Below are 144,179 nucleotides of genomic sequence, written 5' to 3' on the forward strand. Positions count from 1 at the left end.
TGGAATAGCTCTTGCCCTGTTACTCCTAATGATGTGTTAGCAAATTTTGGCCTCCTGTCTCCACTAATTTAGGACCTACTATTATAGAGATCTTTGCTCCAGAGGAAGGGATGCTTCTAATGGGGGAAACACAACCATAGTTCCCAAAAGCTGAAGTTGAAATTGCCACCTGGTCACTTCTCATAGCAATGACTCAGATGTCAGAGAAGGAACTAATTGTGGTGAATAGAATAACGAATGACTACCAAGAGAAACTGTGTAATTGACAGAATTCTAAGATGGCTCCCCAAATTCCCACTCCCTAGCATACATGCTAATATAATTCCCTCCCCTGAATGTGCCCAAGACCTGTGAATATGGACAGATAGACATTCCTTGATTAGATTGCATTATCTAAGATTCAGTTTCTCCTGCTGCATTTGAAGAATGAAGCCCTCATGTTGCAGATAAGAGGGTCACACACTAAGGACCTAAAAGAGGCTTTCCTAAGGCCTGAAAGTGACTCTCTCCTCCCACCAATGCACAGAGAGTAACTGGGATCTCAGTCCTGAAACCACTGGGAACTGAATTCTGCCAACTTAGTAAATAACCCCAAGTATCAGATGAGATCAAAGTCACAACTGACCACTTGGTTTCAACCTGAGGAGACCCTGAGGAGAGGACCCAGTTAAACTATATCAATACTCCTGACCCAAGGAAATTCTAAGATAATAAATGTGTAATATATTAAATCACTGAATTTGTTATAACTTGGTTTGCAACAGTAGAAATCTAATGCATTTGTGTTGCTTGCTTACACCAGGGGAAGAGGCAGTCTGTGACATAGGTGATCCTCCACCTATGTCATAGGTAACATAGGTTAACCTCTTGTGCTAAGTCACTTCAATTGTGTCTGACTCTTTGTCATCCTATAGACTGTAGACTGCCAGTCTCCTCTGTCCATGGGATTCCCCAAGCAAGAATCCTGGAGTGGGCTGCCATTTCCTAGTTCAGAAGATCTCCCTGATCCAGGGATCGAACGTCTCTTGCATCTCCTGCAATGGCAGGCAGGTTCTTTATCACTGAGCTACCTGGGAAGCCCAGGCCACCTCTTAGGACTCCTATATTCTTCCAATAAAAACTTACCGAAACAGTACAAAAATTTAAAATAATCAGAACTGCTAATGGCATAGACTTTTCAGGAATACAGATTTGGGATATCCCACCAGTTAAAAAATACAAAAACTATGATCAGCTAAGCTGCTTGCTAAGGGCAAAGTGAATATGGAATGTGTATTAGAAGAAGGAAATTATAAATGCAAGCTGCAACCATGTACAAACTTAAGACTGTAGTAGTTATAAGTATTTCCTCCTCTGATATGAATGTATTTGTGCATGTATATCCATAACCACCATTGCTCTAAAGTGTTAGTTGCTCAGTCCTGTTTGACTCTTTGAGACCCCATGGACTGTAACCTGCCAGGCTCCTCTATCCATGGAATTCTCCAGGCTAAAATACTGGAGTGGGTAGCCACTCCCTTCTCCAGGGGATCTTACCAACCCAGGGATTTTACCTGGTCTCCTGCATTGTAGGCAGATTCTTTACTCTCTGAGTCACCAGGGAAGTCCCACGTACATCCATGAAGTGAAGTGAAGTGAAAGTTGCTCAGTCGTGTCTGATTCCTTGTGACCCCATGGACGATACAGTCCATGGAATTCTCCAGGCTAGAATACTGGAGCGGGTAGTTGTTCCCTTCTCCAGGTGATTGAACCCAGGTCTCCAGCATTGCAGGTGGATTTTTTATCAGCTGAGCCACCAAGGAAGCCCATATATATATCCATATGTTTAGGTAAGTAGATATGTTAATCAATCTTTTTATTTATTATTTTTCTACCTATTTCCCTACTCTATAACACATGTTCAGAGAAGGCAATGACACCCCACTCCAGTACTCTTGCCTGGAAAATCCCATGGACGGAGGAACCCTGTAGGTTGCAGTCCATGGAGTCGCTACAAGTTGGACACGACTGAGCGACTTCACTTTCACTTTTCACTTCCATGCATTGGAGAAGGAAATGGCACCCCATTCCAGTGTTCTTGCCTGGAGAATCCCAGAGATGAGGGAGCCTGGTGGGCTGCCGTCTATGGGGTCGCAGAGAGTCAGACACGACTGAAGCGACTTAGCAGCAGCAGCAGCATAACACGCGTTAATAGCAGTTAACATATCAAAGGGGAAGTATGACTCAGCTAGAAAAAGAATAAATGTCACCCAAAGATAGAGTCTTAGTGTCCTCTTTTGGGAAAGGATGCAGTGTTAGCACATTTTCAGTTGCATGTAGCTGTGTTATGTTAGGAAACATGTTATGTTAGAAAACTTACACAAGTGAGCAGTAGTGATGTTTACTGTTTCTTTTTTGTTTTTGCTTTTCACTTTTTAGTCAATATACTTTATTTCCCCAAACTTTAAACTTTTTATTTTGTATTAGGGTATAGCTGATAAAGGATGTTGTGGTAGTTTCAGGTGAATAACAAAAGGGACTCAGCCACATATATACATGTATCCATTCTCCCCCAAACCCTCCCTCCCATCTTTTTTGTTTTTAAATGTTAATTATTTTAAAGAAAGGATAATAGCCATGTGCTAGTTATTTTTAAAACTGCCAGGAATATAAAAGTTATATCTTATAAAAGTCAAGATGTTCCCTTTTTCACGCTCCCAATAATCCTACTTAAAAGGAGTCCTTTATTTTATAACAAGGTACAGGACAAAAGGCTTGTATTGAAGTTACATTCCACTCCTCTACAGAGTCCATTTACTTTCTACACCTATCACTGGTCAGGGGAGAAAGCAAACTGCAAGGGTGAGTAAGAGGCCATAAAATGCTTCTTAAAATAAAAGGTCTAACATCCTTGTTAAAAACAACAACAAAAGAACAAAAGTGAAAACCAGGACTAGATGGTAAGAAAACAGAGCAAAGAGCATCCTAAGAAGTTAAACTGTAGATAGAGGAGAAGATAGGACAGCAATCTGAGAGCAATAAAGTTCTTAGAAGATTTTCCTGAAATGGAGGAATCTGAACACATTTACAGAACCCAAGAATGATGTCAAATTGACAAAGGAGAAAAAAAAAAAAAAAACAAGATTGGTCAGTAAAGATGAAAGGCTGGAATAAAGAGCATAAGGATAGAATGTACTTTAAAAATGAGAGGTTCCCATATCCCCTGCCAATGGAGAGAGACAGAACCAGGAACAAAGATGCCAAAAAGTTCTGATAGAGAAAGAAGTATAGTTTCTTTTTCTCTCCTCTCCCAACATACACCCGCCCCCACTGAAAGCTTTTTTCCAATAACCACAGCTAATAAATAATCAATACAAAATGAAATATTAAAAAGAAACATGCCTTACTTATATAGAGGTATGTCCTGGCTGAATCTAAATTGAGACTGCTACCGAAATGCAAGTCCATGTGCCCATTGCACAGTGAGGCCAAATGAGACCAAAACATCAGAGTTTGGAACAGAGAAAGGTTTACTGAGGATCATGCAAGGAGATGGGGTGGATCATGCCTTAAAAGTCCGAAACTCCCCAAAAGCTTTCAGCAAAGTTGTCTTCTAGGAAAGGTGAGGGAGAGGCATGGTGAATTGTAAGCTTCTAGGTGTCAGACATCCTTTGTTCTTGAGGTCAGGCCATAGTCAGGTAATGATGTTCCTATAAACCTCCACCAAAGGAAAGTTATTCTGTGTTCTGACAAGAAAGGGCCAGGTCCCCAGGCACAACTTTCCCCCTCTGAGGTCCAGTCCTGTCGGCTGCTGCTGCTGCTAAGTTATTTCAGTCGTGTCCGACTCTGTACGACTCCATAGACAGCAGCCCACCAGGCTCCGCCGTCCCTGGCATTCTCCAGGCAAGAACACTGGAGTGGGTTGCCATTTCCTTCTCCAATGCATAAAAGTGAAAAGTGAAAGTGAAGTTGCTCAGTCGTGTCCGACTTGTAGCGACCGCATGGACTGCAGCCCACCAGGCTCCTCCATCCATGGGATTTTCCAGGAGAGGGTACTGGAGTGGGGTGCCATTGCCTTCTCCACCAGTCCTGTCTAAAAGGGGGCAAACCTCAGTTGAGTTTGCTCAGGGTCAGGACCCCAGGCCCTGTCTAGCTGTCATCAATGAAGGAGCCAGGTACCCAAGTGCCGGGGTCCAGCCCCAGCAGGATCCAGGGGAACCCTCAGGATGAATGGCATCGGCGAATGAGAGAGAGACAGAGAGACAGAGAGAGAGAGAGAGACCAGACCAGAGTGTGCAGCAGAGTCTGGCAGTTGCTTTATTTTTCACTGTAGCCTTTATACCCTAAGTTGGTCCATTTCTAAGGGGCAGATAAGCATACAGACTTAGTTTAACATTACATCAGCTTGTCCTTCACGAAACCAGGTGTGCTCTGTATATTTTTGTTTCTGAGAGTCTTTTCCCATAGATTTTTTTGTACATTATCTTCTGGCCTTGAGCTTAGCAGAGAATAGAAAAGTGGCAGTCTCATGATACAGCAGGTTGCAACATAATAGAAATACAATCCTGTCAACATAAAAGTCAGTCTTTTTGCAGAAATTCTCAGCTAAATTTATCTAAAAAGTTTAGCACACACAGACTCTGTGGCTCTGGTGAGGCAGCCCCTGTTTAGCACTCCTGGTTAAAATTAACAATTATCTTATTGTTTCTACACTAGGGCTAAACTCTTATTTTTCTAGATCTCCAACTATATTAACAATAGTTTCCACTGCACAACCTCAGCACATTAACATCAATCAAATGTTGATCCAATAACCACTTTTAAAACAATACTTTTTGTATTCTCTAATAGGGCTTTCTCACCCCTCAAAGGGCTCTGTGCCTATTAGGGTCTTTTTTAATGGTTAATCTCTATGTATAATATCTTTTGGCTTTCAGGCCTGTTGAAAATTTATGGCTTGCACCTGGTATAACTTTAAGCAACTTCAGTAGCCGACCCTGTCTTTTTTGTGGTAAATCTATTTTCTTTCTAATAGTGTCATCTCCATTGGGAACTAGATAGGATTACATTTTTACAGAACAGAAATGCAAAGGATTACAAAAACAGCAGATATGGCACAAAATAGGCTCTTAGTCTAAAAGTTAACTACCGGCAAGAAGTCACCAGCTAATCTCTATCTAAACTATTTTCTATTAGGCACATTTGTGGCTATAATATTTGTGGAGCTTTTCTCACCCCCAGGAGGGACCTATGCTTAATAGTTTCTTTTGTTGGCGTACTGTGCTTAGGATGTTTAGAATAATCATGAGCATTTTGTGCAATGAGAGCACACATTTATCAAACAAGCCAGAATGCCAGCAAAAGGGTTTGAATTGAAGCATTTCCTTCATCCCTGGCCCCTTCATAGGGTACCAGCATCCAGGAGATTTATTAGTTAGGGTTTTAAGTTGGTCTTTATTCAGTGAAAGAGGAGCAGGAGAGCTCTCGGCAGGCAACACAAGAATCTGCAGCAGGGCAAACAAGAACAACAGCAAAAAAGGGGAGAGAATACAGGGTGGGGTAGAGGCCGAGGCCAACCTGGAGGGTCCCTTATATCCTGGACGGCCTTGTCTGTCAGGTTTTTTCCTCATGACCTCATCATGGATGGGGTCCCGGATGGCCTTGCCTGTCCGGTATTTTCTTCATGACCTCATCATGGGTGGGATCTCCCATAATGGCTCCCAGCACCCAAGACCTAACAGGCCCTCAGGCTCCTCAGGCCACCCAAACATAGCAGGCCAGGCCCCGCAGACTGCGACCCGGGTGGACTGCTGCTGCTAAGTCGCAAAGGCAGGGACGGGGGAAAGGGTTCACTCCTGTCGCATGCCCTGGGCCCTGCCAGTGGGCAACCTTGGCAAGGGCTCTGGAGCTCTGAAGGACACAGCCCCCAGCCTGTTCCCTGGGACCCTGGCTCCCCAACTGGTCCGAGGCCAAGTGAACTGGAAGGGGTGAGGGGGGAGCCAGGGCGGGATCTGCCTCTTACCTCACTTTCTGCTCCACAGCACCGCTGCTCAGAGACCTTTGGCTGAATGTGCCCGGGGGAGGGGCCCACTGCGGTGCTTACCAATGGCTGAGCAGGATCACTAATGGTTGCTCCTTGACAGGTGCCTGCTTGGGGGAGGGGTCCATGCAACCATTATTGGTCTCCACAAAATGTTGTCTGGTAGCGAGGCGTGGGGAAAACATGGGCAGAAAAGGCTGAATGCTAAGGGCTGTGCACAGCTGCCCTCTATTGCAAGGTTAGAAGGATGATGCCGACAGAGATGCTCTCAACCCTGCCACCGCCATTATTCTCTGACTCCTAAACACAGAGAAAGATGGAGGGAAAGAATTCTTGAGTAACTGCATGGAACAGAAAGTGACCCTTACAGAATTTGGGGGATGGATAAAAGAGTGTATATAACATATCACCTCAATACATTAGTTGGGAAATTATCTAAATTCAACATTAATTTGGTTATTTTTATAATGGCCAAACTGATTTCCAAAAAAGAAAAGGAAAAACACAAATGTACAGAACAGACTTTTGGACTCTGTGGGAGAAGGCGAGGGTGGGATGTTCTGAGAGAACAGCATTGAAACAAGTATACTATCAAGGTTGAAACAGATCACTAGCCCAGGTTGGATGCATGAGACAAGTGCTCAGGGCTGGTGCACTGGGAAGACCCAGAGGTATGGGATGGGGAGGGAGGCAAGAGGGGGGATCGAGATGGGGAACACATGTAAATCCATGGCTGATTCATGTCAATGTATGGCAAAAACCACTACAATATTGTAAAGTAATTAGCCTCCAACTAATAAAAATAAATGGAAAAAAAAAAGAAAAACATTAAAACATAATCTAATCTTTAATGGTCACACTACAATCTCATAGCTTAATGGTCCATTGGCAAGCTTCAGTGAAAATGATGAAATCTGGCTTATACCTGAAGATATGTTACAAAAAAAATTAAAGCATAGCTGTTTCAAGAAATATAATGTAACACAGCGCATCAACTTTTCTTTTGGTCCTTAAAACCTCCATAATAGAAATCACAGTGTTAACAGGCTATTTCCTGGTAATAGTAGTAGCAGCAGTAGCGGTAGTAACAGCTAATATTACTAAGAGCTTACTCTGTGTTAAACACTTTGCTAAGTGCTACATGTATCTCATTTAACCCTCATAACCTTAGAAAAGAAAAACTATTACTACCCACATTTCACACATGCAAGAAATTGGAGTTGAGACACTTAACTGATTCACTCAAGATCACACAGTAAGAAAGAAAGCTCAGTACTTAAACCCTCAGCTCTCTGGTATGCAGGCCCATGTTGACCACCACTAACCTGTGCAAGCCTCTTACATTCACAAGCTTCCAAAAATGTTCATCTAATTATAAACACTAGGCATCCCCCAGCAAAAACTTCTTTCCTATAAATTTTATTAATTTTTCATGATTGCAAGTTTTTTATGAACCTCTACATAAAAATAATTATTTTGGTTATTTTCTTGGCCTTATTGTCATCCAAAAGACAGTCTCTACAAAGTCTAGGTTTAATTTAAATTCAGCCTAGGTGGGAAAGGTTTGTCACTCTCCTGAGTACTACCATTTCTGGCGTGAAATTGCTGACCTAGTTCTAAAATAAGGGATAAATTCACATAGCTTAAATGAAATCTCTAAGGTTAGAGTTGAGTTATTGTTCATGTCCCATTTACATGGAATGTTGACCTTTTAAAAAAATCCATTTCTTATCATAAATGTTTAAAAGTAAAAATAATTGTGCTTATATTTTAATGACAATGATCCATGCTACTTTGGCTTTGGATTTTTAAATCTTATGGTCAGAATACTCCACTTGTGGTCAGGCTTAGTGTATATGACAGTATTTTATGTTATGTACAGTAAAACATCAGGCTTATCAGGTGGCATTAGTGAGAAAGAAACCACCTGCCAATGCAGGAGACTCAAGGGATGTGTGTTTGACCCTTGGGTCAGGAAGATTCCCTTGAGGAGGGCATGGCAACCCTCTCCGGTATTCTTGCCTGGAGAATCCCATGGACAGAGGAGCCTGGCAGATTACAGTCGATAGGGTCACAAAGATTCAGACATGACTGAAGTGACTCAGAACACACAAGCATGCAAGATAAAACATCACATACTTAAATAACTCTATGCACCTTTAATCTACCACAGCCTTGTCTAGTCTCAATGAAACTATGAGCCATGGGTCATGGTGGAGAGTTCTGACTAAATGTGGTCCATTGAAGAAGGGAATGGCAAACCACTTCAGTATTCTTGCCTTGAGAACCCTGTGAACAGTATGAAAAGGCAAAAAGATAGGACACTGAAGATGAACTCACCAGGTCAGTAGGTGCCCAATATGCTACTGGAGATCAGTGAAGAGATAACTCCAGAAAGAATAAAGAGATGGAGCCAAAGCGAAAACAACACCCAGTTGTAGATGTGACTGATGACAGAAGCAAAGTCTGATGCTGTAAAGAGCAATATTGCATAGGAACCTGGATGTTAGGTCCATGGATCAAGGCTAAATGGAAGTGGTCAAACAGGAGAAGGCAAGAGTGAATGTCAACATTCTAGGAATCAGCGAACTAAAATGGACTGGAATGGGTGAATTTAACTCAGATGACCATTATATCCACTACCATGAACAAGAATCCCTTAGAAGAAATGGAGTAGCTATCAGAGTCAACAGAAGAGTCCCACATGCAGCACTTGGATGCAGCCTCAAACCATTCAACACCACAGCAATCCAGGTCTGTGCCACAGCCAGTAATGCTGAAGAAGCTGAAGTTGAATGGTTCTATGAAGACCTACAAGGCCTTCCAGAATTAACACCCAATAAAGATGTCCCTTTCATTATAGGGGACTGGAATGCAAAAGTAGGAAGAAAAGAAACACCCAGAGTAACAGGCAAATTTGGCCTTGGGGTAAAGAATGAAGCAGGGCAAAGGCTAATAGCATTATGCCAAGAGAACGCACTGGCCATAGCAAATACCCTCTTCCAACAACACAGGAGAAGATTCTACACATGGACATCATCAGATGGTCAATACCAAAATCAGATTGATTATATCTTTGTAGCAAAAGATGGAGAAGCTCTATACAGTCAGCAAAAACAAGACCAGGAGCTGACTGTGGCTCAGATCATGAACTCCTTATTGCCAAATTCAGACTTAAATTGAAGAAAGTAGGGAAAACCACTAGACCATTCTGGTAGGACCTATATCAAATCGCTTAAGATTATACAGTGGAATTGAAAAGTAGATGTAAGAGATTAGATCTGACAGACAGAATGCCTGATGAACTATGGACAGAGGTTCACAACATTGTACAGGAAGCACTGATCAAGACAATCCCCAACAAAAAGAAATGAAAAAAAAGCCAAATGACTGCCTGAAGAAGCCTTACAAATAGCTGTGGAAAGAAGATAAGTGAAAAGCAAGGAAAAAAAGGAAAGATATACCCATTTGAATGCAGAGTTCCAATGAATAGCAAGGAGAGATAAGAAAGCCTTCCTCAGTGATCACTACCAAGAAATAGAGGAGAACAGTAGAATGGGAAAGACTAGAGATCTCTTCAAGAAAATTGAGATACCAAGGAAACATATCATGCAAAGATGGGCTTAATAAAGGACAGAAATGGTATGGACCTAACAGAAACAGAAGATATTAAGAAGAGGTGGCAAGAAACACAGAAGAACTATACAAAAAAAATCATCATGATCCAGATAACCATGAAGGTGTGATCATTCACCTAGAGCCAGACATCCTGGAATGCAAAATCATGGAGCCTTAGGAAGCATCGCCACAAACAAAGCTAGTGGAGGTGATGTAATTACAGTTGAGCTACTTAAAATCCTGAAAAGTGCTGTGAAAGTATTGCACTCAATATGCCAGCAAATTTGGAAAACTCAGCAGTGGCCACAGGACTGGAAAAGGTTAGTTTTCATTCCAATCCCCAAAAAAGGCAATGCCAAAGAATGCTCAAACTACCACACAATTGCATTCATCTCACATGTTACCCAAAGTAATGCTCAAAATTTCCAAACCAGGCTTCAATAGTATGTGAACTGTGAAATTCCAGATGTTCAAGTTGGTTTTTAAAAAAGGCAGAGGAACCAGAGATCAAATTGTCAACATTCATTGGATCATCAAAAAAGCAAGAGAGATCTGGAAAAACATCTATTTCTGCCTTAATGACTATGCCAAAGCCTTTGACTGTGTGGATCACAACAAACTGTGGAAAATTCTGAAAGAAATGGGAATACCACACCACCTGACCTGCCTCCTGAGAAATCTGTATGCAGGTCAGGAAGCAGCAGTCAGAACTGGACATGGAACAACAGACTAGTTCCATATAGGGAAAGGAGTACATCAAGGCTGTATATTTTCACTCTGCTTATTTAACTTATACGCAGAGTACATCATGAGAAATGCTGGGTTGGATGAAGCTGGAATCAAGATTGCTGGGAGAAATACTAACAACCTCAGATATGCAGATGACACCACCCTTATGGCAGAAAGTGAAGAACTAAAGAGCCTCTTAATGAAAGTGAAAGAGGAGAGTGAAAAGTTGGCTTAAAGCTCAACATTCAGAAAACTAAGATCATGACATCCGATCCCATTATTTCATGGCAAATAGATGGGGAAACAGTAGTTGACTTTATTTTGGGGGGCTCCAAAATCACTGCAGATTGTGACTGCAGCCATGAAATTAAAAGATGCTTACTCCTTGGAAGAAAAGCTATGACTAACCTATACAGCATATTAAAAAGCAAAGACATTACTTTGCCAACAAAGGTCCATCTAGTTAAGGCTATGGTTTTTCCAGTAGTCATGTATGGATGTGAGAGTTGGACTATAAAGAAAGCTGAGTGCCAAAGAATTGATGCTTTTGAACTGTGGTGTTGGAGAAGACTCTTGAGTCCCTTGGACTGCAAGGAGATCCAACCAGTCCATCCTAAAGGAAATCAGTCCTGGGTGTTCATTGGAAGGACTGATGCTGAAGCTGAAACTCCAATATTTTGGCAACCTGATGCGAAGTGCTGACTCATTGGAAAAGACCCTGATGCTGGGAAAGATTGAAGGTGGGAAGAGAAGGGGACAACAGAGGATGATATGGTTGGATGGCATCACCGACTCTATGGACATGAGTTTGAGTAAACTCTGGAAGTTGATGATGGACAGGGAGGCCTGGCGTGCTGCAGTCCATGGGGTCGCAAAGAATCGGACTCAACTGAGCAACTGAACTGAACTGAACTGAAACTCTAATCTGGAAGGTAAATGATTAAGCAGAAAACAGCTATCTTTACCTTACACTAAATCAGGTAAATAGGAGAAGAAAATGCATTAATTACATATTTATATGACATGAAACGGACAGTTGTTACTGACTACTGCATTGAAGGAATACAGACATTGATTCTGGCTCATATATTAAAGTGTCAGCAACAGTAATAAAACCTGCTGATTAGATTTATCAAAATTATGACCTGTGACTCTTAAAAGCTTCAGAATCAGAAAATGCCTTTGTTTCATATTGTTTTATATTATTCATACAAAAAAGTATTTAAAGTAATATTATAGAATTTATATATTGTTTCAAAATATAGTTTAAAACTCCTAAGGTAGCTACTAAATGATAAAGTTATAGTTGTATTCATCTTAATTTGGTAAAAATTAATAAAAACAATGACATCCAACATGATTAAGAATTGTAGGTTAAATAAAAGAAGGCGATATGTTTAGAAAAATATTCAGGGAAGAATGTAAAAACCTATGTTTAGTAAGAGCATATTATATTTGATTACAAGCAACAGAAGTTCTCTTAACCTAGCTTAATGAAAACAGGACTTAATATAAAGGTAAACATGCATATGTCATGGGCATTCAAAGAGAAGAATAAAGAACAACTAGACCACAACCAGTTCAGAAATGAAACTAAAAATTTAGAATTAAGGCTTGTCTTATCATCTGTCTCTCTCAGATATCACCCAGGTCTCTGCTCTCCCTGTTACCAGCTTCCTAGGCATGGGCATGACCATCTTGGCTGTGTTCTCCCGGTTCCCATCTCAGGCTATTCTTTTCTTTCTCTTTTTGGAGGCAGAATCTTTAAAAAAAAAAAAAAAAAAAAGTTTTATTTTATATTGGGGGTTGTGAAGATCCCCTGGAGAATGAAATGGCAACCTACTCCAATATTCTTGTCTGGGAAACCCCAAGGACAGAAGAGCCTGGCAGCTTGTTTGTGAGGTCTCAAAAGAGTTGGACAAGACTGAGCAACTAAACAACAACATAGCCAATTAACAATCTGTCACTGAGTGAACATGAGTCCCGGTTGTATCAGCTGTGGATCATTAGCTCTTGGGTCAGATGTCCATCCCAAAGCACATCAACTGTGGCATGGGCCCACACGAAAGATAATTTTAAAGAAGAGAAAGATTGGGAGAAGAAAAGAACACCAAAGCATACAGCTACCTCCAACTACAAAAAGGGCAACAGAAACAATAAAATACAGGCTTTAGTCTATATAATTAAAGTTCAAGTGAGAAAAAAGAACATTTTTATGGTGGCATATGGGATCTGCCCAATACAAAAAAATAAAGATACTTCCCCAATTTACTTGGTCAATTTTTCTTCTACTTTTTAAATAGGAGAAAATAAAATAATTTCATTTTAGATTATTGTTAAGTTGAAGAAAAATGTTTCATGATGCTTTTGATTTGGGGATGTTGGTTTTTGAACACAACAAAGGTTGTTTAAATAATACAACTAAACTTAGAACAGTCTTAACATGCATATTTTCAAAAGCAGAGGTCTCTGATAAGTACTTTCATGGTATCCTTACAGTAGGATTTCCATTGTGGTCAAACAAAAAGACAACCTTATAGTTTAATATGATTTATTTTAAATTGAGTTTTATTAGATGTACTCATAAAATATTAGTTATTAATGAAAAATCAAAAGTTCTAATATAAATATGCCTTTGGGGTATATTTCTAATATTCAACTATCAAAACATATACATATGTAATATTATATAGACTATCTTACAAAATTATATGAAAATGTCATAGGCACTGTTTTTCATTCATGACAGATACACTTCCCATCACTTAGAATCTATGAATTATTTTCTCTTTTCTGTGGAATTCTTAGTAGTGTACTTTCCTCATAGAAGACCTTTTAAATTCACTGACTGATTTTAATTTGTGGTGGTCCATCTTTCCTTTATCTGCAATTCCATGGTTTTATTAAGTGTCCATTTTGTGAAAAGGACCATACTTAGTGATGCAATTAAGTTTTAGACTGTTTTTTTTTTTTTTTTTAGACTGGTTTTAATCAGTGATTAAGCTTCCATTTTATTCTTTTTTCCTGAAATTCCCTAACAGACGAAGAAATACATAGACAAACTGGTAAATCCTTAGATACTTGAAGATTGATTACATTTCCTAATAATTTACCAACCTTAATTTGTTCTCCTTTGCCTCTATCTTCACTTTATTGCAGAATTCCTCCCTTAGCAATCTTTCTCTGTGCGTGACAAGTTAACATCAAGGAAAAAATCTTAACATTTTTATACATAATTAATCACAAGTTATTTTTAATTGATCTTGTTTCTTTAAATGGCTTCCCTGGTGGCTCAGATGGTAAAGATTCTGTCTCCAATGCAGGAGACTAGGTTCAATCCCTGGCTTGCGAAGATCCTCTAGAGAAGGTAATGGCAACCCACTCTAGTTTTCTGGCCTGGAAATTTTCATGGACAGAGGAGCCTGGCAAGTTACAGTCCATGGAGTCTCAAAGAGTCAGACACAACTGAGTGACTCACACACAGAAGGCTTTTAAAGGAATTAATTGTAGAACTTTGAATTTTTAAAAAAATTATGAAGCTGAATTTACTGCTTTTTAGTTGAGAAATGTTTCTGTGGATGGAAACACTACCAGTTAGTATTTAGGGCAACAGTGCAGAGCAGCTGGTGGTTTCCAATTGCACGCGTCATTGCTCTGGGTATAGTATGGATAGCTTCACAAATTTATCATCTATCTGGAATTTATGTTCCAACTTTCTTCCAAGTAACTGTTAGTGCAAGCCTCCACTTCGATTTTCTCTCTTGCAACATCAAAAAATATTGTTCACTTAGCATTAACCACATTTTGAAAACTTTTTTTCACAATAATGACTCTAAAATGAAGTCCTATTATAGCAGAGTAATAAAACATTACTATGTACAATTTCAGATTATGAAAGGTAAGAGCAGTACTATGAGGATCAGTGAGTTAAAGACAGAATAGGAAAGCTGTGGACTAATATTCTAGCGTAACTTCACTCAGAGATTTATTTGCTAGGAGACAAACTAGTTGCTAATGCCAAGTCAGGGGGGTAACTGTCTTAGCTCAGGTATAAGCAGGTTGAAGCCATTATGTATTAAGTGATGAATCCCAAACCAAAATCAAAAGATGTCAGAGGTCAATTCTTTGGTGAGGGTTGTCAGGAATTATTCAACTAAGGCTAATGGCAGTATCAGAGTCAAGAGTGAAGGATGAATGGGATGGATCTTCAGGGTCAAAGGGGAAAACTGTAAAATAAAAAAATATTACATCCAAAAAGTCAAAGGCCTAGAAGGCAAGAAGAGAACAGGAAGTAAGAAGAATAGAATATTCTCTAACCAAAGTGTCCAAAAGAATTTTCTTCAGCAATGGAGAATTCCACCATTCACTACCCAAAATGGTAGCCTATCCACATGTAACTTTTGAGCGCTTGAAATACAACAAGGACAACAAAGGAACTGAATTTTTAAATTTAAAATGAAATTTTAAAATGAAAGATAGAAGAAGCCTGATCAGCTACAGACTTAAGGACCCAAAGAATATCATGCTGGTGAGTTCCCTGAGTTTTCTTTTTGCCTCCTATATCCCTGACTAGGAACTTAAGAACTTGACAATCTAGAAATACCAGTGTGCGCAGGAAAAAGGAAAGAAAAATCTTTAGCAAGACCTCTTGTGTCTAGCCAAATAAAGGGCAAGTTTACCAAGCTAGAAGACTTTTAAACAATAACTAATCTAATCTAAACAAACACCCCAGAAAAAAAACTACAACCCTACCTTCATATCCACAGCTCCAGAGGCCAAGTGGGAAGTTTATACTTCTGTCTTCATGAAACTATAATGAGGTGTCCCCAGACTCCTATCTGAGTGGTGTAAGAAAGGCCAAATAGAGATCTGGGACCATTATTACCTCAAGCAGATAACTTTCCCACAGTGCAGGTGGAGAGTCTGTGGGAAGCAGCACTTCCATCTCCATCTGGAAGTTATGAGGTACTTTTCCACATTCCTTCTGGGGTGGTGTCAACAGAGGCCTACTGGAAAGTCAGGGCATTCATGATTCCTCAGTGGTATCAAGGCCTCCACACAGTACAGTGGAGACCATGTGGGGACCAGAAACCCCCTCAACACCTACAAGTAACTGGTAATCTTCACCTGTGTCAACACAGACAAAACGGGGAATTGGACTCCTATCTCCTCTCGGCAGTAATGAAGCAGTGTCCTTTCCTCCCTTCCCGTGCCAGAACAATGTTAGAGAAATCCAGTAAAATTAGGTTCAAATAAGATCCAGAGTCTTGTAATAGGAAAATATCCAAACCTCTAGCAAGGCTAACAAAGAACAAAAAGAGAAAGACATGACAGAAACGATCAGTATCAGAGATGAAATAGGAAGTCACTGCAGACTTTGTAGACAAAATGACAATAAGGATATAAAACAAACAACTTGATACCTAAGTTTGACAACTTAGATGAAATGGGCCAATTCCATTTGTGAAAAACACAAACTGCTACAACTTATCAATTATGAAAGAAATCATTTAAGTAGTCCTCTGATATCAAGGAAATTGAATTTGTATTTTTAAAACTTCCAAAAAAGGAACTTCTAGGCCCACACATTTTCTGAGGACATCATTGTCACAATTCTACAGTATCTTTCAGGAAATAAAAGAGGTGGAAACAGTTCCCAACTCATTTTATGAAGCTGATACCAAAGACAAAAACAGTGCAAAAAAGAAAAAAGGAAGAAATTAAAGAAGGAATAAAAGAACAAAGGAAGGAGAGAGAGAAGAAGGAAGGACGAATAGAACAATTCCTCAAAAATATAGTCATAAAAATCCTTAAAATTTTAGCAAATTGATTTCAGAGATATATTTTTAAAAAATTATACACCATGACCAATGGAGTTTATTTCAGGATTGTAAAAGTTCAGTCTTTGAAATCCAGTGTAATCCACCATGCTAGGGAGTTAAAGAATAAAAATCCCATGATCATATAAACTGATGCAGAAAAATCATTTGATGAAATTAAACACTCATTAACTATAAAAACTCTCAGAAAAACAGGAATAGAAAGAAACTTCCACACCTTGATAAAGATCTACCAAAAACCCCGCAGCTGACATTGTAAGGAAGTGTTAATCGCTCAGTCATGTCCAACTTTTTGTGACCCCCATGGAATTCTCCAGGTGAGAATACTGGAGTAGCCATTCTCTTCTCCAAGGGATCTTCCTGACCCAGTAATCAAACCTGGATCTCCTACTTTGCAGGCAGATTCTTTACCATCTGAACCATGAGGAAAGACATTATACTTGACTGTGAAAAGCTAAATACTTCCCCCACAAGACTGGGGACAAGGTAAGGAAGTCTGCTCTCACAACTCTCAATCAACATAGTGGTGGAAGTTCTTGCCAGTGCATTCAGGTTAAAAAAAAAAAAAAAAAAAAGTGAAAGGCACACAGATATGAAAGCAAAAAATACAACTGTCCCTATTTACAGATGGCCTTATTGACAACATTGAAAATTCCAAGGAATCAACAAAAAAGAAAAGAAGGAAGGGAGGAAGAAACACACACAACTAAGTGAGTTCAGTAAGGTTGTAGAATTCAAGATAAACATACAAAAATCAATTATATATTTATATACTAAAAATGTACACCAGAATGTAAAAAACAATACTCAAAAGGTAAAATACTTAACTGTAAATCTAACAAAACATGTACAGAACATACATGCTTTATCTACACAACACTAATGAAAAAATCAAAAAAGATATAAATGAAAAGACGTACCATATTATTGTATTGAAAGATTCAGCATAGTAAATTTGCCTGTTTTCCCCAAACTGATATACAAACTTGTCACAACATCTGGCAAAATCTCAACAAGATTTTTTTGCAGATACTGACAAGATTATTCTAAAAGTCACTTGTAAAGACAAAGGAACTGGATTAGCTACAATAATTTTGAAAAAGAAAGATGAAGTACCAGAAATTAGTTTATCCAGTGATCAAGACTAGGTGGTATAGGTGAAAGGATAGACAAAAGATCAATAAAAAAAAGTAGGGAAGGCAGAAATAAACCCCACACAAACATGCCCAACAGATTCATGGCAAATTTCATTGTTGTCTCATTTTAAAAAATTGTCACAGTCATCCCAACCATCAGCAGTCATCACCCTGATTAAACAGCAGCCATCAACCTCAAGGCAAGACCCTCCACCAGCAAAAAGATTACAACTCACCAAAGGTTCAGATGATGGTTAGCATTTTTTAGCAATAAAGTACTTTTTTTAATTTAAATTATTTATTTATTATACTTTACAACATTGTATTGGTTTTGCCATACATTGACTTGAATCCACCATGGGTGTACATGTGTTCCCCACCCTGAATCCCCCTCCCAGCTCCCTCCCCATCCCATCCCTCTGGGTCATCCCAGTGCACCAGCCCCGAGAATCCTGTATCATGCATCGAACCTGGACTGGCGATTTGTTTCACATATGATAACTTACATGTTTCAATGCCATTCTCCCATATCATCCCACCCTCACCGTCTCCCACAGAGTCCAAAAGACTATTCAGTACATCTGTGTCTCTCTTGCTGTCTCGCATACAGGGTTATCCTTACCATCTTTCTAAATTCTGTATATATGCATTAGTGTACTGTATTGGTCTTTATCTTTCTGGCTTACTTCACTCTGTATAATAGTCTCCAGTTTTGTCCACCTCATTAGAACTGATTCAAATGCATTCTTTTTAATGGCTAATATTGCATTGTGTATATGTACCACAGCTTTCTTATCCATTCGTCTGCTGATGGGCATCTAGGTTGCTTCCATGTCCTGGCTATTATAAACAGTGCTGCGATGAACATTGGGATATATATGTCTGTTTCAATTCTGGTTTCCTCAGTGTGTATGCCCAGAAGTGGGATTGCTGGGTCATATGGCAGTTCTATTTCCAGTTTTTTAAGGAATCTCCACATTGTTCTCCATAGCGGCTGTACTAGTTTGCATTCCTACCAACAGTGTAAGAGGGTTCCCTTTTTTCCACACCCTCTCCAGCATTTATTATTTGTAGACTTTTGGATAGCAGCCATTCTGACTGGCGTGTAATGGTACCTCATTGTGGTTTTGATTTGCATTTCTCTGATAATGAGTGATGTTGAGCATCCTTTCATGTTTGTTAGCCATCTGTATGTCTTCTTTGGAGAAACGTCTGTTCAGTTCTTTGGCCCACTTTTTGATTGGGTCTTTTATTTTTTCTGGAATTGAGCTGCAGGAGTTGCTTGTATATTTAATGAAGTTATGTACATTGTATTTTTAGACATAATGCTTTTTACACTCTTAAAAGACTACAGTATCATATGAACATTACTTTTATATGTACCACAAAACCAAAAAAACCAAACAAATTCATGTGACTAGCTTTATTGCAATATTTGCTTTCCTGCAGTGATCTGGAACCAAACCTGCAGTATCTCCAAGGTATGCCTCCATCTAGAATATTTTTTAAATCTCTCAGGTTTCAACAGTAAAAAAGCAAACAATCCAATAAGAGAACATGCAAGAGACATTGAGACATTTCACCAAAGAAAATATACAGGTGTCAATAAACACATGAAAAGATGTTCAACATCATTACCCATTCAGTTCAGTTCAGTTCAGTTCAGTCACCCAGTCGTGTCTGACTCTTTGTGACCCCATGAATCACAGCACGCCAGGCCTCCCTGTCCATCACCAACTCCCAGAGTTTACTCAAACTCATGTACATCGAGTCAGTGATGCCATCCAGCCATCTCATCCTCTGTCATCCCCTTCTCCTCCTGCCCCCAACCCCTTCCAGCATCAGGGTCTTTTCCCATGAGTCAGCTCTTCACATCAGGTGGCCAAAGTATTGGAGTTTCAGCTTCAGCATCAGTCCTTCCAGTGAACACCCAGGACTGATCTCCTTTAGGATGGACTGGCTGGATCTCCTTGCAGTCCAAGGGACTCTCAAGAGTCTTCTCAAACACCACAGTTCAAAAGCATCAATCCTTCTGTGCTCAGCTTTCTTCACAGTCCAACTCTCACATCCATACATGACCACTGGAAAAACCATAGCCTTGACTAGACGGACCTTTGTTGGCAAAGTACCCATTAGAGGATTGCAAATTAAAACTGTAATGAGAAATCACTACACATATTAAAATGCTTAAAATAAATAATACTGGTAAGAATAAGAAATACCTGGATCACTCACACATTGCTCATGGCAATGTAAATAACATAGTTGCTCTGGTAAAGAACTTGGCAATTTCTTAAAAGGCTAAATATGTTACTACCATAGTATCAGCAGTTGCACTCTGGGGCATTTATCCCAAAGAAATGAAGAGTTAAATTCACACAGAAATCTGTACATGAATGCGTATAACTTTATTCACAAGAGCAAAAAAAACTGGAAACAATCCAAATGTCCTTCAATGGTAAATACTTAAACTCAGTGGTATATACATATCACAAAACACTACTCAATGATAATAAAGAACTATTAATACACAAAACCATCTAGATTAATCTCCAGATAATATGTTGAGTGAAAAATACAAATCCTAAAAGGCTATATAATTCCATTTATATGGCATTCTTGAAATCACAAAAGTATAGAATTAGAAAATACACTAGAGAGTGACAGAAGAAGAAAGAAATGGGTATAGGTGTGATTATAAAAAGGAAATATGAGATATCCTTGTGGTGCTGGAAATACTCTGTGCTTTGACAATATTGATTTCAATATCCTGGTTTTGATATTATACTGTGGTTTTACAAGGTATTACCAATGAGGGAAACTGGGTGAGGGGTATATTGGGTCATTATGTATTATTTCTTACAATTCCATGTGAATTTACAGTCAGCTCAAAATAGTAAACTGAATTGAAAAGAATCACAGAACTTAAAAAAAAAAAGTAGCATAAGGAATGTTTAGGGTCAGGGTGGACAACAAGGAACTTTCTTGAAATGGAGTTTCTTAGCATTGTTTGATTTGGAGAAGGCAATGGCAGTTCACTCCAGTACTCTTGCCTGGAAAATCCCATGGACGGAGGAGCCTGGTAGGCTGTGGGCCATGGGGTCGCTAAGAGTCGGACACGACTGAGCGACTTCACTTTCACTTTTCACTTTCACACATTGGAGAAGGAAATGGCAACCCACTCCAGTGTTCTTGCCTGGAGAATCCCAGGGACGGGGGAGCCTGGTGGGCTGCCGTCTATGGGATCACACAAGAGTCGGACACGACTGAAGTGACTTAGCAGCAGCAGCAGCATTGTTTGATAGTTATATGCATTTGAAGGTATATCCTATGAAGGAGGAAGAAAAGATGTTTGCTTTAAACTGGCAGTGGTCTCAAATCTTTTTGGTACCAGGGACTGATTTCGTGGAAGACAATTTTTCCATGGACCAGGGGTGGGGGATAGTTTCAGAATGATACAAGTGCATTACATTTATTGTGCACTTATTTCTAATCTAATGTTGCTGCTAATTTGACAGGAGGTACTAGTCCTCAGCCCGGAGGTTGGGATTCCTGCTTTAAAGGATAAAACTAGGGGAAATTATAAGGGTTAGAAGAATACAGATTAAGGCTTAATGCAGGGAGAGAGCTTTTCTGCAGTAAACAAATGGGTGTCCAATATCGGAATGGATTGTCTAGAGAAGAAGTGAAATTAAAGGTGACACATGTAAGAAGGAAGAATATCATGATTGCATTTGGTGGAGGCTGGGCCTCATTAGGGAGGCACAATTTGAAATGCCAATAGGGAGCTACCCAGTACTCTTGCCTGGAAAATCCCTTGGATGGAGGAGCCTGGTAGGCTGCAGTCCATGGGGTCGCGAAGAGTCAGACACAACTGAGCGACTTCACTTTCACCTAGGTAATAAATACGAACTACTAAAGAATGGTGAAGGAAAAAATAAAGAAAGAAAGAGCAATAAAAAGGATGAGGCTATGGAAAACCAAAGGACATCTGCTGCTCAGCTCTGGAAGATGGTTGCTTATGAGAATGCTGACCTTGAGGAGCTAGGTCTTCAGAAGTTTCAAAAGAAGCTGAGAATCTGGTTTTTTAAATGAAATCTCCCAATAATCAAGATATCTTTACTAATTTGCTTCTGATGTACAAATACTATGAAGTTTAAAACTGTAGTCCAAATAAAACTTATCTAGAACTTATTCTATTTTTCTTTTAATTTTGGTACTTTAAAAATGAGTCATCAAAAAGAATTAATTCTATCATTACATCTCTGCATTTAAATTTCCAAAAACCTTACATTTATATCTCATTATGGATTGCTGTTTCCATAAAATTACCTTGAGCAAATATCTCATTTGCTACAGTTTGAATTTGATATTAAGGTAGCCGTTAGACCAGCACCTTTCTGTTAAGTCCTGAATATGATGGCCCATTTCTGAGGGGAGGACATTTATGAAAGTTCTAGTTGTATTGCAGAATATATCACCCTTACCACACATTCAGAGATACAATTATATGTCTCATTGTTTATATTAATTTGTGAACATATGTCTTTTCTCCTGATATGATAGGAACCTTCCTGAAAGATAGCATCAAGCCTTAGATTTCCTGTTTCTGTCCTCTGTATTGCTTGCCACCGTTTGGATCATACAATATGTGCTCAAAAATAGCTAGTTCACAAGGTCCTGTATCAAATAATATAACTGAACATATTCCTGGCCAAAAAGAAAAGTTAGAACAAGGGAGCCAGAAAATGTATTCAGCCCTACGCTCTACAGCCTTACCATCAGCACTACCACAACTTCCCAGCCTCTCAGCTGACCTCTCCCTCTTCAATTTTTAACATCATTTTTGTTTCCCCAAGTCTTCAGGAGCTCCCCAACAGGCAGTGACTGAACATTTTGTTCACTGTTTTGGATGTCAAAAAGAAACAAAAAACAAAATCAGACAAAATCTTTCTGTGTTCCACACATCACAACCTATGTGTGACTGTGGCCTTGGTAGGAATGTGCATTGTAGGGAAACTTACATGGGATTTATCAACCAACACGTGGGAAATGCCTTGGTACTTATTCCTTTCCTTTCTTTCTTTCAAATTCATGTAGATGTTACAGTATTAGTCAGTATCCATAATATCTTCAGTAGGGGTCCCATGGCAGATGTTGGGTTTCTACAAATCAGGTTGATTAACCAAAAATATGGCAAGTGGCATTTGACAACAGAGAAGTGTAAGGAATCCTCAAGCATATAGAGTCTTCAACTTTCCATTTACCCATCAGACACTCATATTTTGAGTTATAAAATAATTTTGTGTTTAAAGAACATTGAATTACCAGAATTCAGACAACTTTATGCAAAGAAGAACCCCTCCACACACACACACACATATGACTCCTTTGCTTGTATCAAATAAAATAAAAAAATTTAAGGAGACATATATAAGGTTTTTGGCAATCAAATATATTACCTTTTAAAACAGGTGGTAAAAGATAAATTTAGCACAACTGGGGTCTAAAGAAGCTTCATTTAAAAAAAAAAAAAAACTTTTAAAAATGTCTAGTTCCACAGAAAGAGTCTCAGAATCAAAAACTAGTTTCAGAAATGCCCATGCACCAAGAGAGGAAGGTGCTAAGCTATGGTGCTGCAGGCATGTGCCCTAGGCAGGGCTCCTGACTTTTCAAGGTCTCCTGGTTTTCACTTTACTGTTTCCTGATCTGACCTAGTTGTGTTCTACCTTCCCTGCCAGGAAGCTTTATTTCCTTTAACTTATTTCTTTACCTCCATCTAACTTCTGCACACTCAGTGCATTCTTTTGCCTGACTATTCCTCCAAATGTGACACATCCCTTACTTTCTTCTCCATTGATGGAGGAGTTATTTGGCTTTCATGAAAGCATTTTTTACAGAAAGACAAAAAAGTCCATGTCCTGCTGTGTATTTCTGCTTCAAACATCACCTCTGAGGACACAACTTGCATTGGGAATGGTTGACCAGAATTCTGGGCATGACAGTACATAAACCTCAATGCTAGGACAGTCTTCTTAGATCCTGAAATGCTGCAGAGCAGTACAAAAAAGAGAAACATGCTCTCTGCTATTTTATGTCACCTTCTAGTCCTGAAAGAACAAAGGTTACCAAACAGCAGACAATTTCTCTAAAAATGCAGCTCTTTTGCTGACTCTGAGTGTTAGATCTAAGTCCAGCTAAAGCAGTAGCAAGGTGTTACTTGGCCTTTTTTATTTTTTTCAATCTATAGCCAAAAGAAAGCAATGTCTTGTTTACCTGGATTACTGGACCAGCTTCTTACTTGTTCCCAACTTCTGCCCTTGCTTCTCTCATCCCTTCCAGTTTATTCTCCAAGAGCAGCCAAAGTGAAGCCTTGAAAAAACATCAGAGTCTTCCACTCCAAATTCAACAGTTCTGACTCTCAAATGGGATCAATACTGTGCTGACCTCATTTATTACCCCCTCAATACTCCCCACCCTACTAAAGCCTCAACAGTCTCTCTGCTGTTCCTTGAAAACACCAGGTGGTCTCTAGTACTAGGGCATCTGCAACAGAGGCTCCTCTGCTGAAATCACTTTCTCATAGACATCACTGCCTTCAAGATTGCTCATATATCAACATCTCAAAGAGACCTGCTTCAACCAGCCTATAACAGATCAAAATTCTTTTTTCTACTATACCTCCAACTTCTTTCATCCTAATCTACTTTTCATTTGTCCATATCATTAATTATGTCATTGGATATTATCTGTTTACAATGGAGGTCTACAAAGGCAGGGATCTTTGTTTTATTCACCCAGTTAATTACCTAAGAGACTTACTATAAATAGCGGAGTATAAGGACATGCGCTCATTTTCTCCTGTCAGAAATCCAAGATTACAACTCACTGCTGAACAACCACTGACAGGACAATGTTGGATCCAACATAAGAAAGATATCCCATATCCAAGGGCAAAGGAGAAGCCCTAGCAAGGTGGCAGGAGGAGCAAAATCATGTTTAGAATCAAACCCCACACCTGCCTGAGACACTTGGAGGACTCAGACAAACCTTGTGTGCACCGGGACCCAGAGAGCCCGCAGAGAGTGAGCCAGGACCGTGTGTGAGTATCTCCTGCAGAGGTTCAGGTCAGCAAAGGCCTGAACAGGGACAGGGACTCTGGGTGCAGCAGACCAAGGTATGGCATAAGCCCTCTTGGAGGAGGTTGCCATTAACCCCACTATAGAGCCACCAGAAAGTACACAGGACTGGGGAAACAGACTCTGGGAGGGCACAAACAAAGCCTTGTACTCACAAGGACCCAGGAGAAAGGAGCAGTGACCCCAAAAGAGACTGACCCAGACTTGCCTGTGAGTGTCCACAAGTCTCTGGTGGAGGTGTGGGTCAGCAGTGGCCTGTTGCAGGGTCAGGGGCACTCAGTGCAGCAGTGTTTGCATGGGACCTTAAAGGAGGTCACCATTATCTTCATTACCTCCATAGTTTGGCCTCAGGTCAAACAATAGAGAGGGAACACAGCCCCGCCCCTCAACAGAAAATTGGATTAAAGATTTACTGAGCATGGCCCAGCCCATCAGAACAAGACCCAGTTCCCCCTCAGTCAGTCAATCCCATCAGGAATCTTCCATAAGCTTCTTATCCTTATCCATCAGAGAGCCAACAGAATGAAAATCACAATCACAGAAGACTAATCAAACTGATCACATGGGCCACAGCCTTGTCTACCTCAATGAAACTATGAGCCATGCCATGCAGGGCCACCAAGATGGACGGTCCATGGTGGAGAGGTCTGACAGAATGTGGTCCATTGGAGAAGGGAATGGCAAACCACTTCAGTGTTCTTGCCTTGAGAACCCCATGAACAGTATGAAAAGGCAAAAAGATAGGACACTGAAAGATGAACTCCCCAGGTCACTAGGTGCCCAATATGCTACTGGAGATCAGTGGAGAAATAACTCCAGAAAGAATGAAGAGACAGAGCCAAAGCAAAAACAACACCCAGTTGTGGATGTGACTGGGGATGGAAGTAAAGTCTGATGCTATAAAGAGCAATACTGCATAAGAACCTAGAATGCTAAGTCCATGAATCAAGTCAAATTGGAAGTGGTCAAACAGAAGATGGCAAGAGTGAACGTCGACATTTTAGGAATCAGTGAACTAAAATGGACTGGAATGGGTGAATTTAACCCAGATGACCATTACATCTACTAGAGTGGACAAGAATCCCTTAGAAGAACTGGAATAGCCATCATAGTCAACAAAAGAGTCTGAAATGTAGTACTTGGATGCAATCTCAAAAACAGAATAATCTTTGTTCATATTCAAGGCAAACCATTCAATATCACAGTAAACCAAGTCTATGCCCTGACCAGTAATGCTGAAGAAGCTGAAGTTGAACAGTTCTATGAAGACCTACAAGATCTTCCAGAACTAACACATAAAAAAGATGTCATTTTCATTATAGGGGACTGGAATGCAAAAGTAGGAAGTAAAGAGATACTTGGAGTAACAGGGAAATTTGGCCGTGGAGTACAAAACTAACTAGGTCAAAGCCTAACAGAGTTTTGCCAAGAGAATGCACTGGCCATAGCAAACATCCTCTTTCAACAACACAAGAGAAGACTCTACACATGGATATCACCAGATGGTTAATACCAAAATCAGATTGATTATATTCTTTGCAGCAAAAGATGGAGAAGCTTCATACAGTCAGCAAAAACAAGACAGGAGCTGACTGTGGCTCAGATCATGAACTCCTTATTGCCAAATTCAGACTTAAATTGAAGAAAGTAGGAAAAACCATTCAGGAATGGTTTAGACCATTCAGGAATGACCTAAATCAAATCCCTTATGATAATACAATGGAAGTGACAAATAGAGTCAAGGGATTAGATCTGATAGACAGAGTGCCTGAAGAGCTATGAATAGAGATTCGTGACATTGTACAGGAGGCAGTGATCAAGACCATCCCCAACAAAAAGAAATGAAAAAAGGCAAAATGGTTGTCTGAGGAGGCCTTACAAATATTTGAGAAAAGAAGAGAAGTAAAGAGCAAAGGAGAAAAGGAAAGATATACCCATTTGAATGCAGAGTTCCAAAGAATAGCAAGGAGAGATAAGAAAGCTTTCCTCAGTGATCAAAGCAAAGGAATAGAGGAAAACAATAGAATGGGAAAGACTAGAGATGTCGTCAAGAAAATTAGAGATACCAAGGGAACATTTCATGCAAAAATGGGCACAATACAGGACAGAAATGGTATGGACCTAACAGAAGCAGAAGATATTAAGAAGAGGTGGCAAGGATACACAGAAGAACTATACAAAAAAGGTCTTCATGACCCAGATAATCGTGATGGTATGATCACTCACCTAGAGTCAGACATCCTGGAATGTGAAGTCAAGCGGGCCTTAGGAAGCATCACTATGAACAAAGCTAGTAGAGGTGACAGAATTCCAGTTGAGCTATTTCAAATCCTAAAAGATGATGCTGTGAAAGTGCTGTACTCAATACACCAGCAAATTTGGAAAACTTAGCAGTGGCCACGGGACTGGAAAAGGTCAGTTTTCATTCAGTCCCAAAGAAAGGCAATGCCAAAGAATGCTCAAACTACTATACAATTGCACTCAAATCACACGAAAGTAATGCTTAAAATTCTCCAAGCCAGGTTTCAACAGTATGTGAACTGTGAACTTCCCAGATGTTCAATCTGGATTTAGAGAAGGCAGAGGAACCAGAGATCAAATTGCCAACATCAGTTGGATCATTGAAAAAGCAAGAGAGCTCCAGAAAAACATCTACTTCTGCTTTATTGACTATGTCAAAGCCTTTGACTGTGTGGATCATAACAACTATGGAAAATTATTAAAGAGATGGGAATACCAGATCACCTGACTGCCTCCTGATAAATCTGTATGCCGGTCAAGAGAGAACAGTTAGAACTGGACATGGAACAACAGACTAGTTCGAAATTGGGAAAGGAGTACGTCAAGGCTGAATATTGTCACCTTGCTTATTTAACTTATATGCAGAGTACATCATGGGAAACAGCAGGATGGATGAAGCACAAGCTGGAATCAAGATTGCCAGGAGAAATATCAATAACCTAAGATATGCAGATGACACCACCCTTGTGGCAGAAAGCAAAGAACAAAAGAGCCTCTTGATGAAAGTGAAAGAGGAGAGTGAAAAATTTGGCTTAAAACTCAACATTCAGAAAACTAAGATCATAGCATCTGGTCCCATCACTTCATGGCAAATAGATGGAGAAACAATGGAAACAGTGATAGACTATTTTCTTGGACTCCAAAATCACTGTAGATGGTAACTGCAGCCATGAAACTAAAAGACACTTGCTCCTTGGAAGAAAAGTTTTGACCATCCTAGACAGCATATTTAAAAGCAGAGACATTACTTTGCCAACAAAGGTCTGTCTAGTCAAAGTTATGGCTTTTCCAGTAGTCATGTATAGATGTGAAAGTTGGACTATAAAGAAAGCTGAGTGCCAAAGAATTGATGCTTTTGAACTGTGGTGTTGGAGAAGACTCTTGAGAGTCCCTTGGACTGCAAGGAGATCCAATCAGTCCATCCTAAAGGAAATCAGTCCTGCATATTCATTGGAAGGACTGATGCTGAAGCTGAAATTCCAATACTTTGGCCACCTGATGCAAAGAACTGACTCATTTGAAAAGATATTGATGCTAGGAAAGATTGAAGGTGAGAGGAGAAGGGGATGACAGAGGATGAGATGGTTGGATGGCATCACCAACTCAATGGACATGAGTTTGAGTAAGCTCCAGGAGTGGGTGACAGAGAGGGAAGCCTGGGGTGCTGCAGTCCATGGGGTCACAAAGAGTCGGACATGACTGGGTGACTGAACTGAACTAATTACCTAAAACAGTGCCTGGCATATGTGTGATAGACTCTCCATTAAATTTGTTGAATAAATTGATTAATGGTAAATTGTCTTTTTCTTGAAGAAAAAAAATATTGTTAACAAAGTATTTGTAATTCACAATTATCGATTAATCAAAAACTTCACGCTCAGATTTCAAACTCATTGCCTTATTTCCCCCCACGCCCCTCCCACAAAAGATTTATGGAACACCTTCAATACTCAAAGCATAAAAGTAAGCTGTAAGATTCCAGGTTAATTTGAGTTAGCAAGTGAATAGAAAATTTGGAGAGCATTTTTTAATTGCCTCCACCTAGGAAAACAAATCCACTTTTGCTCTCAGACTAGTTGACCACTCTCAGATGCAAAGACATGGGAACTAGAATGTTCATACAGTATCAAAATTGTCTCCAGAACTTTGGTTCAATATCAAAATTCTCTCCTGCTGTTTAGTGCAGTTAGGCAAACTCATTCCTGGATCTGAAGCTTTTCCTGACAGCATGCCCTTGACCATGACCCATGACTCTGACTCAGACTCCCTGGTCTCCTAGTGATTCTTTTTAGTCCTTGCTTTCTAGTTTCCTTGCTCTCTAGGTTTTTTGACTGTGCACACTCATACTCTCAATTTGTCCCTTGAATCTTAGCTGATTTTCCAAATATTGACCTATATGATATAGATCCCCTTCATGAGTCACTGCCTTGTTGTTGTGAAGGGGCTTACATAACCTGATGAAGCTATGAGCCATATTGTGTTGGGCCACCCAAAACAGATGGGTCATAGTGGAGAGTTCTAAAAAATGTGATCCACTGGAGGGGGGAATGGCAAGCCACTCCAGTGTATTTGCCCTGAGAACCTCACGAACTGTATAAAAGGACAAAAAATATATGACACCAAAAGATGAGTCTCCCAGGTCTGAAGGTGTCTGATATGCTACTGGGGAAGAGCAGAGAACTACTAACAGCCCCAGGAAGAATGAAGTTGCTGGGCCAAAGCGGAAATGACACTCAGTTATGGATGTCTCTGGTGATGAAAGTAAAATCCAATGTTGCAAAGAACAGTATTGCATAGGAACCTGGAATGTTAGGTCCACGAATCAAGGTAAACTGGACATGGTCAAGCAGGAGATGGTAAGAATAAACATCAACGTCTTAGGAATCAGTGAACTAAAATGGACCAGAATGGGAGAATTTAATTCAGATGACCATTATGTCTACTACTGTGGGCAAGAATCCCGTAAAAGAAATGGAATAGCCCTCATAATCAACAAAAGAATCTGAAACGTGGTACTTGGGTGCAACCTCAAAAACAACAGAATGATCTTGGTTCATTTCCAAGGCAAGCCATTCAACATCACAGTAATCCAAGTCTATGCCCCTACCATTGATGCTGAAGATGCTGAAGTTGATCAGTTTTAAGAAGACCTAAAAGACCTCTAGAACTAACACCAAATAAAGATGTTCTATTCATCATTGGGGATTGGAATGAAAGAGTAGGAAGTCAAGAGATACCTCGAATAACAGGCAAGTTTGGCCTTGGAGAGCAAAATGTAGCAGGACAAAGGCTAACTGAATTCTGCCAAGAGAATGCATTGGTTATAGCAAACACCCTTTTTCAACAACACGAGCAACAACATTACACATGGACATCACCAAACAACCAATACCAAAATCAAATTGATTACATTCTTTGTAGCCAAAGATGGAGAAACTGTATACAGTCAGAAAAAAATGAGACCTGGACTTAACTGTGGCTCGGATCGCCAGTTTCTCATAGCAAAATTCAGGCTTAAACTAAAGAAAGAAGGGTAAACCACTAGGCCAGCCAGGTACAACTCAAATCAGATTACCTATGAATATGCAGTGGAGGTAGCAAATAGATTCAAGGGATTAGATCTGGTAGGCAGAGTGCCTGAAGAACTATGGACGGAAGTCTGTAATATTGTACAGGAGGCAGTGAACAAAACCAAAGAAAAAGAAAAGCAAGAAGGCAAAGTGGTTATCGGAGGAGGCCTTACAAATAGTTAAAAAAAAAAAAGAGAGAGAGAGAGAGAAGCAAAAAGCAAGGGAAAAATGGAAAGATATATCCAACTAAATGCAGATTTTCAAAGAACATGGAAAGATAAGAAGGCCTTCTTCAATGAACAGTGTATAAAACTAGAAGAAAACAACAGAAGGGCAAAGACTAGAGATCTCTTCAGGAAAATTGGGAATATCAAGTGAACATTTTGCCCAAAAATGGGCACAATAAAGGACATACATGGTAGAGACCTAGTAGTCCCTGAAGAGATCAAGAAGAGGTGGAAAGAATGCATGGAATAACTGTATAAAAAAAGATCCAAATGAACTGGATTGCTATGATGGTGTGGTCAGCCACCCAGAACCAACCATTCTGGAGAGCAAAGTGGGCCTTAGGAAGCACTGCTGTTAATAAAGCTAGTGGATGCAATGGAATTCCAATAGAACTATTCAAAACCCTAAACCCTAAAGGATGATGACGTCAAGGTGTTGCATTCAATATGTCAGCAAATCTGGAAGACCCAGCAGTGGCCACAGGACTGGAAAAGGTCAATCCTCATCCCAATCCCCAAGAAGGGTAGTAGTAAAGAATGTGCTAACCATCTGACTCATCTCCTGTGCTAGTAAGGTCATGCTTAAAATCTTGCATGCTAGGCTTCAGCATTATGTGAATCAAGAACTTCCAGATGCCCAAGCTGGGTTTAGAAAAGAAAGAAGAACCAGAGATCAAATTGCCAACATTCACTGAATTATACAGAAAGCTAAGGAATTCTAGAGAGACATCTACCTTTGTTTCATTGACTATCGCAAAGCCTTTGACTGTGTGGATCATAATAAACTGTGGAAAGCTCTTAAAGAGATGGAAATAACAGACCATCTTACCTGTCTCCTGAGAAACCTGTATGCGGGTCAAAAAGCAACAGTCTAGAACCCTGTATGGAATAACTGGCGGGTCAAAAAGCAATAGTCTAGAACCCTGTATGGAAAAACTAATTGGTTCAAGATTGAGAAAGGAGTATGACAAGATTGTCTGTGTCATCCTACGTGTTTAATCTATACACTGAGCACATTATGAGACATGCCAGGCTGGATGAGTTACAAGCTGGAATCAAGATAGGCAGGAGAAACATCAACAACCTCTGATATGTGGATGATTCCACCCTAGTGGCAGAAAGTGAAGAGGAACTAAAGAGCCTCATGATGAGGGTGAAGGAGGAGAGTGAAAGAGCTGGCTTAAAACTAAATATTAAAAAAACCTAAGATCACAGCATCTGTCCCCATTACCTCATGGCAAATAGAGGACAAAAAGGTGGAAGTATTAGCAGATTTCCTCTTCTTGGGCTCTAAAATCACTGCAGATGGTGACTGCAGGCATGAAATCAGAAGACGTTTGCTTCTTGGCAGGAAAGCTAGACAAACCTAGCAGTGTGCTTCAATTTTGTGGTGTGTTGAAAAGCAGACAGTACTCTGCTGAAAATATCCATATAGTCAAGGCTATGGTCTTCCCAGTGTGGTTGTGAGAGCTGGATCATAAAGAAGGTGGAGGGCCAAAGAATTGGTGCCTTTGAATTGTGGTGCTGCAGAAACTCCCGAGAGTCCCTTGGACAGCAAGGAGATTAAACCAGTCAATCTCAAGGGAAATCAACCCTGAACACTTGTTGGAAAGACTGAAACTGAAGCTGAAACTCCAGTATTTGGTCATCTGATGTGAACACCTGACTGATTGGAAAAGTCCCTGATGCTGGGAAAGATTCAGAGCAGGAGAAAAGGGCATCAGAGGATGAGATGGCTGGATGACATCACCAATGCAATGGACATGACCTTGGGCAAACTTCGGGAGATGGTGAGGAACAGAGAGGCCTGGTGTGCTGCATTCCATGGGGTCGCAAAGAGTTGGACATGACTGGGAGACTGAACAGCAATGATACATATAGAGGTATATCACACAGATCCCCCTTCTCAGAATACTTGTTGACCAGCTGTGACGAGTGCAGGCAGTAGGCATTCTCCACTCCCAACCCCATCAGGGACTGCTTCATCTGCAAAGGACCATCTGTCCAGGGTAACAGGTTTCCTTGAAACACAGGTACTTCATGACGGCCCAGTGATGAACCCACTAAGGAGCAGTTCTTGCTCCAGACTCCCTGCAGACTGGCCAAGGTATTGCCAGGCATATATCACAAGCCAAATTCTTCCTCTGTCTAATTCTTCTCCCTCCTCTTTCTCCTTCATCAGCATTGATCTCTAATAATTATCAAGTGTCTCCACACAGGATTTCAATATCTACTTCTGGAGAATCCAATAATAACAACCTCCAACATTCTCAGCTAATAGAAATGTCAAGATTAAGAAAATTGAAGAGGTATAAAGTGAAGTAGAATGTATGTGAGTGTTACTCAGAGAGCAATATATTATACATGAGAGACTTATCTACTACTGGAACCATGCTAGTAACACTTAAGAGTCCTCATTGTACTATGTGTTCTTAACATCAGCTAATAATATAAGAAAGCTACTTTGCTTTCTTAAGACTTTGAGCCAAAACTTTCTTCTAACTCGCACTCTGGAAAATCTTCCTTTAGGTTGATAATTCTTTTACAAAAAAAAAACAAAAAACAATAGGACTTCTCTGGTGGTCCTCTGGTTAAGAATGTGCCTGCCAGTGCAGGTGACACCAGCTGGATCCCTGGTCTAGGAAGATTCCACACACAGCAAAGCAACCAAGCCTGCATGTCACAACTACTAAAGGCTGAGTGCCCTGCAGTGCGTGCTTTGCAACAAGAGAAGCCTCCACAAGGAGAAGCCTATGAATCGCAATCAGAGAGCAACCCTCCACTGCAACTACAGCAAGTTTACACAGCGACAAAGACCCAGTGCCGTCAGAAATTAAATAAATAAATAAACCTCTTTTTTTTTTAAGTTCTAAAAAAAATTAAAAGCCATCAGTTCTGGAGATGATCAAAACATGGTTTAGGTTCTGAATCAGGACATAGGAGAACTAAGCTTACCGTCTCATAGAATCTATACGAACACCCTCCTGATATCCTTATATTAACATTCATTTGTCAAAAATTTACTCTCAACTATATGCCTTTCACTTTTAAAACAACTTTAGAATAGAGTGGGCCTTTTTCACTTCTAAGATACAATGAACTTGGTAATATTTCTGCCACTGGTTTGTACCACCTTCTGTCAACTTCTGTTAGTAATCATTCATTTACTCCCCTCATTGTGATATTTCCCTATATTATTCAAGGTAAAACTTTCTTTGAGCCAATGTATCTAATATCTGGGAGACACCTTATTTAGATCCAAAACCACGCACAGGCACTGCCTCCTCTTTGCCTGAGGGTGAATATAGTTAACATTTTCCAAAACCCCTCTAGTCACCATGTGACCCTTCTGAGTGGCTGATTTCTGTGCCAAGCTCATTCGGCTTGGACCCTTATGAGAGGCTCTAAATTCCAAAGGCTGCCTGTTGGAAAATGCATGAGGTTCTCAATGATGCAGTTCCTTTTCTGGCTGCCCCATTGCTGGGTTCATTCAGACAACAAGCTGCTTAGGGATGGATAATTTTTCCTCTTGGCTGCCAAAACCTACAGGGCAGGAGGTTGGTATTTCACTGCTATTGTAGAATTTTCAGAAGTTTGGAAAACAGAGAATTTTATTTTTTGTTTTGTTTTGATATAGGACATTTTGACAATGGCTTTGGCAGTGATACAAAAATCTCCATGCTTGTTAACCAGAATAACATTTGCAGCCATCTGGCTTGCATGTAGCACCCTCTGAGTAGGATAGATATAAAAGCAACAAGCAATTAAGAGGTTTAAAATGGTTTTCCCATTAGTTTCTGAACTATCCCATGATGAAGATATAACAGGTAATGGAAGGACTGCTAATTCTTTGTCAGCACATTTCCCATCATGATAAAAATTGTCTGACGCGTCCATTATTTCTTAATTTCTCAATCTCCCTTTACCACCATGATTTTTCCAGATTTCTGGACTTGGATTTTCCTTTTGTCCTAAATATAACATCCCCAATCATGACAAACCACAAAATCCATTAAAATCTACTACATGCCCAGTTATGTATATTATTCTCTTTTGAAAATGACTAAGGCTTGATTCCAAAGAACAGAGCAAAACTCTTAAAACAGCATAATATGAATCAATGGCTTTTAATTTTAAGTTTCTGGGCTTAATTTTTATATGATAAACTTTAGGTCTTTTATTAGGATAGTTTTAAAACAACAAAACACAGAAGAAAGTTTTGATCCTTGAAACTGAAAAGACATAGCTCCTTTAGACCAGGGATTACACCTTTGATCTCTTTAAAATTATTCAAAGATATCTATTATAATATCTACATATACCTAGATATATAAATAGTACCATTGACTTGGACTTTTGTCAATTTCCAGTTCAATAATAAGAGATCAAAGTTTTCCAAAGCGCTGGAAGCAAAGTCTGAGCAGTTGTGCTGAAAGTAAAGAGTAAAGTGAGGTAGGATTTGAGAAAAGATGCTTATATTCCCCCTTCCAGCTTACTCCTTAAAGTCCTCTCCTGCCTGCCTAGGAAACACGATCTGCTAGTAACCTGCAGAAGAGACTTTGTGCTGCCACATATTTTGCACATTTTACATAAAGTAACATATTTTTATCCAAGGCTTTCAGAGAGTTCTCACTTAGTTGTCAGGTTCAGAAAACCCAGAGTTGGAATAGATCAGACAGGAATTTTCCCAAACAAATTAGCATGTTGGAGGATGATGTAAATGGCAGCATGAATTGCCCCTGTGCTTGAGCACGTTTTGCAGCACAGCTAAGATATTAACAAGTGATGGTTTCATGCACTTGGCCTAGTGATTTACGAAGTTGCTTCCTGATTTAATAGAGTGCTAGAAAGGATTGTTGTTATACCAACTAAAAGAATCATAAAATGGTAATGAATGTTATGAAACTTCATGAATATTTCATCTGAAGACAGGCTGTCAGATTTATCTTGAGGTTAAAGAGCACATAGGCCATAAATCAGGTTTGAGATGGAGCTGGTTGAAGTTCGTAGTTGGTCAGAACTGTTTACATGTTAGGCAAGGCTATCTGTGGGTGTTTATTATTTTACTGACACGTTAAAATCCAGTTAACCTAAGATAAAGAAAAAACTTCAGGTTTAAAATATAGCACTTTAAAAAGAATTAGCAAAGTTTCTAGGAAGCATTAGGATATTTTTTTGGAAGAAAATTGACTTTATTGTCATTTTCCCATTGAATTTATTAAGTATTCAAAACTGTCATCAATATCCAATAAAAAGGTATCATAAAGCTACTAAATTGACACAATAATATGGAGTACTGAGCACAAGCATGTTCTTTAGCTATGAACTACACATATAGTCATCATTTATATTAAGCCTTTAATATATCATCAGTTTCAAGGCAATTTTTCATTTGAAATATTTATAGTTAGTTTAGAATTCAGTACTTATTTCCTAGCTAAGTGTGTTTCATTTCTTCCAGTAGAACAACAACAACAAAAAGAAATGCTTCTCTAGGCTACATTAATGACATAGAAGTGAAATTTAGTTCAGTGATTATGAAGTTCCCCTCTAGCTCTGTAACTAGCTGAGAACAAGCCCCCTTACGTCCTTTAAATTAAGCTTTTTCCTTTTTGTGTTTTTAAAGGCACGGAAATGTGATTTAAATAGAGATGACCCTTCTGATAATCTTTTATTTATCTGGCAGTGGAAATAGAATCATTCATTAATATATTTGATCTGTCACTCAGCATAATATTGAATGCTTACTATGTGACATGTACTTTGCTAGGTGACAGGGCTGAAACTGTGAATGATTAAAACATGGTCCCTACCTGTAGAACATTTTGCTTCAAAAACAGGTAAATAAGAAATTATAAGAAGTGTTATGGCTGACATAATAAGGGCTCTTATGAGAATACATGAGAGGGGTATAGCCCTAGAGTTTAGGGATCAAAACTGGCACTTAGCAGAAAAGAATGTCTAAGGTCAGACCTCCAGGGAAGTAGGGAGGAATAGACTAGGAGGAAAGAAAAATCATGACCTATTAGAGAAACTGAGGAAAGCTTGTAATAGTTGAAGTGTATTAAATGTGTGTTTTTCGGGGACAGGATGGAAAGGAAGGTGGGGAAGGAAGCAAAGGAGGACATAGACCAGGCCTACAAACCCTGTAAGAGAGTTGTGGGCGGAGGGCTGGGGAATCAAATTATTTTTATTTTAAAAAGATGTTGAATATCACCAATGCTCTTGAATGGTGGAAGAGAGGATAAATAAATAAATACACTCTCTAAGAATAGAGTAAGATTAGGGCAAATAGTCTGAAGAATTTCCTGATAGGAATGGAGTAGTTTTGAAAGGTAGATGAAAAGATCTCTTTATGAATGTCTTGAAAATTAAAATTATCCTTCATTTTAAAGAAGAGGAGATAGCTTACATTCTAAAGAAATATGACCATGCATGTCTGCATCCTCATCCTACTCAATACCTAGAATATGTTGTATTAAAATAATAATTAATATTGATTAAGGAAATATAATCTATCATCCTTACATGTTTTATCTATTAGCTTATTTAATCCTCATTTTAAAAATCTGTGTAGTAAATACTATAATTATCTCAATTTCAAAGTCAATGCAATTAGGCACAGTCAGCAAATGTGTCTTTGTCATACAATCAGTGAGTTGCAGAGCTGGGATTTGAACCTAGGCAGTCAGGCTCTTGACCATAATTGCAGGTCGCAGTGTTCCCAATCGTGACATATTACATAGTCACAATTATCATCTAAAAGAAACAACTGTCCTCATTTACCCTTGAACATTATTTTAGGTCTATTTATGAGGGAGTTCACATTTTGAAAAAAAAGAAAATTCTAATTTGATTTTGTGCAAAGCAAACATACATTTGCAGATTTGACACTTATAGCAATGTATTTGCCCACTGATTGTTGATGAATGAACTTTGTGTTCTTACTTTGGTACTCAGTTCAGTTCAGTTCAGTCACTCAGTCATGTCTGACTCTTTGCAACCCCATGAATCACAGCACCCCAGGCCTCCCTGTCCATCACCAACTCCTGGAGTTCACTCAAACCCATGTCCATAGAGTCAGTGATGCCATCCAGCCATCTCATCCTCTGTCATTCCCTTCTCCTCCTGCCCCCAATCCCTCCCAGCATCAGGGTCTTTTCAAATGAGTCAACTCCTCACCAAAGTACTGGAGTTTCAGCTTCAGCATCAGTCCTTCCAATGAACACCCAGGACTGATCTCCTTCAGGATGGACTGGTTGGACCTCCTTGCAGTCCAAGGGCTCTCAAGAGTCTTCTCCAACACCATAGTTCAAGAGCATCATTTCCTCAGTGCTCAGCTTACTTCACAGTCCAACTCTCACATCCATACATGACCACTGGAAAAAGCATAGCCTTGACTAGACGAACCTTTGTTGGCAATGTAGTGAACAGTAAATGCACTGAGCACATGACATCACTTATAAGGGAATAAATAATTTTAAAAACTTTCCTTCACAGAATATTATCACACTGAACTGTCACTCACATTACCCTAAACTGAGTTGTAATGTTATTACCTAGTAGGTGTCACATCCTTCATTCAAAATGGAAGCTGTGCTTTTCATTTCTAGAGGAAAACCACTCTACGTGCTTAAGCTGATCTATAGGGCATAAGACCACAGCCTCCCCAATACAAAGAGTCATTTGTTCAATTGTCTGACCTGTTCCAGCCTGGTAAATAAGGACAGCATAAGATGACAAAAGGTTTCCAACAGAAACGGATTTATAGTCAGAATCAGTTCCTTATGTTTTCATTCATTTTGAATGAATACAAAAAATAATCTTGCTGCTAATACAAATGCAGAAAACTGAGCCATTAAATTGACAGTGTGATCTATCCCACTTCACACTGCTTTATAAGCAAAATGTATCATTCTCAGGAGCTTTCTCCTGTTTAAATAATTGTAAGAAATATATTTCTTGCCTTTACTTTTATTGATAAAATACAGCATGTCATCTTAATTCATCCTTGCACTGCTCTATTTTATCATCTTCTCCAGAGTGATTGGAATTCTGATCACCCTGTGTTCTGCTCTCAGATTGAAAGCCTCTATCTATTCATCTGTTATTCTTCACGAAGCAAAGCTCTGGTATAACATCTGTTTTCTCACTGAATCTTCACCAGAGATTCAGATGCCAGCAAGCAATAACCTCTTGGAAACCCTCGAGGGTCCCTGCTATGTCTGGGCTTGAAGCTAACAAAATTAGTGGACAAAGTGCTGTTATTTGATTTTCATTCCTGAATTTGATTTGAGGTCCATGAGCTTAGTGGAGTGCTGATAATGTTTTACCATTCTTTGAAGCTAGTCATCACTTGATGAAAGATTTAGAAGAGTGGAAGCATTAATTGCATATCTCAAATTTTATTCTTTCTCTTTTCCTCCATTGATGTTCAAATAAGCTCACATCTTAGTTTAATCTTAGAACACACTTCTAAAAACAAATGATAAAAAAAAAAAATGATGATCTAGAATTTCAAGTCTGAAATTGGCATCGGTTTGAATTTTTTTATTTCTTGATGGAATTTGCTGAAATTTTTATCCATATATTTCAAACTACTGAGAAAAAATTGTAGGCAAATTTAAATCAGAAGCATATTTTGGTCAACATGTGCATGCATGCTAAGTTGCTTCAGTTGTGTCCGATTCTGTGTGACTCTATGGACTGCAGCCTGCCAGGCTCCTCTGTCCATGGGATCCTCCAGGCAAGAAGGCTGAAGTGGGTGCCATGCCCTCCTCCAGGGGATCTTCCCTACCCAGGGATGGAACCCAGGTCTCTTACATCTGCGTTGGTGGGCGGGTTCTTTACCACTAGTGCCACCTGGCCGTGACACAAGTCAAAAGAAATATATAGCCTAGAAAATGTGTGAATATTGATCATTTTTATAATTAGTCATAACTGATGCTAAAAGACAAACTGTATACTTTAAACTGGTTTACCTGTGCATATTAACACATAATGATTTACACATGTAACTACTTGGGGCTTCCCTTGTGGCTCAGCTGGTAAAGAATCCGCCAGCAATGTGGGAGACCTGAGTTCAATCCCTGGGTTGGGAAGATCCCCTGGAGAAGGGAAAGGCTACCCACTCCAGTATTCTGGCCTGGATAATTCCATGGACTATATAGTCCATGGGGTCGCAAATAGTCGAACACGGCTGAGTGATTTTCACTACTGTAACTACTTAGATACAATACTCATATATATACACACTATGGTAATAGAATTTTTTCAGGTTTCCTTTTATTCAGTTTTACTGAGGTATGATTGACAAATAAAATTATAAGGTATTTAAAATGTACATTATGGTGATTTACGTATACATTAAGAAAAGATCCCTTCCACCTAGTAAATTAGCATATCCGTCACCTCACATGTTAATTTTCATGTGTGTGTGAGAGAATAAGTTCTACTCTCTTAGCAAATTTCAACTATAAAAAATAGAGTTTTAAAGTCAATATTAGGACCAATGAGTCATCTATTGTTTCATTATCCATTACAGCAAAATAATCCATTCAAAACTTAGCAGTTTAAAACAACAGTTTTATTATTTTTAAAGTCTCTCAACTGACCAGATTCAGCTGGGACATTCTTCCACTTCATGTAGCATTGGCTGGGTTCACTCATTCAGCTGAGGACTGAGCTTGACTGAAAGATCCAAGAAAGCTTTTACTCATAAGTCTGGCACTTTGATGCTCTCTACGTGGCTGTTCCACATGTCTTGCCTGGACTTCCTCACAATACGGTGGTCTCAGGATAGTCAGACTTTTGCATAGCAGCTGGCTTCAAGAGGTATAAAGTGGAAGCTTCCAGTCTCCTTAAGTACTAGTCTTATAGTTGGCATAGCATCACTTGAGCTCCATTCTATTGGGCAAAGGAAGTCACAAGTCCAGCTCAAATTCAAGGGGAATAGACTCTACCTCTTGATTGGTAGAACAACATGAATATAGAAGAAAAGCAAGGAGACTATCTAGCGCACCTACTGAAATTCAGATTTCAAGAGTCTATTTTAAAAATTAGACCAGACGTACTCTCAGACTTCTTTATTATCACGGTGGCAGTGGTGTTAGTTGCTCAGTTGTGTCCAACTCTTTGCGACTCCATAGGCTGTAACCTGCCAGGCTCCTCTGTCCTTGAAATTCCTCAGGCAAGAATACTCGAGTGGGTAGACATTCCCTTCTCCAGGAGATATTCCCAACTCAGGATTTGAATCCAGGTCTCCCTCACTGCAGGCAGATTCTTACCACCTGAGTCACTACTAGACAATAATTGTTTTTTCCAAAACATTAATCTGTCTAAAGCCCATGTAACACTATATGTTAAAAATTCATATCTTAATCTGCCTGTGATCTCTAATGGACATTTACTAATTTTAACACTGAAATTAAGCCTCTTATTTTAAACTTATTGTCTTCCCCTCACTTTGCTTCCAATTTTCACTAGCCTTTTCTTCTTCAATTAACATTTTCCTCTGGAATACAATTTGAAACCAAGCAGAAAATGAAAATTGAAGGCAAATTTATAATTTGCTTACACGTATGATCTACTCAGTCTAATCGAAACCATCAACCATCCAGAAGGTCAAGGCTCTCAGCTGTGCATAGCCTGAGAAGTTGCCAGGCAGTGTTTCTCTCTCTCCTTCTCACTCAAAGTAGCTCCAGTTTTCAATTATCCACACCAGTCATGTTCCCAATTGACAATAGTAACTAAGAGGTAACTTTACATTCAATAAGCATTTAATAAGTGTCAATCACAAAATATTTTTTACAAATAAATCAGAGAGTCAACCTAGTTCTTTTGCGTGAAAACACTGATCAAGGTCCTAATAATATGCTCCCATTGGGAATATAAAAGTATATGATCTCCTCTTCAAGGTTTCAGAAAGCCAGGAAAGCATAAAATACTGCCTGAGGTCTCTGGTTTTGTTTTCTTGAATCTTTAGTAATGTGAGCCAATATGACCTCTCATCAAAGTTTCCATTTATAATGCTTTCAGTATCCTCAAGTGAGATTAAACCAAATAAAACTGCTGGATGGACATAAGGATATTTAACAACAAAAGGTTTCTATATTAAAGACAGAATGATTTCAGGCACAGTTTTCTCATCTGCAGATCAAAGATTTGAAAGACAAAAATTTCACACAGAAAAGTCCTCTGTAGGTTACTACAAAGTGAGGCGGTCAGCTTCCACAAGATATGAATGATACCTGGAGGGTCTGGTTTACTGATTAATTCAATACATATTTACTGAGCACTTCTGTGCCAGCTTTGGCTGGGTATACAATGTAAAATGACTTCCCTGGTGACTCAGATGGAAAAGCGTCTGCCTATAATGTGGAAGACCTAGGTTCAATCCCTGGGTCGGGAAGATCTCCTGGAGAAGGAAATGGTAACCCACTCCAGTATTCTTGCCTGGAAAATCCCATGGACAGAGAAGCCTGGTAGGCTACAGTCCATAGGGTTGCAAAGAGTCAGACATGACTGAGCGACTTCACAATGCAAAATAAAAAAGATGCAATCTCTGCTTTCACAGAGCCTCCTGGATAATGGTAAATACAGACATGCAAGTAGTTACAGTTTAGTGTGATGTATTTTAGAAGTAATATGAAGTCCCATGGGAGCATACAATAGGGTTCTCTACTCCAGGGCTGGGGGATCAAAAAAGATGAGCATAAGTGTGTTAAGTAAAAGTTTGAAGGCAGGGAGAACAGTGTTTCAGGCAGAGGGAATAGAATGTGCATAGGCCCAGAGTTAAGAAAGGATGTTGTCTTCTGGAAACATATAAGATTACGTCCAGCAGAAGCACTATTGTGATAGGAAATTGTTGAATGAGAGTGCAGTGTGTGCGTGCTAAGTCTCTTCACTCGTGTCCAACTCTTTGCCACCCCATGGACTGTAGCCCTTCAGGCTCCTCTGTCCTTGAGATTCTCTAGGCAAGAGTACTGGAGTGGGTTGCTATACCCTCCTCCAAGGGATCTTCCCAACCCAGGGATCAAACCCATGGTTCTTATGTCTCCTGCACTGGCCAGTGGGTTCTTTACCACTAGCACCACCTGAGAAGGCATGAGAGCACAATTTCAGCAGCTCTGCTGTTGAATCTTGATGAGTGGGAAAGGGGGATTTTAGTTATGCAGGTCCATTAACATCCCTATTCATTTACAGAATACATTGTGTATGTTTTTAGCTTTGCACAGCTTATGTATCTGTATTTGAGCATAACATACACACAAGAAACAGGAAGAAGATATATCAACAATTTATCCATGTGGGTGGTGGGATTACAGATGATTTTTTTTCTAAATTTGCTACTTTTAATTTTTTTTGTTTTTCCAAAACTTTACACAATGAAAGAAAAGTGAAAGTGAAAGTCACTCAGTTGTGTCCGACTCTTTGCAACCCCAGAATTATCCAGGTCAGAACACTGGAGTGGGTAGCCTTTCCCTTCTCCAGGGGACCTTCCCAACCCAGGGATCAAACCCAGGTGTCCTGCATTGCAGGTGGATTCTTTACCAGCTGAGTCACAATACCATACACAAATAGTATATGTAACAGAAAAACATCATTGTTTAAATGCAACATAACATGTGACTATAGCTACAAATTATGTTTCTGATCTTTTATAAATCTTCTATTTCTAAGGGACATTTCCTATGAAAGTATTCTTTATATTTTTTAATAAGAAATATTTTGTATTTGGAGACAGTTGAATTGAGTAACTGACTTTAGAACTGGATTCTTTAAAAGAACAAAAGCGATATTAAGAAACACAGAAAAAAAAACAGAAAAAAAAAAAAAAAAGAAACAGAAAAGCATACATTTTAACCATGTTTCCTACTCACAGAACATAATCCTTAAATTCAGTAAATATGTTTTATATGTATTTTATATATTTTTCACACATAATTTCATATATATGTGATTTGAATCCAACACAGCACAAACTATTTTGTACACTCTGTGAATATCCTGAACACTGCCAGAATTCATCTCTTACACAAAGTACCTCTAAACTTCAGTAAGATATAAATAGAAGTTAACATTTTTCTAACAGTTTTCTGTTCATTAGTCACCCCAATTTTTGCCCCATTATTTATTTGTAAATTCAACTTATCAAACTCAAATCCACAAGACCATCACATGGTTCTGAATTTAAACTCAGAGTAGACAAGAAAACAGACTCATCTTTAACCTTGTGTGTATGCCTGAGACCACAGAAGATGCACACACAATAAATGCACCTGATGACAACCACAATAAAGATGGCAAGAGTGATGCACGTCCTCGAAAAGCAATAAAAATAAAAAGTGTTTTGTCCTCCTACTTCCATTTCTCAGAGCTGCGTTTATGTCATTTTCCATAATTCCAGGCATGACTGTCAACACAGAAAGGGAACGATCTAGTCTTAGCTCATACACATAGACCTTCAAAAGCCCCTGGCATATTCAGAACATCAAAATTCATAGCTTAATTTGTTTACTTTAAGGAAACTCACTTGGTTATCAAATATGAAGTGTCACAGCTAAAATTTTAAAAAGAAAGAAAGAAAACCTAACATGCCTGAATTATTAATTATCAGTTTACAGTTTAAGTCTATACTTGGCAAAACAATTCACTTTTCAAAGATTGTTATAACAAGTCTTAGGCACAGCTAGAGCAAACATTTGTGCTAGTATTAAATCTGGCTATTTCCACATATGCTCACTTGACTTCAGGCACAGAGCTGTAGGGAGAAAGGCCAGCAGTCACTCATTCACATTGTGCTGGTAACAGCCATTTGGGTTGCTGGGCGAGCTGTGGCAAAAGAAACACGAATATTAATATTTATAACTTGCCTTTCTCCTGCCTTACATCTACTGGAGACTTTGTCATATTTATCTTTAGGCTATTTCTGTAAGGAACACAAGTATCAATTTAAAAAGAAGAAGAAGAAAAAGTTAAGCAGGTTTTTGTACTTCTGTTCAAGTAGTGTAGTTCCAATTAAGAAAAATATCTTTGGTATTTGAAGTTCCCAAACTGATATTCCCTGATTGGACAAGAAACCCAGGGCAATCGGGTGGAGAGGGAGGTGGGAGCGGGGATCGGGATGGGGAATACGTGTAAATCCATGGCTGATTCATATCAATGTATGACAAAACCCACTGAAATGTTGTGAAGTGATTGGCCTCCAACTAATAAAAAAAAAAAAAAAGAAAAGGTGTTCCAGATATTTACTTTCTGCGTAGCTGCTATCAAATCAACAGCGTGACTTACACTTCTCCCTGAAGACAGGAAGAAGACTGATCAAATTCAAAAGAGATTGAATGGATTCTCCTACAATAGGAAACCTTGTTCCAGACCCTTAAAATCTAGGGGAGAAAAGAGAGCCATGACTTAATAACTGCATGGTAACTGGAGATGTTAAAGGGATCTGTGGGCTTATTTGCACTATTTCTCTTTCTTGAAGCAGACTACCACCCAAATCATGTTGGGAATATTATAAGCCACAGGTGGTGAGACAGGCAACTTATAGTGATGGATTCTAATAAACCCAAGCCCTTGAGTTCAATTAATGTGTCCTAATGCTTAAAATTATATTTTTATGTCATTCTTAGAAACTGAGAAAAAAGAATACCTCTAAGATTTCCCTTCCTCCTTCCTTGTTTCCCTTTTTCCTTCCTTCCTTTCTGATTTTCTGAACTAAATTAACTTAATTCATTTGCAAAATCTTTGGGACCATTTGCCAAACAACTGTATTTTATGTTCAACAACTTGGCTTGCCCAATAAAATCTGCTGCAAGTAGTAGAAGGAGCACAAGGGACACACACAGGAAGTGAGTTCAGATGCTTTCAGATGGAGAGACCCAAGCTCCATCCACTCATGCGAGCCACTCGTAAATAAAAAGAAACAGCCTAGAAATTGTAGAATAACAAACTATTTCAAGCAATGGATCAAAGAGAAATATATAAGGTACATATGAGACATAAGTTATAGGAACAAGAGACAGTGCCTTGTGGAATAAATGGCTTAAAATAGGCACTAAAAGATGGATAGGATTTAATAGATAGAGAGGTATCCTCTATGAACATAGTATGCATACCAAGGGAGGGACCAAAATAGTCTGAAGAGAACTAATAATTTTGGAATTTTATGAAACAACATTAGACAGAAAAAATCAGCCCAGATGAGAGCAGGGTTTGAAATCCTTATCAATTGCAGCAATTACAATTTTATTCAGATTAAAAGGAAGATTCAAACAGATGTTGCCAGCATTGGATTTGTAATTTCCATCATTATTCTGATACACTGTAAATCCTGGAATATAAGCTTGGAATCTTGAAGAAAAACTATTATGATCACTGGCCAACTTATTGCAAGTTGTTTTACATCTCTATTTGGGTAATACAACATTCATTCTTCTATATATGTCCCAGATACAGGAAGGTAATTTTTCTGTTCAAAATGAACTAATAAAATTTTCCATATATTAGAAGTATATTTGCCCCTATAAATACATCTACTTATACATGAGGGGATTTGAAAAGTCAGTGAGCATATCCAACCATCTCTGACAGAAAAATTAAATAACTATGACATCTTGCATATAAATTCAAACATTTAATGCCAAGTCACTTGCATTTGAATTTCACGTTTGAAGAGATGAATACTATATGTTCACAGATTCTTTTTATGTTTTTAGAGAATAAAACGGATCACAAATCTATCCACATTCCTTAATTCTTACAAAAGAGATTCCTTGTAAAGATAAAGGCCTTTATTTTGTTTCACAAGTTACCCAGCAGTTTTTCATTTAATTGTAAAATATTACTAAATGTTTCCAGGTAGTTTATAAATATATGGCCCTAAGAGATAAGAGATGAGGGGAAATCAGGGGAGAAATGTAAACAGTCATGCATGGACCTATCCTAAAAGAATCTATAGCCTACAAACAGAAATAAGATATGCACACACTGTAAAGTTAAAGATGATGAATGTAAAAAGATGAAGCAGGATGAAATACAAAAAAAGTATTGCCATTAAAGTCAACCAACACTGGATCTATTTCAGCTCTGCCAATGTGACTCTTGACAAGTTACTTAAACAATTTGGTTTAGTTTCCTTTTTGCTATAGAATGAGTGCAATAGTGTGCACCATTTATAATTGTTATGGTGCTAAATGAAGTAACGAGTACATGATGTGACTCAGTGTCAAGGTCCAAGAATCTGCTCTGAAATAGTGACTATGATCATTATAAGAAGAGAACTAATAAAGTACCATCGAATTGCAGAGGAAGGAGAAATAGTTTTAAGAAACATTATAGAAATAAAATGTATAAAACTTGTGGGAGGTTAAAACTCATTAGAGGTAAGGGGAAAGGAGGCAAGGTTGAAAGTTTTGAAGACAAGTATATTAAATGGTGATGGTGGTGCCATGGAGATTAACCAATGATTGGAACTGCTGTTTACAGAAAAGGACATCACTATTCTTTACCCACCTTGCATTTAACCAAGTATTTTTTTGATGTTTAGAAATAGGAAGAACATAAAAGTCCTTTTCCCATGGGTCTATTTTAAGCAAATTAAATTACAAGCTCAGCAAAAGTAATACTATATGAAATGCAGTTTTACAAAACTTCACCTGCATAGGCCCCCTCGGACCATGCAGCTGGTTCAGAATTACCTGACTGTGCAAGAAAATGACTTTGACAGATTTGAAAAACCTGGCTGCTTAAGGAATAAATCTTATTGTACCCACCTAACCAAAAATGAACCTAAAACTTCCAAATTCTCCAAGCTAAAAGAAGACATGAGTCTTCAAATATAACATGATGTAAGCTTAGGTTGGAAGCTATTTGGATGATGAAATCCTCTAATACATGAAGAGACCTACAACAAACAGAAAACCCCCCAGGTGATTTCACAAAGCGCCAGTGATTTTCAACTTGGTAACCTCCAGGAATGCTGGTAAAAGCAAATTACTGGGTAAAAGGATTTTTCTTTTCCTTGCAGATAGGCTCTTGGCCTACATCCAAACACTTCATATATTTTGCATTCTTTAATTTTCTTCAGAGGAGCTTGGCACAATTATCTTAAAATTACTCAAAATGTAAAGCTACTTTAAAACACGTCCTCCAGTGTGTTAATAGAGAAAACACTTGTGTCTGAACTAGCCTTAGTAACATATCCAGGACATAAATGAACTGACTGATCGTATGAACAGTTTTTCCCACAGGAAGTTGACTAAATGGCTTGACTCTGCCAGGTCACAGCAAATAAAAGCAGATCCTGCAACAGACTATATAACCTCTGGGAAAAGAAAGCATCTTTAAAAAAAAATTACTGTAGTTGTTTAGTCTTTGGACTTCATCCTAAAACAAATACGATTGTTTTCTTGTTTTTCAGCTTCCCTAAAAGTAATATGCATTGCTCTTTCTAACTGTAGTTTTCTGGATAGAGTTCTGAAGGTGTCTAGAATCCTACCTCTTCCCTACTTAAAAATGAAGTAATATAGTCATGGAGCCACACATCCATAAACAATGGGATATAACTCTCCAGAAAGTGTTAAACTTTCTTTGGGAATGTGGCTCCATAGAAAAATTCTCCCCAAGAAAAAAAAATTTATCTCATGTGGTATGTTGAGGGGAGTCCTTTATATTTTGATTTAGCATTCATTAGTTCCTTATTGGAATTTTGAGTCTGTTCTAATGAAGTGGATGAACCTAGAGCCTAATATACAGAGTGAAGTAAGTCAGAAAGAAAAATGAGTATCATATATTAATGCATATATATGGAATCTAGAAAGATGGTACTGATGAACCTATTTGCAGGGTAGCAATGGAGATGCTGATACAGAGAACAGAGTTATGGACTTATTGTAGGAAGGAGAGGATGAAATGAATTGAGAGAATAGCATGGAAACATATACATTATCAAATGTAAAATAGCCAGCCAGTAGGAATTTGCTGTATGATGGCAGGGAGCTCAAACCAGTGCTCTGTGACAACCTAGAGGGGTGGGATGTGGTGTGAGGTGGGAAGGAGGGTCAACAGGGAGGACACATATATACCTATGGCTGACTCATGTTGATGTATGGCAGAAGCCAGCACAATGCCGTAAAGCAATTATCCTCCAATTAAAAATTAATTAATTTAAAAATGAATAAGTGAATAAAATTTTTAAAATAACTTTCATTAATTCCTTTTTAATACAGAAAATATGAAAAGAAAAATAGTTTACAATCCCATAACACACATAAACTCTGGTGATATTGAAAACAGAAAAAAAGAAGATGAATAATATATGCAAATAGGAAGAAATTTCAAATATCACTGAAAGGTATAAAACTAAAAGTCTCCTCATTCCCATCTCTAAACTCTTTTTGCAGAGGTGAGCAGTGTTGTTTCCTGCCAATCCTTGAAAATAATTGACATATCAGTAACACCAATCTTTAAAAATGTTTCAACTGAAGAATTATACAAAACAATTTTCATGCACTTTGCACTTTTACTTAATATATCTTGGTTGTTGTTGTTCAGTCACTAAGTCATCTCTGATGTGACCCCATGAACTGCAGCACAACAGGCTTCCCTATCCTTCACTTTCTTCCAGAGTCTGTTCAAACTCATGTCCATTGTGTCAATGATGCCATCAAACCATCTCACTCTCTGTCATCCCCTTCTCCTCCTGCTCTCAATTTTTCCCAGCATCAGGGTCTTTTCCAGAGTTGGGTCTTTGCATCAGGTGGCCAAAGTTTTGGAACTTCAGCATCAGTCCTTCCAATGAATATTCAGCGTTGATTACCTATTGACTGGTTTGATCTCCTTGCTTTTCAAGGAATTTGCAGCAGTCTTCTCCAGCACCACAATTCGAAAGCATCAATTCTTTGACACTCAGCTTTTTTATGGTCCAACTCTCACATCTGTACATGACTACTGGAAAAAGGGCCTTTGTTGGCAAAGTGATGTCTCTGCTTTTTAATACACTGTCTAGGTTTGTCATAGCTTTCCTTCTAAGGAGCAAGGGTCTTTTGATTTCTTCAGTGCTGTCACCATCCACAGTAATTTTGGAGCCAAGAAAATAAAATCTGTCACCCTTTCCACTTTTTCCCCACCTATTTGCCATGAAGTGATGGGACCGGATTCCATGATCTTCGTTTTTTGAATGTTGAGGTGTTTTTTTTTTTTTTTTTTTAATAATAGTGGCCTTTTTTATTATTATTATTTATTTATTTATTTTAATTGGAGGCTAATTACTTTACAATATTGTAGTGGTTTTTGCCATACATTGACAAGAATTAGCCATGGGTGTACATGTGTTCCCTCTCCTGAACCTCCTCCCACCTCCCTCCCCATTCCATCCCTCTGGGTCTTCCCAGTGCACCAGCCCTGAGCCCTGTCTCATGCATTGAACCTGGACTGGTGATCTGTTTCACATATGATAATATACATGTTTCAATGCTATGCTCTCAGATCATCTCATCCTCGCCCTCTCCCACAGAGTCCAATAGACTGTTTTATACATCTGTGTCTCCTTCACTGTCCTGCTTATAGGGTTATTGTTACCATCTTTCTAAATTCCATATATATGTGTTAGTATACTGTATTGGTGTTTTCCTTTCTGACTTACTTCACTCTGTATAATAGTCTCCAGTTTCATCCACCTCATTAGAACTGATTCAAATGTATTCTTTTTAATGGCTGAGTAATATTCCATCATGGATATGTACCACAGCTTTCTTATCCATTCATCTGCTGATGGGCATCTAGGTTGCTTCCATGTCCTGTATTGTCCATGTATTGTAAACAGTACTGTGATGAACACTGGGGTACACGTGTCTCTTTCAATTCTGGTTTCCTCAGTGAGTATGCCCAGCAATGGGATTGCTGGGTCATATGGCAGTTCTATTTCCAGTTTTTTAAGGAATCTCCACACCGTTCTCCATAGTGTCTGTACTAGTTTGCATTCCCATCAAAAGTGTAAGAGGGTTCCCTTTTTTCCACACCCTCTCCAGCATTTATTGTTTGTAGATTTCTGATCTGCATGAGATGGTACCTCATTGTGGTTTTGATTTGCATTTCTCTGATAATGAGTGATGTTGAATATCTTTTCATGTGTTTGTTAACCATTTGTATGTCTTCCTTGAAGAAATGTCTGTTTAGTTCTTTGGCCCATTTTTTGATTGGGTCATTTATTTTTCTGGAATTGGAGCTGTAGGAGTTGCTTGTATATTTTTAAGATTAATTCTTTGTCAGTTGCCTCATTTGCTATTATTTTCTCCCATTCTAAAGGCTGTCTTTTCACCTTGCTTATAGTTTCCCTCATTGTGTAAAAGCTTTTAAGTTTAATGAGGTCCCATTTGTTTATTTTTGCTTTTATTTTCATCACTCTGGGAGGTGGGTCATAGAGGATCCTGCTGTGATCGGAGAGTGTTTTGCCTGTTTTCCTCTAGGAGTTTTATAGTTTCTGGTCTCACGTTTACATCTTTAATCCATTTTGAGTTTATTTTTGTGTACGGTGTTAGAAAGTGTTCCAGTTCCATTCTTTTACAAGTGGTTGACCAGTTTTCCCAGCACTACTTGTTAAAGAGATTGTCTTTTCTCCATTGTATATTCTTGCCTCCTTTGTCAAAGATAAGGTGTCCATAGGTGCATGGATTTATCTCAGAGCTTTCTATTTTGTTCCATTGATCTATATTTCTGTCTTTGTGCCAGTACCGTACTGTCTTGATGACTGTAGCTTTGTAGTATAGCCTGAATTCAGGCAGGTTGACTCCTCCAGTTCCATTCTTCTTTCTCAGGATTGCATTGGCTATTCAAGGTTTTTTGTATTTCCATACAAATTGTGAAATTATTTGTTCTAGTTCTCTGAAAAATACCGTTGGTAGCTTGATAGGGATTGCATTGAATCTATAGATTGCTTTGGATAGTATACTCATTTTCACTGTATTGATTCTTCCAGTCCATGAACATAGTATATTTCTCCATCTATTTGTGTCCTCTTTGATACCTTTCATCAGTGTTTTATAGCTTGCCATATATAGGTCTTTTGTTTCTTTAGGTAGATATATTCCTAAGTATTTCTTTCTTTTTGTCACAATGGTGAATGGAATTGTTTCTTTAATTTCTCTTTCTGTTTTCTCATTGTTAGTGTATAGGAATGCAAGGGATTCCTGTGTGTTGATTTTATATCCTGCAACTTTACTATTGAATGTTGAGTTTTAAGCCAGCATTTTCACTCTCCTCTTTCACCCTCGTCAAGAGGCTCTCTAGTTCCTCTTCAGAGGAGTGGTATCATCTGCATATCTTAGGTTGTTCATATTTCTCCCATCAATCTTGATTCATCTGGCCTGGCATTTTCATGATATACTCTGCACAGAAGTTAAATAAACAGGGTGACAATATACAGCCTTGATGTACTCCTTTCCCAGTTTTGAACCAGTCTATTGTTCCATGTCTGATTCTAACTGTTGCTTCTTGTCCTTCATAGAAGTTTCTCAGGAGACAAGTAAGGTGGTCTGGTCTAATTTTTTATTTGCCCCTAATTTACCCTTTCTCTTCACTTACCTCAAGCTTTTCCATTTTTATGTCTCTCCCAACACTCTAGTGTAGTATTTTGCATGCAACAAGTGTTGATAATAATTTGCTTAGTGCTTATGCTATAAAAGGTAGACTAGTAAAAGGACAAAAATTTATAGGTGATATAGTAGGTTATTGTTTTGATTGGCATTTCTTTATGAGTGAACTTAAGCATCAGATTATATTGTTACTGGCCCTTTGTAATTTTTCTTTTTTTGCCTAAGGTATTTCTTCATATTCTATGCCTATTTTTGTACTGAGTTATGTATTTTTATTATTGATTTGTACACACTGTTGTAAACAAAAGAAATTGTCAGTTTGTTATATATGTTGCAAATATATTCCCAGATTCTAATTTGTCTTTTAATTCATGAAAGCTATTGATACTAATTCTTTTATATTATTATAATATTTTATGTTATTACATAGCCAAATTAGTCAAACTTTTCCTATAAGGCTTTTGGAGTCTGTTGTTATTTGGAGACATCTTTGTACTTTTAAATTAGAAGTAAACACAAACCTCTTTTACAGTTCTAGTTTTTACATTTAAATTTTGATTTATATATTCAGTGAAACTGTTTTATCAAAAAGTGTTTCATAATGTAAGTGAAGTATTGGATCTGTTTACTTCTGCTTAATGGTTTTCCAGATCTCAATACTATTTGATGTTTAAACTATTGTTTCTCTAATTATTTTTAAACAAAATCAAATGTGATGAATATTTGGGTCAATTTCTGTTTTTTATTTTTAATTCAAATCTGTTTATTCTTATTTCTAATTCATTTTGTCTTTATAATTATCAATATGATAAAGAATATTATTATATAAGCATATTATTGCAAATAAACTTAAAAATCTATTGATCAATTTTCACTTTCCCATCTCATCTCTTCTTCAATTAAAAAAAAAAAAGCATTTCAACTATGATTGAGTTCACACTCAATTTGTGTAAATTATTCCCCAGTGGCTCAGCAGTAAAGAATCCACCTGCAATGCAGGAGACACAAGAGACCCAGGTTCAATCCCTGGGTCAGGAAGATCGCCTGAAGGAAGAAATGGCAACCCACTCCAGTATTCTTGCCAGGAAGATCATGGACAGAGGATGCTGGTGGGCTATAGTCCATGGGGTTGCTAAAGAGTCAGACATGACTGAGCATGAGCACAATACATATGTCTACATATACACTGTTGGAAAACTGTAATATGCTTATCAAACCAAATCTTCTTATACAAGAAAAATTATTCCATTCTATATAAAAGTCTTTTAATTTCCCTCCAAATTATTTTTCTTAAGATAGTACTTATTTCTTCTTAGATTTATTTCTAGATACTTTGTGACTATTTTTAACTGACATTCTAAGTTAAAATATTTTTTGCCAATTTGTTCTTATTAAAGTTAGTTGATTGAAAATTCACTGATTTGAAAATATTGATTTTGTGAGTGACCACTTGGCTGAATTTTGTATTTTATAATAGTTTCTATGGTGATTCTCTTAAGTGATTCAAGCCACAATCACATTATCCACAAATAATAATGTTTGTCTCCTTTTCAGTATTTACTTTATTTTCCTATTTAATTGCATTACTTTGTGCTTCTATAAAACACTAAATAAAACCCTAACTCCGTGAAGGAAAAGGAGAATGGATAAACTCTAACATTTGATTCTCAGATTCGATAAGCTTAAAATTAATTTTAAAACACTTCCTTCATATGGTTGTTCTGAGATTAAAATTATGATATAGTTAACAGGCCTAGGCGAGAGCATGCAGTTAATAAATATTATACATTTCTCTCTCCTGGAAAATTTTAGATGTTTTTAATAGTTTTAGGTATCCATTAAAGGAGAATATTATTTTTATTTAAAAGTATTTGGTCCCAAAATATTCAGTAATAATTAAATCATCACATATTTATTATGCTGTTTTTATGAGTAAGACATCATGAAAACTCTGGCCTTGGCACTTCCACAAAGACTTTCTAGCCCCATCTCTTGACTACACTGCAGCTACCCTGGTTCAGGCTCTCACTACCCCAACTACTAAGAGGCCTCCTATTTTAGTCCACATTGCAATAATAACAAACACATTTACAGAGCTTAACGTATGCAAGGTATTGTTCTGAGTATTTTACAGATATTAGCATTAAATTCTCATACTTTTATTTCCATTAAACAAATGAAGAAAATGAAACAGAATTTAAGAAACTTCCCTATGTCTTTCAGCCTGAAAATGGTCAATATGTAAACCCAAGCTGATTCAAGGTTCATACTCATAATAAGCATCAAAGTATAGCATCCATACATCTGTTCTTCCCTTCATTCAGCATTTGATGTTGATTCTGCCTCTTTCATATTTGTTCTTTCATTTCACATCTCTATTTTCCTTAATATACATTTATTGAGTACCCAGAAGTCAGCCCTAATTAAATTCCTTTAATTGACTGCCATTGTCTCCTAATCAGTCTACTCAACTCCAATCTGCACAGCATCCTCCTCATTTTATCTGAAGTTCTTCTGCTGGTTTAATGTTTTTGAAATAGAGTTCAAGTGCAGATTTCTTAATTTGGTAATGCCCTGTAAGTCAGATTCCAATCCACCAAGTACCCCAAAATATTTCTATACTTATTTTATGCTTTGTCTAAGTTGAATTTTTCATTATTCCTTGAGGATATTCTATATTTTCCAAACTTTGATTCATTTTTTATACTATTTCCTCTACCAAGCGTGACCTCTCCTTATCTCCTGGGAAATTCTAAGCCATTTTTCAAGGACTCTTTCAATGTTAACTACTTCAAGGAATCCTTTCTCCAACCAAGGCTGAAAGTGGTTTCTCCCTCTTCTCACCCTAGCAGTTTGAACTATGCTGGTGGCATAAAATGTGGAATCGCATTCTTTTTTACAGATAGTTATGTGTACACATATGGTCACAGTTTGGGTTGGTGTGCTAATAAAATATTTTATAGAAAAGACTGTATTAAAGTAGATTTAGAAAGTATGTTAAGAGTGGGTTGAGTTTGGGTAGGCAAAGTAGATAATGAGAATATTAATAGTAAGAGAAAAAATAGGAGAAGAATAAGGAGGTAAGACAACGAAAGGGAAAATTTGTATAAAGAAGAAGTTGAAAATAAGCTGAAAGGTAAAATGGGGTCAGACTATGGAAGACATTTAATTATGTGCTAAATAATTTAATCCTGCACACAATGCAAGACTTCTGAAAGTTTTACATTTAGGAATAGAGTGCCTGTAAGTGGTGTCCTGAGAAGGTTAATATGGTGCAGAGGATAGGATGGATTTGCAAATGGGAAGACCGGAGGCAAAGGAATAACCAACAGTGGAGCTAAGATGAAAATTCAATTATCTTTCTGGTTAAATTTGAGTCAATTTATAGATGTGATTGGCCAGAGTATATTACTGTATCAAAGAAATTGTCCCAAATCAGCTACTTAACAGCAAAATCTTTCAGGTCAAAAGGACAATATTCCTCTTGGCAAACTATTTTATAATCAAATATTCTGTAATAGCAAGAAAAGAGTTTCAGGGCTAGTATCTATTGTTAATAAAGGCCTGCACTTGCACAGTTCTCTCTTTTCATTCCAATCCCTGGAAACACATTTCTGCATCTTCTTAATGGGAAAATGGAACCAATATTTGTAGAAGGATTATTAGGTTTCACATTTAATCTTTACAACAAGGCTACAGTTTAGATTTTTTTTTTCCCCCCATTTTACAGTTGTGGCACAGGACTGTCAAAGAGTTTAGGTAAATTACACAAGAAAACATAACTGGTATGGAGTACTAACAAAAATTTGGCTACTAAAAGTCTAATCCACTTTCAAGTCTTCTATGCCCTCCGCTAAAATGTGGGTGAATCTTAGTTAGACACACTGAATAGTATGTTTGATAGAATGTTCACAAGAAGTTCTAAATGACACTAACTCTAGAGAAATGGGCCAATCCTTAGCAATTTAACAAAAGCCCCTACTCACTAGTTATATAATTAAAGAGTGAATAAATTAATTTGTTCTGTAATAGTTTACTTCCTAATGAATCGAGAAGAGGGGGAAAAGTGACCCAACTAATTTTTTAAAAGTCCCTTTGAGCAATTCACCTTCAAAACCCCAAATTATTTATTTTCAGCTGATTTTTACATCCCAACTTTCCCTTACATTTTTGTTTAGTTAGTTATTGGCTGCACTGCATGGCTTGCAAGACCTTAGCTCATTTCTGAGACCAGGGACCAAACTCCAGCAGTGAGAGCATGGGAGTCCTAACCACTGGAGCACCAGGGAATGTCGTACGTGCCCCGACTTTCAAAGATGAAGTTTAACAGTGTGGGTAGCACAGTGCTTTAGAGATCTCCACAGGCACTGAGAGTGCTCTTGTTACAGTGTGACCTCCGCAGTGGCCAGTCTCTGAGATGGCCTCCAGTGAGCCTCCCTGCCTGGCACTCTTGCCTCCATGCAGTCTCTGCACTTACTGCATGAAGATTGGTCTGTGTGACCAACAGAATTCAATGGGTATGTACCTCCAAGAGGTCATAGGAATATTGCAGATCTGCCTGTCTGTCTGGGATCACTTGCTCTGGGGAAGCTGCCAGGTCATGAGATGTCCACATCGTAAAGAGCTGAGGTTTCCTGCTAACAACCACATGAGTGACCTCACAAGTAAATCCTTCAGCCCAGGCAGAAGTCAAATGATTGACAACCCTGCCGACATTTGGACTGCAACCCCATTAGAGACACCAGGCCAATCCACCCCAGGTAAGCCATTTCATAATTTTTGACTTGTAAAATTTTTTATAAATTTTTAATAAATTTTATAAATTTATAATTTTTAATAAAAAAAATTCTCCAAGCCAGGCTTCAACAGTGTGTGAAACACAACCTTTCAGAGGTTCAGGCTGGATTTAGAAAAGGTAGAGAAACCAGAGACCAAATTGCCAACATCCATTGGATCACTGAAAAAGCAAGAGAGTTCCAGAAAAACATCTACTTCTGCTTTATTGACTACACTAAAGCCTTTGACTGTATGGATCACTACAAACTGTGGAAAATTCTCAAAAAGCATACCAGACCACCTGACCTGCCTCCTGAGAAATCTGTATCCAGGTCAAAAAACAACAGATAGAACTGGACATGGAACAACAGACTGGTTCCGAATCGGGAAAGAAGTACATAAAGGCTGTATATTGTCACCCTCCTTATTTAATTTATATGCAGAGCACATCATGTGAGATGTTGGGCTGGATGAAGCACAAGCTGGAATCAAGATTGCCAGGAGAAATATCAATAAACTCAGATATGCAGATACACCACCCTTGTGGCAGAAAGTGAAGAAGAACTAAAGAGCCTCTTGATGGAGGAGAAAGAGGAGAGTGACAAAGTTGGCTTAAAACTCAACATTCAGAAAACTAAGATCATGGCATCTGGTCCCATCACTTCATGGCAAATAGATGGGGAAACAATGGAAACAGTGAGACACTTTATTTTCTTGGGCTCCAAAATCACTGTAGATGGTGACTGTGGCCATAAAATTAAAAGACGCTTTCTCCTTGAAAGGAAAGTTACGATCAACCTAGACAGCATATTAAAAAACAGAGACATTACTTTGCCAACAAAGGTCTGTCTAGTCAAAGCTATGGTTTTTCCAGTGGTCATGTATGGATGTGAGAGTTGGACTATAAAGAAAGCAGAACACCAAAGAATTGATGCTTTTGAACTGTGGTGTTGGAGAAAAACTCTTGAGAGTCCCTTGGACTGCAAGGAGATCCAACCAGTCCATCCTAAAGGAAATCAGTCCTGAATATTCATTGGAAGGACTGATGCTGAAGCTGAAACTCCAATACTTTGGCCAACTGATGTGAAGAACTGACTTATTTGAAAAGACCCTGATGGTGGGAAAGATTGAAGGCGGGAGCAGAAGGGGACGACAGAGGATGAGATGGTTGGATGGCATCACCAACTCGATGGACATGAGTTTGAGTCAGCCCCAGGAGTTGGTGATGGACAGGGAAGTCTGGCATCCTGCATTCCATGGGGTCACAAAGAGTTGGACAAGACTGAGCAACTGAAGTGAACTGAACTGATAAAGACTGAGAGAACTTTCTAGCTGGTCTCCTTGATCTACTTCAATTTCTGGAAACATAGAACTGTTGGAAGTTAATCTCAAAGTTGTATATGTGTGTGTGTGTGTAATAGTCATAACTATTTCTTTACCTTGTACCAGGCACTCCACAAGCATGTTCTAGTATAATCCTCCACAATTTTGAGATAGGTTCTATAATTATCCCCATTTTAAATGAGTAAAGTAAAACTTAGAGGTCTTTTCAGGCTTAAGCTTGGAAATTACACAGCATCACGTCTGTTGCATTCTCTTGGTTATAAGAGAGTGGCCAAGTTGGTCCTTATTCACCGAAAGAGTACATAAATCCCACATTAGTGGGAAAAGCATCAAAAAATTGTGAATATGTTTAAACCCACCACAGAAATTAGTAAGATCATTTTTTTGATTCAATGTATCCATTTGAAATTTGCCTCTCATGAAATCTAATGAAATTTAAAATAGCCTAGACCATTGCTTATAAGTACAGATGAGATTTTATGATTAGCTAACTGTTGTGAATAACATTTGATAGAAGAAAGATTAAATTAGCAATACTTGTTGATTTTATTAATTGATTAAGGCACTCTAACTTATATGCATGCATGTAGAAAAACTTTTATCATGCAGGACACAACTTAACTTGAGTTAAATCTTTATAATCAACATTGAAATATAAAATCAGTAAGTAAAATTTGCATTAGTATAGAGATTAGTGACAATTACTACATTTACTCATCATTTCTTTTTATGCTAGCAGGTTGTATTTGTGTTTCTGAGGGGAAATGAATAACTTCATGAGTTGTCATTTACAATTTTGCACCCAATTCCAGTATTTTTTTTTCCAGATACCACTAAGCAAGTGAAATGGTAGGACGGGAGCTGGGTGTTCTACAATTCAACTAATTTCTGACACTATCTACCTAGACATAGCATCATTTCCCACAGATTAAGGGTTCACTTCTACAAGCCTGTGCTTCTCCCGTCCACACCCTCACCCCCACCCCATTTCAGATGCCAGTCACAAGTCCAAGTTTTCACCTGAGCTTCTGACCTACTGGCTATAGACTAGAGGTTCCAATGATTTCCTCCTCAGATTTGATTAATTTGCTAGACAGGCTCACAAAATGCAGAGAAACATTTTACTTCCTAGATTACCTTTCATTATAAAAGACTGTGATGCCAGAACAGCGGGGTAGAAGAGATATATGTAGGGCAAGGTATGGGGAAGGCTCAGAGCTTCCATGTCCTCTCCTTGGGTGCCACTCTCCCCAAATCTCCATGTGCTCTCTGGAAACTCTCTGAACCCTGACCTTTTGGGGTTCTTATGGAAGCTTCATTACATGCCACTGGCGATTAATTCAATCCCCAGTCCCTCTTGGGTCCCAGGAGTGAGAGGGTGGCACTGAAAGTCGTAAGCCTGTAGTTATATGGTTGGTTTCCCTGGCAATCAGCCCACATCCTTAGGTTACCTAGGGGCTTCCAAAAGTCACCTCATCAACTTAAAAAAAGACAACTCTCAACATGTAAGAAATTCCATAGGAGCTATGTGCCAGGGAACAAAGGAAGACTAAACACACATTTGCTACTATAAATCACGATATTAATTGCTCAACATTGAATATTTGTGTAAGAAAAAGAAGGGAGGGAAAGAAAAGTGAGGAGAGAAATATGTAAAGATTAAAATGATTTGGTCCAAGAGTTGGCAAACTATATACAGACCGAATTAGTCTGCCTGTTTTTATATTTTTGTATGGCCTGTGAGCTATGAATGATTTTTGCATTTTAAAATATATTTTTTTAAATATAAAGATAATGTTTAATGACCTGTTAAAGAAATTAAAATTTTAATGTCTGTAAATAAAGCTTTATTGAAACACAGCCAAATTCATTCGTTTATGAATTGCCTATAGCTGCTTTAGTGCTACAACAACAAAGTCAAGCAGTTGTGTCAGAAACCATGTGACCCATACCACTTAGAATATTTACTCTCTGACTTTTTACAGAAGTTTACCAGCCCTGATTGAGACTAAATGAAAATCAGAGTAAGAGGATGAGGATGATAGGTGCAGTTTTTACTCTTAGTATAAAACACAAAGGGTCACTCAGAGTCCATTATAATGCTGATAAAGATGTTTGTCGACGTTTTAGTAAACTAATGAAAGTTATGAAAGGAAAATCAAAGTGGAATTGATATTGCTAAGAGAACGTCCTAGAAAGGAGTCAGGAGACCATTTAGGAAGTGTGACTTCTGCACATAGCCTAGATGGAATTTGACCTTTTGACAACTGTTGTTAAAATGAAGCATCCGGAACGACTGACAGAAACTTGAGATAATTATCAGACCCTCAGCCTAAAACAACTCATGATAACCATCACTTAAGCACAAACATTTCTCTTCTTGTTTCAGAGTACAAGCTCATGGTTTTTGCCTTTATAAGTCGCTGACTCTTTCTTTCTCAGGACATTTTCAGTTTTACTTGAATCTGTGTCTCTTGAATTGCAGTTCTTAAGACTAAATGAAACTCTTTTTCTTATTTGCAGTCTTCTGCACTTTTTTTTTTTTTTTTTTTGGTTGACAGAGTATAAAAGTTTTCTTTCCTGATGTTATAGATATGATGCTGGAATATTTGCCCGGCACATCTATGACTCTCTGCTAATATAAAGCTGCAAATGCCAACATACATCTTCAGTAACTATAATTCAATTTTCCATGGTTACAAATCAGAGGCTATAAAAAGATTTTTTTATGAATGTGTGCGTGCCACAGATGTGAAAGTTCAGAGAAAATAAAGCTGAAGCTGTTTTTTCCATTTTACTCTTTTATTTATTTAATACCACACTGTAAATTATTCAAAAGCCATGTGCTTCTTGCAACATAGTTTCTATTGTTCTTTAGGCTATCCCTAGCAGAGGATCAGTGTGCTGACCGGTAGCTCAACCACAAACTATAGTTTTAACCAGAGACTAGTGAAGCTGGAACATGGGACTATATACATTTCTCTAACGATAGAAATAGATGCCAGCAAGAAACTTTAGCCTGCATCCCCCATCTAAAAGTCATATCTAATCATAAGGTAAATGATACAAGCACAGGAGCTTAGACACAAAAAATGCAGTCTTTCATCTCTAAACTAGACTGAATTTAATCTACCCTGAATGACATTCTGATTTTATCTTCTATAGGAAATCAATCATTCAACAGCTTTTCAGAGTTGGCTATTGAGTGCCTAAGAGTGGATGTGTTTACCCAAGAAGAGTGACAGGCTACGGATAGAACGTGCATGTCTCATGGGATCACACCTGGGTCTGAGCTCCAGTAGCTAGGGTCTGGACAGGGATAAGCAGAAATGACCTCAAGCTTCAGAACGCAAACTACAGAAAATCTCTAGGAGTCAAGAGATTTCAAGAAAACAATGCCCAGGTGGGATAACTACATGTCAAGTGCCTCCTGATACGATGCACTTATCACAGCCAAAAATGTTTAAACTAACCCTAAGCAAACTTTTGACATCTAACTTTCAGTTATGAAGAAATACAGGGAATAGAGGATAATGAAGAAAAAAAAGCCTGACAAAATCAGAATATAAAGTTTTCTATAAGAAATTGGACTCTCATGGAAAAGACAATACTGGGGCAGGGTAGAGGGAAGGAAGAGAACTATTTTAGAATAAAAGGAGTTGAAGAAATATCATTTAAGAGATTCACATGCAATGTTTAGTCCTTAATTATATCTTGATTTTTAAGATACAACTAGATATTCTGGGAGAAAATGAGGGAAATTTGAATATGTGGTTATGTATGAGAATGTGTTTTATTTAAATTTAGAAACATATACTACAATGTTTAGGTAAATTCTTCCAGATCTATAATTTACTTTAGTTTAGCCCTTGCTTTATATAAGAGAGGAAACAATATTATATTTATATGCAAGTAGTAGTTATATGTGTATTAATTCAACTTTTCTGTACTATTGAAAAATTTACCAGAAAATGCTTTTTGAAAAGAACAAACAAAAAAGTCTTTCTGGGCCAAGGAGGGGAAAGCCATATAGCAGCTTTACCAGAGCACTGATATAAAGGTTTACACTAGAAGGACAGAATCCAACTAAGCCACAAAAAAAAAAATAGGCAGAGAAAATAGATTCAGAAAAGAAAGTACAAGACCTAGAGTGATGCCCCAAGATACTTGCACATAACTCAGTGGTCTTTACACTCTTTGGACAGCTCTCATCCATGACATAGGGGCTGACAACATACTGGGCATGTTTACAAAGAAAACTGAGCCCTTGACCCTTTGCCCTCTGACCCTCTTTCCCCTGTTTGCAAATTTCAGCTACTAGCCTTCCTAATCATTTTCTAAAGGGACCATACTGATTTTTACATTAGTCTTTAGTTGTGTATCTCTCTCCTTTTATACCTATTTCAAATCTCATCAGAAGGTTCTGAAAACAGCAGCATCACTTTCATATGTTTCCATCTCTTTTAACTTGCATGAGTCTTTTTCTTTCATATTTTGAAAGTTGTTTTTGATAGCACTCAAGCTTGGAAGATTTTTCGCTTTCTATATTTTCAGGCTATAAAAGTATGTTCATCATATCTCTTGTTTGGAATCTGTCCCCCTAAAACCAACAAGACACATGCTTCTGTCCACAGTGCCCTTTTCAGGACTGCACAAGGACTTGGATGGCAGCAGACCTTCTGCCCCAAGTTCTAGAACAATCCAATCCAACAGCCTAGAATTAGTCTTCATGGCCTAGAATTAGTCTAAGAGTAGTAGCTTCCAAGTTTCTAACTCTGACTTCTAAAAAATTATATAATCAAAAAAGAAGTAAAGAATTTAGCACTGGGTGCTATTTAACTGGAGTGATTAAAGGGAAATCTGAATACTTGAATTCCCTAAAATTAATATTGAATTTGTGATCTGTGGAAAGATTAAGACTTCCTTTCCTCCACTTGGCCACTTAAATTTATCCTTTTATACTCACTTAAATGCTCAATTATTATGTCCTTGATTTCCCCAGTTATTCCTCTATAACATACTTCGTTACTCCATCTTATCTTCTGCTGGCTTTCATCAAAGGTTTACCAAATATAAGAAGTAGAGTTGGAATTAGAAAACAAAAGTTGACTTCCTGTGAGAGCTGACTCTATCACAGTGCTTTCTTACCAACACAAAAGAACAAGCTGGTGACAGAAGAGACTCTCATAAGAAAGCAACTATTAGCTCCTATTAGTGAGGGAGAGGAAAGCTAGACATAAGCAACCATATCTCCTAAGGAATTAGGTTTAGGAACGATTTTTAAAAATCCAAGTTTTTAGCAGAGCAACATTGGTGCAAATAAACCAATGAAGAGAACTTGCGTAGCAGAGGGACAGCGTGGGCAAAACTAAAAGAGAATTAAACCCTCATCATAGGTGTGACCGTTACAGTGTTGTAGACCCCAGTGGATATTTGTGGCTTCTTCTGAGACTGGGTCTCAAGCAAACCATTATCCAAATAGAGTCACCACTATCACATTTAATGGCGGCTAACTCCATGCGAGGGAGAATGCCCAACACAAAAGAATATCATGGCCTGGGACCAGTATTGACTCTGCTGCTGCTAAGTCGCTTCAGTCATGCCCGACTCTGTGCCACCCCATAGACGGCAGCCCACCAGGCTCCCCCGTCCCTGGGATTCTCCAGGCAAGAACATTGGAGTGGGTTGCCATTTCCTTCTCCAGCGCATGAAAGTGAAAAGTGAAAGTGAAGTCACTCAGTCGTGTCCAATTCTTAGCGACCCCATGGACTGCAGCCTACCAGGTTCCTCCATCCATGGGATTTTCCAGGCGAGAGTACTGGAGTGGGGTGCCATTGCCTTCTCCGAGTATTGATTCTACTAGTTATTTATTTGTCAATTGTACTCACAATACACAGAAATCATTTTTAAAAGCCCATGTATTAGGACTGTTTATATTAGATCAACCCTATGTGTAGGTTAAGGGAGATTCTCCATAGACACCCTTTTTCATGTGAGAACTTCATATGCTTCAGCCTCTAGAACAGAAGGGTAGGACAAGTAATTTAGAAAGAATACAGAAACATGTCAGGTGAGACTCTAGTAGAAGGGAGCTCATAGCTACCCTACATGAGTATAAAATACTAGATTCATAATAATTCTTAAGGTACTAAGAAACGTTAAAATTGTCTCAGAGCCAGGTTAGTGATTTAGGGAAATCTTGAAAGAGAAAGAATCCAGGTGGCTAGAAATGGTAATGTTCAATCAGAGAAAAAGGAAAGAATACAGAAGCTACAGATATGGATATTTAGCAGAATCTAAATACTCAATAACTGATTATTATAGAGTTTAGTTTGTGAACACTATAAATGATGCAATAATTGCTAAAGCAATTGTAATATTTTGAACCAACAGCCAAATCATACCTAACAGTGAAATAGACAGAAGAGACAATTTAGAAATAATAAAACTGGAAAATTGAATATAAATTTTTCATTATTTCCAGATGATATAATTGTGTAATCAGACAGTTATAATCAATTGAAAACTCATTTTAATTAATAAAGTGGTTCAAGAAATTAGCTAAATAAAAGATAAATAAAAATCAATAGCTTTTCTATATTTTGTCAGCCACCATTAGATATTTTAATAGAAGCAAAATCAGAGAGATGACACCTGGCTAGTAATGCATGAATCAGCCTTGTACAGCTTCCAAAGGAAACATACGAAAATCCAAAAAAAGATGAACAGTCTTAACAATGCTGAAAATTAAGACTATAGGACAAACTACTGTAGGGACTGAAAAAAATTGGCACTAATTACAAGAACTATTTAGATCAAATGGCTATTATAATTTGTGGCCAAGTCATATGCATATGTTCATTATTCATAGCAGTCAAGCAATGGTGCTTCATTTTTTCAACCTTAAACAATTAATTATAAAAATGTAGGGTCAGGCATATTTTAAAATTAAAGGTTAAAAACCAATAAAGTGTAAGACAATGCAAAATATGAAAATAATTCAAAGAGAACAAAAATAGCAACAACAAAAATGTTGTCCACACAGCAAAAGGTAGTTGGAAAAGGAGAAAAAGAAGAAGGAGGGGTGGGGTGGAGAGAAAAAGTGAACCAAAAACAGAAAATATAAAGCAATATGGGAATAACAGGCAAGTAAAACACTCAATTATGGCAATAAGTAAAAATGGGTTAAAAACAAAGTCTCCAGTAATGAACTTTAAAAAAAATAAATACAACTACACATTGTTTATAAGAATCACACTTAAGAAAATGTGACATAAAAAAATTAGATATATAAATATATGGAAACGTTTATCAAACACAAAAGGATACAAAATTAATATGAAAGTGATACAAATACAAAGATCATCAGCAAATAAAGTGATATATTAAAAAACAAGAAAAGGTTATAACTAGCATGAACCATTATGCATCCATTAAAAGCAAGAAAAAGTACAAGTGTAACTGAGCAAGACCCTATGTGACCTTCCCAGGACAGACCCCTACCCCACATTTTCTGCCTGCCTTTTTTTTGGTAGAAAATCTAGTCTCCCAGGCCTCCCCTGAGTCACAAAATTTGACTCAAGAATTAACTACTGAAAAGATGTGAACAAAACTAACAGTGGGGAGAACTGATAACAATTTAAGTAGTAAATCAGCCATATAGCAGTCATAGAATCTTTAATTCCTCCTTGAAATACATAAATAACAGTGTCTGACACACATTCCTGAGTGATTTTACAAGTGGAAGAAGTTAACCATATGGTGACCATGAACACATAGACCCCAGATCAGCTGAAGCCTGAGGACTGATAAAGTTAACAGATGACACTGCCCAGTTACCTTACCATCAGCCAAGCAGAGAATTGTGCACAAGGCTGATCACATACCCCATGTTCTCCTCCCTCATCTTGCCCTTAAAAACTTCCCCAAAACCCACTGCAGAGTATGTGGTTTTTGAGCATTTGTGCCTGCATTCCTTATTTGACACCTAAAATAAATGCTGCGTTTTCCTTCATAACACATGTCAATAGATTGGCTTTACCCTGAATGGGTGAGGGCACCCCATTTTGGTTCAGTAATACAAGAGTAATTTTTTTTTTTTTTTAGAAAATACAAGGAGAAATTGACAAAATCACAATCAAATGGGAGGTGGTATAAGATTCTTGGCTTCCCAGGTGGCTTAGTGGTAAAGAATCTGCCTGTCAATGCAGGAGATGCAAGAGACCATGTTTCTATCCCTGGGCTGGGAAGATCCCCTGGAGGAGGAAATGGCAATCCACTCCAGTAATCTTGCCTGGAGAATTCCATGGACAGAGGAGTCTGGAGGGCTACAGTCCATAGGGTCACAAAGAGTCAGACACAACTGAGCACTCACACAATGCAACATAACATTAGTTGTTCAATCAACATACCATTAGATTGTTCAACCATCAATCAAACTTAGTCTTCGATTGATCAATTAAAAAAATAAATCTGAATAGAATAATAATATAGACCAAACTTTGGATCCACAAGTAGCTTTTTTAGCTATATAGTTAACATTTACCAGCAGAAAAAGACTTTTTATTCATTCAACAAATACTAATTATAATCTACTTGCAAGATAACCCTGGTACCCTGAGCCAAAGATAATGCCATTGTGTTGGTCATAAAAAGAACTCCCCAAAGCAACAGTTGTTTTTACTACACTCTCTGCTCACAGTGTAACAAAACTAGAATTAAATACACACACACACACAGCATTTTTTAAACACTCCTGAGGAGAACTGAAATAAAAACTGCAATTAGTAATATTTATTAATTAGTGGTAATGAAAGCATTGCATATAAAAAACATACAGAGTACAGAAAAATTTAACTCATGTCAATCTATGGTTTTAAATGATATCATTATTAAATAGGAAATATTAAAACTTAATAACCAAAGTATTCAATTCCAGATAGAAAGATGAAAGAGAACATAAGTAAATTAGGTCTGGTTAGACTATAGAAAGTTGAAAGAGTCCATCCTCTCACCCTAACTACCAAAACAAACCACATAAGTTAAAAAATCAAAATTGTTAAGCCAATCAGAAATCTAAGGATATCAAGATATTAAATAAGTTAATTCAAGAAATGAAAAAGCTCTGCATAGGAGAAAGGAGACCACAGCTGCTTTTATCTCAAGCGTAATGACAAGAATGAGGACAAACGTACCACTGATGTGTTTAAGGAGGAATTCCACATGGAATACACTAGAATTCAAAGGAACCTCTGCCACAGGGTCTCTCTACACCTATATGCCAACCTTTTCCCACAGTTCTTTACTTGATAAAAAAACAATTCCCCAGCAACTCAGAAAGCTGGTAGTCAGAATATAAAGGAGAGAAAAGTCATCAAGAGTTTGGAAAACTGGTGGCTCACCCAAAAAGCACTAAAGAATTTCTTGCCAGGCTTCATCTCCAAACATTTTTGAAAGGAAAGTCTTGATCCTACACTAAGAGGTTGAAGCCACTGGTGAACTGAATCAATCAAACAAAAACTAAAAAATTAATTAGTAACAGATCAGCTCAACAACAAATGACCACACTTACTTTGGTGCCACTCTACCAATATGGCCAAAGAAGTAGCATGCTCTTTTAGGAGGTAATGTTAACTTCAGTGTCTAGTATCCTTTTATGCACAATGCCTTCTATGAAATTAAACATTCAGAGACACACCAAAGAAGCATGAAATAGCGGCCTGCAATCAAGATAGAAAAGATCTGCAGGAGAGCCAGAGACTGCTCAAAAGTTGGAATTATTAGACTTTCATATCTAATAAAAATATTAACAGATCTGAGGGAAATGTGGACAACATGCATGAAGACAGAGAATTTCAGCCTTGAGTTGCAAGCAGAAAAAAATGGGTGCTAGAAATGTAAAATACAGTCGCAGAAATTTTGACTGGATATATATCACAGTAAACATCCTCACTTTACTCTTGATCTTAGAGGAAGATCATTCATGAAGTTAATGAAGTAACCATTAGGCATGGCAATCCACTCCAGTATTCTTGCCTGGAGAATCCCCATGGACAAAGGAGTCTGGTGGGCTACAGTCCATGGGGTCACAAAGAGTCAGACACAGTTGAGTGACTAAGCATGCGCACACATTAATGAAGTTAATTGGGGCTTCTCTGGTGGCTCAGCAGTAGAGTCTGCTTGCCAGTGCAAGAGACATGGGTTCAATCCCTAGTCAGAAGATCCCCTGGAGAAGGAATACTCCAGTATTTTTGCCTGGGAAATCCCATGGACAGAGGATCCTAGTGGACTACAGTCCATGGGGTCACAAAGAGTCAGACATGACTTAGGGACTAAACAACAACAACATGAAGCTAATTGCAAGGTTGGAGGACAGGAAGGACAAGTTTTTTTTTTTCTTTTATTAGATGTCTTAACATTGAAGAAATATCCTTTTGGGTTTGTTGGGGGTTCATTTTATTATAAACAGAGGTCAAATTTTTTCACATTTTTTTGCATCAATTTAGATAATTTAATTGGCATCAGAAGTGGGATTCTCTAGAATAATCCTGAAAAGGGTGAAGGGACAAGGACTGATGAACCTTTAACACTGAGTTAGCTAGCAAGTTACCTGTAACATGAGATAGCAGTTACACCACCGGTTACTGGAGGTAAAGAATTTCATTCAGAAATGACAGACCCAACACCCAAAGACTTGCCTCCCTAAATACATAAAAAAATGCAAAGTCAAGACAAACAAGCTAAATATATAATCCTTCTGGCTATCTTTGTCTGCAATAGCTAAAGTCAAAGAAAAGCAAAGTATTGAGGTAAATTCTGGTGCTAGATTATGCTCAGATTTTAGTCTCTAGCCTTAGGGCCATGATCAAAAGAAAAAATTTGTGCTGGAAAAGCAAATAGCACTTCTACAACATCTGGTTGGACTTTCCAGGTGGCACTAGTGGTAAAGAATCTGCCTACCCAAGCAGGAGATGCAAGAGACACTGGTTTGATACCTGGAAGATCCCCTGGAGAAGGAAATGGCAACCTACCCCAGTATTCTTTTTTTTTTTTTTTTTCACTCCAGTATTCTTTCTTGCCTGGAAAATTCCATGGACAGAGGAGCCGGATGGGCTACAGTTCATGGGGTCACAAGAATCAAAGATGACTGAGCACAAACACACACACACACATAACCTCTGGTTACCAAAAAGATAGTTGGGGGAGATGGACAAAAGACTACTGAAATCAGAAAATGTAATATGAAGAAGTTGTCTAATTTTATGGATCAATGTCATCAGCTTCCTGGAAAACATTTACTAAATTGATAATGAGAGTGAGAAATTTAGGGGCAGTTTTTTGGTTTTGTAAGTTGCAGAATGGAGGACTGTGTTTGAATTGATGCAAGACCCATCTCTTTACTGAACAATCACAGACAACTGTAGAATTTCTCTAGGAGTAAAGACCCTGAATAGAGCTGACAAGGAGACCATGTGAGACCACTACTGGTGATGCTGAGAGGCTATGAATTGGGTCCTACAGGAATGGACAGTTACTCTAGACAGAGATTTGCATAGCTGGTGGCAGATGCAAATGCTCAAAACACTGTAAAAGGACTGGGACAGAGCTTACTATACCAATTTGGATCACCAAATGACATTCCTTTAGATGAAGGAGCTCAGTGTACAGCCAATAGTCTGAGAATATTTTAATGATAATTCATAAAATGTAGCAGTGGTTTTTAAATTTTCATTTTCAGTGTTTGAAACTTAAGTTGAACTCATGCACAACTATGATAAAGGAACAGCATACTATTTTATTAACTGAAAGACCTGCTTCATTTTAATATAATTCTTCATTTATTTGTTCTCTATATTCACCTAAAAAGCTTATAAATTGCGTCTTCTCCATAAACTATTTGGTGTCTACAAGAGTAGCACACAGCAAATGCACAAAAATCTGTAAAGGTAATGGAAATGATAATGTTGATGACAATGAATGATATGTAGATAAAAAGTATACATAGCTAATTGAAAAAATTTCCATTTCATTATTAAAGAGTATCTAGGAACAAGGAGAACAAAAGAAGAATAGTTAGCAGGAAAAAAAATTATCAGATTTTTAAAAGCAAAATCCAAAGGGAAGATGGAAAAGGAAGCAAAGAAAGAAATCACTTAACAAAACTATTCAGTAAAACATGTAATAAGAACCAGGAAATGCCTACGGCACTGATACAACAGCAATTAAATCCACATTTTCCATTAACATTCTATTTGATGCCTCAGGGAGTCTCAGCTCACATTCCTGGGAGACATTATTCTTGAAGGTTGGTTTGCTTCTTGTCTTGTCCTTTTTTCTTTCAGAATTATTAAACTCTATCAATGGTATTAAAACAAATGTCTATCATGGGCAAGGAATTGCTTGTAATAAGAATTTGATTGTTTTGCGAATGGATTACTCGATTATTTTGATTTTGATTGAGTACAGGGCATGATGAATGGGCTTTGCCATTTTACATTAATTCATTAATAATAGATAATCATTCCTTTATATTCAGTAAATGCCATTTTGTACATTTTTTCCCATAATTCTTAATACCATGGTAGTGGTGAAAGAAGCATCAGAGAAACTACAGGCTTCTCCAAGGCCAAGATCATATGGGATGTAGTCACCAATATTAAAGCTGGAAAGGATGTAAGAGCTTATCTATTTGAACTTTCTCATTTTAATACAGGAAAAGCTTTCAGTTCATTGAGACTCACCCAGAAACACACAGGTGGGTTAGCTGCAGATCTAAAGTAAAGCCACAATCTCCTCACTACATTTTTGCTACTCCCCACTTTGTACATTTCATAATCCATCATATTCTGTAGTCAAACTGGGAATCAATTTGTCTTAATTGGGGTTTTCCCAAGAAACAGAATCAATAGGATGTATTCATATTTAGAAAGAAATTTATTATTAGGAATTGGCTCAGATCTTTGTGGATGCTGGCAAGTCCAAAATCTGCAGTGTGGGCACAGTTAAGGGAAATTCACACAAGGATCATAAAGATAGATCTACCTTAAGTCACAAAGGAAGCTTTCACTCAAGTCTCAAAGTTTATGGATAGGAGATAAATTTACAGACATTAAAATTCCACCACTATAATTCTGACCAGGTTTTGATATTTCAGACAAAATGAAATCATTTAAATGTAAAAGAATTATTCATTATCTTCCATTCTTATCTTCTGATGCATTTGGATTTCTGATCTATACTCACAAGCAGTAAGTTTACTTTGAGTACCATTCAAGGCAGTTGCTATTGCAAAATGACTTGAATATGAAACTAGTCTTTTTAGGGTCACCATCTGTTGTTCATGACACTTAAAATAAAAGGAGATTTCAGTTGCTAAATATTCCACAGAAACATATGAAGAGAATTCAAAAGGTTTGGGTTTCTAAGAAAATATAATATCCTGTAAGCACAATGAAACCCTTTCTTCAAAGTGTTTATAACAAAGAAGTGCTTAATTATGTTTGATATACATAGATCTTTTCTAAAAAAAAAAGGTAATACATGAATTAGATCAAGCCTTCTGTAAAGCAAGTGGAATGATGAAAATCAGTGATATTCTTACTTATAATCATGTAAGGAGAGAAATTAATGAAGGTAAAGCAATCTTCACAAAGTAAATGGCCCTGAAAAGGCTAATTGATGTGTTCCCCTTATTTTAGACATAAATATGCATCAATTGTGCAATGACAGAGTTGAGGTTTGAAGGCCAAGTGGTCTAACAGTGTTTCTCTAGAGGGGTTAATCAGAGTTCCTAGGCCTAAGAGACTCATTTTTAAATGATTTGAATATGCTAGAATGTCCCATAGGAATAACTGATGAATACTAACTAAGATTACAAATTCCTTGCAAATAAAAAGTTAAAAGACATATGTTTAGACATAAGAGTACCTGCTAGTAATGTTTTGAGCGCCTTGGATGAAGGGTTTTTAAGAACAGCTCAGTTGGACTATTACAGAAGAATAGGAGCTGCCATCTTTTGTGAACCACTCTAATCTATAATAATCTACCCTGTCAATAAACCAGTTAAACTGTGGCTTTGTCAGAGAGCCAGGGTCAGAAAGTATTATCGTAGATTGTCATTTTGCTCTCTACATGGTGCACTACACATCATTTTAAAATGATATGCTGTGTTCAATATTTTATATGACTGAAGGATAACTCTAGACTTGAATTTATTGCCACACATACCTGCAGCTAAATCATATAATATTACTTCAAACACTATTTTCAAGATATCAGCTAGCATAACTGATGATAAACTATTTTATATATAAATTCATTTTGTCTCATTTTTCATTTTCCACTTTACTGCTTTATAGCTATATAAAATATCTTACACCTGGAAAATTCTTTGACATCTTTACATATAATCTAATTCTGTTGGAGTTGGATACCTAGAAAAGAAAACTTGTTCCCTTGATGAAAAATACTTTAAGGGTTTTTTTTTTTTTTCTCTTTTTTATCTTGGAGTTGCTATGATTTGAGGAAGAGCTCTTTGGGGACAAAAATCAATGCCTTCCTACTGCAAATGCTTGTTTTCAATATGACTGAAGAAAAAAATCAGGATACAAATGTTTTGTTACATTTGTCTCTGAAATACTGATATCTTGTGCAAATATCAACTCATCCTGAATTTCAATTGCAATTTTATTTAATTGTCCTCAACTTGCCTCACAGTGACTATTTCAGCATGTAAACATCAGCAATCATCTTACATTCCAAAGTTTAAACCAGCAACCTCATTTGACAAAAATCAATGAGGTGCTTTCCAAGACATTGTATCATTTAGTATATAGAAAACTCAATAAAACAAGAGTGTTCTTACTTAAAAGAAAGAAGAAACTTGTTTAATATGGGCAAAGATCACACAATGATTACAGAGAGCATTTATCCCTTTGAAATAAAAATATTGACCAACAACCTGAAGGCAGATTTGCTCACACAGTTTTTTTTTTCTTTTCTGAAAATGTTATGACAGCTTAGCAATACAATTAAGTGAAGAGAGACCAGGATATCTAAGTACAGAGACTGACATTGTATTTGTTTTTCACAGTTTTAATAAAACCTCTTAATGTGATGTGAGGCTTACAAGCTAATAACCACAGCTCCTAATTTTCTTTTTTCATTATTAAAAAAATTTTTTTCAAACTTTAAATTTTATTTTTATTGGGGTATAGCCAATTAACAATGTTGTGGTAGTTTCAGGTAAACAGCGAAGGAACTCAGCCATCCATATACACATATCCACTCTCCCCCAAACCCCGTTCCCATCCAGGCTGCCACGTAACATTGAGTAGATTTCCATGTGCTATACTGCTGGTTATCCATTTTGAATATACTATGTGTATATGACCTTCTCAAAGTCCCTAACTATCCCTTTCTCCTAGCAGCCATAAGTTCGTTTTCTAAGTCTGTGAGTCTCTCTGTTTTGTAAGCTCATTTGTATCATTTCTTTTTAGATTCCACATATAAGAGATGTCATATGATATTTCTTCTTCTCTATCTGACTCACTTCACTCAATATGGCACTCTCTAGGTCCAACCATGTTGCAGCAAATGGCAGTGTTTCATTCTTTTTAATGGCTGAGCAATATTCCATTGTATATATAAGTACCATATCTTCTTTATCCATTCCTCCGTCTACTGGCATTTAGGTTGCTTCCATGTCTTGGCTATTGTAAACAGTACTGCAATGAACATTGGAGTGTACAGCTCCTAATTCTCTTAAACTCAAGGCCATTTAGGCACAGTGGTTGCAGTGTTAAAGCAGAAGCCAAATTAGCCAAAGGAATTCTGCACAATTATTTTGTACAATGTACACTCAGTCTATAAGGCATTATATCTTGATATCCAGGATCACATGCCAGTAGATTGTGGTTAATAAAATAGCATAAGATTTTACAAAAATAATCTACACAGATCAAACACATGACTGTGTAATGGGCATTTACCTATGACTAACCTCTGAAGATCCTGGATGTGATATTATATCTCGAGTCGAGATAAATCAAGAAGAAAGATGATACAGGGCGCAGAAGAGCCAGCTATCTGTGTCTCTCTCACTCAAGTATAGATAAAGTCTATGTAACTTCAGGTAAATTAATTGGTGTCTAGTTCTCAACCCCCTTTCCCACCTCCATAAAATAAAAATGATGATGGCTGCTAAGTTTTATGGGGATGCCAAGATATGAAAAGATTATCTTTTCCATCTACACTCTAAATTCTGAGATGAAATACTCCATGTAAATTTTATTAAGATAACTTTATTTTCCAGTGTCAATTTTATATGTATTTATAGTTACTCTATGGAGATAATAAATCTTTAATAAATTGGCCAAAATGAAGTATCTGTAAACTTACTGAACACTACAGTGGAGAAGTGGTGGTAAGAATGCAGATCACATTGTACACCTTAGTTTACCCAATGTCATTTGTCAATTATATTTCAATAACTCTGAGAAATTAAAAGGAGAAAAAAAAAAAGAATGCTAAAGTAAATGCTAAAGGCAAAGAAAATTCCAGGCCTGCCACGTTTATATAATTTTAATGGTTTGAATGTAAAGAGTAATGTGATGGGAATTATATAAAAGAACAGAACATGGGTGGATCATCAGAAAGAGGAACTCAGGGTTTCCAGAAACATATGTTAAACTGTGGTAACAGTGACAATGATGATTAAAATGAAATAAAGTACTTAAATAAAATATAAAGAAATGATACATCTTCAGGTAAAAACATAACATCTTTGCAACTGAAAATCTTTGACCAAGATTTTCAAGAGAGTTTCTATTCTTATTAATAGGTTTATAGAACACTTTTACAGTCATGACTGTTTTCCACATACAGTAGCTAAGTGAAAGTGAAAGTCGCTCAGTCGTTTCTGACTCTTTGCAACACTATGGACTGTAGCCTGCCGGTCTCCTTTGTCCATGGAATTCTCCAGGCCAGAATACTGGAGTGAGTAGCCATTCCCTTCTCCAGGGGATCCTCCCAACCCAGGGATTGAACCCAGGTCTCCCATATTGCAGGCAGATTCTTTACCAGCTGAGCCACCAGGGAATAGCTAACTGCTGCTGCTGCTAAGTCACTTCAGTCGTGTCCGACTCTGTGCAAACCCATAGATGGCAGCCCACCAGGCTCCCCCATCCCTGGGATTCTCTAGGCAAGAAAACTGGAGTGGGTTGCCATTTCCGTCTCCAATGCATGAAAGTGAAAAATGAAAGTGAAGTAGCTCAGTCATGTCTGACTCTTAGTGACCCCATGGACTGCAGCCTACCAGGCTCCTCCGTCCATGGGATTTTCCAGGCAAGAGTACTGGAGTGGGATGCCATTGCCTTCTCCAGGGAATAGCTAAACCATCTATCAAGTAACCTATCAACCCTTCATGAATGTCTCTGTGTTTCTATCTAACAGGCCATGTCTTATTCCAGTGGGTACATATTCAGAATCTCTACTAGAATTCTATTGATCATGTAAGATCAGTTCTCCTAAGGAAACAGAGTTATTAGAAGATAGGAATGCTAGACAGTTTTTTTAAAAAGTATGTATCTTATTGGATTCTTATGAGGCTTTAAATAAGACTACAAATGCAAAGTATTTAGCACAGTACCTGATACATAAGAAGTGGTCATTTTTAATGTTAGTTATTAAGATGGGGACTCTCTCTCCCACTGCAAATGTTCCCACTTTTGCCTGTGAAGTAAGAATACTTCTTTTTGGCCATGCCATGCAGCATGTTGGATCTTAGTTCCACAGCCAGGGATGAACCCCTGCCCCTTGCAGGGGAAGAATGGAGTCTGAATCACCAAACCACCATGGAATTTCCAAGAATGACTACCTTTTAAGTTCAGAAATAATGAGAAGGCATTTTTCTCTCTCAACCTTTCTTTCCCTTTCTCTTCCCTCCCCTCATCTCCTCACTTCCTTCCATTAGATGAGAAGAGTGATTTATCTCATTCGTAAGGTTTGGAAAATCAGTAGTCAAGGACTCACTCTCTCAAGATTTCCCTTTTGCAATACCCTGTCATCAGGAAGGAGAAATACATTCTTTCCCTTGCTCTATAAAAAGCACAGTGAGATCATAGCTCATGGTTTGCTTTCTAGAAATTAAACCAGATGCCTACCTCTTCCTTTGGAAAATAAGGTATGTTGATTCCCCATGCATCTAGCCAAATGTCTGCTTTAAATCTCTTCTTAAATGGCCATCCCAAATATGTTAGAAGGGCTAGTCTCAAGAAATCTGATTATAGTAACAGGTCTATAGTCCAGCTTTAGCAGAAGAAAAATCAAACTAGTATCATGCTTCTGTATACAAATCATGTATACTGTTTTTTACTGAATCCAAACTCAGAGGGAGAAAAGTGGGATTAATCATCATGTGTTTGACAGATATCTTCAAGAGCAGCAGCTTTAGCTGTTACTATTGCTATTGCTATTGGCACAGCATTAAACAAGAAAGAGATTTACAGTGGCTGTTCAATGCAATTTTAGGTTTAGTCATAGTCTTCACATCATCCATAATGCCTTACTAGAAGCTGTCTGATAGACACAACAGCACGTAACCAAGGAGATAGCACTGAAACCTATAAAACGTAACAGCTAAGATTTGGTAGATTATAGCCTGTGTGTGTGTGTGTGTCTATGCTGTCACTTCAATCATGTCTATGGTCAGATCCCACGGACTACAGACCACCAGCCTCCTCTGTCCATGAGGATTCTCCAGGCAAGAATACTGGAGTGGGTTGCCATGCCCTCCTCCAGGGGGATCTTCCTGACCCAGGGATCAAACCCACATCTCTTATGTCTCCAGCATTGGCAGGCAACTTCTTTACCACTAGCACTAACTGGGAAGACCCAGATAATAGCATACAAACTTTAAATTTCTGTGATACAAAGACATTTATTAACCAAAGAATACATATATAAACAAATAAGTAAACCAATCTTTGGAACCTTGACATTCCCAATTTGAGAAAAAAGATTAGACATAACTTGTACATAGGAATGATATCAAAGTGTCTTAACATTGGCTTAAATAAATATCCAGGTTAACTGAGCCTGAACATACACTTATAGGCACATTTTCTTTGGAGAAGAAAGCCAAGAAGGCAGGACAGGAGTAAAAATCAGAGAGGATCAGAAAGGAATAAAGCATGGGAGAAAGAGACTTTGCCTTCAAAGGAAAAGCAGTATTAAAATTTCTTAGTATCTCTTTAATAAAATGGAAGAGGTTCAAAGAGCATTAATTTGATCATCATTTTAAAACTCTTAAGCTTAAACTACAATTCTCTCTTATTTCATTAAGTCCTATAGAATTTTAAAGAATTTATGTATTTCTTTAAATTATATACTGTTATAAAGTTTTTCTTCCTTAGAAAAACTTATCAGACTAGCAGGAAATCTGAATACACAAGAAAAATAAACAAGTCTTCACTACCATCAAGACAAAAAAATTATCCTATATTTACTGCTCCATTAAAACACTGAAAATTTGGAATTTCTAGGAGTAAAAATTAAAGAATGCTACTCATTGACTATGAAATTCTACATTCAAATATAATCTAAAGTATATTTTAATATGACAATCTCGTGACACCAAAGTGATATTTATATACAGATGAAAATAGTTTGAATTTGCACAGATAGTATTGACTACTCTTGAATAATATATGAATAACAGATACAAGAATAATTATTAACAAAGAATAGTCAAGAGTACACACAAAATTCTTTTGATGAACTGCCAAGAACACACCAACAAAGTCTCTTCTGATGTCATGGGTGACTGCCAAGTAATTCCATAACTTTCATTTTTACTTATGTATAATAGGGAAAAAGGGGGAAATGGTTAGACTTTTCTTTGGTTAGTGAGAGATCAAGGACTGCCTAAGAATTTGAACTAAAATATGGTAATGAAATATAATTTTCAATCTTATTTTAAGACCTTTGCAATATTTTGAATGTGATTGGAAGGATTGGTTTTGAGAGTAAGGGAGATTCTATTAACACTCCCAGGTCAAGGAAAGACATAAACATAAGGAATCCCCAAGGGAGAGATGGCAACGAGTTGTAAGAACAGTGGTTTTAGATTATTCTCTGTTGTCTGCTATGCTATAGACTGCCACCATGATTTCAAATCTTCAATTAAAGTGTACTTTATATAAGTGAAGTATTTGGGGAATATAAGAGAAACACAGTAACTCATTGGCAAAGTCAGGCAGAAGTCAAACTGCAAGCTTCTAGAGTGATGTAACAAGCAAGAAAAAAGAAATTCAACATGAAATCACACAAAGGGGTGCTGGGAGATAAGAAAGACCTCCCTGCCTATCCTACATCTGGAAGTTCCTAGCTGCCAGGCAATGGCCATACTCAATTTTCTGATATGTCTGCACACAAATAAATGGCTGGACTGCCCACTATTTTCAGATAGACTATCTTTTCCACGCATCATTCATTTTAATTCACTTAAGATTTTTAGTCACTGTCATTCCTACTTCTCAATTTGAAATTAGTGTTAGTCTATCTTTATCAATTAAGTTTGTCCAGAGTTATTGGTTAACCCCATAATGTTAATGGTACTTATGAGCTATACCTTTCCAATCAATAGATTTTAGAGTTTAATATTAATAGGTGTTACAGCTCAAATACAGAATTATCCATACATCTGGCTCTAAAGCAGATAAAAACCTAGTACCTCAAAGGAAGCACATGTATGCTTTGAAACTACAATGTTTTCCCTACCAAAAGTATGGACATATAGAGTAGGTAGGTCCCAGGCTTACTTGTCCAACCTAAGAAGAACTCTGCAAAAAAGTTGGGGAACCATTGGCCCATGAGATAGCTTCAAACTTGTGCTCTCAACAAAGAGTAAAGCTATTATTTTTTTCTGAATCATCAAGAAGTCACAATAAGTCATGACTAGATTTGAACCATCATATTCTAAATGGGTCATTCACAACATCAGGCAAATTTTATAAATGATATAGATTGAAAAGGGACCAGAATTACATTGTCATTCTATTGAAACAATAGATCTATTGCCTGAATGCTTCTCTCTGAATTAGTTATAGGTGCATATCAGATGCAACTTAAAATTATCTTTCATGATCCCAACTGGAATAACAAGAGAATGCAACAAGAACCGTTTACACTGGGCAACTGATGATCCTCATATAACTTCTATGTAAAATTACATTTCACTCAGAGATAAGTTATTGAGAACTAAAGAGTGATTTCTCACCTCAAAATTCACTTTGTTCTTCAAACTACCTTCACATAGTTTCTTGGTAACCAAGGCACCAGATGGAAAAAGGTGGAAAATTTACTTAATTTCTCAAATCCATGTGTTTAATATTAAATAACAGTCTGTAATCCGGCCTTGTAATTCCACCATTGATCAACCAGACAGGGATACAGTAGAAAAGGAGGTAAAGTATATCTTCTTAATTTGTATTATTTTCAGGTTAACATTTAGAACATATTGCTACCATGGTAATAAGCTAAAATAGTCAAAAGAGGTGGTGAAGAGTTTTGAATAACAAATTTAAGTCCCTAAATTGTGGACACAGAATTTTAAAAGTTTCTAGTCACAGACTGTAAGAGAAATACAACGTAGGATTACATGAGGGTATGTGTTTATGTGTGTATAAATTCAGAAAGTACAATCATGAACAATTAATGAAAGGAAAGTAAATTTAAGCATGTTATCTTTCCTCACAAGGTAAAACATAAATATTCAATTATTACTATTATTCCTCCAGAGAAAAAAGCTAAAATAGAAGAATAATCCAGTGTTGGTAACCTTGATCTAGAGAAGCAGTCTACTTCTCAAAGACAAGCCCCTGGGCGCACATAATGGCAGAACAGGTGATTCACATCAGTGAACAGATTGTATTGTCTTACTTTAGATGATTACCTCTGGGGAAAAAAGAGTGGATGAGAAATTCTTGGCTTTCATAATAAAATTTAGTTTCTATTAAAAAGCAAACAACTCGATTTAAAAAATGGGCAAAAGAACTGAATAGACATTTTTCCAAAGAAGATATACAGATAGCCAATAGGCATACGAAAAGATAACATGGCAAATTGTCAGAGAGAATGGCTGTAGTTAAAAAGTCTACAAATAACAAACCCTGGCAAGGATATGGAGCAAAAAGAACATTAGTATACTGTTGGTCGGCATGCAAATTGGAAAACAGCATGGAGGTTTCTCAAAAGGCTAAAATAGGAGTACCATATGATCCAACAATTTCACTCCTGAGCATACATCCAGAAGTGGAAAAACAAAACTGAAAAACACTACTTCAAAAAGACACATGCACCCCAGTGTTCATAGTTGCAGTATTTACAATAGTCAAGATATGGAAGCACCCATCAACAGATGAATGGATAAAGAAGATGTGGTATATATTTATACAGTGAAATATTACTCAGCCATAAAAAAGAATGAAACTCTGTCATTTGCAACAATATGGGTCAACCTAGAGATTATTATACTAAGTGAAGTCAGGCAGAGAAAGACAAAAACTCTGTTATCACCTGTATCAGGAATCTAAAAAATAAAACAAACAGATGAATATAATAAAACAGAAACAGAATCATAGACACAGAGAAGAAACTTGTGGTTACCAGTAGCAGGGAAAGCAGAGGAACAAGAGAGGAATGGGGGATTAAGACATACAAGCTACAATGTACCAAATAAATAAATTTCAAGGACATATTTTACAGCACTGGGAATGTAGCCAATAGTTTAAAATAATTTCAAATGTAGTATAATCTATAAAAATATTAAATCACTATATTGTACACCTGAAAGTAATGCAACATTGTAAATCAAAAATATTTTTTTTAAAAAAAGAAAATTTAGTTTGGCTTATCAATTAAGGGGATTATGAAACATGCAGTTACCCTAATAAGGGTATGCTTTCAAGCCACTTTACTTGAAAAATATCATATTTTATGATTTCTGGCTGATTATCTGATTATACACAGGTCAAGGGCTTCATTTTAAAAATAGTAATGTTTTCTGGCAACCTCACCTTCTCAAGGTCCAGGTTGTCATGTGTCATAACAGTTAAACCTCTGCTTCATCAGCTTCCTCATCTTACCTGTGCCTGCTGCTCTTTATTGTCTAAGGCAATGAATGTCTGGGTCAATGTCCTGGTATCTCACATATGCAGGATTTGCTTAACCCATCTAAATAGTTCTCCATCCTGGCCCCCCAGGGAGTAGTTCTAACTTGAACAACTTATCTGTCACTTTGATTTCCTGATTAATAATTCAATGACTAGAGCTAAATTTTTCAAGCAATTAATGAAGTTTTGATGGTTCAGCCTTTATTCCTAACCAATGACAAAGCAAGAGTAATGAACATGTGAAATATTGAAGGTTTTGTGTGAGTGTTTGGAGGGTAGGATTTAAAATATCCAGTATAGGCAATCAGAAAATGGAAAATTACTGTTCTTGATCATCAGAAAACTGGAAAAGACTAAATCATATAAAAAATACATTTTTCCAAAATCTTTAGTTAGCAAAAACTCACTGAGCTGTGTGAGATTCCAATTCTATGACATCCCTGGGTATTTCCTGAATGTTTAATGTGGCTAATAATAAATTTATGCCATTCTAAGATTGCCAAAGAAAGATGGAAAGATTTTATTTCTTAGTTCTTGTTTGGTTTTATAACAACATTTTTTTATAACTTTAAATCATTTCACAGAACTTCAGTCCCATTTTGAAGGAAAAGAAATAGCTGTTGACAGTGCTTTAGAAATTAGGATTAAGCTGCCAGTAACCTTGATGTCAGGCAGTGGAGCAAGCAATAAAATAATGTCATGTGAGAAGATAGCCTTATCCTGGACAAGGTCAGACCCGGTCCTCCCCACCAGAATCCATTAAAAGAGTATTTCACTTATTGATTTGTTTGTTTGCTTGTATAAAAATAAGAATGGGCTATGTTCCTGCGTTGCTGGAGAATTTGCGTGGTATGTCTTGCTCTAAAACTTATTGGCTCTTGGGTGGTGGTTGGTTTCAGTGAAGGTATGAAGGCTTTTGGACAGTCACTTATTACTTAAAGTCCCATGTAGTCAGGAGTTTTCTGGTGTTTTCAGGTTTTGGGCTTAAGTCTCCTGCCTCTGGATTTCAGTTTTATTCTTCCTGTAGTCTCAGGACTTCTCCAACTATACAGCCCTGATAAGAAAACTTCTAGGTTAATGGCTAAAAGATTCTCCCCCGTTAGGGACACCCAGAGAGGTTCACAGAGTTACATGAAGAAGAGGAGAGGGAGGAGGGAGATAGAGATGAGCAGAAGGAGAAAAAAGGGGACTCAAGAGGAGAGAGACAGATCTACGCAGCTGTCTGTTCCCAGAGTGTTCTCCGTAGCCCAGTCACCTACAAAGATTCACAGAATCGGATTGGGAAGAGAAGGGGAAAGGAGGAAATAGAGGTGTTCTGAGGTAGAAAACGGAGAGTCAAGATTGGGAGAGAATAATCTTCGATTTAAAAATAGGGCTTCTCTTCTTTTTTTTTTTTGTAAGATTATAGTGTATTGAAAATGAAAATTAAGGAGTAGTAGAGGAGTACTAGAGGACTTTAAAAGAAATAAGAGAAAAAGAAAAATAGAAAATAGAAGAGAAAAAGGAAAGAAAAAAAAGAAGAAAAAAGAAAGAAAAAGAAAAAAAAAAAAAGAAAAAAAAATTTTTTTTCCCCTAATTAAAAAAAATCATAAAAATCTATGGAAATGAAAGTTAAGGAGTAATGGGGGAGTAATACGGGATTTTAAAGGAAAATAAAAGAGAAAAAATAAAAAAGAAAAAAAAGAGGAAAAAAAAAAAAAGAAAAAAGTAAGATTATATCTAGGAGTTTCTCTGGAGCTGTTGTGGTCAGTGTGGGTTCGGCTCAGTTTCAGATAGCTCCTCGTTCCAGCTTACACTTCTCGACATCTACAGGCCCCTTCCGGTGTAGTCGGTGTTTTCTAGAGGGATTTTAATCTGTTGCACCAGTCCCTTCTGAAGCGGTTCCCTTTGTTTATTTGGCTTCTGTTTGCCGGTCTCTTCAGAGCCTCATTTCCGCCCTGACACAGGCGGGCGGATGTGGACTCTTATTCAGGTAGCTAGTTCCGTCGCTCTGCGGGGAGGGGCTGGCGCTGCCGGGAGAGGCTGGCGCTGTGGGGACAGGCTTGCGCCGCGGGGATGGGCTGGGGCTGCCGGGAGGGGCTGACGCTGCTTTCTCAGTCTGCGCTGCTCAGGCTCCCGGCCGCTCTATATGGAGCGCGCCCCGCGCTGCGCGAGGTTCCAGCCCTCGGGTGTTCCACAAAAGCGTGGAACGAAAAGCTGCACCTGCTCTCTGTGCCTTCCCCGTCAGAGCGGTCCAGGCAGCCAGGGGCTTGATGGGCGCACTTTCCCCAGGTGTGGCTCACCCACTCCCTTCCGCGGACCCAGTCTCACTTTCCGCTGGCGCCAGTCGGGTGCCTGCGCCTTCTGCCCTCCGCGGCCCCAGCCCCAGTCCCCGCCCGCGCCGGTCGGGTGCCTGCACCCTGTGTCTCGCCGCGACCTTCCCCTCCCCCCTGCCTCCTGCCTCCGGCGGGGCTGGGCCGGTCCGCAGACTGCGTGCTCTTCTCTGGACTTTCTCGGTCTCTGTTCTGCGAACGGCCGGCAGTGTGTTCGGGCCGGTCAATTTACTCTCCCTCTTTTGGTCTCCCACAGTTCAAGTTGGCAACTCACAGAAGCTCCCTCCGATTGTCCTCAGGGCACTCAGGCCCAGACCCTACCCCAAGCAATGCGGCCTAAGACTGCCCGGGACGGATCTCCGTCCGTAGCTCTTTTGTCTCACTTTTTATCTTTTATATTTTGTCCTACCTCCTTTCGAAGACAATGGGCTGCTTTTCTGGGTGCCTGATGACCTCAGCTAGCGATCAGAAGTTGTTTTGCGAAGTTTCCTCTGCGTTCAGTTATTCTTTTGATGAATTTGTAGGAGAGAAAGTGGTCTCCCCGTCCTACTCCTCCGCCATCTTGGCTCCTCCCTAAATCTGGTCTTGAAAAATTCAAAAAAATTGAAATCATTCCAGTCATCTTTTCTGACCACAGTGCAGTAAGATTAGATCTCAATTACAGGAAAAAAATCGTTAAAACTTCAAACATATGGAGGCTAAATAACACGCTTCTGAATAACCAACAAATCATAGAAGAAATCAAAAAAGAAATCAAAATATGTATAGAAATGAATGAAAATGAAAACACAACAACCCAAAACCTATGGGACACTGTAAAAGCAGTGCTAAGGGGAAGGTTCATAGCATTACAGGCTTACATCAAGAAACAAGAAAGAAAACAAATAAATAACCTAACTCTACACCTAAAGCAATTAGAGAAGGAAGAAATGAAGAACCCCAGGGTTAGCAGAAGGAAAGAAATCTTAAAAATTAGGGCAGAAATAAATGCAAAAGAAACTAAAGAGACCATAGCAAAAATCAACAAAGCTAAAAGCTGGTTTTTTGAAAAAATAAACAAAATTGACAAACCATTAGCAAGACTCATTAAGAAACAAAGAGAGAAGAACCAAATTAACAAAATTAGAAATGAAACTGGAGAGATCACAACAGACAACACTGAAATACAAAGGATCATAAGAGACTACTACCAGCAGCTCTATGCCAATAAAATGGACAACTTGGATGAAATGGACAAATTCTTAGAAAAGTATAACTTTCCAAAACTGAATCAGGAAGAAATAGAAGATCTTAACAGACCCATCACAAGCAAGGAAATCGAAACTGTAATCAAAAATCTTCCAGCAAACAAAAGCCCAGGACCAGACGGCTTCACAGCTGAATTCTACCAAAAATTTAGAGAAGAGCTAACACCTATCTTACTCAAACTCTTCCAGAAAATTGCAGATGAAGGTAAGCTTCCAAACTCATTCTATGAGGCCACCATCACCCTAATTCCAAAACCAGACAAAGATGCCACAAAAAAAGAAAACTACAGGCCAATATCACTGATGAACATAGATGCAAAAATCCTTAACAAAATTCTAGCAAACAGAATCCAACAACATATTAAAAAAATCATACACCATGACCAAGTGGGCTTTATCCCAGGAATGCAAGGATTCTTTAATATCCGCAAATCAATCAATGTAATACACCACATTAACAAATTGAAAGATAAAAACCATATGATTATCTCAATAGATGCAGAGAAAGCCTTTGACAAAATTCAACACTCATTTATGATTAAAACTCTCCAAAAAGCAGGAATAGAAGGAACATACCTCAACATAATAAAAGCTATATATGACAAACCCACAGCAAGCATCACCCTCAATGGTGAAAAATTGAAAGCATTTCCCCTGAAATCAGGAACAAGACAAGGGTGCCCACTCTCACCACTACTATTCAACATAGTGTTGGAAGTTCTGGCCACAGCAATCAGAGCAGAAAAAGAAGTAAAAGGAATCCAGATAGGAAAAGAAGAAGTGAAACTCTCACTGTTTGCAGATGACATGATCCTCTACATAGAAAACCCTAAAGACTCTACCAGAAAATTACTAGAGCTAATCAATGAATATAGTAAAGTTGCAGGATATAAAATTAACACACAGAAATCCCTTGCATTCCTATATACTAACAATGAAAAAACAGAAAGAGAAATTAAGGAAACAATACCATTCACCATTGCAACAAAAAGAATAAAATACTTAGGAGTATATCTACCTAAAGAAACAAAAGACCTATACATAGAAAACTATAAAACACTGATGAAAGAAATCAAAGAGGACACAAACAGATGGAGAAACATACCGTGTTCATGGATTGGAAGAATCAATATTGTCAAAATGGCTATTCTACCCAAAGCTGTCTATAGATTCAATGCAATCCCTATCAAGCTACCAACGATATTTTTCACAGAACTAGACCAAAGAATTTCACAATTTGTATGGAAATACAAAAAACCTTGAATAGCCAAAGTAATCTTGAGAAAGAAGAATGGAACTGGAGGAATCAACCTGCCTGACTTCAGACTCTACTACAAAGCCACAGTCATCAAGACAGTATGGTACTGGCACAAAGACAGAAATATAGATCAATGGAACAGAATAGAAAGCCCAGAGATAAATCCACGAACCTATGGACAACTTATCTTTGACAAAGGAGGCAAGGATATACAATGGAAAAAAGACAACCTCTTTAACAAGTGGTGCTGGGAAAACTGGTCAACCACTTGTAAAAGAATGAAACTAGAACACTTTCTAACACCATACACAAAAATAAACTCAAAATGGATTAAAGATCTAAATGTAAGACTATAAAACTCCTAGAGGAGAACATAGGCAAAACACTCTCCGACATAAACCACAGCAAGATCCTCTATGACCCACCTCCCAGAATATTGGAAATAAAAGCAAAACTAAACAAATGGGACCTAATGAAACTTAAAAGCTTTTGCACTACAAAGGAAACTATAAGTAAGGTGAAAAGACAGCCCTCAGATTGGGAGAAAATAATAGCAAATGAAGCAACAGACAAAGGATTAATCTCAAAAATATACAAGCAACTCCTGAAGCTCAATTCCAGAAAAATAAATGACCCAATCAAAAAATGGCCCAAAGAACTAAACAGACATTTCTCCAAAGAAGACATACAGATGGCTAACAAACACATGAAAAGATGCTCAACATCACTCATTATTAGAGAAATGCAAATCAAAACCACAATGAGGTACCATTACACGCCAGTCAGGATGGCTGCTATCCAAAAGTCTACAAGCAATAAATGCTGGAGAGGGTGTGGAGAAAAGGGAACCCTCTTACACTGTTGGTGGGAATGCAAACTAGTACAGCCGCTATGGAAAACAGTGTGGAGATTTCTTAAAAAACTGGAAATAGAACTGCCATATGACCCAGCAATCCCACTTCTGGGCATACACACTGAGGAAACCAGATCTGAAAGAGACACGTGCACCCCAATGTTCATTGCAGCACTGTTTATAATAGCCAGGACATGGAAGCAACCTAGATGCCCATCAGCAGACGAATGGATAAGGAAGCTGTGGTACATATACACCATGGAATATTACTCAGCCGTTAAAAAGAATTCATTTGAACCAGTCCTAATGAGATGGATGAAGCTGGAGCCCCTTATACAGAGTGAAGTAAGCCAGAAAGATAAAGAACATTACAGCATACTGTCACATATATATGGAATTTAGAAAGATGGTAACGATAACCCTATATGCAAAACAGAAAAAGAGACACAGAAATACAGAACAGACTTTTGAACTCTGTGGGAGAAGGCGAGGGTGGGATATTTCAAAAGAACAGCATGTATACTATCTATGGTGAAACAGATCACCAGCCCAGGTGGGATGCATGAGACAAGTGCTCCAGCCTGGTGCACTGGGAGGACTTGGGGGAATTGGGTGGAGAGGGAGGTGGGAGCGGGGATCGGGATGGGGAATGCGTGTAAATCCATGGCTGATTCATATCAATGTATGACAAAACCCACTGAAATGTTGTGAAGTGATTGGCCTCCAACTAATAAAAAAAAAAAAAAAAAAAAAGAATGGGTCTCTTTCACTCCAAATTTGACTCAAAAATTACATACTTTTAGTCTGCTGATACTTTCCTTAACCTAGTTAAGAAGAGCTATCTTGAGTTATCACTACTAATAAAAACTATTCAAGACATGGAATTGGCCCTGCTGATATTTGTTGTTTTGACTCAATGGGAATTTTAGAGATAACTGTCCCATACCTGTTAACTGTCGATTATGGATATCATACATTTTAATTTCTCTATATCTTCACTGAAAACATCCTGATAAATCTAGATGCAATTCATTTTTCATCATCTGGAAATGTTATTTTCCATATTTTTCTATAAAAATTGAAAGTTTAACTGAAATTTCTAATACATGAAATATTCCTTTCATTTTTATCAACAAGAACTGCTTGGTGTCCCACATTGTTTTTCAAAATTTTGCTTATCTTTTGTACATAGTTTGCTGGCTTTGTCTAAAGCACAATGTCTTTTATTGTATTGAGAAGACTCCATTTGAGATCTAATTAAGTGAACAATATATTAGTGTTGACTATCAGTGCAATTAGTTGTATAGAGGGCTCTAGAGCTTATTCATCTTGCTTGGTTGAATCTTTATGTCTATTGCTTAGGAACTCCCTATTCAATAACAATCGACGTCAAGTACCTGCAAGAATTCTAACTAAAATTGTGTTGCTCAAATTCATATCCCCATATTTTCTTATCACATTCTTAAGATTATACATTTTATGTGTATTTTTCCTAAATACCTATTTAATATCCAAATTCTAACCAAAGTTTCAGAATTTAATATGGTTATCATCTCAAAATGGCCTTATTTTTATAGTACTTTTATTCCATTAATTGAAGGTAACACTCTATATTGTTTCTTACGATGGTGGTCAATCAAAATTATCTCAAATTTTTAAAATGTATCTAAAATGCTCTCCTAATCTACCCTTGTACTTCTCTAGAAGTTGGCAAACATGGAGAATATCTAACTGAGAAACTGTTCCAAGTCCAGGTTTCTCCAGAATAAATCTCTGTCCTCAATTTTCTGTTGCATTTTGGCCCAGAAGTCTTGAATTCTACTCTCAACTTTACCAAAAAATAAATAATCTAAGCCTTCCTTCTTTGGGCCTCAATTTTCTCATAGAAATGAGGAATTGAGTTAGACAACTTTAAGTTTCTTTCTAACTCTAAAATATAACCTTTGGTATAATAAACCAGTGCTAAGTATTTTTAATCAAATTATAGTAACTAACACATTATCAAAAGTGAGTCCTTAAGTAGTGTATCTAACAGCAAGGTCAATACCATGGACTCCTCCAGCTTCCATCTCTTGATCAGCATTGGAAAGCTTTGGAGTAGAAAGAAAGAGCACTTTAGGACTCTGAACAATTCAGTTTCCAGTAGTCAACTGCTTTTCCCATACACCTCCCATTATGTAACAACCTCTCTGACCCTCAAAGGGCTTCCTTGGTGGCTCAGACATTAAAGAATCTGAATTTCAATGACCCTCAACTCAACATTAATGCCTTTCCAATGTTCATATGAACACTACATCTTGAGTAAACATTTTGAACCAGAATCTCCCTAAGCAGGAGTCCTGTGATAACTGAATGTCATTAACCTTGCCCTCTCTCCCCCAAAATATTCCTCACAATGAAATATAATTTGAACTAGTCATTCTTAACCTCATTACAGATTAAAATTAAATTCAGATTCAGTTATGAAAATATATTCATGCAGTTACTCTACTGTTTTGCTCTCAGTTTCTCTTGAAGATTAAATAAACCAATGACCAGGTGAAAAACATTACTGAATATTCTTTAAAAACCTTTATACAGAGATGGTCTTATATTAAGGGTCCTCTGAAAAAGGATTCATGCTGATTCAGCATGGATGGGGATATATCCTTTCAGAATTCAGAATCAGGAAGTTTATTTCTCCTAAAGAATTTATGAATTCAGTTTTTGTTACATAGTTATGATTTGTATTTTATAATATTTTCCTCAGAGTCAGTGCAGCCTAAAAGCTTAGATCATAATTTAAACCTCAAATTTAGTACTTTTAGACTAGTGGTATTAAACAGATCTTATCTCAAAAGTTAAACAAAGAATAAAAATTTCTGGATCTATACCAACAGCTTCTGAGTAAGTAGGTCTGGGATAAGGGCCTCAAGTCTGCCTATTTAATGAGTATCCAAAATAATTATGATGCAAATAGCTCACAGAACTCACATTGAGAAATATTAGCTCAGATAGTTTTAAATTAAATAGTATCTTTTTGATACTTCAAATGTATCTATTTTATAGCTGTAGATTTATTATGTAATTATTTTATTATAGATTATCTTAATTATTTTCTTGACTAAGCAGAATAAAAGTAATAATTTGTCCATCTCTGCGTAAATACAAGCATATATAGATGGTAATTAGTGAGAGTGAAGTCGCTCAGTCATGTCTGACTCTGTGATCGCATGGCCTGCCAGTCTCCTCCATCCATGGGATTTTCCAGGCAAGAATACTGGAGCGGGTCGCCATTTCCTTCTCCAGGGGATCTTCCCCACCCAGGGATCAAGCCAGGTGTCCACACTGCAGGCAGACTCTTTACCGTCTGAGCCACCAGTGAAGCTCAGATGGTAATTAACTTGTAACCAACAGGGAAAGTATGGGCAAGCATCTTTGTATCCTAAGCAAGATAGGTCTGCTTAAACAAAATCATAAAGACAAAAGGAAAAAAAAGGAATGAATTTAATTGCATCCAAATTAAAGAAGTCTATTTGATGAAGGATACCAGACTCAAAATTAATAGACAATTGACAGAATGGGAGAACATATGTATTATTTCTGAAGCATCTAAAAATTATATGCTATTCAACCCAATACACATAAACATACTAAAATTTACCCAGAACCTTTACAAATCAACAGAGAAAAAGATAGCAATGCCAATCAAAAAATGGACAAAGAACATGAATAAGCAATGTAAAGAAAAAATATCAAAATGTAACAGCATTTAATGAGATGCATAGTTATCAGAAAAATGCAAATTAAAACAAAAATAAGATATCCCCTTACCTTTAATAAACTGGCAAACATTAGGAAGCCAGGCACTGCCAAGAACTGGCAGGAATATGATAACTTAGGAATGCAGCTATTCTGAGAGCAACCAAGCTGTCAAAGAAGCCTGACAGCCCTTTTCTTCCCAGAAGACTTTCCAGGTAGGAAATATACATCCATCATTACATTCACCAAACCACCTGGAACTCAAATTAAGTCATTGCTTTCTCTTTAAACCACTTCCCGTTTGACTTGAAGGAAGACAGAAACGGTGCGAGAGAGTGAGAGTCACGGGACGCCAATATCCCTCTGAGAAGCCCATCTTCAAAACCAACACTTGACCCATTTGTAGCTTCCATGCCAGGGAAGGGTTACTATGAGTCGCACAATCATTCTCATGCAGTCTCCTACCATCTCCTTTGAAAATCTAGCATCAGGGACTCATGTCTCTAGGAATGCGCCATCTGTGGAATCAGTGATTCAATCAAATTTACCATGTTATTAAATAGGGCAAATGCTTATATAAGTCCAATTGAATGAGCAGATATAACTAAGTAAAAAGATTTGTGCTGACTTCTAACTCAGAAGAAGAAGAGATTCATGCTACCAGAGTGGGTTAATTTTTGTATCACACCTGGCATCCTAATATTTTTAGAGTCCTTTCTAGTTCTAACAGTATAAGATTCTAAGTAGACTAGACCCAGTTACCTAAAACCTGCTCAAATGTGACCATCGAGCTCAAGAGAAAGATAAGGAATGTGTTAATTTTTTTCATTATAGTTACTCTTCTGACAGTATGGTTTAAAAATAATTATACTTAAAATTTTGTTAACTGATTTTTAAATAAAACTTATGAATAACGCATACTAATTTCACTTATGGATTTACCCTTCAAATTGAGAGAAATGTTATATTTTGAGTTTTTATGTAAAACAGAACATTTTTCTCCAAAAAAATTAGATTCTTTTAATTTCAGAAAACTGAGTCAATTTCCTTATCTTACCAGTATACCCCTCGAGGCTCATAGAGCAGTATCTCAAAGTGTGGGCAAGAACACAGGTCTCAGAATCACCTGAGTTATATTTAAAATATGCAAATTCCTAAGCCCATCCCAGTTCTATGAAAGCAAAATGTCTGGGGACAGAACTCAGATTTAGCATTTTAAAAGCTCAGCAATATTCTTAACCAATAAACTCACAAGCTAACGTACTTAAACACTAAAATTAAAATGGGAAAACCACTGTTTTGGAATCTGCATTTGTGAAAAATTTATTTTTCCAATATGCATTAAATAGGACCTCTTCCCTATATAACATTTCTTCTATAGCAAATCAACTTGGCTTAATGATTAGGGCTATGCATTAGAACTCAACACATGTTTTATTCCCCCTGCCACCATTTCCCCCTCTGAATGCTATCAGTAAATTATTTAAATTCACTGTGATAAATAGGATATACAGTAATTCCTTTTCTCTGACTCAGAGGCATAGTGTGAGGTTAATTAAATAACAGCTGCAAAATACTTTTGGCTCCATAGAAAAAGACGTTATATAAGACATTATATATGCAGAATTTTTTTTCTCTCTATGAAAATAGGGTTAATTGTTCTTGAGAACTCAGCCTGTGGTAAAGAAAACAACCATGACAAGGTTTTCACAAGTATTAAATTCACAAGGGCAAAATTTTGTGACAGTGGGTATCAGGCCCAGTGAGTGCTATGCTTCTGTTCTTTGCGCAAAGACCACTGCCACCTTGTGGAAAACAGTCATTGTCCGTACCTTGGGCTTCTATCTTACTTGTGTGACATGGTGACAAGATAATTTGGGCTTTCTACTATCAAGCATTTGTGACATATATAGTCTTAGTCATCCTAAGGCCTGTTATCTGCGGAGGGCTATGTGAGACCACCCTGAAGGTCAGGTAGTGTTAATGGAAGAAAGAGCTTTATAAACAAGACATTTCCCTGGGGCTTTGAAACTATATCTATCCTTCAAATAGGGCTTGCCACATAAACTTGCTTTTGTGTTCCATTATTGTCTGGAATTAGAGCTAAAGATGAGAAAAAAAGTCATCACTGGTAATCATGAAATCCAATGATGATTGCTCTGGGAAAAATATGTTGGACTGTAAATGTTGTTTGTATTCATTTGTCAAAAGAAGAAGAGGGATTGCTTACAGAAAATAAAGAAATAAGTTCATCAAACAGCCCTGAAGTCTACCAAGTTTGATAAATAATTGTCATATTTTGACAAACATGATGAATTTTTAAATTCTGTCCTACAAAAATAGGTTTTCATGGAAAGAACATTCCTTTCTAGCTTTTCTCATGTTTGTTGAAAGGCTTAGAAGTATACCTAGAGAAAGCACACTCAAATATCTTTTTTTTATTCCAGAGAAAACTCTGCCTTAAGAAGTAATACTACATGGTGGGGGAGGTATTTCTGGTCAGAAACGCTGCTTTTTACTTCTATAAGGCAGGAATTCCTTAAGAAATACACATTTTTATTTGCATTTTTAAATTTATGTGGCTGAGTCAGCCTTAGGCAAAAAATTAGTAGATGAAATTTGTCTTTCCCTACTTCAAAAGTCTTATTCCACTCCCACTTCAAATATCTTCCCTCAGCTAGGCATTTTCTCCTCTCTGTCCTGAGGTCCTAACTTCTCCAGTCATCAGACAACTGAAATTTAAATAAATATACACTAAAATGTTAGAGGTGAAATAACTCACTCCACTGAGGAACAGGTACATCTTTGGAGAATTATGAATCACCACTTAATACAAAAGGTAGAATATAAAAACATAGATTTTAGGAAACTGGGCAGAGGAAAGAGTTTGGTGAATTTTTTTTTTTTTTTTCTAGAACCCAAGGTTTCATTATAACGGCAGCCATCTACTCAGGTTACTGATTTTTAAAAGGTAAAAAAACACTTGCACATGAGTAAAATCCTAAGTCCTTTAAATAATGTGGAATTTTCTTATGGTGGTCTCAAATCTTATCTCAGTAGAGTTGTTTCATCCAAAAGAAATAAAAGTCAGATGACCCAAAGTACCAAAGAATAATATATGAGTTTACTGAAATGTCTTGAAGGGGCTGCAAAAAGAGGGACCAGGAGTATGACACATAATACCAAGTAGTGTTTTCAATACTCTTTTTTGGATAGATTTTTCTTTTAACTCTCATGAATTGAAGCAATCAATCCATTAAATTTTCCATCTTTGTGTTTCCAAAATCACCCCCAGCCTTCTGTCCCATTATTGACCTCCAAGTGAAGCATTTTCTGACATGAGCAGAATTCTTTATGCTGCATTTCTACCTACCGTCCTAATTTGGTATATCAGAAGCCCAAGAACTTGGCCATGACAAGAAAAATTCTGCTTAAAGAATAGAGAGGGGCTCAAAGACTATGAGCATGTATCCTACAATAATTTTTCTCCTTTAGTGAAGAGTAATATCACATTTACCAAAAAGAGGAAGAGTCTCTGTTTCAGTACCGTTTTGTCCCAATCAGGGCTGGTTTATATTCAGCCGTCTGAAGGGCCCCAAGTGTACAGGTAACTGGTACCAGGAAGACACTATGCTCAGATCTCGGTACGTGGTGATTTAATCAATCATTAGGAGCACCATTCCCCATACAGTTGGCCTGGCCAACTCCCACTCACTCTTGGAGCTTTCTGTTAACTCACACACTGAAGTGGGTTCTCCGGCAGAGATTGCTGGTTATCCTCTCCTAAGGCCATGATTTGCTTGTTTCTAAAGCAATAAAACTCTCCATTTTTAGTTGAAGGCATGGCCACCCCCAAGAAAGAATACATTTCCACTTTTGACATCCCTTTAAGTTAAATATGAGCATAAAATTAATTTCTGGCTAGTGATAGGTGAGCTAAAAGGATATGTTCATCATCTGAGCTGTGCCCTTAAGGGAATTCTCAGTGACTTCACCTCCTCCTCTTTCCCTTTCCTGATGGCCAGAGTAAGGATGTGAGTGGGGACCATAATGGACCACGTGGATGAAGCAACACATTGAAGATGGCAAAGCAACCAGACAGAAGGAATCTAGAGCTTTGATATTATGGAACCATTATACCAGCCCTGCAATTCTGTTCCCAGAATGTCAGGTATGAGAAAAATTATTTCATTCATTTTGGGTCTCAGTATACAAACCCAGAAGCCCTTTGTGATTTCCCATAGCACCCTATAGGGGCTTCTCTTGACACACTTACTTCTCTGCCTTAAATAATTGTGATTTTCTTACCCACAGATTGTAACCCCTGTGCAGGCAGGATATCTTGCTAATACCTGTATCTCAGTGTCAGGTACACTGTATGTTTACAATAACTATTTGCTGGCTGGGTAAATGGATGGATGGATGGATGAATAAATGCATAAAATAGACAACTGATAATGTGATCAGCCTGAATTCACTCAGATTCAGTTATTTTTGCCTGATAATTTAGTGGACTTTTCCAACTTGGGATTTGGGACATAAATTAAAATTGTAACAGAAAAGAAATAATATACTTTGAGAGAAAAAATATATATAAAGGGTAAAATATGTGGGAATTTTCTAAAATGATCCATGTAAGCATGTACATAATTAATGAAAACATTTCTCACGTGATATTCTCTTTTAATCAACAATCTCTCTTCATACAAAGTCCTAGTACTAGTACTAGTTCTGTTTTTATCTTTCTTACTTTTATCAAAAACAAAGAGATCACTTTGCTGACAAAGGTTCATATTGTCAAAGCTATGGTCTTTCCAGTAGTCATGTATGAATATGAGAGTTGAACCATAAAGAAGGCTGAGAACCAAAGAATTGATGCTTTTGAATTGTGGTGTTAGAGAAGACCCTTAGAGTCCCTTGGACTCCAAGAAAATCAAATCAGTCAATCCTAAAGGAAATCTACCCTGAATATTCATTGGAATGACTGGTGCTAACGCTAAAGCTCAAATACTTTGGCCACCTGATGGGAACAGCCAACTCATTGGAAAAGACCCTGATCCCAGGAAAGATTGAAGGTCAAAGAAGAGAGCAGCAGAGGATGAGATGGTTGGATACCATCACCGACTCAATGGACATGAACTTGGGCAAACTCTGGGAGATAGTGGGGGACAGGGCAGCCTGGCACACTGCAGTCCATAGGGCTGCAAAGAGTTAGACACAAGTTAGCAACTGAACAACTTTTATCAAGGCGGTCTTCTACTGAGAGAGGTGAAAACTCTAAATAAAACAAGCTGTAAATTTTCCTGGATTCTATCTGTACTTACATACAGTTTCTAGTGAACAAGGCCTCAACTGTTGCTAATACTACCTTGTTATCATTCATCTGTCTCCATATTCATGCATTATTCTTCACTGTTGTACGAGAGAAACTTTCTGACCAGTCACAAAAAACAAACTCTGCATTTATATATTATAATTTGCACTTGGTACAGAGTATCCAACTGGGCTGAGAGGACTGTTTGACCCATTCTTTACTCCCTCTAGGTCTCTTCAGTTGCTCTCTGCAGACACTTCTACCGATTGAACTTTAAAGTGATCCAAGAAGTAGCTCTCCTGTCTCAAGAGGGCATTTGTCTCCATGGCATGACTGGCCATATTTTCCTGAACTTTGGGACCGCCAGTAGCCATATCACCCACTCAAGTTTCACAGTGTGCTGGTCTCTTCTTGCTTTTGAGTTTGTTTTTTCCCTTTGGAGGGGGTTTCTTGACCTTCCATTTCCACAGATCCCTCTGTTCCTGCTCTTTTCAGCAAGTTGGATGTTATTTAGCCTGCCTGAAGAATCTAGGTATAAAGCATAGCAGTCAAGGGAAGTACCTCTGAAAGTATTTCTTCTACTCCCGATCTTCCTAGTTTCCACCCTTCCCAAGATACACACTCAAGTATTCACACATACACACAAACACACACACACATCCTCTATTCATCACCTTTTCCTGTCCTCCTTTCAAAATTGTTTCTTCCACAACTACTATGGGACAAAGTCAAATGCTCCTGCTTATTTTGCTAAAGATGCAGCTGGTATTCAAACTGCTGCTGTACTTGCAGAAAAAATATTTTCAATATTTGTTTTTCTTTTAAATCTTTCACAATCCGTTTTATGTGGTTTACTCTAATGACTAAACAAGACATAAAACATGATCTTGTCCTTCAGAGATTTTATTCTAAGAGCAACAAAATAAAAAAGTCCTATGTCCATGTAGTTTCTTTTTTTAATGGTATGCTTATATTTCTCTGTCTACAACATGACAGAATATTGTGCTATGCATTTTAACTTTTTTCACTCAACTGTCTTGGGAGCCTGAAGTCAAAGCCCTGGCAATGTTGAGTAAAAGGGAATCAGAATAAGTTATTTTGCTTTCTATCTTAAAAAGATAATCCATTTCAGATTTGACTTCTTTTATGTACAAATTCACAGCTCTCTGCAGCTGCTGCTGTTGCTAAGTCGCTTCAGTCGTGTCTGACTCTATGCGACCCCACAGACAGCAGCCCACCAGGCTCCCCCATCCCTGGGATTCTCCAGGCAAGAACACTGGAGTGGGTTGCCATTTCCTTCTCCAATGCATGAGAGTGAAAAGTGAAAGTGAAGTCGCTCAGTCGTGTCCGACTCTTAGCTAACCCATGGACTGCAGCCCACCAGGCTCCTCCATTGATGGGATTTTCCAGGCAAGAGTGCTGGAGTGGGTTGCCATTGCCTTCTCCGTCTCTGCAGCTAGGCAGTGCTTATTTTACCATCTGATGAGTTGCTTTGAATTTTTGCATTAGTGCCAGTAGAGTTTAATTATGTGCCTATAATGCACTGGATCAGTTATTAAAATACCTTGTACCCAACCTAGAGAAACACTATGAAAACCATACACAAAAATGTACTCATTCTTTTTCTTTAGCTACTTCACATATTATCAGCACCAAATTCTGCTAACTCAGCATTTTTATTACCTTTTATAGAGTAATTTGTTCAAGCTTACAGCTTCTTGTTCCATTGTCTATTACCTTAGTTCAAATACTATCGTTTACTAGACTTTACTCGATATAATCCTCTCAATTTTCCCTACTGAATTTTAGGTCTCATTTCTCAAATATCCTCTAAACCTCATTTCATGTGATAGTGCCCATACATTTCAAATTGATAGGTTTCAGTCTAGGAAAATAAATGGCAGGAGGTTGAAACATGACTTGAAAAACTGTATTTGCCAAAACCATTTATCAGAATCCTTGAAAAATAAACCACAGGTTTCATCATTTTAAATTTTCTTTACGATGAACTCAAGGTAAATCTCTCAGATACAGCATCTTCTCAGGGTTGGAATCATTAAATTATTTCTGTTTAATAAATGTGTATGCTAAGTGTCTCCAGCATGTTTTTTAAAGGCAAATATAAATGATGCAAGCTCTCTGACATTAAAACGCTTAGGCACAGGACAAAGGCGCAGGTATAAATAACTGCTCTCTGTATTCTGATTAGGTGAGTCAAAGTGCTGTTATTTTCAGTCTTTCTAAAAGCTCTTTCATGTCAATAAAGGAAAAAAATCAGCCCATATCATGGGTACTTTGAGTTACAAGCCAGAGGGGGCAAATTTGAGTGTAGAGAAACAGGTTAAAAATGGTGGAATGGAAGTTGTGAAAGAATATTTGAAAATTGATGAAATGGTTGATTTTAACCTGCTTTGAACATATCTATTTTAATGCCAAAATTAAATTATGTAGTTTAATTATTTCAGATATATTTCCATCTCAAAATTGAAACAAATGAAGTGGAAACGATGGGGGAAGGGTAATGCTTTTCTTCCTAAATTGTGTACTTTGTTAAGCAGCAGGCCTCTCGCAGATGTGAAAAGGGAGTAGAGACCAGGAGCTCTAGAGAGACACCCAACAGGCTGACTGTATGATGGGATGATCAGATTGAGGGCCAGACTGAGACCAACCACTTGAATAATTGATAAGAATATCGAGTGAGTTAAGCAGTGGTTCAGAAGACACATGACACGGAGTGAGAAAGACAAGTTCTGAATGATAAATCCGCCTCATTGGTTTCTCACCACAGTTACCTGTCATTTTCATTTAGAATTTTTAGAAAACTTTAAATCAGTAGGTTAAATTAGAGATATTGTCTTCTTCGATTATCACTCTCATAGCCCCAGATATATGCTGATTGATGCTGAACATTTGTCCTACTGAGAATAAAGCTCAGTAAAATCACAAGGGAATTTCAAAGTTTCCTTGTAGGCGGTACATTCTGAGAACTAAAAGGGAAATTCCATTTTGTTATTTAATACATTCACTTACTCATCAATAAGTATTTAATATGTAATTGTTAGCCCTTTAACATAAAAATTATATTTATTTCTCCTTGTTTAGCTAAATCATAATGTTTGCTTTGGTATCATCATTGGTTACAGTAAAAATGAGATTATAACATCTAATAGACCTTTCTGAGTCAAGGGCGCATGTATGGTTTTTAATTATTTTGGAGAAGGAAGTCTATTTTGGATCCTCTGTACTTCCTTTTTTCAGGAGTCTTCAGAGAACTCTGAAAACATATCTGGAATCTGTACTGATTCTTCCCTTTAGTTGAATTTACGTAAGTGTAATTTCCAGCCTCCTACAAAATTCTTTTACTTTAAGATAAATATGCCTTTTAAAAATTCATTTAGCATAGGAGACAAATTTATGGTTACTAAAGGGGAAAGGGGGGGGGATGGTGAATTTGAGGATTAAGAGACACACAGTACTGTAGATAAAATAGATAAACAACAAGAACCTACTGTATAGCACAGGAGACTATATTCAACATCTTATAATAATGTATAAAGGAAAAGAATCTAAAAAAGAATACATTTGTGTCACTGAATCACTTTGCTGTATAACTGAAACACTATAAATCAGATATACTAAAAAATATATTTAAAAAATAAATAAATATAAATATTTTTAAATAAAAAAAATATTTTAAAAATTCGTTTGGCAGCTGATCCCATGCACCTTAGCAGCAGTATTCCAAGGGCAGAGGTGTCCTACTGAAGTCTTGCCAAAAAGTACACACATTCAATAAGCATTTACTGGGCACCTTCTCTGTACCCAGAAATGGCTAGACAACAGGTATATAAATATGACACCAATTAGCCTATTCCTGTGAAGAACATGCTTTTACCATAATTTTTATATATTGCATATCCATACACATATTCAATTATTCATTTAAGAGGTACCTAATGATATAGTATGGAGAAGGAAATGGCACCCCACTCCAGTACTCTTGCCTGGAAAATCCCATGGATGGAGGAGCCTGGTAGGCTGCGGTCCATGGGGTCGCTAAGAGTCGGACACGACTGAGCAACTTCACTTTCACTTTTCACTTTCACACATTGGAGAAGGAAATGGCAACCCACTCCAATGTTCATGCCTGGAGAATCCCAGGGACGGGGGATCCTGGTGGGCTGCCATCTATGGGATCACACAGAGTCAGACTTAGCAGCAGCAATGATATAGTATGGGTTTCCCTGGTGGCTCAGAGATGTGGGTTTGATCCCTGGGTCAGGAAGACCCCCTGGAGAAGGAAATGGCAACCCACTCCAGTAGTCTTGTCTGGGAAATCCTATGGACAAAGAAGCCTGGCGAGCTACAGCCCATGGGGTCACAAAGAATCAGACATGACTTACCAACTAAACCTCAATAATGATATAAGGTGCCAGGAACTGTGCTAGAAATATGAACATATATTCCAGAGTTAGAAATATAAATATAAAATATTTTCAGCCTCCTTGGTGCTCACAGACTAGTAGAAGGGATAGAAAATGCATAATGGGAAATCTCTATAATAACCGTGTGGAGGGATATATGACAAAAGCACTCTGATAGCACACAGTAAAGATAACTAGCTTTACCCAGAGCCATCAAGGAAATCTGTACAACCGTTGTGCATGCTTGAGTCAATACTGCTAGACAAATAAGGAAAGGGAGTCCTTGATTTTCTCTTTCACTTGCGCAGCAAGTTTCCTACCAACATGTCTCAATTCATCCTAAAAGAACACCACCTTCAGACCACCCACCAAATGGCTCTGTATCCGGGCATGGTTACCACTTGGCATCTGCTGAGATGTACAGCAAGGGTATTAATTACTGCTCACCATGTGATTAATGTGGCTGATAGTCCTTGATGAGGTCAGTGTGTTTTGTGGATCTTAGATTAATGATTCCAATTTGACAGACAGCAAGCCACTAAATGGTTACCAGGTGGCAAAAATATTGTGTTACCCTAGGCAGAACTGAAGACAGTAACAGGAGCTAAGAAATCAATTCAGAGCAGGGTTAATTGCCTGAAAACAAGTTTTCCCATTGTTTTCCAAATAATCCTCATGCAGAAACTCTAATGGTTCCCATTTTTAGTTTTAGGAAACAAACTGATTTCTCAGTCAACTCTACCAAAAATCAAAGAAATTACTTGAAGATAAAACACTGTACTTCACTGGGGTACAGTGAGGGATATCAGTCTCAGACTGCACAGCAAATGTCTAGCCTTCCTAGGGAATGTTGTTCTTGTTCAGTCACTAAGTCCTGTCTGACGTTTTGCAACCCCATGAACTGCAGCACACCAGGCTTCCCTGTCCTTCACTATCTCCTGAAGTTTGTTCAATCTCAGGTCCATTGAGTCCATGATGTCATCCAACCACCTCATCCTCTGTACCCCCTTCTACTCCTGCCCTCAATCTTTCCCAGCACCAGTCTTTTCCAATGAGTTGGTTCTTTGCATCAGGTAGCCCAAAGTACTGGAGCTTCAGTTTCAACCTCATTTCTTCCAATGAATATTCAGGGTTGATTTTATTTATCACTGACTGGCTTGTTCTCCTTGCTATTGAAGGAACTCTTGAGAGTCTTCTCCAGCACTACATTTTGAAAGCTTCAGTTCTTCAGCACTCAGCCTTCCTTATGGTCCAACTCTCACATCTGAACATGACTACTGGAAAGACCAGAGCTTTGACTATATGGACTTTTGTCAGCAAAGTGATGTCTCTGCTTTTTAATAAGCTGTCTAGATTTGTCATAACTTTTCTTCCAAGGAGCAAGTGTCTTTTAATTTCATGGCTGCAGTCACCATTCACAGTGATTTTGAAGACCAGGAAAATAAATGTGTCACTGTTTCCATTTTTTCCCCTTCTATTTGCCATAAAGCAGTGAAATGGGGCCATGTAAATATTGAATAACTTAACCTTACTATTTACACATTTAGCCATTTAGATAGATGGAGTATATTTATGAGAAAACTTTCATCAGAAGATACTTCCTGATTTTCTTCAGGAAAATTCTATTAGTATTTTGTCATAAATGAAATACCCACTTAAAAAGATAAAAAGAAAGAGAAGACAGGAGAAAAAAAGATTCTGAAGAAAATTGAATGGAGTAAAGTTTTATTTCTGTTTCCTATCTAGCAAGAACAGCAAAAATCCCAACATACAACCCTCTGACATCATCCTCAGGTCAAGAGCTCATTTATGAGGAAGTCATTCATTTTTATATTCCCATCAGTGAGCATAGGATCCAATACAGGGGTTGAAAATTTTGTTGAGTTATTTAGCAACCAAATTTGAGAGTGAGAGATTTGGCCTTGACACATATGCCATTGTACACACAGGACCTTGGCTTATCTTAGCCAGAGTCAATCTGCAAAGAGGCACACAGGGCCCGTCACTGAGCACACGCAGGCACGATGTGTGAGGCTACAATAAAAAATGAACTCACAGTCATTCTCCTAAGGAGATTAATAGATTTCTTGAAGCAGGATGGCTGTCAGTGGGTAAAAATATTTTGTGTACCAAAGACCAGAACATTTCATCCCACAATGCTTTGCGTGTGTTTCATTAAATAATGCTGACCTAACTTATGACCCCTCCACTAATGCAATCTTTATTTGTCATAAATAAAACTGCTAATATGACAAAAAAAAAATCTCATATTCTCAGCTACAGCTAGAGTGATGGTTTTCAAAGGTCAGTTGATCATTTAATTCCTCAGCTAAAATCCTACAGTGCCTCCTCAATTTTCTTCAGGGTAAAAGCCAATGCCCATGTAAAGTCTGGTATCTTTTATCTCCCTGGCCCCCTATGCCCCTCTTTGAGAACTTGCAGCCCTCTCTTGCCTTGGCTTTCATACCACACTCCTTGCTCCTTTGTCATGAAACCCTCACCCCGGGTTCAAGTCTTTTTGCTGGAAGCCTCCAGTTTCAGTAAGGTCTACCCACCTACCCCATTTACATTTAGAGCCTTTATCACCCAGCACTTCCTGTCCCTCTTATGCTGCTTTGCTTTCTGCACAGCACTTATAACACACACACTCATATTCAACTTAGGGTTGACCTCATTCTACTAGAAAGTAAGTTTCTTAAGGACAACGATTTTGTCTGTTTTGTTCTCTGCTGTATCCTCAGTCCCAAAGAAGCACCTGACACCTAGGATGCATTTAGTATTATTGAACAAATGGATCAATCAAACAATTATAACCATCATGACCTTTGCACATAGGAGCTGCACATAAGAAGCTCATAGAGATCAGAAACAAAATTAGATTTTAATTTCTTATTGGGACAAAAGAGTAAGGAAGTACTGAAGAAATCAAGCTACAAATGCTCCTTCCCCATCATTTATAATGAAAGATTTTCACAGGTATCTAATAAAAACTATTAGAAAAAATGAAAAAGAAATGATCCTCATTTAGAGGTATTTGGAACAATGATGAATGCCTATGTATACTACAAGGAAAAGAAGATTTAGTCTGGACTTCACTTTGCCAAAGCTTCAGGCAATCTGCCTTTACAGAAAAATTCCCCTTCAATGGCATATGTATGTACATATGTGTGCACGCTGAAGGAATATCATGTTTCACTTACCATTCTAGCCCTATATTAAGTAACTAGCCCAAAGTCATGTATAAAATAGATTTAATACTCAATACAAATCTGTAAGAGCCTACATATATATGTCAAAGATTTCTTCATGTATTTCATAATCATTTTTAATCTTTATGGTTTAAAAAATAGATCTCCAGGAATAGAACCCCAAATTATAACCTCATGGTTATAGAAAATTAAGTTTCAAATAATAGAAAGTAACTTGAGAATCTTGTTCAAAACAAATTAGGTGAGAGCCAGAAACAGTCAATATCTGCAGCAGTTCACCCAGATTGGTTCAAACTGTTATGAAATTCTACTATACAGTTCTCTCTATTTCCTCAAGCTTGGAATTTTGGGGGCTTTTGGTGTGTAAAAAATGACATAAGAATCTTGGCTGCACAATAAAACTTAAAAGCAAAAGCTTTAAAATCCCCTTGGAAACGTTAAACTGCTAAATCACGTCAATTCTAAATTTAATTTAACTCTATGTAATTTAAATCTATGATGCCATCAGTTGTATAATGCAATGTTATCCTGTGTCACTAAGAAAGAATAAAATGAAAAAAAAAATGAAGAAAGAATAAAATGTTTCTAATTATAACTGTAAGAAGTATTATTAATATATATCCCAATTTCAGAGATTTTAAAGTGGAGGAATTATCAATCTGAATCAATGAACATTTACTAGTATTTAGGGCTTCCCTGGTAGCTCAGCTGGAAAAGAATCCACCTGCAATGTGGGAGACCCCAGTTCGATTCCTGGATCAGGAAGATCCCCTGGAGAAGGGATAGGCTACTCACTCCAGTATTCTTGGACTTCCCTGCTGGCTCAGCTGGTAAAGAATCTGCCTGCAATGCAGGAGGCCTGGGTTTGATCCCCAGGTTGGGAAGATCCCCTGGAGAAGGGAATGGCCACCCACTTCAGTATTCTGGCCTGGAGAATCCCATGGATTCTATAGAGACTGCCATGGACTCTATAGTCCATGGGTCACAAAGAGACACAATTGAGTGACTTTCACTTTCAGGAGAGTTATAACAAAGTTGGTCAAATCTTCTCTTTTTCTACCAAGGAAATAATAAGAGTAAATGCATACTCTAGTAAACCACTATTTAGCAAGAATGTTCTTATAACACTATGGATTATCAAAGACTACACCAGTGTCAAGAAAAATTGTTGAATATCCTGGAATGAAATAATTCTGACTTGCATGAGTCATATATTAATCATTACCCACAAGATCTAAAAGAAATTAGCCTGGATAAAGAAGAAATTACACTTTAGATATAGTCTTTCTGAAGCAAATAATATGCTTCCAAACAGTAATATCTTACATTAAAATTTGTTCTTCTTAAATTCATGAAGTAACTGATTTTCTCAAATTGTTTTTGTTGAAATTCTGAATTTTCACAAAAAATGACTTTGGTTAATGAAAATATTCACCAATACGATATTTTATATCCAATTCTTCCTCATGCTGTGCTCTAATGGGAAACTAGAAAATACCATTCTAAAAATTGTTTTGACAAATAGCAGGTAAATCAGAAAACACAAGCAAGATAATGCTTAAAAATGGGAAAGGATTTGGCAGCCAAATATCCAGGAAAGAAAAATGAAAACTACTAGTATGAAGATTGAAAGCTTTTATAGAATTTCAAGGATGCATGACTCAATCTTTCTAAATGGGAATTATAAACAATAAGACATGTCTTGCAGCAATTTCATTTTATGTAGAACTATGTAAGTAAATATACAATTTGATTTAATAATGAAGGTATGAAAATGATAAACTGTTAACAAAATATAGTCTGTGATAGCTTCAGATGTATAACGGTGTATACGTTTGAAAAGGAGAAAGTCAATAGACGTAAGATTAAAAAACATTATTCATCTCTTTCTCACAGCAGGGTGACTAAGCCTGCTGTCACCAAACATGTTACCTCATTGTTCCCTGATGGAGTTCCTTTAATAGGATGAGATGAATGCAAGTGTTTAACTATTTTAACATATCAACAACAGAAAATAAAAGCAGCTATTGAAACAAATGATCTGGCTCTCCGTTAATTGAATATGTTTATGTCTTTAGACAGAAAAGCACTGATGCCTAAAATTTGTGTAGTACCAGAGGAATAGAAGTTTACCAATTAAACAGCAAAATAGGTTCAAAACCAAATAGTCTCCCAACCCCTCATAGACAAAAGTGCTTAACGTCCATCTGTCAGAGAGTCCATGTGTGTTAATTTTAAATGTAAACTGAATCTAAATAATGATTTCAAATGTCCATCATTTCCTAACTTATGTTGATCCAAATGCAGAGACTGCTTAAATTATTAATAAGTCACATTGCCTGTGGGAGAGGTGTCTACATCCAGAAAGCCTCCGTCTGGAATGCAAGACACCTTACTATAAGGCCATAAAATTATTTGTTCTCTAAGGTACACACAAACCAATGAACTATCACTTGGGAAAAGTCACTTGGGAAAAGTCACTTTGAAAAAGTCAGAGCATTAGTCCTACAATGAACCACTTCAAAATTTCCATAGTTTTGGTCTGACCTATTCTCAATTCAAAACGGAAAATAAACCTCATTACTCCTCATCCTTTAATTTGTTCTGCTTTCTCCCCAGCCTGTTCTTCTGTTTCCTTAAATTCCCTTTTTCTGAGCCTCCCAATATCCTCATTTAATCTCCACTCATAGAGAACAACTCGATAAGTCTGTGCCAAGGAAGAACCTAACAAGCTATTTCTTCTGGTAACGTGTACATTTCTAAAGGTGATGCCCAGGGAATCATAGTGCATCATTAACAGTGGAATTTCTGGAGAGGCTTTTTAGGTTCCCTTCAGGGCAAACAACTTAGCTTAGCTTCATTTACATTTTCATACCAAGCTAAACCGTATTTCCTAGTTCACAGGCCACAACTTTCAAATCTCCTTCTACCTATTAATATTATTAAGAGTTTTGAATGGGAACACACAAGATTTTCCAGCATAAGTTGTGAGAAATGAAACATTTCCTGCCATATCAATAAACAAGGATGTCACAGTCATCAGCCCCTGCAGCCCTCCACTGTGAACTGGTGAGCCCTAAGGACACTCAGCAATCTAGCAGATATCAGACTGCAGCCACTCCCTTCAGTGAGCCCCAAGGGAGCTCAATGTCGTGGTCCAGGGGCGGGTTGGAAAAGAATTTCCAGACATGAGACAGAAGGAGAGGAAAATAAAGTTTATGAGAATGGGAGACACTGTTAGAACAGCGGGCCAGCTCAAGGGAGAATCGACGTTGAACAGGGGTCCTTAGTACACTTTTATAGCCAGAGCACACGGAACGGGACAGGGGTCTTGCTGGTCATTTGTTGATTGGATGAGGCACATATACTGGTCGGGGGAAAAGTGAGGCAAATACCTTCTTCCCGTGGGGTACGAGGGGAGGACCTGAAATCCATTAATAGCTATAGCATGGGAGAGGAAAGGATGATAAGTGTCTGGTTTTTCTGTTCCTGTATTCCAAGACCCTCCTTGGTTTTATCTCCTCTTTCATCCTTGGGTCCTCACACTCAGGATGTGAAAAACACAGGATACAGGCCCCAGATAGCTGAGATACATTTAAAAGGAATGATTTCAGTGAGACCAGACACTTGCATCTTCTCATACATAATAAAGCTCTAAAGTCCTTAAGTTGCAAAATACGGTTTGACTTGTTGCTGCTGTTTGTTGTTCAGTCCAATTCTTTGTGACTCCACTGACTGTAGCACACCAGTCTTCTCTGTCCTTCACTGTCTCATGGAATTTGCTCAAATTCATGTCTGCTGAGTCAGTGAAGCTATCTAACCATCTCACTTTCTGCCCACCTTCTTCTCCTTTTTGCCTTCAGTCTTTCCCAGCATCAGAGTCTTTTTCAATGAGTTTGCTCTTCGCAGCAGGTGGCAAAAGTATTGGAGCTTCAGCTTCAGCATCAGTCCTTCCAATGAATATTCAGGGTTGGTTTCCTTTAGGACTGAGTGGTAATTAACAATAATCTTTTGATGGTCAGATTACCTGCCCTTAGTTGCAAAATTTCTACATAACCTGGGTTTTCCCCTCTCCTCCTCAGAGCAGTTCTCTCAAGGTCACTTAAGATGCTGCCTGCAGGGTGTGAAGTCCTAAAAATTCCCACCAAATAAAACAGAATCCTCAAATTTTAGGTTGTGAATATTTTTTAAGTCAACAATAGAGTAGAAATATTCACACAGTTTCATGAAGCTCACCTTGTTTAGAAAGAGAGGCGTTTGATATTCGAGTAGTTCTACAGAGTTTTGCAAGCAATTATTATAGGATATCTTCATTCCATCTATTCAGTACTAGCTAATGAGATAAAAATAGCAGCCTTTAATCAAGTGTGATGTAAATTTTTTTTTACTATCATTGCCTTTAAAATAAGGACTGTAGCCTGAGGGCACCTAAGAACGTGGCCAACGGCAAAAGGAAATGAGAGTATTTTAAACTCAGAACACTGGTTATAGAATTTTGGTAAAATTTTCCTTTTATGTAGCGGTAATAGGCCCTGACTTGTAGTCACAAGTATGGATTTTCAGCCAGAGAAGGAAGGGGAAAGGGAGTAGAAATCGGGGCAGGGTGGGGGTTGGGGTTGTGGGGTGGGGGGGGCGGGGCACGAAGTGATGCCTTTCTGTTGTATAACAAGATCTGTCTATCTGAATAACAAAACGTCAAGACAAAAAAACTCCACTGTTAAATTTATGCTAGGACAGGAGACAACAACCAAGGTTTCTCCGTTGAAACAACTCTGCCACAAATTTAAGCTCAGTGTCTTTACTAGAGTGATCCCCAGGCCCAGATACAGACTGAATGATACATACTGAAGGCAGGGAGCTACCCCGAGCTTGGGACAGGACTGGTCTGGGGTGCGGCCTGGGCATCAATCTATCTAAAAGCTCCCCCCTGGGTCCTTTGGATGTGCAGGTGCCCAGCGTTCATCAAAGGACAGAAGACAGAGCTGTTCCAGACACGCGTCTGAGCTGACTGCGCTTGTCTGAGACCCGGCTTCACCCGACGGCTCCTGCGGAACCTTCGCAGCCTCGCCCGCGTTTCCTCAGTGAAATGGGGACAATGGTGGACCGCAGTCTCACGTCGTAGCTCCGTGACACGCCACACAGCTCCTCTCCACCTCCTACCCCGCGCCCCGCCCCGCCCCGCGGGCTCTGACTGCAGCTGCAATAGAGAAGGAGACAAACAGCCTCGCCAATAAACGGCCGCTGCCACCGGATCGCCTTTCTTTGACTCGAGAGCCAGAGCCTACCTTTCGGAAACACACAGACAGCGTAGGAACGGGGCTGCCATCTGGCGGTCATCCTGGGCTTATTACGGTGTCTCAAAGAAGACGAATCCTGCTTCCGCACATCCATTAAGCTAGGCTTAAATATTACTGCGGTGGAAGGGCTCTGTAGTGACAGGCAAAACCTGAAGCAAGGGCAGAGCTAGCCCTTTCTGTAAGCCAAATGAAACACAGGCTCGCCTTCAAAATTTCCCTTCATCCACCTGTCTGCCTTCAAAAGTTCTTTATGGACTGTGAAGAAAGAGGTTAGCCCAAATGGAGAAAGACTTTTCTTACCAAGAAGAACCTAGCATAGCGTTTCTCAAGCTCAGTGTGCATGAGAATTACCTGCTGGGCTTGTAAAAGTCCAAATCTTTGGGCCCTGCTGACTGAGTACCCCATTCAGCAGATTTGGCTTTGGCCTTGAGAATCTCTGCTTCCCAGGTGGCGCTAGTGGTAAAGAACACGCCTGCCACTGCGGGAGACATAAGAGACTCAGATTTGATTGGTGTGTTGGGATGATCCCCTGGAGAAGGGAAGAGCAACCTATTCCAGCATTCCTGCCTGGAGAATCCCATGGACGGAGAAGCCTTGACGGGCTACCGTCCATAGGGTTGCAAAGAGCTGGACAGGACTGAAGCAACTCAGCACACAGCACCCTGAGAATCTGCCCTCCTAACAAATCCCCAAGTGATACTGTTGGCCTGGTGACCATCCTTGAAGAAGCAATGGACAAACTGGCAGAGATCTCTTAATTCTGAACAGTTAGTAATCTAATAAAACCATCAGTCAGCTGAGGAGACAAGACTGGGTGAGGTATCCGTAACCTAGAGCAGTGACCAGGGTCAAAAGAGGGTGTCACTATGAGACTGATCCTAAATATCAGTGGCATAGCATAAGTAACCAAAAATACCAGCAAAGAAGTGATCTAATGAGAACTGGACAAACAATGTCTCTCCATTGTTTTTGCTGACTGTCCCCTGGGGGTCTCTGAAAATATTGCGTGGTCTATTACCTAAATACCAAATCAAATCAACCCATTTAGTTCAGGGGGGAACAGACCTGATTTGAAGGCCAAATTGACAAGCTACAATAGACTTCAAACTGAGGATTCTATATAGACATAAGATGATGAGACATATTAGATTGCATTCCAATACTGCCATCTAGTGGATTTTTCTTTTATATCTAACACTCTAAAAGGAAGGTTCAGTTCAATCAGTTCAGTCCTCAGTCAAGACTCTTTGCAACCCCATTGACTGCAGCACACCAGGCTTCCCTGTCCACCACCAACTTCCACAGCTTACTCAAACTCATGTGCATCGAGTCAGTGATGCCATCCAATCATCTCATCCTCTGTTGTCCCCTTATCCTCTAGCCTTCAATCTTTCCCAGCTTCAAGGTCTTTTCCAAAGAGTCAGTTCTTCATATCAGGTGGCCAAAGGATTGGAGTTTCAGCTTCAGCATCAGTCCTTCCAGTGAATATTCAGGGTTGATTTCCGTTAGGATATACTGGTTGGATCTCCTTGCAGTCCAAGAGACTCTCAAGAGTCTTCTCCAACACCACTGTAAAAAAGCATCAATTCTTCAGCACTTACATTTCTTTACAGTCCAACTCTCACATCCATACATGACTACTAGAAAAACCATAACTAGACGGACCTTTTTTGGCAAAGTAATGTCTCGGCTTTTTAATGTGCTGTCTAGGTTGGTCATGGCTTTTCTTCCAAGGAGCCAGCGTCTTTTAATTTCATGGCTGCAGTCACCATCTGCAGTGATTTTGGAGATCAAGAAAATAAAGTCTCTCACTGTTTCCACTGTATCCCCATCAATTTGCCATGAAGTGATGGGACCAGATGCCATGACCTCAGTTTTCTGAATGTTGAGTTTTAAGCCAACTTTTTCACTCTCCTCTTTCACTTTTATCAAGTGGCTCTTTAGTTCTTCACTTTCTGCCATAAGGGTGGTTTCATCTGCATATCTGAAGTTGATATTTCTCCCAGGGACTTTAATTCCAGCTTGTGCTTCATCCAGCCCAGCATTCGTATGATGTACTCTGCATATAAGTTAAATAAGCAGGGTGACAATATACAGCCTTGACATACTCCTTTCCTGATTTGGAACCAGTCTGTTGTTCCATGTCCAGTTCTAACTCTTGCTTCCTGACCTGCATATAGGTTTCTCAAGAGGCAAGTCAAGTGGCCTGGTATTCCCATCTCTTTCAGAATTTTCCACAGTTTGTTGTGATCCACACAGTCAAAGGCTTTGGTGTAGTCAAAAAAGCAGAAGCAGATGTTTTTCTGGAACTCTCTTGCTTTTTCTACAATCCAATGGATTTTGGCAATTTGATTTCTGGTTCTTCTGCCTTTTTTAAAACCAACTTGAAAGGAAACTATAAGTAAGGTGAAAAGACAGCCCTCAGATTGGGAGAAAATAATAGCAAATGAAGAAACAGACAAAGGATTAATCTCAAAAATATACAAGCAACTCCTGCAGCTCAATTCCAGAAAAATAAATGACCCAATCAAAAAATGGGCCAAAGAACTAAACAGACATTTCTCCAAAGAAGACAGACAGATGGCTAACAAACACATGAAAAGATGCTCAACATCACTCATTATTAGAGAAATGCAAATCAAAACCACAATGAGGTACCATTACACGCCAGTCAGGATGGCTGCTATCCAAAAGTCTACAAGCAATAAATGCTGGAGAGGGTGTGGAGAAAGGGAACCCTCTTACACTGTTGATGGGAATGCAAACTAGTACAGCCGCTATGGAAAACAGTGTGGAGATTTCTTAAAAAACTGGAAATAGAACTGTCATATGACCCAGCAATCCCACTTCTGGGCATACACACTGAGGAAACCAGATCTGAAAGAGACACGTGCACCCCAATGTTCATCGCAGCACTGTTTATAATAGCTAGGACATGGAAGCAACCTAGATGCCCATCAGCAGATGAATGGATAAGGAAGCTGTGGTACATATACACCATGGAATATTACTCAGCCATTAAAAAGAATTCATTTGAACCAGTCCTAATGAGATGGATGAAGCTGGAGCCCCTTATACAGAGTGAAGTAAGCCAGAAAGATAAAGAACATTACAGCATACTAACACATATATATGGAATTTAGAAAGATGGTAACAATAACCCTATATGCAAAACAGAAAAAGAGACACAGAAATACAGAACAGACTTTTGAACTCTGTGGGAGAAGGCGAGGGTGGGATGTTTCGAAAGAACAGCATGTATACTATCTATGGTGAAACAGATCACCAGCCCAGGTGGGATGCATGAGACAAGTGCTCCGGCCTGGTGCACTGGGAAGACCCAGAGGAATCGGGTGGAGAGGGAGGTGGGAGGGGGGATCGGGATTGGGAATACATGTAAATCCATGGCTGATTCATATCAATGTATGACAAAACCCACTGAAATGTTGTGAAGTGACTGGCCTCCAACTAAAAAAAAAAGGTTAAAAAATAAATAAATAAATAAAACCAACTTGAACATCTGGAAGTTCACAGTTCACGTACTGTTGAAGCTGGGCTTGGAGAATTTTGAGCATGACTTTGCTAGTGTGTGAGATGAGTGCAATTGTGTGGTAGTTTGAACATTCTTTGGCATTGCCTTTCTTTGGGATTCGAATGAAAACTGACCTTTTCCAGTCCTGTGGCCACTGCTGAGTTTTCCAAATTTGCTGGCATATTGAGTGCAGCACTTTCACAGCATCATCTTTTAGGATTTGAAATAGCTCAACTGGAATTCCATCACCTCCCCTAACTTTGTTCATAGTGATGCTTCCTAAGGCCCACTTGACTTCACATTCTAGGATGTCTGGTTCTAGGTGAGTGATCACATCATCATGGTTACCTGGGTCAAGAAGATCTTTTTTTCATAGTTCTTCTGTGTATTCTTGCCACCTCTTAATATCTTCTGCTTCTGCTAGGTCCATACCATTTCTGTCCTTTATTGTGCCCATCTTTGCATGAACTATTCCCTTGGTATCTCTAACTTTCTTGAAGAGATCTCTAGTCTTTCCCATTCTATTATTTTCCTCTATTTCTTTGCATTTATCACTGAGGAAGGTTTTCTTATCTCTCTTACTATTCTTTGGAACTCTGCGTTCAGATGGGAATATCTTTCCTTTTCTCCTTTGCCTTTCACTTCTCTTTTTTCACAGCTATTTGTAAGGCCTCCTCAGACCACCATTTTGCCTTTTTGCATTTCTTTTTCTTGGGGATGGTTGATCACTGCCTCTTGTACAATGTCACAAACCTCCATCCACAGTTCTTCAGGCACTCTGTCTATCAGATCTAATCCCTTGAATCTATTTGTCACTTCCACTGTATGATCGTAAGGGATTTTATTTAGGTCATACCTGAATGGTCTAGTGGTTTTCCCTACTTTCTTCAATTTAAGTCTGAATTTGGCAATAAGGAGTTCATGATCTGAGCCACAGTCAGCTCCCAGTCTTGTTTTTGCTGACTGTATAGAATTTCTCCATCTTTTGCTGCAAAGAATATAATCAGTCTGATTTTGATATTGACCATCTGGTGATGTCCATGTGTAGAGTCTTCCCTTGTAGGGAGAAGACTGCAAGGGAGGTAGTAATTTGCTTTTAACAGAAGAGGGACACATCATTTGCTAATTGTGATACAATCCAAAAGGGCAAGTAAACAAAAACAGTAAATTGTGGCTTTGGTAAAGACATTATTGCAATCATACATAATATGTTGTTTGAAAATAGAGCAAAGCTATTAGCTGAGGTACTGCATACACAAAGAAGTATGTACAGATAGCCTCCTCCGAGTAGTCTGGTAAGAATAGGTACTGAAAATGAGAAATGAAAGCAAAGTGTTATCTTCATGTGCTGTGTTTATATGCTAAACCCTCAAACCTCCTCATGATAACTGATAAATAATTATATGAAAAGAAAAAAGCTCATGTTTTGTATAAATGTACAATGATCCATGTAACTACATGTCCTTATAAACAAAACAGTTGAATAAGTTGAATTCTGTCTTCCCTAACATGGACCTCAAGGAAAGAAAGAGTAAGGAAGAAACGATAGGTGCAAAATCACTGCTACCAGCCCTGATAATGGGTCAGAAAGGAAGCAATTCAAGATTTTAAAAAGCTGCTTCACTTTCCACAAAACGTTATGTGCAAACTCATTTCTAGGTGAGCTGATAGTTTAAAGATAACCATTTGCCGAACATTTGCAAGAAGCAATTTTATTTTTCTAAGCACTGTTCTAAACCTAGCTGATGGACTGCCTCTTTACTGCTTGCAATATCTCAGGCAGACTCTATTGATGTCTGATGATTTTCATGATTCATAAAAATCATGGAGTTTCGCCAAGCCCAGGCTACTGAAACTAGTGACCCACAGGGGTCTAGCCTGACCCTCCTCCTCTGACTCCAACATCATGAGGCCAACCTTGGAACTTGTTTAAAATGCAAATTCTCAGGCCCCAGTCTAGAGGAAACGTCCCTCTGAACAGCTGTCATTTGGGATGAAGTGCAGGCTCTCTCATTCTGTTATTCAACTGTGGTATCAGTGCAGTTGCCTTGATACTGCACACCACTCAGTCTCACACTGTTCCTCAGAAATTTTTATAAATGTTGTTGAGAAAATTTTACCTAGCCTGTATTTCCCATCCTAGGTGAGATTTCAATATGTCCAGGATTTTTAAATTACATATAAGGAAGTATTTCTAATTCTACAGAGAAATCCTGAATATATTACATTTCAGTACCTTCAACTAAGTTTTTATTAAATTGTATTTCTATTTCTCATATCAAGAATCCCTTGTCTAATAAATCTTCATTGAATTTTATATGTCCTCAGCACTCTGCTTTGAAGGAAGGATAAGTATCTTAGGCTGGGTTCCCAAGAGGCAGACTCTGAGCTGAGGACTCATGAGCAAGTGATTTATTAAGAAGCTGCTCCCAGGAGAAATCAGCAAGGGAGTGGGGAAAGCAGAACAAGGAGGAAACCTGTGCAAGGATGTGTTTCAGACTAAGTCCCACAGAAAGTGGACTTGATCTCACGCTACAGGGAACTCTGACATTTATCCAAACTAGAAGCAAGGGAACTGGGCTTTCATACTCCCAAGCACATTGCTCATGAGATAAGGAGCCTGAGACTGGCCTGGCGATGAAGGTTCACAAGTGCTGGCCACTAGAATCAAAACCACGCCAAAACTGCAGCAGGGACAAACAGATGGGTGAAGGGGATACAGGGGATCTAGTCAGAGCGCCAGTGCTTCCAACTTTGTTTTCTTACATTCTAGATGAGTAACAGAAAGATAATTAGAGACCAATATTAGATCAAAAATAGCCAAGTGTGAAGTTATGGTAAGCCTCCACACATTATAGTAAACCAAAAGTAGCAGTTTCCAAAACTTTACTGCACATTCAAATACCCTGAGGATCAAAACTATACTGATGCCAACCCTAGGCATTCTGACTTATTTGCTTTGGAGTATAACCCGGGCACTAGAATGTTTTAAAGCCACTCCTACCTCCAGGTGATTCTAATATTCAGGAAAGTTTGGAAACCACCGATCCAAGGAAAGAAAGGCCAGTGTGAATTGTTTTCAATGAAGAGACATCAGGAAAAGGGGTGAGGCTGAACTGTTCTTGAAAGATGGTTAAAATTGAGGTAACAAAAAGTAAGAGACAGACATTGCTGTCAAGAAATGCAACATAAATTCAAAGTCAAAAATTTGCACGACTAATAAAGGAAAATAAAGAAACCAACTTGAAAAGGTCTTGCTGAGATGAGTGAAAAATATGGTTTTATAGAAAAAGTGAATTCTTATTACAGTCGGTCCAGAAGTCAAGCAAAGTTTTTGAACTTGACCCAGTGGGCAACCACTGTAGATTTTTGAATAGAGGAGTGAAATGATAAAAGTAGTGCTTAAAGAAAAGTATCCCAGCAACAGTACAGAAGACAGATTCAAATTGTAAGAGACTGGAGTCACGGAGCTCTGCCAAGAGGCCATTTCAGTAATCCTGGTATTTGATAAGGCCTTCACTAGAGCAGTAGCTGTCAGAATTGAAAGGAAGGCACAAATAAAGTAAAGGTATTTAAAGAAAGAAAGGTCTGGGATCTTGGATATAGAAGTCAAAAAGAGGAAGGTATTCAAGATAAGTCCAAACTTAATAGGCAATAGGAAGTATTAACTGATGTGTTTTCTCCACATGTATGTAACCCCTTGACCCACCTTCAGCTGGGCTGGAGAACACAAAGCAGCTTTTGCTCTATATGGGCTGTCAAAGAGGGATAAAAGAAAAATGACACTAAGTTGCTGCTTTAAATTAATATTTAATTAAAAATAATAATCCTACATTATGCATATAGCACAGACTATTTTAAAGGAAAATTGTTTACAAAGCTTTTTCTCTGCCCTCCCTCCATGCAAACTCTCCCTGGAAAGGAAGACTATAATTAGATGGGAAGAAGAGAGTTTAGACACTTAGAGTAAGAACTTTGAACACTGTCATCTCACATTCCTCTGCCTCCTCCACATTTCTGTCTTACGAATCAAAAAGAATCAGAAGAATCACAACCTTCCTTAATCCTTGAGTATCTAAAGATATAATGGAAGACTATCCTCCTTTTTTGCCCACCACAATGACCTTGGGCTTTGGATATCTCAGGTGTGCAAGTCTTAATGATTGGTTCTATATCTCTGGAGAGCAGACCTGAAGAGCAGTTAAAGTTACCTGAAAGTCCTTGGCCTGAAGAGGTGTCAGATGTGATGATGAAGAATTATGGCAACAGAAAAGTGAAAGTGAAAATCACTCAGTTGTGTCCAACCCTTTGCGACCCCATGGACTATACAGTGCATGGAATTCTCTAGGCCAGAATACTGGAGTGGGTAGCCTTTCCCTTCTCCAGGGGATCTTCCCAACCCAGGGATCAAACCCAGGTCTCCCGCATTGCAGGCAGATTCTTTACCAGCTGAGCCCGATACCTAAATTCATACACCATGGTGGTGGCCAAAGATATCTCAGCAAAAGTAAGAATTGATGTTGATGCCCACTGATGATGGCAGGAGGATTATTCATGTCAGCTAATGGCAGTATGGGACAGAGCAAGACTGAAACAGAGACCCCTCCCACCAATAATACACCTCTGCAGAGAAGAGAAAAATAAGAAAATATCAAGGATATAATACAATGAATAAATGTGTATATAATGTAAATGTGCATGCATGCTAAGTCATTTCAGTCATGTCTGTCTCTGCAACCCCATGGACTAAAGCCCACCAGGCTCCTCTGTCTATGGGATTTTCCAGGCAAGAATATGTGAGTGGGTAGCCATTCCCTTCTCCAGGGGATCTTCCAGACCCAGGGATGGAACCCACATCTTTTATGTCTCCTGCATTGGCAGGCAGGTTCTTTACCACTAGCACCATATATATATACTAAATATGAATGGGAAAGCACTGATTTTGATGGAATTTAATAATTAAGTCATCAAAGTAATTGAGTTTTCCTAAAAGTGATTGGGTTGTTTTGTCACTTTGAGGAAGAATGATGCTTGAGATGAAAATATAATTACATTTTCATTATAGTAAAATAAAGAAAATCTGGGAAGCCCATAGGGATAGGCTACCCACTCCAATATTCTTGGGTTTCCCTGGTGGCTCAGATGGTAAAGAATCTGCCTGCAACGAGGGAGACCTGGGTTTGGTACTTGGGTTGGGAAGATGCCCTGGAGGAGAGCATGGCAATCCACCCTAATATTCTTGCCTGGAGAATGCCCATGGACAGAGGAGCTTGGCAGGTTACAGTCCTTGGGATCACAAAGAATTGGAAATGACTGAGCAACAAAGCAGAGCACACAGCACATAGATTCGTTCAGCCGTCATTAGAATGAAGGTGATCATTCACGCTGAGTGAATGTGCAAAGAAAAGCACATAGGTAAAAGCTCTGAATTACTTCTGTAGAACATAAAAGTAAGCTTGGTATTTAAAATGTTAAAGAGATTGTGATGCAAAATGTGTACATTTTCCTGTGTTTTTCATTATTTGATTAAATAAATTATAAAAATTTAGTAGGCCAATACTTTTTCAGCTATTTATGTATATACTTTCAAATACTACTAGAGGTACACGGAATAAAGAGGTCTCAGAAATGAAAATGTGAGGGCTTTCCTGGTGGTTCAGTGGTAAAGAAACCACCTGCCAATGCAGGAGAGAGGAGTCACTTCCAGATCCAGGAAGATCCACATGCCTCAGAGCAACCAAGCCCATGTGCCACAGCTACTGAGCCTGTGCTCTGGAGCCCAGGAAACTCACCTAGTGAGCCTGCATACCGCAACGACTGAAGTTTACGTGCCCTAGAGTCCATGCTCCACAAGAAAAGCCACTGCAATGAGAAGCCCATGCATCTCAGATAGAGAGTAGCCCCCTCTCTCTGCAACTAGAGAAAAGCCTACACAGTGACAAAGACCCAAGACATCCAAAAATAAATAACTAACTAAAATTACTTTTTTATAAAAAATGAAAATGTGGATTGCTGAAATATATGGCAAAGGCTGAAAAATAAGGTTGAAAAAAAAATTTCCCAGAATAAAAAACAAAGCAAAACAGGAAAACCCCAGTCTTTAATGTATATAAATCTTCTTCATCTACCTCTGTTTTAACTTTGAGTATCAATTCTTGCTTTCTTTTCTTTCCTCTCAACATATTTGTTAGTTTTGTTTTCATTACTTTATTCCCCACTCGGCACCTTGCTTTAGTTTTGTTTTCTGCTTTGTGCTTTAGTTCGTTTTGTTCCTAACTGGTAAATATAATTTTTTATTTCCTTTGTTTGCCAGGTCAATCTACTGTACTTTATTTTTTTTGGACTATTTTGACTTTGCTTATGGGTGTATATGTATGTGTGTATATTCCATTATTTTAATTATTATTTGCCTGATTTTGTAACTGCCATTTGTCTGGGGTTCATCTTTGGTTCTTATTTTTGGGTATTTGTTTTAATCTCACTTAATGCCATAACAAATCACTTGTGGAATCTTTGTTCCTGACCAGAGATTAAGCCCTGAACCTTTAGAGTGGGAGCACTGACTCCAAGACCCTAGACTACTGGAGAACTAACCCTAGGGAGTATCAAATAGTGAGAACTCACACAAACGAAAACACTTGAATACAAGAGCCGGCATCACCCAACCACCAGTAGCACCCTGTGCAGGATGCCTCATCTAAACAACAAACAAAACGAAAATAGAAACTCAAACAGCAGCAGACAGGATTACCACCTTACTTAGCCTTGCCCATCAGAGGAAAAACAAACAAAAACTCAGCACAAATTTCGCCCTATACGGAGCTTACACAAACCACTGGACCAAGCTTAGGAGGGCAGAAACCAAAAGAAGGGAAGAATTCAACCTTGAAGCCTGGGAAAAGGAGACTTCAAACACAATAAATTTTTAAAAAATAATGAAAAGGCAGATAAATACTACACAAATGAAGAAACAAATTAAAAACACATAAGTCCAAATAAATGAAGAGGAAATACACAAACTACCTGAAAAAGAATTCAGAATAATGATAGTAAAGATGATCAAGGACCTTGAAAACAAAATGGAGAAAATGCAAGAATCAATTAACAAAGATCTAGAATTAAAGAATAAACATACAGAGACAAACAACACAATTACTGAAATTAAAAATATTCTGCAAGGAATCAATGGCAGAATATCTGAAGCAGAAGAACGAATCAGTAAGCTGGAAGATAAATGGTGGGAATAACTTCTAAAGAGCAGAATAAAGTAAAAAGAATGAAAAGAACTGAGGATAGTCTCAGAGACCTCTGGGACAGTATCAAATGCACCAACATTTGAATTATAGGGGTCCCAGAAGAAGAAGAGAAAAATAAAGACTATGAGAAGATTTTTGAAGAGATTATAGTTGAAAAATTCCCCAACGTGGAAAAGGAAATAGTCAAGCCCAAGAGGTGGAAAGAGTCCAATACCGGATAAACCCAAAGAGAAACACACCAAGGCACATACTAATCAAACTAACAAAGACCAAACACAAATAAAGAATATTAAAAGCAGCAAGGGAGAAGCAGCAAGTAACATACAAGGGAAACACCATACATTTAACAGCTGATCTTTCAGCAGAAACTCTGCAGGCCTGAAGGGAATGGCAGGATATATTTAAAGTACTGAAAGGGAAAAATCTGCAACCAAGATCATTGTATCCAGCAAGGATCTCATTCAAAATTGATGGAGAAATCAAAAACTTTTCAGACAAGCAAAAGTTAAGAAAATTCAGTACCACCAAACCAGCTCTACAACAAATGTTAAATGAACTTATATAGTCAAGAAATACAAGAGAAGGAAAAAGATCTACAAAATCAACCCCAAACAATTAAGAAAATGGCAGTAAGAACATATATATCAATAATTACTTTAATGTAAATGGATTAAATACTCCAACCAAAAGACACAGACTGGCTGAATGGATACAAAAACAATGCATACAAAAAAAAAAAAAATGGATATATGCTGTCTACAAGAAACCCACTTCAGGCCTAAAAACACATATAGACTGAAAGTGAGAGGGTCAGAAAATATATTTCCATTCAAATGGAAAGCAAAAGAAAGCTGAAGTAGCAATTCTTATATCAGACAAAATAGATCTTAAAATAAAGAATATTACAAAAGATAAGAAAGAACATTACATAATGATCAAGGGATCAATCCAAGAGGAAGACATAACAATTGTAAATATGTATGCACCAATATAGGGGCACCTCAATACATAAGACAAATACTAACAGACATAAAAGGAGAAATTGACAGTAACACAATAATAGTAGGAGACTTTAACACCCCAATCATACCAATGGACAGATCATCAAAACAGAAAATTAATAAGGAAACACAAATCTTACATGATACATTAGATGAGATGGATCTCATTGATATCTTCAGGACATTCCATCCAAATGCAGAATACACCTTCTTATCAAGTGCACATGGAATATTCTCCAGAATAGATCACATGTTGGCTCACAAAAGACAAAAAAAAATCCCAAAGGTAGGCAATAAGAGACAAATGATGGGAGATATAAAGGAGTCCCAGGAGATCCAACATCCAAATATTAGGTTGGTGCAAAAGTAATTGCGATTTTCTGCATTTGGTGACATGTGCTATTTGATATTGGAACACATTCTAAATAAATGTGGTTATGTTGTACATCAATTTAATACAAATTTCTCATTTTATTTATTTATTTATTTTTGCTAATGACATTGCTTGATCTTTATTTTATTTTTATTTTAGACTAGGGAAATGATATTTAAAAATTAATTTGAGCGATTTTCTTATTTTAGTTCAGAGTGGGCCATAAAGCCTCAGAGACAACTCTCAACATCAACAATGCATTTGGTCTAGGAACTGCTAACGAATGTACAGTGCAGTGGTTGTTCAAGAAGTTTTGCAAAGGAGACCAAGAGCCTTGACCAACTGAGAGTCATCATCAAAGCTGATCCTCTTACAACTACATGAGAAGTTGCTGAAGAAATCGGCTTTGACCACTCTATGGTCAATATCCATTTGAAGCAAATTGGAAAGGTGAAAAACTTAATAAGGGGATGCCTCATGAGCTGCCTGATATTAAAAAAAAAAATTGTCACTTTGAAGTGTTGTCTTCCCTTATTCTATACAACTGTCTGCAATGTTGGAGACCAGGGTTCCATCCCTGGGTTGGGAAGATTCTCTGGAGGAGGGCATGGCAACCCACTCCAATCTTCTTGCCTGAAGAATCACCATGGACAGAGAATCCTGGCAGGCTGCTGTCCATGGGGTCACAAAGAGTCAGACACAACTAAACAATTAAGCACAGCAGAGCATATTCTATGCAACAACAATGAACCATTTCTCGACCAGATTGTGACCTGAGATGAAAAGTGGATTTTATACAACAATTGGTAGGGACAAGTTCAGCGGCTGGACCAAGAAGAAGCTCCAAAACACTTCCCAAAGCCTAACTTGCACCAAAAAAAAAAAAAGGTCATGGTCACTCTTTGGTGGTCCACTGCCCGTCTGATCCACTATAGCTTTCTGAATCCCAGAAAAACCATTACATCTGAGATGTATGCTCAGAAAGTCGATGAGCTGCACCAAAATCGGCAATGCCTGCAGCCGGCACTGGTCAACAGAAAAAGCCCAATTCTCCTCCAGAGCAGCACCTGACCACACATCACACAACCCTCACCAGCCTCTACCACTTGCTCAAGCGTGTCAACAGCTTTCTGCAGGGAAAACGCTTCCACAACCACCTGGAGGCAGAAAATAAATGCTTTTCAAGAGTTTGTCAAATCCCGAAGCGAAGATTTTTATGCTACAGGAATAAACAAACATTTCTTGTTGGCAAAAATGTGACTTGTTGACTGTAATGGTTCCTATTTTGACTACTAATGATGTGTTTGAGCCTAGCTATAATGATTTTAAATTCATGGTCTGAAATGATAATTACATTTGCACCAACCTAATAATAAGAGAGAGAGAGACAGGAAGACACAGAGAGAAGGCAAGAAAAGGGAAAGGAAGAGAACAGAACAGAAGAGAATAGAAGAGAAGAAAAAATAGGGGAAGGAAATTTATCAAAGAAATAGTAAAATTCCCCAAGGTAGTTTCTGCAGTGAATAACATTTACGTATTTATTTTATGATAGGTAATCTCTATTTATTGGTTCTTATTTCACAGAATCAACCCATGGACAGTATCAGAAGATGCCATTTTAATTATAGAATTGAGCATAGATCTTATGAGCCTTGACAATACGTACATTTGGATTTAATGCTGATGGTTTGGGAGATGAAGACAGGAAGAGAGCTGATGGAAGTATGAAAACACTGCTGTCTTCACACTAAATGGCATAGGGGGAAGATAAACTGTTTTAGGGTAATAGTTCATAAGATAAATTTTGAAAATATTATTTAAAGTAGTTAATCGTAACCAAGAGAAACCCTAGAAATAAGTTTATGTCTGACTAAATTGAGAGGCAGAAAAGACAGGGGCAGGATAATACTGTGTGCCTGACAAAATTACTGAGGCAGACAGCCTTCAAGATGGCTCCCACTGATCCCTGCCTCCCACTGCTACAATCCTCTGTGTAATCCCATCCCAAGATGTAGGCTGAGCCTAGTGGTTCATTTCTAACAAACAGAACACAAGAAAGTGATAAGATATTACTTCTTAGATTAGGTTACAAAAAGATTTTGGCTCCATTGAGGGGACCCACTTTCACTTGTTCTGAGGAAAAACAATTGCCACTTGGTGGTTGCTCACATTACGAGGAAAGAAGTATGGTGGCCTCTAACTGAGGAACTGAATCCTATCAACAACAAAGTGAGTGAGCTTGGAAACAGATCATCCCTCAGTAGAGAGTTCAGGTTCTACCTGACACCTTGATTGCAATCTCATAGGAAGTCCTCTTGCTCCTTGGAAGAAAAGCTGACAAACCTAGAGAGTGTAGTAAGAAGCAGAGACATCACTTTGCCGACAAACTGATAATCCATGTAGTCAAAGCTATGGTTTCTCCAGTAGTCATGTATGGATGTGAGAATTGGACCATAAAAATACTGAGCTCCAAAGAATTGATGCTCTGAATTGTGGTTCTGTAGAAGACTCTTCAGAGTCACTTGGACAACAAGGAAATCAAACCAGTTGATCCTAAAGCAAAGCAACCCTGAATATTCATTGGAAGGACAGATGCTGACATTGAAGCTCCAACATTTTGGCCACCTGATGTGAAGAGCCGACTCATTAGAAAAGACCTCCATGCTAGGAAAGATTGAGGGCAGGAGGAGAAGCGGGCAGCAGAGGATGAGATGGTTGGATGGCAACATTGACTCAATGGACATAAGTTTAAGCAAACTCCAGGAGATGGCGAAGTACAGGGAAGCTCAGCATGCAGTAGTCCTTGGGGTCGCAAACAGTTGGACATGACTTAGCAACTGAACCACAAGTCTCTGAGATGGAGGACTTAGATAAGCCATGACTGAATTTCTGACCCACTGTAAGATTGTTGTTGCGGCTGTTCAGTCGCCCAGTCATGTTCGACTCTATGGACTGCAGCATGCCAGTCCTCTCTGTCCATCACTATCTCCCGAAGTTTGCCCAAGTTCATGTCCATTGCATCAGTGATGCCATCCAACCATCTCATTCTCTGACACCCTCTTCTCCTTCTGCCCTCAATCCTTCCCAGTATCAGGGATGTTTCCACTGAGTCAGTTGTTTGCATCAGGTGACCAGTATACTGGCGTTTCAACTTCATCATCAGTCCTTCCAATGAGTATTCAGAGTTGATTTCCCTTAAGATTGACCGGTTTGATCTCCTTGCTGTCCAAGTGACTCTCAGGAGTCTTCTCCAGCACCATAGATTGAAGGCATCAATTCTTCAGCCCTCTGCCTTCTTTACAGTCCAGCTCTCACAACCATACATGACCAATGGGAATACAATAGCCTTGATTATACAGACCTTTGCCGGCAGAGTAATGTCTCTACTTTTCAACACACTGCCTGCCTCCTGAGAAATCTGTATACAGGTCAGGAAGCAACAGTTAGAACTGAACGTGGAACAACAGACTGGTTCCAAATTGGGAAAGGAGTATGTCAAGGCTGTATGTTGTCACCCTACTTATTTAACTTATATACAGGGTACATCATGAGAAATGCTGGGCTGAATGAAGCACAAACTGGAATGAGGATTTCCAGGAAAAATATCAATAAACTCAGATATGCAGATGACACCACCCTTATGACAGAAAATGAAGAAGAACTAAAGAGCCTCTTGATGAAAGTGAAAAAGTTGGCTTAAAACTCAACATTCAGAAAACTAAGATCATGTCATCTGGTCCCATCACTTCATGGCAAATAGATGGGGAAACAGTGGAAACAGTGACAGGCTTTATTTTTAGGGACTCCAAAGTCACTGCAGATGGTGACTGCAGCCATGAAATTAAAAAAACACACCTTGAAAGAAAAGCCATGACCAACCTAGACAGCATATTAAAAAGCTGAGACATTACTTTTCCAACAAAGGTCCACCTAGTCAAAGCTATTGTCATCAAAGGTCCATCTAGTCAAAGTTATGGTTTTTCCAGTAGTCATGTATGGATGTGAAAGTTGGAGTGTAAAGAAAGCTGAGCACTGAAGAATTGATGCTTTTGCACTGTGGTGTTGGAGAAGACTCTTGAGAGTCCCTTGGACTGCAAGGAGATACAACCAGTCCATCCTAAAGGAAATCAGTCCTGAATATTCATTGGAAGGACTGATGCTGTAGCTGAAACTCCAGTACTTTGGCCACCTGATACGAAGAACTGACTCATTTGAAAAGATCCTAATGTTGGGAAGATTGAAGGCGGGAAGAAAAGGGGATGACAGAGGATGAGATGGTTGGATGGTATCACCGATTCAATGGACATGAGTTTGAATAAACTCCGGGAGTTGGTGATGGACAGGGAGGTCTGGCGTGCTGCAGTTCATGGGGTTGCAAAGAGTCAGACATGATTGAGTGACTTAACTGAACTGTCTAGTTTTGTCATAGCTTTTCTGTCAAGAAGCAAATGTCTTCTGATTTCATGACTGCAGTCACCATCTGCTGTTATTTTAGAGCCCAAGAAGAGGAAATCTGTCACTACTTCATGTATCATTGCCTTGTCTTGGTGAAGGGGCTTGCATAACTCGATGATGCTATGAGCCAAGCCATGTAGGGCCAGCCAAGATGAATGCATCATAGCAGAGAGTTCTGACAAAATGTGATTCACTGGGGAAGGGAATGGCAAACCACCCCAGTATACTTGCTGTGAGAACCTCAAGACCTCTATAAAAGGACAAAAAGATATGACACCAAAGATGAGTCCCCCAGGTCTGAAGGTGTCCAATATGCTACTGGGGAAGAGCAGAGGAGAACTACTAATAGCCACAGGAAGAAGGAAGCAGCTAGGCCAAAGCAGACATGACACTCAATTGTGGATGTGTCTGATAATGAAAGTAAAATCCGATGTGTAAAGAACAGTATTGCATAGGAACCTGGAATGTTCAGTCCATGAATCAAGGTAAATTGGATGTGGTCACGTAGAAGATGGTAAGAATAAACATTGACATCTTAGGAAGCAGTGAACTAAAATGGGTGGGAATGGGCAAATTTAATTCAGATGACCATTATATCTACTACTGTGGGCAAGAATACCATAGAAGAAATGGAGTAGCCCTCATTATCAACAAAAGAATCCAAACTGCGGTACTTGTGTGCAACCTCAAAAATGCCAGAATGATCTTGGTTCGTTTCCAAGGCAAGCCATTCAACATCACAGTAATCCAAGTCTATGCCTCTACCAGCAATGCCAAGAATATATAGTTGATCAGTTCTATGAAGACCTAAAAGACCTCTTAGAACTAACACCAAAAAAGATATTTTATTCATCATTGGGGATTGGAACGCAAAAATAGGAAGTCAAGGGATACCTGGAGTAACAGGCAAGTTTGACCTTGGAGAACAAAATAAAACAGAGCAAAGACTAACTGAATTCTTCCAAAAGAATGCATTGGTCATAGCAAATACCCTTTTACAACAATACAAGAGATAACTTTACACATGGACATCACCAAATGATTGTAAGATTAGCATACTAAAAATTAACTCATTGATTTAGAATGAAAACCAAAGATGTCCAGGAATGAAAAGAACGTGTGCAGAACTAAGAAAAGTATTATTGCAAACACAATAGACCAAAAAAAAGAAAAAAAGTCCAAGTTAAGGAAATAGGTATCTTTCAGAACAAATGAGAACAAATGAAGTCAAAGTAACAATTAACGAAGAGAATAACATTTTCCCAAACTATAAAAAGGGCTCAGTGTGTTGCATACAACATTGATGAATAGAGCCTCATGCTTAGAAATCACGTGGAAAAAATAATTTCAGGGAGGCAGAGGGGCAAAAGTTTTTCAACATTCAAGGAAAGCTTATAAACTCGTTCTCCTCCAAGACACTGGACACGAGAAGCATGAAGCTGTCTATAAAATTTTGAAGAAAACTGATTGTGTTTAAGGTTGTTTATGTGCAAAAGACACTTAAAGGCATCCTGAGACATAAAAAAGCTATAACAATAACCCATCAACTTATCTCAAAAAACAATATGCAGAGATAAACTCTACACAATTGAATGATCAATAAAAATATTTGTTAAGAAAACTAGGATACAAGAGGTCTATGGGAAAACACTGATATCAGTTAAATATGTGGAATAAAATCTAAATAAAAATATGATAATATGTATCTGATACTTTATTATTCATAGTAAGGTTCAAAAGTGATTTAACTTTTAATAAATTAGATGAATACATGATATATTTTAGAACCTTTTAGAAAAGTGAAAGGCAACCAATAGAAGAGTTTATCAATTAAATTGTACTGTATAACAAACCACCCTAATGCTTACTGGGTTAAAGCAGCCATCATTTATTTAGCTCATGATTCTGAGGGTAAGCAGTTTAGATTGTGTTCAGCCAGGCAGTTGTTCTGTTCTCAGCTGGCCTCACAGAGGCATCCAAGTTAAGCTGCCAGGTGGACTGGAAACTAACTAGTTTAGGACAGTCTCTGGTCTCTGCTAGGACAGCTAATCTTTTCTCCATGTCATCATGCTTGTTCCAGCATGAAAGCCTAGGGTTTTTCACACGGAAACAAGAGGAAGTTGCTAAGAGAACAATTCCAAGTATGAAAGGCCTCTTGAGGTCCAGTCCCAGAACATGATTAAATTTCCACTGCATTTTTTTTTAGTCAAAGAAAATTACAATTCAGCCTAGACTTGAAGGATGGAAAATTTGACTCTAACTCCTAATGGGAAGTTTTGCAAAATTACACTGCTAAGAGAATGGAGATGGGAGAGAAATAATTATAGCCAATTCTGCAACATTCTACCATGGCCTGACATCTGGCCATACTTATTAACAACCCTCTCACCGGCAAAATATACTCACTTTTCCCGAGATATCCCAAAGTCTAATTACTGCATAATGCTCTAAGTTCAGAATCTTGAGATATCCATCTGATCTGAATGCCATTCCTTTTGACCTAGAGATCTCTGACCTAAAAAGATAAATTATCTACCCCCAAAAACCCAATCACAATAGTGAAACATACCAGGGTAACCACAACAGACATTCCCACTCAAAAAAGAGAAAGATAAAAGGCTCACACCATAGTCATGGTCCACAGAAATTCTGAAATGCAGCAAAGCAAATATTTCTAGGTCCCCCCACTCAGAGATACCTTCCTTGATTAAGGCACAAGTCTGATCCTTGAAAGTAGTTTCTCAATAAATGACCCATGACTCTAGCCTCTATATGTCTTATCTTTTTAATCCTGCCACATCACCATGAGTACAAGCTTCCTTGATGACATCTGGCCTAGCAGTCTCTTGTCCCCACAGGTGAGAGCCAGACAATCCCCAGAAGAGCTACCTTATGAACATGTGGCGGAGTCCTGTAGAGCCACTGAAGTTCACTCTACATTGATGACTCACTGACTCTGAGTTAAATAAATGTCGTTTTGAGCCATTTGATTTTAAGCTGGTTTGTTACACAAAAATAGGTAATTCCTAGTGTTATAAAAATAACAGTATACCTACTTCAGGAGATAAAGGAAAGAAAATCATAGTCATTATAAAGAGAGTTAAATAAAGTCAAAAAGAAGACAAAAACAAGATGACAGAGGATCAAGCATATCATTCATTACATAAAAAATAAATGAGTTAAATCCCTCAGGTAAAAGGCAAATACTCTCATTAGGTTCAAAACAAAACTTAACTATATGTGGCTAACAAGAAACATATCTAAAATGACACAAAAGAGAACTGTCCAAAATAAAATAGTCAAAAAATTACTAGCTAAGTAGAAACAAAAAGAAATAAGGGATTGCATTATTATTATATAACTAAAGACCCAAACTTTAAATGGTCTCTTTATTTTTCAGAAAAGATAAATCAATAATAAATATAAAACTGTTGTGAATATTTATTACATAACATCATCAAAATGTATAAATAGTATTACAAATACATGAAAATAAAAGAACAGATATTTATAAATTATTAAACTATGAATAAAACTGATTTATTTAGGATACAATAACCTATATAAGGGACTTCTCTGGCATCTGAGTGGTAAAGAATCCACCTGCAAAGCAGGAGATGTAGGTTCGACCCCTGGGTCAGGAAGATCCCCTGAAAAAAGAAATGGCAACCACTCCAGTGTTCCTGCCTGGGAAATCCCATGTATAGAGGAATCCAGAGGGCTACAGTCAGTTTACGGGGTCACAAAAAAGTCAGACATGACTTAGTGACTTAAGAAGAAAAAAATCCCATATAAAGAAAACAAATACACATTATTCTCAAGCATCCTTAGAACATACTAAAATTTGATCATATAGAAGATAACAAAAAAAACTTCAAGAAAGCCCCAGAAATAAAAAATTCAAGGGTCCATTTTCTGACCATAGGGCTGAAGGCCTTAATTCAGGAATCTGTGTATGGACTTCGGAAAGTCTATGCATCTCTTGACACTGTATCATGTGTTTGTGAGCATTTTTCTCAGTATTGAGTGCATAGTTCTCTTCAATTTTTCAAATGACCCCAATCTCTCATAAAAATGAAATTGGGAACTAATAAATACAATCTGAAATAAAAAATTAAAACCCCAGGCACACAAAATCAGTTCATTTTTAAAAAGAATAAGCATTAGTATTAAATTTAATATGACACAAATACTGTTAAAACTATTGCTTCATTTAATTAACAGGTGTGTGTAAATGGAATTGCTTTGGCTTTGAAAGTGGACATAAAGTTTCATATTTATTAATCAGTAATCCATAAATGAAAGCATAGTGAGCCCACAATGCATTTCACAATATGTTATTGTTCTTTGAATATATGTTTTATCAGTTAGAACTTTTTCCTGGCAAGGAAAAGAAAATCTAATTCAAAAGGCCTTAAGCAAAAGAGAGTTTAATGATAATGAAATTGGAACTTGTAGGGATAAGTTTATCTTGATGCAAAAGCTCAAACCATGTCCCCCAAACCTGGGAGATTTCCATCTCTACTGCCTGATCCATCTGCAGACAGGTTCCTCCATTATAAAAGCTAGAGCACGGAGGACACCAGAAATTTACATAATCTTAGCTTCCATTCCATAATCTTAGCTCTATCCCTCTATCTCAAGAGTCTCCAGAAATTCTCAAGAGTTTGGCCCTAATGGCATCACCTGGGCATCCCTGAACTAATCTCTGAGGGCAGGGAAAAGTGGGACCTGATTGGCCACACCTGACTCACAGCTCACCCCTAACCCTCCACCAACCCCATTTCCTGAGAACGAGTCATGTGTGGATCCCAAGGTTAATAATTGAGTACTACCTAAAACAGCTGAATAAATGGCAAAAAAAAAAAAAAAAGAATAAATGGCGCTAGGAATATCTTATGTGCATTTTACTGAATATAAGAATTTCACATTTACATGTTTAATGTCCATCTTTTTCATTATTCCTTTTCTTAATAAAATAGGGCTATTAAAATTGATAGAACTTGCTGTCAAAATCAAATACTGGTAACATACCTTTACTTTTTCTCAAGTCTCTGTATTTTAAAAATTAATAAAAATAAATAAAAAATAACTGGTAGTTTCCAGTTATTAGGATTCATCATGAAGTAAAACTATATGCAAACATCACTAATCATCAGGGAAATGAAAATCAAAACTACAAAGAGATATTACCTCATGCTTGTTATAATGGCTATTATCAAAAAGACAAGAAACAAGTGTTGGCAAGGAGAGAGAGAAAAGGGAACTTCACTGTTGATGGAAATGTAAATTGGTGCAACTACCATGGAAAACAGCATGGAGGCTCCACAAAAATTGGAACTCAAACTATCCTATGATTCAGCAATTCCACTTCTGAGTATATATCTAAAGAAAATGAAAACACTGATTCAACATGATATATGCACACCCATGTTAACTGCAGCATTATTTAGAATAGCCAAGACATGGAAAGTGTCTACCAATGGATGAATGGATAAAGAAACCACACACACACACACATTTATACATTCACAAGAAAATACTGTTCAGCCATTAAAAATAATGAAATGTTTTGTGATAACATGGATGGATCTTGACAGTGTTAAGTAAAATAAGTTAGTAAGTCAAACAGATAAAGACAAATACCATATGATCTCACTTGTATGCAGAATCTTAGAAAGATAAAAAATGAACAAATGAATAAAAAAACAAGCTCATATATACAGAGAACAGATTAGGGGCTGTCAGTGGTGGGGGTGGGAAGTAGGCAAAATGGATGAAGGGGATCAAAAGATAAACTTATAGCTAAAAAATGAATAAGTCTTAAGGATATAATGTACAGCATGTTGACTATAGTTAATAATACAGTACTGCATATTTGAAAGTTGTTAAGAAAGTAGATAGGGCTTCCCTGGTGGCTCAAATGGTAAAAGAATCCATATGGAATGCGGGAGACTTGGGTTCAATCCCTGAGATGGGAAGATCCTTCGGATGAGGGCATGGCAAACCACTCCAGTATTCTTGCCTGGAGAATTCCCAAGGACAGAGAAGCCTGGTAGGCTAGAGTCCATGGAGTCACAAAGAGTCGGACATGACTGAGTGAATAAGCATATCACAGCACAAGAGAGCTCAATCTTAAAGGCTCTTATCACAAGAAAAAAATGCAACCATATACGGTGACAGATGTTAACTAGACTTATTGCGCTAATCATTTTGCAATATATACAAATATCAAATCATTGTTACACACTTGAAACTAATATAATGTCATATGTCAATTATTCCTTAATAAAAATTAAAATTTAAGAAAATACAGTCTGCCTCAGCAGTTCCATTTACATGAGTATACCTAAGAGAATTGCTAATAATAAATAAGAATGCCCATGGGTTTTTTAGGCAAAAAATTGAAAACAATATAAATACCCACTAGCCACAGAATACATAGACTGTGGCATATTCATTACGTAGATTTTGAAATTAAAAAAGAATCTATTTGTATATCATGAATAAATCTTGAAAACACTGTTTAATGAAGATACCAAAAAAAAAGAGCTATCTATATTTGCATTATCTCATACTTAACATGTTGAAAATAGATTCAAATAAATGCCCTATTTGTAGGGATTTAACTAAACCTTGAACTCTTTTGATGTTTATCATTAATGTTTCATACATTTCAGTAAAATCAAATCAGATTAATGCACTGTTCATACTCTCAGAACATACTGGGATTTAAAACTAATTGAATTCTTTGCTTGCAAAGATATTCTCTTATTTATAACTGGAATTACAATGTGTAAAGACTCAGTATGGATAATTAATGGGAGATAAAAGACTCTTTTTTTAAAAAAGTTCAATGAAGTGGAAATGTCATATAAAAGAAAGGCAAGATATGAAAATAAAAAAAGAAATCTAGCACATTGAGAGAAGACAAGGGACCAAAAATTGTTCAAAGAATGTCTAAGCGCTTAACCTCCCTGACCTCAGCATAGCAGAGAAGAAAATAAAACTTATTTAACATTTCTTGAGCTTCAGGATGTATTGTAAGTTGAAGGAACACAAGATAAATTATTTAGACTGTTTCAACGGAGATTGGCAAAAATCCCAACCTGTCATAAACAGGGTTTAAAAAGCTTGATATGCCATAAATAATTTATAGTTTCTAAACCAGAAAAGTTCTAAATTTGAAGCCCTGCATTGAATAGAAGACTCTATATCAACCACGGTGCATTCATCTCCTTTCAGGAGCTGACTGGAACACTTTACAAAAAGATCACTATCATAAAGAAAAGCACAATATCCCATCTCTTGTTTCCTATTTTCAGAAATGTAAACCAAATACAGAATATTTAGGATGTATATCACAGCAATTTTTAAATAAATAAGAACAGCAATCTCTTTATTTTTATAGGAGGACCAGATAAATTCCACATTTACCCCAGTTCCATATCATAAAGTATACCACAATACAACGTGTCTTTAAAGTGAACCAAGAATTATAAACCTCTTGGGAAGAAATGTGAGTGTAGAATAGTTTTAGGTTTTCATAAGATTTTTTTTAATCTTTTACACTTGCTTGCCCACAACTAATTTGACACAATTTTTAACAATTTGCCTTTATCAAATGTACCCAAAGCATTCAATTAGATTTATGCAGAAGTTTCTCTTTCTTCCCACATTCATGGTTCATTGGTTTACAAAATAATTCACTTAGATTATATGATAATAATAACAAATATAACTGAGAAACAGGTTTGAAAACAAGACATTTCATCTTCTAGAAGCATGCAACACATCAGGACCCCTGGTGAGAGCTGATCTGATTTGGCATAGCCATGGAATCTCATAATTATCAGTCAAAAGGTTCTGCAAAGGAAATAGAGGGCATTGGTCAATCTGACAAATTTATTAAATATAAGTCAGATAAGACCACTTCCACAGTACAATAAGCAAAACAATTACTATCTGTGGAGTGTGTGCTAAGGACCTTGGCACTATGCCAAATACTTTACCCACCATCTATCTGATTTAAATATTTTATCAGACAGAAGTCAAAAATAGTCAACAGGGACAAAGTATTTCTTTGTGCTTAACACTGCTTCTTATGAACTATCTCATTAAATCTCCAGAAAACGATAAACAGTGACTATTATTATCCTTTTTTCCATATGAAGAAAATGAAGCTTAGAATACTTAGTAATTTGCCCAAATTCATACAGCTGGTGTCTATGAAACCAGAATTTTAACTCAATCTGATGTCAAAGTCAAAGTTTTAAACACATGCGCTACGCTGCCAGAATTCACTGTTGAAGATCAAAAGAGGCAAGGGCTCACAATATGAGATCAGAAGTGAGAAGCAGCGAGAGAGAAGTGAGACCTTCTACACTGAGGTTTAAGGTTGCAAGTCCTATTGATAACGGTCCCTCCATCCCTAGTCCGAGCGTGCTTGTCAGGGTTATGGGTGATTCTGTGGTGTACTGGGAGGTTAAAGGACCTGTGAGTACTTGGGAAGTAATTGACATTTGGGATTTGTACAATCCTTGGGAATGCTTTTCTCTCTGAGAGAGATCTTTTTAAGACAATGCTTGATTCTTGCAGCTTGAGGAATGCTAAGAACTATAAAAATTTCCTAATACTCTGCTAGCAAATATCCTGTACAGTAGGATATAGTGTTGGGGACAAGGATAGGAAATGGGTCCTGATTAGCTAACAATTATTAAGTTTTGATTATAATTATTATTGTAATTTTATTATTACTATGGGCTTCCTTTGCGGCTCAGCTGGTAAAGCATCCGCCTGCAATGCGGGAGACCTGGGTTCAATCCCTGTGTTGGGAAGATCCCCTGGAGAAGAGAAAGGCCACCCACTCCAGTGTTCTGGCCTGGAGAATTCCATGGACTGTATAGTCCATGGGATCACAAAGAGTCAGACATGACTGAGCGACTTTCACGTCACTTCACTTATTACCACTACTGTTGTTCCCATTACCACGCTGGGTCTTTATTCATGCCATCTCTTCCTCACTCTCAATCCTGACATTTCCCATCACTCAGGGTACACCCTGTTCCAACCCAGGGCAATTTTCCTGACCGTGCTAACTCATCACAATTGTGCCTGGATGTGAATTCTTACAGCAGTTACTGTCCCATCACTCTTTACATTGCTGGCTGTTTTTTGTGCACACCAGACTTATCTCTACTTATACAAAGATTATAAATTTATCTGAGAACTACACTATGTCCTACATGTCTCATCAACCTCAGCATCTTCCTTGAGAGAGACATTCAACCAAAATATATTGATTTTCTTCTTAAAGGAAACACAATCACAGCCCAGCAGAACTGAGAAATTGATTGGCTTCAGATTCCTTCTTACTCACAATTGTGACCTGCATACCAACCAGTGGCAAATAGGTAAGGAATGGGGGTGAGCTTGTTCACTGGAATGACAGGATTTCACTCTGAAGTCCTGCGAGAACAAATGTCAGTTTCCCCATTCTTAAACACAAACAACTAATCCCAAAATGAATAAACAGAAGAAACATAGCCTTGACTGTTTTCTAATTTATTAACGCTGGAGACCTTTCAACAAATATGGATTAGGAAGTCCATAGCCTGCTTATGAGACAGTCCTCTTTACTGAAGTGCCCCTGTCTGCAAAACACGGTATCAAATATACCAAGCCTCAAACATGTTTGCTTAGTTTTCTGGTTAGTATCAGAATATGGGTCTCATTCCCTGCATTCACCCTCACTGAACAACATATAAATGATTATCAAAAAAAGAAAGGTTCTACTTTTATTTTATAAAACTTGACTCATTTTGACACTAAAAAAAATTCTAGAGCACTGTTAAAGCCAATTTCAAATTATTTAAAATAGAATTAAGCTAATAAGTTTCTACTATATGTCCCTTTTCCCCTTACCTAGGACCTTGATAGTTAAATGAAAGAGTTTTAAGAATTACCTTTTTAAGATAAATATTTTACTAGTTTGTTCTTATTCTAAACCTGAAGGCAAAAGATTGCTAGGATATCTGAGTTTTCATATGATGGCAAATAAGTTTCCCCTTCTTTTAAAAATTCAAAGATACATTGAAGTTTTCTGAATAATTGGCTAAGCAATGAAATATGCTGGAAAAAGAAAACAAGAATTACACCAAAAAAAAAAAAAAAGAATTACACCATGGAAAGTGCAATCACCAAGAGGAAGAATGGGTAAGAGCAACCCATTTTCATGTATACAAAAGATGCAAATGTTTAAGACAGCCATTTTGGGGGTAAACCTGTCTTCAAAACAAATTTATTTTAAATATTGTCCTTAATTAATAAAAATTAAACTTTCCATTGAAAAATATGCAGGGAGAATACTCTTGAGTTATCTCTGAGAGGTACTGAGTAAAGATCACACAGCTCATCTTTGAGTCAGTCTCAACAACCTCCTCACAAACCTATCAGCCAATCGTTAGCAAGCCTGCTGCTCTGCCTATATTCATATCATCTGTACCCATTTCTCCCCATCTCCACTGCCTCTTTCCTATTTCCAGTCACTATCATCCCTCATACTGAACTAATAACAGTGCTTCAAGTTTTTTTCTCCTTAGTTGTTGGTGTTTATATTTTCTTTCTTATATTTTCTCTATTCTTAAAATTTATATCATGAGCATATATTATTTAATATACTTTATATTTATTATATAAATCTAACATATATTATGAAATACAGATTTAGCACTGGATGAGCACTTTTATATCACCTTCACTTAACCACTTCACCAATACTGTCCTTATCAAGGTCACAACTGAGCTCCACATTGCCAAATCCAGTGGTCAATTCTCAGGTTTCATCTTATTTGATCTACTGTTAGCATTGGACACTCATTCTTCCTTGAAATATTTTTCTTCATTTGATTTCCACCGTGGTCTTCCTGATTTTCCTCTTACTTCCCTGGCTGCCTTGTCTCACACTTCTTTATTGTGTCCTCCTCTACTTCCTAACCTTCAGGACTCAATCCTTGACTGCTTCTTCACTCCCTAAGTCTCATAGTTTTAACACCTGATGCCTCCTAAATGTAGATTTCCTATCCAGACCTCTCCCCTGAAAATGCCCCTCACATAGCCATCTCTCTACCCATCTTCCACACTTAGAAGTTCAGGCATCCCAAACTTTCTACCTTCAATGCTGAACTCCTTCTACTCCCTTGAAAACGCTCCTCTCCTTAACTGTTCACCATCCAAACTGTCAGTAAACTGTCATTTACTCCCAAAATATATCCAGAATCTGGGACATACTTTTTTTTTTTTACTACCTTGATTATTATAATTCCAATCCAAGCCAATATCTTTTCTTAATTACTGATAGTCCTCCTAACAGTATACATTTTTAAATGTTAGGTTGAAGTGAAGTGAAGTCGCTCAGTCGTATCCGACTCTCTGCGACCCCATGGACTGTAGCCTACCAGGCTCCTCCCAAGAGATTTTCCAGGCAAGAGTACTGGAGTGGGTTGCCATTTCCTTCTCCAGAAATGTTAGGTTAGACTCATGATAAAAACTAGCAGTCTCCTATTCAAATTATTAACTGCCATACCAGACAGTCAATTGCTTTTGATCCTTCCCATTTTTCCTTCTGGTATTTGTTGCCATATTTTTAAACAATGTACTTCTTCTTTGTCAGCTTTAGATATCTATTTACTTGCTAGAAGAAAATTATTTTAATCCTTTATAATACCACGTATTTCTATTCCCCATGCCACATTATATATACATATAATTTGGGGTACAAACAAATACTGTGTTTATGCTACTGTGATTTTATAAACCTTATCCACAACTGGCAATATTGTAAATTATGATGATGTTTCTTTTCATGAATACTTTGCTTATCCTGAATCAGTTTACTCATCTTCATCCCTGGATATCTGCACTGATTAATCTCTAAACCCACAACCCAAAATGTGAATTTCCCTTCAACAAATTCAAATGTGGTGATCAGGTGATCTCTGCATTTCCTCTTGTCTTTCTTGGAGAGATTACTCCTGAAGCCTTTTGCTTAGCACTTACCCAGATCAGTTGTTCTCTAGGATGGCAGCACGTCTATCTGTGACCTACTGATTTTCTATCACTTTCATTCAGGGAATTCTTTTAGCCTCTTATCAATGTTGGAACCCTTGTTTCAGGGACCCATGTCATCTTTCTGGTTTACACCTTTGTTTGGGTGAAATTTTCCTTGTAAATTTCTAAGAACGACTGCATCAGAGGCAAATGTTTTGAGATCCTGCCTTGAGAAATATCTTTATTCTACCTTCACACTTGATTGATAGTTTAACTGAACATAGAATTCCAAGAAATGTCCTGCCTCTGTTTTTGCTCTACTTTCCAGAAATTTATCAATCTTTCTAATACTCATAATAATTTTTAAAATCTTCTGTTCCAACTTCTTTTCCAAGGTCTCTTTTTTATTCTCCAAAAATACGTGTATTTCTAGTAGCCCTTTCTTTTTGAAGAGATGAAATATCTTCTGTGGCATTCATTACTAGTTGAGTGATATTTGATTCCTCTCTTGCAGACACAAGGAAGACTGCTCTTTCCTGCCCCTTGAAGGTAGCAAGCTGTAGGTCTTACTTTGACAAATAACTTGGGAGAAAATGACTCGTCATTTCTAGATGAAAGTATTTAAATAACATGATCAAATCTCCAGCCTCTCTTCCTTACTATGTTGGAATGTGTATTGGTAGCGGAAGCAAGTACTGATATGAAGACCAAAGCAGCTTGAAATAGTAGGCCAATAAATAGAAAACAGCAGCCCTGGAGAAAAGTGTGGGCCTGCAACAGATATTACATGAGCAAGAAAAAAAACTTAGCTGCATTTAGGCATCCAGATTTGGGGACTGTTTATTACCACAGTGCATATATTTGGTACCACAAGTGGGGCACTGCCATAACAATAAACATCTAATATGGTATATTGGCTTAGTGGTTGGATAGCAGATGGTGACGAAATTGATCTCAGAGGCAATAAAGATGATTCTTGCCATGTAGTTGAAAAATATTTGTGCAACTACGAACTGGAAGACAGATTGTGTTATCACTGATAACATTTTTCCTACCTCTGCCTGTAGTTCCAAAGGCAGCAGTAGGGAAAAGAGAATTGAATTTTGGGATAGACTTCTGTGAGCAGTATTTGACAAGTTATTGCATGAAATCATTGAGATCAGAAGAGAGCTGTCCAGCTTTCAAGCAGGAATGGAAAAGATAAAAGAGAATGAGTCCAGAAATTTGAAGACATGTTACATTAGGAGAGAGAACTGATTGTCAAACAGACAAATATAAAATTGAGAAAGTCTTAAAATAAGGAAAGCTCATTGAAATTCAATTTAAGCAAGGGTCAAAGTAAGAATATAGTTGTAATAACCATTAACAAAACCTCTGAGTAGTTTAGATGTTCTCAGGTCACCCAGTAAATTCTTTCAATTGGATAAAAAGTGTAAGAAGATGCTAAATGGTGCCTCTCACTAAAATCTAATCAACACAAAATCTTGAGCTGTTAAATTTCCTGAGAGATGAATGCTCCAATTTCCTGCCTGGAGAGAATAAGCCTGTCTAGGAGTAATCTCAGATGAGGGAGGAAGGGAGAGAGCTGGAAGCTTTACCATTCCAAAAAAACACTTTCATTTAGTCTCATTGTTCTTCAAAATGACACTCAAAGCCCCAGAGAATAAGCGTCCATTCTCCTGCTCAGTACTTACAATGCAGCTATAGTCATCTCTTATTCCATGATTGCTGTTATTGTTTTTCTGAGTTCACTGCTTTTTGTCCCTTCTCTATCATTTTAATGGAGTTACAGGAGGGGAAAAAAGGTAAACATAAGTGTAAAATCTATGATATTTAGTTGAAAATTAATACCACAATCCCCCTTACTTGCTCTCCCTACTTCTCTCCAGTGTTCTACAAATCATTCTCAATACTACAGCCAGAATGACCCTTTAAAACATAATATGTGTTTCCTTATATTAAACCCTCTAAAGGATTTCTATTGCATTAGAATAAAATTCAACCCCCTAATCATAGTCCACAAGTCCACACATGATCTGAGCCATATCTCTTGGCCCCTAATTCTCTATGTTTAAATCACTCTAGATTTTTGTATGTTCCTTGAATATACATACCAAGATAATTTCTACCTTAGGGCCTTTTATTTTGCTGATCCTTATAGGAATTTTCTGTTTCTAAGTTTGTAGAAAGCCAGTTATTTTCATTTATTTTTCAGCTCAAATATGAGCTCTGCAGAAATGTTCCTAACTATCTAGTACCCAGTCTACAACAGCCTGACTTCTCCAATCCCAGACTCTATCCCATCCCCTTCTTTTGTTTTTTCATAGTATTTATAATCCTGTTAATGATCCCATTAATATATGTTACACACACACTACTTGTGTCTATCTCCAGTCAAACCATATCCAAAAGAATGTGAATTTAAGAAACCTCAATTGTCTCATTCATCATTAACTTACCTAATAAAGAATATTATCTGGCAAGATTAAGCCGCCAGTGCATTTTTAAATGAACAAATACATGACTGAGCACATCATTTCTACTTCTTGTTGTTGTTGCTTAATCATGAAGTCATGTCCAACTCTCTTGCAACCCATGGACTGTAGCACGCCAGGCTCTTCTGTCCTTGCCTATCTCCAGGAGTTTGCTCGAATTCATGTCCACTGAGTCAGTGACACTATCTAATCACCTCTTCCTCTGCCACCCCCTTCTCCGTTTGTTTCAGTCTTCCCCAGCATCAGGGTCTTTTCCAACGAGTTAGCTCTTAGTATCACGTGGCCAAAATGTTGGCCCTTCAGCTTTAGCAACAGTCCTTCCAGTGAATATTCAGGGTTGATTTCCTTTAGGATTGACTGGTTTGATCTCCTTGCAGTCCAAGGGACTCTCAAGAGTCTTATCCAAAACCACAATTCGAAGACATCAGTTCTTTGGTGCTCAACCTTCCTTATGGTCCAACTCTCACATCCATACATAACTCCTGGAAAAACCATAGCTTTGACTGCATGGACCTTTGTCAGCAAAGTGATATCTTCCAACAGTTAAAAAAAAGGAAACATTTCTCATTTCTTTAGGTCACTCACTATAAAGCAAAATATAATGGGCAATACAAGTTAGGAAAGCTAATCTCTACTGAGCTTTGATGCAAGTTCCGTAAGCAAAATACTGTCAAATCTAACTTAGCAATATATAAAGGATAATATATAATATTATATAAATTATAAATATTATTATAAATTATATATTATACAAATATATATAAAGGATAATACATATCATGACTCTCATCAGAAAGATGAGATTGATTTAACATTTGAAAATCAATCAGTATAATTTTCCACAATAACAAAATAAAGGAGAAGAATCATACAAGTGGTTCAATAAATGCATAAAGGTTTTCCTCAGTGCCTCAGTGGCAAAAGAATCACCCGCCAATGCAGGAGATGCATGTTCAATCCCTGGGTTGGAAAGATCCCCTGGAGAAAGGAATGGCAACACACCCCAGTGTTCTTGTCTGGAGAATCCTATGAACAGAGAAGCCTGGAGGACTATGGTGCACAGGGTCGCAAAGAATCAGACATGGCTTAGTAACTAAACAGCATCATTAAATGCAATGTTTTCACTGCAATCAGCAATAAAAATAAACAAATAAATGTATAAAAATGTTTTATAGGAGAGAAGCTCTTTAATCTGTAAATAAGCCTCTTCAAAAACCGTATAACAAACATTGCTTTTGCTGGTGAATTATTGAAAATTTTTTCTCTAAAATCAAGAATGAGAAGTAGGCAGTCCTACCCCTACTTCTACTAACTTTTATCCTAGAAGTTCTAAAAAATGCAATAGAAAATAAATAATGTTTGAAAATGAAGGAAAATCATTGTCATTTGAAAATTTTATAATTGTGCACTTTTAAAAATCCATAAATTTCTACCAACTTTGAGAACTGAATAAATTAACTTTTCAAGTCCAAGAATATAAGGTCACTGTTTAAAACAACTGTATTTTTATATATGCCAACAACAACATAAAAAAAGGTAAAACTTTGAAATTATGCTATAAGAATTGCATCAAAAATGATACTAGGACAATTTTATATCTGTATTTCCAGAAAAAGGAATTTGATGGGAGGAGGAGCTAAGATGGCAGAGGAATAGGACGGGAAGACCACTTTCTCCCCTACAAATTCATCGAAAGAACATATGAATGCTGAGCAAACTCCACAAAACAACTTCTGATCGCTAGCAGAGGACATCAGGCGCCCAGAAAAGGAATGTGATATTTTGCTCACACCACATCCAAAAATCTAAAGATGAATTCTAGATTTAAATGTGAAAGGTAAGCTATAAAACTTCTGGAATAAAGTCTAGAAGAAATTCTTCATAAACTTAGAGTGGGCAAAAACTTCTTAAACAGGTCCCCAAAATGATAGCTATAGAGTGAAAAAAATGATACAGTTCTATACATTAAAATGTAAAACTTCCATTCCACTTAGGACACCAAAAGAAAATGAAAGGGCAAACCACAGAAGGGTGAATTAATTGCCATACATATTTCTAACAAAGAAACTGTTTTTAAAGTGTGAATCTATATCAGTATCCATTCTTAAATCTGTATCTCTTCATTTAAATCAATAATACAAAGGCACAGCTAATTACAAGAAAATGAACCCAAAAACTTTATAAAATAGCTATCTATGGAATTCCCTATCAATCCAGTGGTTAAGGCTCTGTGCTTCCACTGCAGGGGGCACAGATTCCATCCCTGATTCCTGGTGTAGGAACTAAAATTCAACATGCCATGCAGTGTGGCCAAAAAAAAGGGGGGGGGGGTGGCTTTTTAAATTTTTACGTCAGAAAAATCGCATTTTGTTAAAAATTATCCTTAAAAGTCCTTTAAAATGGTGAAACACTGAAGACCCATCTGCCTTCTCTAAATCTAACAGTCAGGTTTTTTTTTTTTTCTTAGTATTGGAGCATATTGTTCTTTCTTCAACTGAGCAACTGATGAATGTATTGGCCACTATGTAGGGAATTATGGTATATGAAAAATTCATAATTTTAGATACTAGAATGACACTGTCAAGGCAAGATGCCTGGAGGAACTGGGTTAGAAGGAACAGCAGATTAGCAGTTCACATAAGGTACTCACTCTGGAATAATCTCCAGCTTAGCACATATGGTTTGTACACAAGCTCAGTTGTTAAGTGTCCAACTCCTTGTGACTCCATGAACTGTAGCCTGCCAGGCTCCTCTGTTCATGGGATTTTCCGGGCAAGAGTACTGGAGTGGGTTGCCATTCCCTTCTCCAGGGGATCTTCCTGACCCAGGGATGGAGCCTGAGTCTCCTGAGTTGGCAAGTGAATTATCTACCACTGAGCCACCTGGGAAGCCCTTCACACATGGTTTTAGTTAACATTAAGTAAATGTGTATGAGACTACAATATTTGAACATGGAGTAAAATCCTCTTCTCAAGGACATCCTGAGAGTTTTTCAACATAGGTGGGAATATGTTATTACTGGAAAGATTATCTGTCCTTTCTCTTAAGCACAATTATTCTAATTCTATACAATTTTTTTTCATTTGGTTTGTGAGATACAAGTGCTAAGTGTGACCTTGGCAGGATACTTCATCAACTGTATAGCATGGAAAATAGCTCTTGTTTCATAGGATTGCTATAACTTAAAAAGGCACCTACCAAAAAGTAAGTGCTATATAAGTACAATATATACTAAATAAATAAGTAAATAAAACTGCTGATCCCTTTGCTGTGACTACTTTAATAAAGCATGTAAATTGAGAGTAAGACATTCATGATAAAAGTTTTAAAACCTCTTCTATTTATATTAATGTTTTCTTACTACTTCATGTCATAACAAATCTAATACAGCACGATTTCTTTCCAAACCCTCTACTTTTCATTTATAGTTCGTGAATATCCTAAACTGCCTTAAGCATTCCCCTCTGAAACACAGGGCTTAGCACAACTCTAAGAAATTCATCTAGTCCAAGCCCGCAAGTTGGGGACAAAGGCCTTTTTCAAGATTCATCACAATGGAGTCTCCTGCTGAATTAATTGCTCCCACTGGTCATCTCTGCATGGAACCATAAGGCAACAGCCACCTTCTTTGTAAAGCACCACCTACCAGGCCCTTCAAAGTCTGGGGAAAATCCATGATAAATAATAAAACACACAAACAGAGTAGGCCAAAACTACCTCTCAACAATATACATCCCCTGCTGATCTGAATAACAAAGGAGAGAAGAAAGCATCTTACAGTATTCACCAATATCACATTTATTTAGAATTTTCATTTAAAAATATATGTATTGTTTCACCAAAATTGATGACTTGCATTTTATAAATGCAAAGCAAATAGGATTATTCTAAAATTGGTTAAAGGCTGGATGGTATTCTATAGTTGCTTGTGATTATTTTCTTTTCCCTTTTGTTTATTCTACTTTTGTGCTTTAGACTGAACTGTGTCCCCACCCTCCACCCCAACAGACACACACACAGATTCATATGCTGAAACCCTAACACTCAGTATAATGGTATTGGGAATGGAGTCTTTGGGGATTAGTTTTAGACAGAGTAGTAAGGGTGGGGCTCTCACGATGAGATTAGTGCCCCCATAAGAAGAAGACACATGCCCTCTCTCTCTTTCTCTCCCTCTGCAA

The sequence above is a fragment of the Dama dama genome, chromosome 33 (assembly GCF_033118175.1).
Source record: "Dama dama isolate Ldn47 chromosome 33, ASM3311817v1, whole genome shotgun sequence".
In the NCBI taxonomy this organism is placed as follows: domain Eukaryota; kingdom Metazoa; phylum Chordata; class Mammalia; order Artiodactyla; family Cervidae; genus Dama; species Dama dama.